The following is a 144,179-nucleotide window of genomic DNA, read 5'->3' as shown; positions in this document are numbered from 1 at the left end:
ATGAATTCAGCCAATGGCAGGCACTGACAAGAGAAAGGAAGGAGATGCCAGGGCTCTTTTCTCCCCTTTTAACTGGTTCAGAGGGGTCTCCAGTAGCAAGTCTATCCCTCCATTGTACAGCTACCTGCTGTGCAAGACCACGGTTCTTTTTTTGTTTTTTTTTTTTAATGGAGATTTTTTTTTTCTTTATTGAGAAACATAAGACTTGGGTACATCAAATAAAACCAATTCCTGGGGGAAAAAACCAAAACTCACAATAGAAAAAAAAAGTTAACACTGCGCCACAGCAGAACCCAGAGAATATATTCGTATCATTGAAAAATTCTAGGCGCTTCATAATTGACCTTTCAATACAAAATGACCTATTAAATTTGCAATTTGTAGTTCTTGGTGTTGAGGTCCATAGGACAAGCTAGGAAGTCTTCAAACCTTAAGCTGAATTCCATGAGGGGTTATTTGGCTTTTGAATCGGTTTTTCCTTGTCTAAGAGGTAGCAGCAGCAACAGCGCCCACCTCCGGGGAAGCTTCTTTCTTGGCATCATGAGCCTGTAGAACTGCTACAGCTTCATCCACCTTGGAGTGGAGAGACTCGGGAGACTGTAACATATGCGGCAGCTCAGAGTTGTCGATCTCCAGCAGCATTCCCGTGATCTTCCCAGCCAGGTTTGAATGCATTGTTTGGATGAGTGGGAACAAGCGCTCTCCCAGCATCTGCTTCTGGTCCTTGAGGTGATGCTGCAGCCAGCATGGAGGCAGTCAGTGGCTCCTGCCCCTGCACATGGACCGCAGGCTGGGGTGCCTGCAGAGTCTGTATGGGAGGATGAGGGCTGCGGACACGGAAGGTGTATTTGAAGGGGTTAACAGCCTGGAGAGCAGCAGGCAACAGCTGCGCGCTGCGCTAAATTCTGCGCAGCTGTGGGAACGCCTCCAGCTTGGCAGCTGTCAGTCAGCCCTTGCTGGGCGGCACTAGCCCCACCAAAGTCCATAGCCAAGCAAGACCACAGTTCTTTAGGATGAACTCAGCGCCAGGGATATGGGAGCACCACATCATTCCTTCTCTACTGCAACCTCAGGATGGTGGCGACATCCTGATGTTACTAACTCCTGAGTTGCCTCATCGCTCCCTGTTTGGTTTCCGAGATCCTTCACTACCACTGAAAGCTGAATCCAATTCCCCCTGCTTTGAATGCTAGGAGTTACTTTTGTTTTCTTGGTCGTGGCCTAAATGATATATATGGTCAACAATAACAAATAAAGGAAAGAGTGCTGCAGCTGGAATAATTGTTCTAATCTGCAAAATGAATGACTGCTGGAAAGATGATTTTTCGTTTTTGAAATTCAAAGATTCTATAAATGGCATTTTCTAAAGTGCTATCTGAGGGTCATCTGCTTCAGAATTCCTAGAAAAGTTGATTTAAGATGCATGTTCCTGAACTCATCTTTAACCTGCTAACTCAGAATCTCTAGGGGATGGCAGGGGAATGTGCAATATCAATCTACTGCCTATAAGATTCTTTTTGAAAAATAAAGTTTGAAATAAAATGGTCTACCCTATTTGAGCTTCTTGGGAATGTTTGGAAGAGAAGTGACACAATGTGCTTTAAGGTATCCTGATGGATTTTCCATGTACTCTATTTGAAGAGATGTCATCTGTCAAAATCGATAAATTTAGATGAGTTTGGTTAATTTTTAAATGTCACATTGTATGAATCTTCCAAAAGTAAACTACGTCCTAAGCAGTAGTAAATACGTAGCACTTACCGCTAAGAAATTTCATAATCTACAAAATAGGGAATACATAAATATAAAACTATGTACAAGCCAGATGAGTTGGCACACCCCTATATTCCTAGCTACTGAGAAGGTTGAGGCGGGAGGATCACTCGAGCTCAGGAGTTCAAAGCCAGCCCGGGGCCGGGTGTGGTGGCTCATGCTTGCAATCCCAGCACTTTGGGAGGTGGAAGTGGGCAGATCACTTGAGCTCAGGAGTTTGAGACCAGTGGGGGCAACATGGAGAAACCTCGTCTCAATAAAAAATACACAAATCACCCAGGCACAGTGGTGGACGCCTGTAGTCCCAGCTACTCAAGAGGCTGAGGCAGGAAAATCGCTTGAGCCTGGGAGGTGGAGGCTGCAGTGAGCCATGATCATGAAACTGCACTCCAGCCTGGTAGACAGTGAGATGCTGTCTCAAAACAAAACAAAACAACAGCAACAACAACAACTCAGCCTGAGTGACATAGCAACACCTCGTCTCTATAAAAAACAAAACAAAACAAAACAAGAAACCAAAAAGAAAAAGAAAAAAAAAAACTATTCACAGATCAAAATTCCATGGCATTCTTATTAAACTAGTGATTGCCAAACCTGTTTTATCATACCCTGAAAAAACTTATGTAAAAGGTAGTATTTTAAATACATTTCCAACCAAGTTTTAATACATTACTTAAAATATTCAATATCCAACACTTTGAAGAGAAACTAAATAGGTCGGGTGCTTCAGTGATAAAATATATGCTTGGCCTAGGCTTCAGCAAAAAGCAAAGCTTGAGGCAAGCACTGAGTGCAAGTAGTTTTTGGTGGGTGGGTGGGTGGGTGAGGGCTGGGGGGAAGTGAACTCAAAGAGGAGAAGCAGGAAACTGGGAAAAGAGGAAGCCAGTCCATGAGCGCTATAGAGTTTATTGTGACTACGGGCAACTGAGGCTGGATCCCACTGGGAATACTTCAATGAGGCAAATAGCATAAGTGCACTTCAAAATCTCCCTCCAGTTACACAGAAGAGAGAACTTTTATCCCTCAGTTCTTTTCCTTTATTGGTCAGTGGTTGCCCCATGTCATGTTGACTAGTAACACTTCCAGGCATGCGTATAGGTTAGTCCCTGAATGGGACTTTGCAGTGATGGCAAAGTAATTCTAGTAAAACAAAAAAAGAAAGAAAGAGAGAAAAAACAGAAAAAGACACACGGTGGAGCTGAGACGAGCTGCTGATAGGATATACCTGCAAATATCTGGTTACAGTAATAACGGCTTCTATAAGAAAGTGAGCAAAAAAATGAAATACAGCCTAAGGGGAACCTGATACACCTTTTTGAAGATCTTTAATAATTATCAGAAATGACTCCAGGCAAAGGTGTGTGGGTTTTCTCAAATGCATGAATTATAAATATTTTATTTCTAGAAATGGTTTTTGTATTTTTAGCCTAGATTCTGTTTATGCCCCATCTCTTCTCCTCCTGGCCTGATGGGAAACATTTGTCCCTTTGTAGTTAACACGCAAAACTTGGAAAGCACCCATGAAATAAAAGCAGGTTAAAATAAATTTCCTACGACATAAAATTAACCATCATAGCTATGCCTTAGAATTGTTTATTTGGTGACTGAAAAGAGTCTTGTTGGACACTGAGCAGATTACGGAGTTGCCACCAAAAGAACTTCTAAGCATAGGTTGCTTTTAAATCATTCTGGTGATAATGTAAGCTATGACATGCTGGAAGCATTTGAAAAAGTTCACGATGTGTCTCCAGCTCTCTTCTCATAAGCACAGCGAGTCATTGTTTTCTTCTCTGGTTGGTCTCAAAATCCTCCATAGCTGTCTCTCCCCCAGCTCTCCTTCTGTGATTTTCACTGCTCCTTATCACGTTGTCTTCCATTTTGCCATTAATATTTTTACAGAAACACATTTTTTTAAATTTTCTATTCTTTCTGCCAGTGTAGATCCATTTTTATTGATCTATCTCCAACCTCAAATTCTTCCAGAAACTGTTTAGGCTGCCGGTGCTGGTTGGTACCTGGTTCTTATGTATTAGTAAGAGCATAAACCCTGGAGTTTGTCAATCCTTTGTTTGAATCTGGGCTCCACCACTTATAAACTGCATGAATCTGAAATGTGTCTTAACAATTTGAGCCTCCTGTTTTCTTCCGTGAAATGGAGATATTATTTCTCACGAGATTATTGTGAAACCCAAAGGAGGTAATAGATGAAAAAGAGTAAACTCTTTGTGTCTACATTGTGTCTGCAACATAATAAACATTTGCTAAATGGTAATTAACATCATTATTCAGTGCTATCATCAATTTATGTTTTTCATCTGTATCCTTAGATGTTATCTTGAATTTAACAATAAATGTAAAGGCAGAATTACCGGTAACAATAATTGACATTAATCTTGTCTACCAGCTTTAAACTGATGCTCTTTGAACCACAGTGCTGATAACCAGGTGTGTAGAGATCTGTAAATAGAAACAAGTCTAATCAAATGTTATTTAAAAACAAACCTAGATGGCAGAAGCAATTCTTCAATGAAGCCTTCAAGCAACACCTCCAAACTTCTGACACATCTGGGAAGCAGTACTGTAGAGCTGACCTACCTTGAATGAGACCTTTATATGTGAATAGTTTTTATTGACTTTCTCAGAGTCAGAAATAGCAACAGATTTTGTTGCTGCGCTTGCAATCATGTTTTTAAAAATGCAAGTTTAATATGTGAACAGTGAGGAAATGATTCTTGGTCTTACTTTGTGCTCTTCAGTCCCACCCAAAGTGCAGTCAACACCACACAGTAAAAGAACGATGTTTCACTCAAGTGGGTGGCTCAGACAGGCAACCTGAAAACCAAAAGAATAAGAAAAGAAAGTTGATTTTTGAAATCTAACTATTAACCCCACCAGCATGTATGAATTAGCTTCTGGAGTGAAGCAGAAACTTTTCTGCAAATATGAGGACCAAGAGTTTGGGAACTCCTCAAACACTTATTAAGATATCTTGGCTGTGATATCAGGAAGGTAGGATAGGACTAGGATTGGAATGGGGTGAGTAAAAACCTACCCAATGGTCTTCGACTATTTGGAGAGACTCTATACACACGGAAAAGGCTGCTCAGCTTGAAACATGAGAAAAATAATTCAGGGAGCCAGAATTTCACAGCATTTATCTAAAGGCTGCCCAGGAGAAAAGCTCACTGGCTGTAATAAGCACAAGACTGTCATCATAAAGATGCTTTCTGCTGAGAAGCAGGGCTAACCTGATCTTCATGGGTACATGATAGCATCATGGAATTCTTCGGAGATGACTATTTGAAACGGGCCCTCAAGATTGCTTGCAGGCAGAGTTATGTTTAGATCTGAGGTCTGATTACCCCACATTAAGAAATGAGGTCTTGACGTTTTTGGTAATAGTTTGTATAGCAATCTTACCTGAACACTGGCAGTCTACTTTTTTTTTTTCCCCTGAGACAGAGTCTTACTCTGTCGCCAGGCTGGAGTGCAGTGGCACAATCTCAGCTCACTGCAACCTCTGCCTCCTGGGTTCAAGCAATTCTCCTGCCTCAGCCTCACAAGTAGCTGGAATTATAGGCATGTGCCACCATGCCCAGCTAATTTTTGTATTTTTAGTAGAGACAGCTGTTCAGTATGTTGGCCCGGCTGGTCTCAAATTCCTGGCTTCAGAAGATCCACCTGCCTCAGCCTTCCAAAGTTCTGGGATTATAGGCATGAGCCACCATGCCCTGCCAAAGGTGGCGGCCTTCTTGCCCAACCAATTTTGTCCTTTACATTACTGACCCAGGTGATTTGAAGAGGGAAGATAGCTATTGGCCTCATCTCTATCTCTCTGTCCCATCCCACCACCCCTTCTTACCCCCTCTCCCTCTCTTCCCCTGTTCACCACTAGGAGCATAATAAGCCTCCTCTTCCTGAATCAGGGTGACCTCTGTGTACTGTAAGGATGCAACTCCTTCAAGATTGGTTGGACTACCCAGGCTCTGATCACAGGCTTCCTTCGCCAGTGAGCCAGCTTGCTAGTCCATGATTCATGAGACATTTATTTAGAATTTGCTGTGTGCCAGGTAATGATAAAAAAAAAAAAAAAAAAAAAAAAAAAAAAAGGAATAAACTTGATCTTCCTCTTTGGTAATATGCAATTTATCTTTCAGAGTTTTTGAAGGCTGATTCTCTAACTGCAGGTCAACCCTCCTTCAAGACTCTTGACTCCCTAGTTTTCCTTCATGACTCACTGCTCAGGAGACTGCCCTTTTATTGATAATTCTGCTCCACTTCTGCTTTCAACCTGCATATTCTTCATGAGGAATCTACTTGATCCTTGATCCTATACCCACCACTTCTCCACTGGGTAACCCTTTTCTTAGGTTCATCCGTTTCCATTAGCAGCCACATTCCTCCAGACACTGCCATCGCTATGACACTAATTTGGCTTGCCTTCTGGCAACTGAAGTATGATGCCTCTTAATACAATCTTCCTATCTACTCCCTGAGGAGTGCCTGGGCACACCTGGTGTTCTGGGCTCCTGGCTGCAGAGTCATATTAGTGGACAACATTTCACTTTCTGATGCTGCTGCAGGTGGTGATGATGGTACCAGCATGCACACTTGTCATCATTATCACATTCAGTCCCACAACAGCAACAACAGAAAGGAGGTGAGGATATCATCCACACGTTAGCAACCAGAAGACTTAGCTCCCCAAAGTAAAGTCGTCTGCCCTGTGTCACCAGGTGGAAAGTGGCAGGGATAGCTTTATCTGTTCCTGAAACCCAGGCTGTTTCTCAGGAATATCTCCTCTATGCTATATTGCTTCCCTTGCAACTCCATTCCAGAGTCTTCTGATCCCTAAAATCCAGAAATATGTCTCCAAGCAAAGCTAAATCAGTGCAGTATCAGAGAAAACGGCAAAAGTTAGTCACTGTCTGTGAAAACTCTTTCTAAACTCAAATACCATTTATGAATTCCTCTCTCTCTTCTAAAATAGATAATTCACATTTACTTAGCATTTTTGCCTAAGTTGGCTATTTGTTGATCATCCTGGGGAAATAGCACCCTATTATTTGGGCCATCTTATCCAGCTGAACATTCTGATGCATTACTAATTCCAAAACAATTTCCTACGCCTGCAATGTCCACAGTGATAGCCACTAACCACATATGGCTCTTGGGTACTTGAAGTGTGGCTAGTCTGAATTGAGATGTGGTGTAAGTGTGAAATATATACTGGAATATAAAATCTTTGTGTAAAAAATAAATGCAGTATCTCTTGAATAATTTTTTTACTGAGTACACGTAAAAAATACTATCATGTAGAAATGATAATATTTTGTATCTACTGGGTTAATTATGTTATTAAAATGCAATCACTTTTGTGCTGGAATCACTTTTGTAATGTGGCTAGTAGCAAATTGTAAATTACATATATGGCTCACCTTATGTTTCTGATGGACAGCGCTGGCCACTATAATCATAGCACTATCAGTTCAATCCATCAGCTTTGAGGTATATTGTTCTACCTAGAGTGTATAATATTCTATTCTGTGAGATGGGCAAATGCTATCCATGTTTATTTCTGGAATTTATTTCTAGCATTGGATCTTCATGAAATTATGTCCTTTGAGAATGGTATGCAGTTCTGTGGTGGGGGACGCCCAGGCAAATCTGTAAAGGTCAGTCTTATGGTTCAGCATTGGGACTTGCTTACAACAGCACATTGTCTAAGCCAGACTTGGACTTTCTTATGTGCTTGCATTTGTAGCAGCAATTATGGTTTCCAGGGTCAGACACTTTCAGGCAGTTAATAACCAGTTTGACTAAAGGTCCATCAGCTTCCTAGCCATTCATTAAATCGTAAGAAATGCCTTACCCTAAGGTCAATACTGCTTAGCTCAGTCATACTTTATGATTGAAAGAATGCTTTCCTCTTCCATTGTCGATAGTATTGATTGGCAGTTCTTTGGGTGGCCTGGTCATTTTTATTTGTCCCCCTTTGTTTTCAACTGTTAAGGAGATGACATCATCTTTTCTCTGACAATATGGAATTATTGCAATGCTGAAAGCTGAGTACAAGGAGGTCCACTGTCAAACTTTGGACCTCACCTCTTCATTATTATTGCAGAGTGACTCACAGGGGAAAGGAAATTCAGAGGAACAAGGGGGCCCATGCCATAAACTCTACAAATCACCAGGCTGATAAACCACCATCTTTACCACCAGTCACAATGCTCCCATTAGACTCAAACAGAAGAGTAGGTATGACTAATTCTTCCCTTTGCCCGCCAAAAATAAATCACAGCACTGAGCTGGAATGAGACACAGACTTTTCCAGGATGAAGAGTTGAGTTGGAGGCTGAGACATAGGAAACATTTTGAAAAGGAGCCAGGCAGCTCGAGCAGAGGATTGCTGAACACGCTCCCCAGACCAGATCCTTCCATGAAAGCTGGGTTGTTAGAAGCAGCTGCCGGGACTTGCAGGATATGGTGGCAGGTACAGCATTTACTAGACATGAAATATGTATTGTCCTTGTCAAAAGGTTATTCCTTAATCCATTTACAGAAACCTCTGTCCGCCAAAGACTTTTACAAATCGTTCATGTTCAGGGATCATTCCATTTCTTCCCAAAAGCCATATGTTTAAAATTCACAACAGCTTATATACAAATCTTTTGTTTGCATCTGATTCGCTGATGGTCAACTGCATGACGCAAGACAAGCAGTGCCCAGGATGTAAAAGGTAACAGAAAGAACCTGAGTACTGGGATCAGGCAGATTGAACTATAATATTTTATTTTTAATTTTGGATTTCTCATCTGTAAAATGGGAGCATTTATATGATTTGGTAGAATAAAATGTATAAAAGATCTATTACAGTGCTAGTACCAGGTAACTATCATCGTAATGATTGGGGTTAGTCCACAGAATGAAATGGCTGAAGTTTTTCATTACTTTTGATAAGAATCAGTACATTTATCAAGCCGAACGATGACTTACACTGTTCTAGGAGTTACCTCCAAATGATGCTTGGTTATTTGGAAACACCAAAAAATGAATTTCTTTTGTGATTAAAATTATTATTATACTTATCTAATCCTGACATTTTGGAATAATGTGGTATAATTTAGCATCAAAGATCTAATTTAGAAAAGTCTTTAGGAGAATGATGAAGATTTAATTCATGTAAAACTTCTTGGTGTTCACTCAGCTTATGCTTCAGCTTCATAATATACAGCCTATCACTGAGGGATGGACATCTGTCCTTTATACAGGTTGGAGAAGACAGAAATGAAAACAATATGTTCCGGAGTGACAGCTCCTTGCATATAAATCCTAGTTCTATTCCTTAACTATTGCATGACCTGTGTTAAGCACCTCTCTGTACATGGGATCCCTCACATATAAAAGAGAGTAATGGTCTCAAAGAGATACTTGCACACCCATGTTCACAGCAGCATTATTCACAATAGCCTAAAGAGGGAAGCAACCCAAATATCTATGGAGAAATGATCGGATAGACAAAATATATTATGAAATATTATTCTGCCTTAAAAGAAGAAAATTCTGACATATGCTACAACATTGATGAACCTGGAGAATATTATGCTAAGTGAAATAAACCAGTTACAAAAGGACTGATACTTGATGATCCCTCCTACATGAGGTATCTAGAGTAATCAAATTCATTGAGATGACCAAGCACAGTGGCTCACACCTGTAATCCCAACACTTTGGGAGACCAAGGTGGGCGGATCATGAGGTTAGGAGTTTGAGACCAGCCTGGCCAATATGGTGAAACCCCGTCTCTACTAAAAATACAAAAATTAGCCAGGCGTAGTGGCGCACATCTGTAATCCACCCACTCAGGAGGCTGAGGCAGGAGAATCCCTTGAACCCAGAGGTGAAGGTTGCAGTGAGTCAAGATTGCGCCGCTGCACTCCAGCCTGGGCGACAGAGCGAGACGCTGTCAAAAACAATAATAAATAAAAATTCATAGAGACAGAAAGTAGAATGGTGGTTGCCATGATCTGGTGGGAGGGAAGAGTGGGAAGTTGTTTAGTGGGTACACAGTATCAATTTTGCAAGACAAAAAGAGTTCTGGAGATGGTTGGAGGTGATGTTTGTACAACCATGTGATCGTACTTAATGCCACTGAACTGCACACCTAAGAATAGCTAAGATGGTAAATTTTATGTTATGTTTACTTTACCACAACTGTAAAAATTAAAATAAAAAGCTAAATAACAATATTAATTTCTTTACTTTTTTGTTGTTGTGTTGATTTAATGGACTAGTGTCTTCCATAATTTAGCCCAGTGCTGGGCACATACATACAAGCTCAATAAATTGTAGGTATCAAAAAATACAAAAATAAAAACAAAACACCAAAAACTAGCAATGGATATTTTTTGGATTCACAACTCTTGGCTCTGAGCTAAGACTGTTAAGGCTGAAAACAAGCTTCAAGTTTTCCCCAAACCTGGAGTGAGACAGCAGTTCGGGGCAAGCCATGGTGAAGCCCTTAGCAAGACAGCACTCCATCTGAGCCAAGGTGAGTGTGTGTTTCTTACAGTTCAGACAGAATGCAAAATAGCAAGTGGTGACAAAGAGGACAAGCGAGGTGCCTTAGGACATGCCTGAGGGGAAAGGTCAGAAGGAAGTCCTCTGGATGGTGTCCCACTGTGGCGGGAGGTCGTTGGCTATGCCTGAAGTCCAGTCTTCAGAACACAGCCCTTGACACTCAACCAGGCAGTAAATTTCCCTCATTATAAATGCCCTTCACAGTCCTTCACTCACTTGGATATGTCTTTTCCCTGAAGCTAACAAGCTTGGCAAACTTGCTCTTTTTAATAAAGCATGGTGCCACTAGGAATATTTTTTAAAAAAAAGAATGCTTCCTAAGCAGCTGAGATGGTTGAGGACCCGTCAGGTTTGCAGGGGCCATCTCACACCAGGATATGCCCAAGCCCAGTTGAGGCTACCTAAGGTCGGGCAGCAGGAATCTTTCTCAAAGGGCTGGGTTAATTTGCTCTTTCAGCTCACTTGCACCATCCCTGCAAATCTGGCCACGCTTCTTCCTACTGATCTAAAATATTCCAGTTTTTAATTAGTTCCAGGCCAGTTAATGCGACTGCCCCATCTGCACAATGCATTTGTGCCAATTCAAAGTCTGAAGCCGATGAACTAATATAGCCAACTGAAGACCTGTTGAAGGAAGCAAATGGAGCCGTGCTGCTGCTGGAAAATTTGCCTGGAGTGCCTGCCAGCCCCCGGGTCCCTTTCCAAGCCAGGCCTGAACCACAGGCCTGTTATGAAAGGACTGCTGAATTCAGCCCTTACCTCTCCAGAAACCAAAGGGTAATTAAAGCATGGGATGCAAATTCCCCACAATATGGGGGATGTGTCCTATGATCTATAACGTTATTGGCCCAGCACATGTTAACAGAAGTCATGAGCAAAATCCACCAAGGCCCAGCAGAATGGAGAAAAAATTAATACAGGTACAGTTCCTTCTAAATATGTAGCCTCATTTGCCCCTGAAATACAGAGCCAAGCTACTTGAGTCTACAGCTCCGTTTCACCCTTTGCTTCTGCATTGGATAGCTTTAGGGAATTTTACATCCAAAATTGCCTCTTAATAGTATTGCTTTGCACTTCTTAATTATGAAAAGGGAAAAAATTCATATATCATATATATGTGTAATGTATGCTTGTGTATATGTGTGTATATATACATAATTTGAGTTTGAATTAACATATTTAAATTCTGTATGTTTCTTCACATTACATTTTAAAACATTAATGTGTAAATCATAACCCCCAAAATAAAATAATATGCATTTGATAAAATTTCTCAAGTCAGCCGGGATTATGTTTGTTACAATTCAATTCAGGTTTTGATAGACACATGGTGAATGTTAAACTTTCTCATTTTAAGTGCTCTCTAAAAACATACTTTTCATTCATTCATTCATTCATTCATTCATCCATCCATTTGATGCCTATTTCTTGAGTATGTGTACCCACTATGTGTCAGGCTAAACCTACTATTTAGCAGTGAACAGTAAAAAATTCGTAGCTGAAACTCCCTCGTTCATGGAACTTATATTTTCATATTATTTACCTTCCATTTATTTTCTTTTTTAAAAAATTATGTTTACAAACTCTGTGCGTGATCTTTGACTTTGACAGTTTCCTCAATGTTATTCTCATATCACAGTGGAAATGGCATTGACCCCACACCTCTGCCATCCTGCAACTCAGTGACCAATCCCACAAAGACCCTCTGGGGCTCATAATGGTTGGATCACACTTTTCATTCAGGAAGTATATACTTTCCCAGCCTGGCATGGGTACAAATTTTGGTTGAGATAGTAGGAAAAAGCATGGTCATTTTCACTGAACTGAATTAAAAAAACAGTCACAAGGTGGCTGGGTGCAAATCCCTCTCAGGGGAAAAAAATGAAACAGAGACTCCTTGTGTCCCAGTGACACTGGTGCGCCAACATCAAGGTCTCATGTCAGGTTGGCTGTACTCCTGTCCTCCTCTCACTGGCTCTTCAGCATCCGGCCGGATTGCTCGTGACACTGCTCCAGCCCAGGTTTAAGGACGAAAATGTCACATTACACTCCTGAGGATTTCTCCTGGCAACCTTCTGCTCCATACCACACCACAGTCTTACTTCCCAGTGTACAACCTAATCCCTACTCTTGCAACTTCCCCAGTAGCTTCTCCCAACCCCTGGATGTCTAGTCACTGAAGAAGAATGTCATCACAGAGCAGGAAGAGTTTATCACAGAGGATCAGGTAGAAGGACAGAAATGTTTTGCTACGTGTCTGTTAGAAATTCTTCTTTACCAAGACAGTAAAAAACAAAAAGAAAACTGGGAAGCAGAAGATCTGGCTTCACCTAGTCGCAATGAGCTAGACTTACCTATGACCTGCAGTGTTGACCAGGCCTGTCAGTTAAAACTAAACACATTTCACAGTGGCAGCCAGCCAAAAACATAAATTCCGCCAAAAACTAAACACTGCGCAAGGTCTGCCTAGTTTCAAAACATCTATGCCAACCCCACAATACACAGTGTGTTGTGAGTGTGATTTTGCAGAACCGCTGTGGGGACAGTCTGCAGGAAGGGGGTCAGCTCTGAAGGCCACCAGCTCTCTAGGTTTGGGGAAGGGTCTTGGGATTTCTCTTTACCTCCTATGACATAATAAAAGCCAGGTGTGGGGGGTATGTCTATTAAAAAGGGCCATTTGATTTGGTCATATGCCCACTAAATATCTCTAAGGAAAGAAGTTTTCAGAGAGCCTCAGGGGAAGCATGAGTAGTCTTTGTGTGTCACTTCTTTAAGATAGTTGAGGTTGCAAGTAAAAGCAAAGTATACCATTGTAAGAAGGCTTAGCTTAAGGAAATAAGGACTATTGTTTTGTTTTATTGCTTATTTTAAAATTAGATGAGTCTTAAAAAACACAATGGCATCAGACTTGTGGATTTTGCATCCCAGGCTAGGAAAGGCATGATGACATTTGGGAACCACATGGATGTATCTAATAGCTTGAGAGCATGAGAATCCATAAATAAAGGGCATACATTGTCCAAGAATATAAATACATGTGCATATTTTACTGCCTTTGTTTAACAAATATATTTGAGAGATTTCTGTGTGCTGGGTCCTGAGGATGAAACAATGAGCTGTTCTCTGCGAGCACTTAAAAATTTTGTGGGAGATTGAAACAAGCAAGGAGGTAGCCATGGAGGGTGGGGTGAATGCTAGCAAAGGGACAAGCACAGAACTCTGTTGGGGTGGAGAGGAGGGACAGCTTACTCCATCATAGCAGGGCAGGGTGTCAAAGAAATCAAAGGACTTTCTGGAAGGATATGAAGGACTATGGGAGTCAATTTAATTGAGAAAAAAGAAAGAATTAAGAGTGAGCTTATTGGCTGGGAACAGTGGCTCATGCCTGTAATCCCAGCACTTTGGGAGCTGAGGCGGGTGGATCACCTGAGGTCAGGAGTTCGAGACCAGCCTAGCAAGCAAGGTGAAACCCTGTCTCTACTAAAAATACAAAAATTAGCTGGATGGTAGTGGTGTGCACCTGTAATCCCAGCTACTTGGGAGGCTGAGGCAGGAGAATGGCTTGAACCCAGGAGGCAGAGGTTGCAGTGAGCCGAGATTGCACCACTGTACTCCAGCCCAGGAGACAAGAGAGAAATTCCATCTCAAAAAAAAAAAAATTCCTCTTCAATTCCAGATTAGAATTTCACTTTTCATGCTCATCATAGTGAAGGGCCCTGAACCAAGGTCTTCTTGATGAGACATTATCATGCAGCCCCACTTCAGCTGTTTCTTTCTCACAAAGGATACTGACTTCCTTCTCCCTGCTCTGTGTCAATGACCTGAATTACCAGCCTCAGTTTGCAATTCTATTTCAAAGAGGACTTCCCTGCAACCTTCAACTCCTGTTTAAACACAACTAGCCTGGAGGAGTCTGTTCTAGTTCTCCACCCATTTGAAAAGACCAATCAGAGTACTAGTGCTCTTCGGTAAATATTAAAGTGATTGCATCTCTAGAAAGCATAATTTGGATCTGCTGGGCAATCTGTGAGACACCATGCCCTGCTCCACAATCCTATATTTCAACTTCTTTCCAAAAAGCTCATGACAATCAGGTCCTATTAAGCTTTGTGATTGAAGCCATGTAAGTTAAAAGCCAGGTGTGGTGGTGTTTCTGTAGTCCAGATGCTCAGGGAGGCTGAGGGAGGAGGATCACTTGAGGCCAGCAGTTTGAGGCCATAGGGCACCATAATTGTGCCTGTGAGTAGCCATAGCACTCCAGCCTGGGCAACATAGCAAGGCTCCATCTCTAAAAATAAATAAATGAATTAAAAACTAAGTTAATTGTGAAACTTAATTCAGTGTTTGAGATTTGAAGGTGATCTGGGTTAGAGGAGACTATATGAAAAAGGTGTTTGGGATTTTAGGGTGGCAAAGTTTACCAACTAACACCTATGGACTTGTCCTCTCTTATTTCCCCACTAAAATGTGTATAAGTGCACAAGAGGAGGTGCAGAAATGGCAATTAAAGCTGAGACTACTGACTGTGGGCTCTGTCCCTATGGGAAGACTTGGTTAGGATGGCCTAACTTAGGGAGGCTGTTAACCAGGTTCTGACAACTGGAGTTACTTCAATTCCTTTGATCTTTTTTAAAAGTTAATATCTCGGGCCCGGACCAGGCCCAGTGACCCATGCCTGTAATCCCGGCACTTTGGGAGGCCAAGGCGGGCAGATTGCTTGAGGTCAGGAGTTCGAGACCAGCCTGGCCAACATGGTGAAACCCCATCACTGCTGAAAATAAAAAAATTACCCAGATGTGGTGGTGGGTGCCTGTAATCCCAGCTACCCCGGAAGCCGAGGCAGGAGAATCGCTTGGAGAATCACTTGAACCCGGGAGGCGGAGGTTGCAGTGAGCCGAGATTGTGCCATTGCACTCCAGCCTGGGCACCAAGAGCAAAACTCTGTCTCAAAAATAAAAAAAGTAATATCTCAAAATATACATTTATCTTCCAATATGTCAAATAATCCTGTATACAAAAAATGCAGTATTTATTTCACCCATCTAGACCCCAAATTCATGTTCCTCGGTAGCAAACACATATAATTCTTTAGATTTTTCTACTGGTATATAACCAACATGCTTGATATTTTCATATAGAGAGATTATCTATTGTCTTCCACTAAAGAAGATGAATGTTTAATTGCTCTTACACTCCCACCACCTCCAGAGTAGGAGGAAGAAGAGATACATCTTCCTCTCCTCCATCATTTCCAGGCTCTCAATAGGATAATTCTGTTTGCATTATTATGATTATACATGCTACCTAATGTTCATGCACTAAATTCTGTATTGTGCTAGGATTATATTTATTTTCTTGTACAAAACTTTGGTTTTCCGGAGATTTTTGTTTATTTATTTATTTATTTTATTTTTGAGACGGAGTTTTGCTCTTGTCACCCAGGCTGGAGTGCAACAGCACTATCTTGGCTCACGGCAACCTCCGCCTCCGGGGTTCAAGTAGTTCTCCTGCCTCAGTCCTCTGAGTAGCTGGATTACGGGCATGTGCCACCACGCCCAGCTAATTTTGTATTTTGAGTAGAGATGGGGTTTCTGCATGTTGGTCAGGCTGGTCATGAACTCCTGACCTCAGGTGATCCACCCGCCTCAGCCTCCCAAAGTGCTGGGATTACAAGCATGAGCCACTGTGCCCAGCCGAGACTTTTATTTTTTGTTTACATGGCTTGTTATGTGTTTGTTAGCAATTCTTCTTCCACAAAAACTGGGACAGGTAAGGTACAACACATCCCCAGGACGTCAGACACACCAGGTAATCTATGAGGCCCATCTTATACATGTTGCTCCCAGAACCCTCTCTCCTTCAGCTCCAACCTGGGCTCCCTAGGTATGCTGCTCGCTAGGTAACAAACAACACTAAACTCAGTGGCTTTATACCACATCCATTTTATCATCTCTCATGGTTCTATGGGTTGCTTAGCTGAGCAATTCTGACTAGGACCTCAAGACCTCAAGACTCCCTCCATCTCGTCAGGCCTCAGGTGGCTCCACGTGGTGAGCTTGGGCCTCCTCATAGAAGAGCCATGTCAGGGTTATTAAAATGTTTGGCTTTCTCCAGTATTCAAAAGCCAAAGGTACCAGAATTTCTTAATGTTTGGACCTCAAAAGTCCCAGAATGTAATTTCTACCCAATTCTATTGTTCAAAACAGTCATAAGGCTAGTCCAGATCTAAAAGAAGAAGAAATAAGCCCCACCTCTTCCCAGAGTCATAGGAAAGCCACATTGCAAAAAAGGATGTGAGATGGGAGATTACACGATCAGCTATAGCTGTGTATCTTCTAATTCATGAAACTTCCCTCTCCCATCATTTTGATAGTTTCCTTTACCATCATCTAGAGCACATTTTCCAGTGTGGTGGCCAACAGCCACATGAAGTTATTTAAATTTAAATTATTACTATTATTTTGAGACGGAATCTCGCTCTGTTGTCAGGCTGGAGTGCAGCGGCACCATCTCAGCTCACTGCAACCTCCACCTCCTGGGGTCAAGTGATTCTCCTGCCTCAGCCTCCTGAGTAGCTAGGACTACAAGCGCATGCCACCATGCCCAGCTAATTTTTGTATTTTTAGTAGACATGGAGTTTCACCATGTTGGTCAGGATGGTCTCAATCTCCTCACCTCGTGATCCACCCGCCTCAGCCTCCCAAAGTGCTGGGATTACAGGTATGAGCCACCATGTCTGGCCAGAAGATGTTTTTATCTCTTCTGTGATAGAATCATTATTCACTTGGTCCCACATCTTTCTCTTTATAGTTTTATTCTTTACTTTAGTGGAACATACTCATAAGTATATGTCTAAGAAATGGCATATAGGTGTCCATTTTTCAGATGTTATATGTCTGTGTATGTCTTCATTATTCTTATACATAATTAAAAATATTAAACTTTTATTTTAGCTTCAAGGGTACATGTGAAGGCTTGTTGCATAGATAAACTCATGTTACGGGGGTCTGTTGTACAGATTATTTTGTCACCTAGGTATTAAGCCCAGTACTCAATAGTTACCTTTTCCGCTCCTCTCCCTCCTTCCACCCTCCTCCACCTCAGTGTCTGTTGTGTCCTTCTTCGCATTTATAAGTTATCATTTAGCTCCCACTAATAAGTGAGAACATGTGGTACTTGGTTTTCTGCTCTTGTGTTAGTTTGCTAAGGATAATAGCTTCCAGCTCCATCCATGTTCCTGCAAAAGGCATGATCTCATTTTTTTAATGGCTGCATAGTATTCCATGGTGTATATGTACCACATTTCCTTTATTCAATCTGTCCAAGATGGGCATTTAGGTTGATTCCATGTCTTTGTTATTGTGAATATGTTTCAATGAACATTCACCTGTATGTGTATTAATTGTAAAATGATTTCTATTCCTCGGGGTATATACCCAGCAATGGGATTCTGGGTATAAAAGTTCTGCTTTTAGCTCTTTCAGGAATCACCATACTGGTTTCCACAATGGTTGAACTAATTCACACTCCCACTAACAGTGAGCAAGGGTTCCCTTTTCTCTGCAACCTCACTAGCATCTGTTATTTTTTGACTTTTTAGGAATAGCCACTCTGACTGGTATGAGATGGCATTTCATTGTGATTTTTGATTTGCATTTTTTAAATGATCAATGATATCCATCAGTGATTAAAATTTTGAAAAATTTTGAAAAATTACATTTTGCGGGAAACATTTTCCCCAGGATTTTGAAGGCATTGCTCTATTCTCTTTAAGCTTGCAGTGTTGCTTTGAGAAGTTGTTAGACCTTCTGATTCCCACCCTGTGTATGTGACTCTTCTCTCTATATATCCTAAAACATTTAAGACTAGGAAAATCATCTTCATTGTTCCAAAATTTTATAAAGATGTGACCTGACAGTCATTTTTCACTTATGACATTGGATGCTCAGTGGGCCTTTTCAATCTGGACAGTCATGATCTTCAGTTCTAAAACGTGTTCTATATAATTTATTTGATAATATTCTTTTCACCATTTTCATGACAGGACCCCATATGTCAGCATCAATAGGTCTTTTTTCTTTGACACAGTATGTTTCTTTAGAAAGGTGTTAAATTTATTTAACAAGTAAACATATTTAACAAGTAAATGTAACACCTTTAAAGTAAGATGCCATTGGCCTGAGGCAGTCTCCACACCTTGAGTTTCTACTTAATGAACTGCAATCAAAGCCAGCAGACAAAGGAACCAAGACCTAACTTAGGAGTATATTTTTTGTAACACATAGTAGGGTCTCAGCCAACTACAAGAAGCCAAGTTTAGGTCAATCAAGGGCTGTCAACTGATCAAACCAGGTCCAAGGAAGACAAATGCCTAGCTGTAACCAACAAAACTATTTCTGTGTAACACTTCCATTTTCAGTCTATAAATACCATTCACGTCATGAAATGAAGCATGAAGCTCTCTGAACCACTTCTGGTTCTGGTTCTGAGTACTGCCTGATTCATGAATAGTTCTTTGCTCAAATCAACTCTTAATTTTTATATTATCCTTATTTATTTATTTATTTATTTATTTATTTATTTATTTATTTTTGAGACGAAGTCTCACTCTGTCTTCCAGGCTGGAGTGCAGTGGTGCCATCTCAGCTCACTGAAACCTCCGCCTCCCGGATTCAAGCGATTCTCCTGCCTCAGAATCCTGAGTAGTTGGGATTACAGGCATGCACCACCATTCCTGGCTAGTTTTAGTATTTTCAGTAGAGACAGGGTTTCCCCATGTTGGCAAGGCTGGTCTCGAACTTCTGACCTCAGCTGGATCTGAACACCTCAACCTCCCAAAGTGCTAAGACTACAAATGTGAGCTACCGGGCCTGGCCAATTCTGTTAAATTTAACTTGTCCAACGTTTTCTTTGGTTTGTTTTGGCTTTTTGAGTTTTGCTTTAACAAAGAATAATGCCCATACTATCTTATTTGTTGCATATGCTAGTCTTGCTGGCATCCTGGGAGCACAGCCGGAGGATGGCAATTGGATTCAATAGGTAAAATTTTGTTAATTTTTCTTCTTCTTCTTCTTCTTCTTCTTTCTTCTTTTTCTTCTTCTTCTTCTTCTTCTTCTTCTTCTTCTTCTTCTTCTTCTTCTTCTTCTTCTTCTTCTTCTTCTTCTTTTTTTTTTTAATTCTGGAGCCCTCCGCACACCCATCCCCTTTTCCCCTCTAAACCCTTTGGCCACCTTCGCTTGTGCCTGATACTGCTGCGTCTAGAGCCTCCTGGGTTAAAACTCTTGATAGAGAAAGGGTTGTATCTTATACAGGGAAGAAGAGGAGTAACCATCTCATTCCATGGGCTGTGAAGGAAAATGGAAAATCTCGCGGATCCTTAAGTATACTTCCATCAGTTTTCTTGTGTCAGGTCAACCCCACGTCTTCCTTAAGTGGCACATCAAATTCAGGACCTCTCCAAGGTTCTGTACCATAAACGGGCATGTAAGGTTTTGGCATTCCTTCCTGCGTGTACTGAGGAACTTTCTCCGCTTTGTCCAGGCAGTTGCTAGCCATCCAAAGCCGATCTGTTGGCATCTAATGGGCTTTCAGAAGGGAGTAGAGATAAGCCTAAGTAAGAACTTGTTTTCTGAAGCATCTAATTTAAGATTTCTTTCCTTCCCCACCCCAACTTAGATTTTTGTCTTGACATCCATATGGAGACCAAAGTTCTGAGATATGTAAAACAAATAAAATAGGAAGAAATTAGGAATGATATCCTTGGATATAAAGTAAGAAAGAGGCTGAGACTGGAATAACAGATTTTGTAAAGTCTCATTTCAGATGTTGTTATTCTTTGTACACCTTTTCAGCAGAAGGATAACAACAGATTAAATTGGAAAAAAAAAAAAAAAGGGCAGGAAGAGGCTGGGTGCAGTATCTCACGCCTGTAATCCCAGCACTTTGGGGAGGCCAAGGCAGGTGGATCACAAGGTCAGGAGATCGAGACCATGCTGGCTAACACAGTGAAACCCCATCTCTACTAAAAATACAAAAAATTAGCTTAGCCAGGCGTGGTGGTGGGCACCTGTAGTCCCAGCTACTCGGGAGGTTGAGGCAGGAGACTGGTGTGAACCTGGGAGGTGGAGCTTGCAGTGCGCCAAGATCATGCCATTGCACTCCAGCCTGGGCAACAGAGTGAGACACCGTCTCAAAAAAACCAAAACAACAACAACAACAACAACAACAAAAATTAAAATTAAAAAAAGCATGAGGAAATTGATATAGTAAGAGGGCTAAGCAGTAGTACTTACTGATTCTTATTTGGTAGGCCAGAAGAAAAATACCGACTAAATATCTGCCAGTCTGTTGAAATTTAAAAGGGAATGTCTCCCAATATGCACTTCGGCTTAAGTAGGGACAGCACCACAATAACCAAAGGAAGAGGTTAAGGACCCATTTGAAGGATGAGGATCCACATGAGGACCCAAACCCAGATGAGTCTTCTGCATGTCATGTGTGTATGCATGTGTGTTAATTCCTAGGCATACATGTTAGTTCTCCTTCACATAAACTGGTCCATTGTACAGCAGAGATGAAAAGCTTCCCCTTTCATCTGTAAACGTTGTAAAACTCTCTACCAAAAACTTAAAAAGTCCCCTAAAATTAAATATAAAGTCTGATTTTACATATGTTTATAAACGTAAAAATATTAAATAAAATGGCAGAATATCAATAGCAAAATATTTAAAAGTAACCTCTGGGCAACTATAACTTATACCTTGAACTGAAACATTTTTAAGGACATTTCTCACTAATAACAGGTTATGATGTTAAATAAAAATAGACATTTGAACAAATTCACATCAATTTTTTTTTTTTTTTTGAGACAAAGTCTCTCTGTTGTCCCCCAGGCTGCAGTGCAATGGCATGATCTCGGCTCACTGCAACCTCCGCTTCCTGGGTTCAAGCGATTCCCCTGCCTCAGTCTCCCAAATAGCTGGGATTATAGGCACCTGCCACCACGCCTGGCTAATTTTTGTATTTTTAGTAGAGATGGGGTTTCACTTTGCTGGCCAGGCTGGTCTCGAACTCCTGACCTCAGGTGATCTGCCCGCCTCGGCTTCCCAAAGTGCTGAGAATCCAGGCGTGAGCCACTGCACCTGGCAATTCACATCAATTTTTTAAAAATATATATCTAAAAATAAAAAAGAAAATGATTGATTCTAATATGATAAAGAACACACTATTTGGAATGTAAATAAGCACCAAATAAAGTTTGATGCCTATTTGGAAAACTGAGTTTAGGCAATAGTGTTTAAAGCATATTAAATAACATGTCAAAAGTAAACAAAGCCCAGGGCGGTGGCTCATGTCTGTAATCCCAGCACTTTGGGAGGCCGAGGCGGGTGGATCACCTGAAGTCAGGAGTTTGAGACCAGCCTGGCCAACATGGTGAAACCCTGTCTCTACTGAAAATACAAAAATTAGCCGGGTGTGGTGGCGTGCACCTGTAATCCCAGCTACTCGGGAGGCTGAGGCAAGAGAATCACTTGCATCCGGGAGGCAAAGGTTGCAATAAGCTGAGATGGCGCCATTGCACTGCAGCCTGGGCGACAGACAGAGACTCCATCTCAAAAAGAAAAAACAAAAAAAATTCTTATTTGCAGAGCAGCTCAGAGGTTTTTATATGCTAATTATAGAATGAATTTGAATTTCAAATGTGAATTTCCAAGAAGCTATTTAATAGGCAATTTCACTATCAATCCTCTTCCCCTCCCCACCGGCATGCTTTGAGACTCATTTTTCTCATGACAAGGGTGTTAATTCTTACTGCCATAATATGAATTAACATTGTTCTGGAAGATCCAGCCAATGCAATGTTCCATGACGTTATGAGTATTGCAAAGCATGATAATAATTTATAAATTTTTGCAAGTGACTTACTTGCCTTCTCAGTAAAACTAAGTGAATCAACCAAATATCATGTATAGTGGGAAAACAATCTCTTTCCTAATAACAAAAATAACAAAATGATACTTAGGCACAAGTTGAGCAAGACCTGGATACAACAATAAGACACAGTGTAGAAGTCCTGGAGAAATAACCCAATAGAATGTTACTGGATAGGAGCGGTACACAGATGTTAGTTTTCCAGAAATAATTTTAGGTTTAACATAATAAAAGTCACAACGCAATCTAGGTGGGAGTAACAGTAGAAGGGGAAATGTTTGATTATATGGCTCCAAAGAATATTTGAGGGAATAAATACTAAATAATTGCCCTTGCTCAATCATGTAAGCGGCAAGGAAAATTGATCTGCCAATCAGATATTAAAACATCTTGTAAAGCTGCTCTCTGTAAGGTTATACTGATAAAGGAGCACATAGGAAGAAAAATGAAATAGAATTGATGGTATAGAAACAGGTTTTTTCTGTATATATACTTGTGAATACTACCTTGAAACAAAATAAACCTGCTATCCCAAATAATAAACTTTGCTGGGGCAAATTGTTTCTCTTGGGAAAGATTGAAGATACTGCCCTTCTTCACCCCTCAAACTAAAATCCATCAGATAGACTGAGTATTTAAATGTAAAAAGTGAAACCACACAAGAAATGAAAGAAAACATAGGTGAAGGTATATCTGATCTTGGAGGGAGAAGGTCTTTCTTTCTGTAACACCAAAGGAAAGAGAGAAATGACATAATTGATGGGCTTGACGCTCTAGAGAGGGGAAAATTCTTTACACCAATCGACTTCTTAAGACTAAAGGACAAAAACATAGTGGAAAAAACTGAAAAATACGAAGAGTGTTCATCAAAACGAATGACACATAAAATAAATATAAATATGAATAAACTCATGGCGAATTTACAAAAGTGAAAATATAAATAATAAATATAAAAGCAAAACCCCAATGCAGTGATTATCAAAGAAATGCAAATTAAGATATAATGGTGATATATCATGTGCACTAACAAATTAGCAAAGATTTTTAAATGCTCAAGTTTTGTAATGGAGCAATAGTATGCACAAGCCAAATACTGCTGGTGATAGTATAAACTGGTGTGGTTTTTCTAGAAAATAACTTAGTAACACATATATTAAGAGTCCTGAAAATGTTTGTGATTTTCAACGTGGTATTTCTCCTTTCGAGAATACAACCATAAGTCAAAAACACCAACAAAGAATTATGAGTGAAATGTTAATTACATTCCTTATTTATTAATAAAAATTTATATGTTATTAATGAAAATGGGAGAACGGTAATTACTCCAAACATGAAGTATAATCACATATTTTGTGGCAGGTCCAAATAATGAAATGTCATAACAACTTCAACATGTATATTTTAAAAGAATATTATTTAATAGCATCAGAAAAGGTCACGCTAAAATGTTACAGAAAGAGGCAGGGCACAAAAATGTATTGCTAGGATGATCCTGAATCATCTTCAGAGAAAACTGGAGAGAAACAAAAATATCAGTGTGATTATCAATGTGTGATTTCAAACAAATATTCAAAATTATTTTCAGCGCTCCCCTCCAGCATGCTTTGAGATTCATTTAATGAACTTTTATATGTTAAATGTTAGGTAAACACAGGACATTCTATTGTAAAAATTAGATTGGTTGAATGCATGAATGTATTCCTCCTGCAGTTTTATTTTACTTCTGGAGAGAGCCTGGGGAGTCTACCCTGAACTGTGTTTCTGACATGGCATTGCTGCTAGCCTAGAAGCTAAAGAATTGGATAAGAAGAGGACCTTGCCCGTCCAATTTTCAAGAGAGAAAAACAGAGGGACTCTAGAAAACTTTCTAGCACTAATGAAAGTATGTAAAATCAGCCATGCAAATTTAAAAGCCTACATTATATTAGTAACACTACTTTTCTGAGACAATGGCCTAAACATAGAAAATAAGCATATTCAGCAAGCTAAATGAACATCTGGGAATAGATCAGTGCATAATGATGCTTCTGTCATAATTTTTAAATGTTCTATCTGCTTACTCATTAGTAAGATCTTATCATCTTTAAAAAACACAGAGTTTTCATCATTTGTTACATAATTCTCTTATTTTTCCTTCCATAGTCAAATATTTTACAGTTTGTTGGTGGTAATTTCTGGTTGTTTGTGGTTTATTCCTTAAGAAGTTACGATTTAAGGAACCAATGTGGGAGAAAAATGTATGTGTTATTATCGCTTATGAAACTTTTGAAGTTTGAGGAAGAATCAAGCAATGGTGCTGATGTTGGAACTGCCCCCTTCCTGAAATAAACGGCAATTTTAATTTTATTTAACTAGAAATAAACAGCAATTTCCTGAAATAAGCAGCAACCATTCAGAATTGGGAAAAATTAGCCACGTTATTTGGGAAAATAAGTTGAGATGCAGAACTTTTCTTGGGAGAAGGGCTATTTTCAATTACTCTAATGAACCCAGTCTTGACTGTCTTATAGAAATCACCGCACAGAACATATCTAACATCATTGACATATTCCTTGAGGTCAAACTTTCTTCTTTTTTTTCATTTATCTTGATATTTTTCGAAGAGAAGTTTCATCTAAATAAACTAAAGATGTGGTTCTCTTTTCTGATTCATTTCTATATTTTTATTTGTATGTTTCTCCTTATATGGCTCTAATCCAAATAGCTCTGAGTTTGTTCATATAGCATATAACACTCTGCTTCCAGCGAGAGTTTTAGGTAGCTTACAAGACTAATATATATATACATTTTAAAAGCTATGAAAGCAGCATTGACATCTTGAAGAATTTCTGAATTCTAGGGAGCAGCTCAGAATGCCTCACTTTATTTGTCAGGTTTGTTAGTAGAGCTGCCAGCGAGGCAGAGAGAGCCCCTGGCAGACATCTGTGTTGAAGCACAAAGACCTCTGTCTCTTTCCTCAGTGTGAGAAGGAAACATTCCATCTCCAACAAATTAAAGCTTAGAACATTGCCAAGTCTCATGGCTCAGGAAGCTGGTCACCCTTTGGTTATCTACACCAATTTCCATCCTCTATGGAACAGCTAGGTCTCCATATCCCAAAGGCAGCAAACGCAGTGTCCTCTGTCATCCTTGGCAGAGCACACAGTGGTAGGCCCAGAGAGATCCTTATAGCTCTGCTGCTCAAGTCCTTGGTTTTAAGTTACCAGGTGGGAATTGTGCATCCAGAGAAATCTCTCTGACGCTGAAACTTCAAAGACATACAGATGGTGTTACATTATTAATTTCCATCTTTCTACATTGGATAACCCTTTCCACATAAAAAAAAAAAAAGAAGGCTACACATTTTATAGTACTCCAAGCCTTAAGAAAAATTTATTTCCACCAATGTGTTTTCATGACTGATAACAAAGTCTAGAATCTTGTAGTTTCCTCTCTAACATCCATGCATGATCATGTCTGTCACCTAGTGTAGCTGTTTATAAGGTATATCTAGGTGCATTTGTATTTTAGTATTTACAAAGTAATTATTGCAGTGGTTGCTAGAAAAACAAACTGTCTTTTCATTTGATTAGTGTTATGTAAATTTTCTAATTTACATAATGTTATATGCTACCCTTTAGGTGAAAATACTTAACAGTTTCATATGTGTGTACAATTTGTATGTGTGTTCATGTATATGTGTATGCACACACACACACATACACACACACACACATATAATTTTTTCCCTCAAGCAGGACTTACATTTTGATATCTGTCACATTAACTAAATGGAGTCCTTTACGAATCATCACACATGTTACAAGACCCCGGTCACTGCTGCTCTTTCCTTATCTCCTTGACTGTCTTGCAAAAGACTAGTCACTGGATGGAGAACCCAGGACCTAAAACAACATCATTCTTTAGTATTATAGTTTAAGTGCATCTGAAGGCAGTCTGGTGACATTTAAACAGCAACACCAGTTCTCTTCAAGTCTGTGGGCTGTGTCTTGATGTTATTAGCGAGGGTGACCGCACGTGCTTGTGGAGCCTGTCAGGGGCATTTCAATGTCACCTCTGAAGGGCTCACAGCTACTCTGCATGCATGGATCAGAGAAAACTATGCCAGCCCTCATTGCGGTTAAACATGCTACATTCCTGGTTAATTTGTATTTCCTGGATTTATAAGGTAGAGTACTGTAATACCTGATCTTAGCATATAAACTCCCTAAATTATCCAGCAGAAACTGCAGTGTGTCTTAGATTTGAGTTTTAAAATGGAAATTAATTCATAGTGCCAGGACACACTCTTTGAGGTCAAAGTTGACAGGACAGGAGAGGTATGCTTCGTCCAATAGACTTTCCAGCTGAGCGTAGATTCCGCCCTGGCAGGCCAAAGTCAGCAGGGTTGGGAGTCATAAACGGGAGGTCTGGAACGGTCCCCCTTACCTTAGGCAACTGAAATCTAGCAGGGAGAGGCTGACAAGTGAGTCAAATAGTTCCCCAAACACATCTGTGCGAGTGAAGAAGGATCTAGCAGAGCCAGTCAAAACCAGCAGGGGAGTTTAGATAGGAAAGGCTGAAAATCGCCCACTTGGCAGGAAGGTTGCCTGTCAACATGTATTAAATGCCCAGGATGGGAACAAGCACTGCACCAGGTAGCTTGCCGGACCAGTGAGGTGAATATGATCCTTAGATGGTGTCTTTGGAAAAGCTCAGATTCAATTGGTTTGCAGGACAAGGGGAATCCAGGGCCACATATGTCACCTGGGACTTCCCTGTTACTCGGATCCCCCTGATCAATTTACGTTCTCATCAATAGCATGAGCTTTATGGCTTAGTTTTTGGTCAGAACATATCCCATAATAATTTGCAAATCCCAGACTCTGAGGGAGGAAGCTAAGGGAAAGTTTAAAATAAAAAGGAAAAGAGAAAATATGCTTAAAATTGGAACTGTTTGAACTAAAAAGGAGATAAAGAATTAAGGAATGAGCTCAGAACTACAATAACAAAAAACTAATAGAGGCCAGGCGCGGTGGCTCATGCCTGTAATCCCAGCACTTTGGGAGGCCGAGGCAGGTGGATCGCCTGAGGTCGGGACCAGCCTGGCCAACGTGATGAAACCCTGTCTGTACTAAAAATACAAAAATTACCTGGGTGTGGTGAGCGTGCCTGTAAATCCAGTTCTAGCTACTGGTGCGGTTGAGGCAGGAGAATGGCTTCAACCAGGGAGGCAGAGATTGCAGTGAGCCGAGATCGCGCCATTGCACTCCAGCCTGGGCGACAGAGTGAGACTCCATCTCAAAACAAACAAACAAACAAACAAACACAACCCTAATAGAATGAAATGGCCCTTTGGTGAAAAAAGAAGAGGCACAGGAGTTTTCAAAAGTGTCTTAAAGGCTGAGACTTCAGAGGGCCAGAGTAAAGAGAGGAAGGTAGACTTCAGTGGTATCTTATAGCTGGAGCTATGAGATCTAACGGCTAAATTTTCAGGAATGTTGTGACCTGGTTGTTAAATACAGCCATTATTAAACAATAAAATATACAAACAACGACTAAATAATCTTATAACAAAGCCAATAAATATTCAAAACACATCACTTTCTAACTATTCCACTACATTTTGCCCTTATCTACGCTCTTGGTGTTGCGTTGTTTTACCTACATAGTGGAAATACTATGTAATGATGAGATACTCTGCCTCTCTTCCCAACTCTACTGTCAGTGACGTCAGATTGGCAGCCTAAAAATCCACCATGATGGGAATATTTACACCATGAAAATTGAAAAAAGCTAAAAAACACAACCTTGGTCTATTATTTTGCTGCTTGTCTAGACCTAAGAAAGTGACTATGGAGCAATTATTTATAATGTAAAATAAACTTAAAATATGTCAAGTCTGTAGCCATTACATGGTGAATTGCATAGGAAATTAAGGAAATTATATTTTGTAGTATCGGAAAACTATTATCTGACTCAACAAAAAAATGAGTAAGTGGAATTTTGACATACATCTTGATTATTTCACTTTCCTTTGATTAACTAAAGTGAAAGAACACATCAATATTCATGTTGAAACTTCACTTGGTTCATCAATTGCAGTTTTAGGTTGGCTACAGATACAGGAAGTCAGACAAAATCAACAATAGCATTCTGTGAGAAACAGCTGGTAATATGGAATTTATAATAAAGAGTACTGTATATTTCATTATTATTTATCAGTTGTTTGCCACATACCCTTTATATGGATAAAATTTATAATAAGCATGTGGTGTCCAGAGTTGGTTCCCCTGTGGGTTTGCGGTCTCGCTGAGTTCAAGAACAAAGCTGCGGACCTTCACAGTGAGTGTTATAGCTCTTAAAGGTGGCACTACCCAAAGAGTGAGCAGCAGGAAGATTTATTGTGAAAAGCGAAAGAACAAAGCTTCCACGGCGTGAAATGGGACACAGCAGGTTGCTGCTGGCGGGGGTGGCCAGCTTTTATTCCCTTATTTGTCCCTTCCCCATGTCCTCTTTCTGTCCTATCAGAATGCCCTTTTCTCAATCCTCCCCCTGATTGGTTACTTTTAGAATCCTACTGATTGGTCCATCTTACAAAGTACTGATTGGTCCATTTTACAGAGTGCTAATTGGTGCATTTTACAAACCTTTTGTAAGACAGAAAAGTTCTCCAAGTCTCCACTCCACCCAGGAGGTCCAGCTGGCTTCACCTCTCAATGTGTTTACACTTTTATCTGCATTTTTCCCCAGAGAGGTGGTCATTAAACATTTATCAGCACATCATTGAGTAGAATCCAGACAATAATTTAACAGCAGAAAATGGTAGGATGTAGTTGGGAAACTTAGTGGTGGGACTGTAAGAATGGAACCTAAAATCATAATTGATTTTACCTTCTGATTGGACAGCAGATAGTCCACTTAATAAACCAAATGTGTTTGATGACAACAATGTAATAAAAGTCAGTGAATGTAGCTGGGTGTGTTGGCTCACGCCTGTAATCCTAGCACTTTGGGAGGCTGAGGCGGGTGAATCACTTGAGGTCAGGAGTACGAAACCAGACTGGCCAACATGGTGAAACCCTGTCTCTACTAAAAATACAAAAAAATTAGCCAGGTGTGGTGGCAGGTGCCTGTAATCCCAGCTACTTGGGAGGCTAGGACAGGAGAATTGCTTGAACCTGGGAGGTGGAGGTTGCAGTGAGCTGAGATTGCACCACTGCACTCCAGCCTCGGCAACAAGACAGACTCTGCCTCAAAAACAAAACAAAACAAAACAAAAGTCTTATACCCTAAGAAATATGTGTATGCAGTATTTGTGATTTATCACTTTGCAAATGTGATATGTGATAGAGATAACAAGAGGGAGTGTCCCTCTTTCTATCCCATGCACTCACTCACCTTCACCTTTTTGGGAATAAACTAAAAACACAAGGCATTGTTACTCGTATGTAAACCATGTAGGGAATATCTCTGATGTTCTGGACCAGCACACACTCTTCAGGATTAGAGTCCAGAACTCTGAAGATGAAGGCATTATGCCCCAGAGAATAAGAATGTTGAATCTCAGCATTTCTTACAGGGGATTTAGCTACTATCAGCCTGAATGCCTCTCCAAGGTGACTCCAGAAATCCAAGGTTCTAGTGCACAGGCCCTGTCTTCCTCAGGAATGCTATTCAAATAAATCCCCTGCCCTCCTCTCAGGCCAAGCTCTGTCTTGTTGCGAACCAAGGAGGAGCAAACAGCCCAGCTACCTTCCACTCTGAGCAAACTGTGCCTCAGTGAAAACAGCAATTTCACAAGAGTTAAAGATGAGGAAACTTCTTGGCTGGGCGCAGTGGCTCATGCCTGTAATACCAGCACTTTGGGAGGCCAAGACGGGTGGATCACTTGAGGTCAGGCATTTGAGACCAGCCTGGCCAACATGGTGAAACCCTATCTCTACTAAAAATACAAAAATTGGCTGGGTGTGATGTTGTGCGCCTGTAATCCCAACTACTCAGGAGGCTGAGGCAGGAAAATTGCTTGAACCCAGGAGGTGGAGGTTGCAGTGAACTGAGATCATGTCACTACACTCCAGCCTGGACAACGGAGTGAGACTTGGTCTCAAACAAACAAACAAACAAACAAAAAAAGATGAGGAAACTTCTTTTAAGATTCAGGCAACGGTCTGGGTCAAATGATAACCACAGTTAGTCTCTCTCTCTCATACACATGAAAGTCTACAGAAACATAGAAACAAGATCCCCTTGTTTAAACTAACTCCAAATAAGGTGATCCAAATCTGGTACCCAACCTCATAGTACAGGTGTAATAAACAGCACTTCCAAATCAGAATGTGCCTTAATGTATCTGTCCTCTATGATGGCACGATATTCCTCCTATGTGCATTTCTGGACCCTTGCTGTTGATAGCTATCTACAACAATGTTTAGAGAAGTCTGAGGAACTTTAGAAAGGCAACTGAAAGGCTATTTGGGAATAGCTTTTGAATACAAACTCTATCCATCTATCTCTCTATGCCCCCCACCTCATAGAGCTAATGCGATTGAAGTATTTTTACTAGGGAGCCAGGCAGACATGACTTTTACGAGTTGAATCGCCTGGGGTTTAAAGGTGCCTGCAAGAAGTTTGTATGGGAACAACTGGGTCTGCATGAAGAATTGTGTGGAGGGGAGGGGGCAGCAAAAGGAGAAAGGAGAATGCTGCATGGTCTATGCTTTCTGTTCAAATATGCAGCACCTGGGACATGCAACCATCATTCAACGATAACTGTATTTATTGTGTGTGTACTCTATGTCAGGCACCATTCTAGGCACCTGAGATGTATTGAAGAAATGTTTCTGAGGAGCTTATGCTCTAGTGACATGATATTTGATATAAAAAAACATATGTATATATTTATATAAATCTAGAACATATATATGAGAATATATAACTACTATATATACTATAACGTATAACATATTCTATATACTACATATAGAATATTATATGCTGTATATACTACTATATTCTATATAGAGAACATTATATACTATATACACTACTATATTCTATATATAGAATACTATATACTATATGTACAACTATATTCTATATGCTATATAGGATATATAATTATATGTAATATATAATGAGAATATAGTAGTTATATGTTATAGATCTATATATAGTACATATGGAATATATATTCTCATATATAATTGTATACATAATATATAATATAATACATTATATTATATTATATAAATATAATATACATTATATAACATATAGAGTATATGGTAATAATATAATATATACTAATATATATAATATAATATAATATTATATGTCATATAATATAATATAATATTATATGTTATAATATATAACATATTAGTATATATTACATATAGTATTCTATATATAGCATATAGTAGTGTATATAGTATATGATGTTCTCTATGTAGAATAAAGTAGTATATATAGCATATAATATTCTATATATAGTATACAGAATATAGTGGTCATATGTTATATTATTATATTATATATAATGTAATAGTATATATAATATAATATAATATTAACATTGTATATCATATATACAATTATATATACAATTATATATAATGAGACTATATTAAATATACTATATATAGAACTATAACATATAACTACTACATTCTCATTATATATAATTATGTATGATATATTATATATTATTACATACTACTGTATAGAATATAATAGTATAGTATATAGTATTCTCTATATAGAATATAGCAGTATAAAGTATTCTAGATACATACTATATATAATATATAACGAGAATATAGTAGTTAATTATACTGTTTTAAGCCACTTAGATATGTCTCTAGCCAGGGAAAAATGAGTTCATCGGTTCACTAGAGGACACATTGGTTGGTTCTCCAACATTTTTTCCTCCTTTTCCCTATAAACAAATGGTTTGTGTGGGCTGAGTAGACATCATGAATTGTCTAATCCAGTTATGGTAATGCCATCCTCCCTGACAGAGTGACTGGTTCAGGAAATAAAGCCTAGGGCAATCACTGGTCACAAGGCAGTCCAGTCAATGAAATGCTCAGGAGCATCACTGGGAGCTGCGGAACATCCATAGTCTCTCTTTTTTCATAGATGGTGTGTTGCATGGTTGAAGTAGAAATTCAGAGGTAGGAAAAGGTAAAAGATACATAAAGAAGTAGAGCTGGAGCCCTGATTTTTAAAATATATATATATATATATTTAAAAATTTATATATATATAATTTAATTTTCAGGCATATATAGTATATACTATATATATAATATATACTATACTATATTATATAATATAGTACATAGTATATATACTATATATTTTTTGGCAACTAACAGAAACATCTGAGCAGTTCAAATCCAGCCCTTTTCTGTTGAAGAACACTTGCTGCTGATGTATATTAGTTGTATTTTATTGACATGTGTTTTTAATAGTAATGACGATGATGAGAAAACCCCAACAGTTGATAGCAAACAGAAAAATGCTAGTACTGACCAGGATTTTTTTTTTCCCCTAAAGCCAGGGAGTGCATTTTTGGGATGACCTGGGGTCAATCCCCATCATCAAAATCTCGCTGTTCTGAGCATTTCTCTGCTGAGTACATTTCCTTTAGTGAACAGAGAATTATTTACTTTTAAAAAACCCCCCTAAGCCTTTACTCTGAATTGCAACCACAAAGGTAGAAATGCTCTTGTTTTTGTCTGGGGCATTCCCCCCACTATCTGCTATACCTTATTAAATCATTCAGTGTCTATGTCCATATTTCATTATTCTTTTCACAGATAAAACATTTTGTCAGCTGTCAGAGACCTTGAAAAAGTGACCATGTTAAGACATCTGGCTTGGGTACTGGGGACACTGAAGCTGAGGCCTTCCAGAAGAGCAGACTTAGAACAAAGTCTTGTTCTTAACATTGTCTTAGAAGAGGCAGTCTTTAACACCTCATCTCCAAACATCATACTATGTTTACCTCTGGCACATGCCAGCCACCCCATTATAACCCATTGCTCCAGCTTGGCTCACTTGCTCAGCTGAGAAACTCAGGGCTTAGCCAGCCCTCCTATTTAGCCCAGCACTGGGGCCAGCCTGGCTCTCACTGGAAGCCACCTTCAGTTTGCATTCTGACCTGCAGCTCTCACCTTCATAAGCCGGACTTTCAGAATATAACAATAACTTGGATTAACTTAAATATTTACAAACTTTGGGGGGTTTTGTGTACTTCATGTAGGTTCATTGTAGAAAATGTCCATAAGGAAAAAATCCCCCATATCCTACATTCCAAAGATAACTACTACTAGTATTTATGTATGCATTTTCAGATTTCTTTGCAAATATTTTTCAACCTCATACACAAACATATATCCATCTATATCTATATATCTATATAGATATGGATAAATACATTTTTCAATACTCTAATGTGGATGTATATGCCAACATAATACATTAATAATTACACTATGCATATAGTTTTATAAGGTACTTTTTTATTTTCCACAAAGAAATTGTATTTTATTTTCAGTAAATACACATGTACTTTATCATTGTTAATGAGATGAGGTAGTCAATTATATTAATATGTCATGACTTACCTGTAATAAATGGACATTTTATATGATGACCCAGATTTTTATTATTAAATAAATTGGTGTTTCAGTTTTAACCAAGTTATGTCATTATCATCTAGGCACATTCTTAGAAGAGCATTTTCAATGTAATAGGATATAGATACTTTCTAAAGCTTTTGCTACCTATCTATATTTTGCTTCAGAAAAGGGGTAAAATTTATGCTTCTAGCAGTAGTACATGAATCAGCTTAAGTTTTGACTCTATTTAAATGTTACTTCCAGGATCAATGATTGGAGGGATCGTGAAGATGACTTTTATGTTACCAGTCAGTTACTATTCAGACAGGTCAACAGTGGTCAGTACCATTGATTATGTTACAAAGGTTGTGAAATCCTTAACGAAATGACATAATTTAGTACCAAATGACAATTGGCTTAAAGAAAATCAGACATAAGATTCATAATACATTTGCAGAGCAAAAAGCACCCTGGAAAAACCAAAAATATGTATTTCATGTAATTTTTATCACAGATACAGCATTCATATGCAATGCATTGAGATAGGGCCCCAAATAGGTAATCTTTGCCTACATTTTCTCTCTGATTCTAGGCCTGTATTTCTTTCTTAGTGCAAGATAGCTATCTATCTATCTATCTATCTATCTATCTATCTTTCTTTCTTTCTTTCTTTCTTTCTTTCTCTATACAGTTATGTAATCTCATACCTCCAGAGTCCAATTTCCAACTCTTCTCCCAACTTTCTGATTTCTGTTATAAACACTGTCAATTCTCCTGCTTTCCAGGTTCAACATATCTGAACCATCTTTAGCACATCAAAATCATTGCATTTCACTGTAATATCCCTGCTTTATATTTCCACAAAACAAAATCTGGGCTTCATATCTTTCAACATCTCTGGTCTCCTTGCTACCTGGGTTTTTCCCATTTCTCATTCGCTTATTATTTTATGACTAATTTTTAAATTTTCCTGAGTTGTGACTTGGACTCAGCTACTCACCACATCAAATACTCTAAATAACTCCGGGATGCTTTCTGAAATAAACCCAAATATCATATCTGGGTATCCCAGACCTGAATACTTTCATGCCATTTGGCTGTCCCATGATGTCGCTCTCAATTCTCCCCTTCATGCATTCTCCAGTATAGCTGAACTGGAGTATTGCTGTGCTCTGAACATGTTCCACACAGTTTCATTTTAAAATTCGCCCCAATTATTCCTTCTCCAGGATGCTTCTGTTCATCTACTAGTCCCATGTCTTTACTATCTACTCCACCTTTAATATTTCTTTAGAGTTTTAATTCAAAAGAGACAAGACGTCTTCCTCCAATGCACTTTTACTACATATTATTTAATCTTTGGACAGGATAGGCATTTGTTTCCTTATATCATCCCTGTGGGTAGTCAGTTTAGCTGCTTGTGAGCAAGGGCTATGACCTGTTTCTCCATGAATCTCCTTCAGTTACTGGGTGCCTCGAGTAGGACAGTTGCTCTAAAATAGCTGTTGGGTGCCATGAAGATAGGAAAGGCAAGAAGGGGAATTCGGTAGGCTAGCGAGTGTTAAAAATATGCTTTAATACTTGAAAAGATGTAAAAATGACTTTCATTCTCACGGAAACTCAAGTCATGTTAGATATTCCGAGTTACATAATACACTTTATACTTTTAGAAATCTCAGAATCTAGGAAGTGACGATGGGTTTCTCACAGATAAGTTAACTCTATGAGGGCTACTTTTATTCCAAGTGGCTGTTTTTTAAGGGCCAGTACCATAATAAGGTTTTGCTTGATCATCCTGTACAGCGATGAGGCTGTTCAGAAATTGCACTCCTCCCCTCCCAGTAACTGGCGTGCCTCACCTGATGTGAACTTTTGGTTTTTCTAAGAGAGAGAAAAAAAATCCTTCAAATTTCATTGATATTCCTTTTTTTTTTTTTCTCTCAAGCTCTTATTTCTTGGAAACTTGTAATGCCTTATCCTTCACAACTGGCATGCTCCAAGTTGAATGGATCTATGAGGAAAAGTAACTTCCTCTATTGATAAAGTTGTTGCCCCAATCCGCAGACCCCAAAAAGATAAGGAAGACAAGACACCTAAAAGATTGATGACATTGTTTTTGGTTTTCATATTTTTACACTAATTTTGAAGAAGCATAAAAACTTGCATTTTACTGGTACCTCAATTTCTACCAATGAGTGGAGTGGGATTTAAGGTAGTGAATTGAATAAGAATCTTGGGTAATAAATTCATCGATTTTGCACCTATAAAATTATTTTAATACTGAGTATATTTTAATACTGAGTGTCATGACTTTAATACTAAGTCATGATACTCAACTGCTCAAAAACCTTCCATGGGTCCCCACTGTCCCTAATATTTAGCCTACGTATGACCTGCTAGTCCCTTTTATAGTCAAGCTATACCTTGACTTGAAAAGTATACCTTTTCCTTCTTACTTCTAAATAAAATAATGTAGGCATGTGATGTCAGGCTATAACACTTGGTTTAATCCAGTAAGCAGTTAGAACTATTTATCATATTCAATATGAGGAGTAACTGAGTCAGAGCCATGACCTAGGAATAAAGGAGTAGAGTAGTAAACAGGAGCCCTCCATTAGAGGGAGATGGGCACATTCACAGCTTCACTCCTTGCATCCTTTAGAGGTTCCACTAGTCTGAATGCTGATTCTGGTACTCTAAACCCTATTCAATGCCCGTATTTGTGCATGAAACATTTCCAGGTTATTTCACCTTAAAGGGACAAATAATTCCCTTTTTAGGTATTCTACAGCACAAATTGTCTGAGAGATCATAGAAACATTCAATTTGCAATTGCTTTGCTATATATCATTGTCTTACATGATCATTTAATGGGTTTTTAATGCATATTATTTGTTTCTTTGATTGGATTATAAGTTCCTTGAGACCTGTGGTTATATTGTACACATCTTTAGAACCAAGGGGCAAGTTTATATAATGTATTTACTGTAGACATGCTATCAAAATTTGTATCAAATATTATTAATGCATAATAAAGTTTAGTTTGGGAAACGTGATTGCTCTGTTACCTCTGGCTCCCTCTAGTGATGCCCAAAATATAACATCTAGCTGCACATTTCTGTTTCATCCCATTTGTTGGAATTTTACAACTATCAGATGTGATGCAGAGAACAAATTCAGCTACAAGCAAAAATATATATGTAATTATGATGTATAATATCATATATTAAATGATTATGTGAGACAGTGATCATATGACAATGATATATAGCAAAGCAATAGCAAATTGAACACATCTACGATTGCACAGCAAATTTGTGCTATAGAGTATCTGAAAAGGGAATAATTTGTTCCTTTAAGGTGAAAGGGACAATAAATTATTGTTATATTATTTTATGCTTGATTAATAATATCATAATTATTACAGCCAAAGTGCATCAATCTCCTATTTCATGCCAAGGGCTGCTGAAGACAATGATACGTATTTTCTCACCTAACCTGCATGAGAATCATGTGAGATAGCTATTATTGTCTTCCAGCATTGACTGGTGAGGAGACCAAGACACAGCAATGTTTAGGGACTTGCCTAAGGACACACAATGGGATATCCCTCATTCTACTGTGGACAGATTGGAGCATGTGAATGGATACCTTGAAACTCTGTAATAATTGGGCTATTGGCTGGTGTGCTTTACCCCTAAATCTTAATCAAGAATGTATAGTTCTGACAAACACATGTGCACAGCAGGCAGTACTTAGTTTATTTTGAAAAGAATTGAACAACTGCATATGGCAATGGAAATAAAGGAGGCTTGTTCAAATGGCCAGTCTATGCTCAAATTTCTAAATGAGGTAACTATTTCAGAATAAGCCTCATTTTGTATTGTTGTGCCTATGAATTGACCTAATTAAAAATTAAGTAATTTGCATAGTAATAACACATGTACCTTCTCATCTGTTAGTATCACAAGTCAAATGGAATTAAAATAAAAAATGTCATATAAAGTGGGAAAATAGTATCTAATGTTAACATTAGTATTGATCTCTTATTGTATGAAAGAGAGAATCATATCACTAAATAAAGAACAAAGTGCATAAATTAAAAAGAAAAGTCTCTTTCACACTCTATGTTATCTTCTTGCAGGGAGGTAAATAACGTAGGTAGGTCTTACCTGAATAATGGTAGATTTTCAATACAAATCTGTATTTCAATATGAATATACATTTTGCAAGACAAATCTATATTTCAATACAAATATATATTTTTAAGTATAAATCATACATTCTCCCTTCCTAGACAGCACTAATATTTTTAAAAAAACAAAACTTAAAATCTCTCTCTCTCTCTTTTCCTGAGCATACATTATTATTAACAAGAGGCATCTGGTTCCCATTAATATTGAGAGAAGAAATCTATCTTAGGAATTATGGTTTAAGTTGAACTGTAGGGCAGGAGAATTAGCCATCCGTCCTGCTTCACGTGCATTTGTAGTCATGCTAATCACCAGCAGGAATCAAGTCAGTCTCTCTCTCTCTCAAAATGAATTAAATAATGTAAAATCTATGTCACTGTATTTAGGGCAAGTGAGCCATATGTGCATGTGAGATTGAGAGCATGAATGTGTGTGTGGGGGGTGTGTGTGTGTGTATGTGTGTGTGTATGAGGAGACAGGGAAAGGGGGAGAGCAAGAGAGGAAAGTCCATGGAAAAAAGCCATCAAGTTGCCATTCATAGCAAATACTCCACCTACTACAAGAAAAACATCAGGTCTTACAATTTCTCCATGGGTTTATGAGAACTACTTTTAGGGGTTATCCAGGTACTTGGAAAGGTAGTCAAAAAATAAATGATTTCTCATTAAAAAATAATAAAATGGAATTTGCAGAGCCGAATGAGAAGTCTCCAGGAGTGAACAATGGCTTGTGGCAGCCAAAAGACGTAATGTGAGAGAAAAGCAGGGCTGCTTAATGCCCAGAACCTTCAAGTCTAAGCAGATAGAATTAGGTTTGCAGCCTCTGCCTGCCAATCATTTGCTCTGTGACCCTGGAAAAATTGCTCAACTTTTCTGAGCCTCCTTTTCTTCACCTGTAAGTGAAATGAATGGCATTTATGTCGCAGGACTGTGGTAAGGACTAAACTAAATAAGACCTTCTCTTTGAAATTCTTTTAAGGACCACAGTGTAGTTGAAGCTCCCAATAATACTTAGATCCTCTTTTGGTTTCTTTCATCTTACCTTGGGAAGGCCGGTCGCCAGTCTGTCACCTGCTTGAAATATCTGCATGTAGCTAAGCTAGTCTCACATAATGGCAGATTCTGATTACCTTAGATGAAGTAAGATAAACAGATCAGAAGCTTCAGTTCTGCCGGGACTAATTAAATAATGGCTTGTTCATCTACATTTTGGCCCCCAGCCAGATGGGAGTCAAGTATGTCGACCTTGACATTGCCCATGAAGATGCATGCTTCCCTTCTTTGCCAAAGAAAAAAAAGTCAAGTTTGAGTGACAGTTTCTATTTCTTAAAAAGTATTTGGGTGTGCATGTATACCTTCTTCTTTTGCTTTTCTTTCCTCCCTTCCTTTTCTCTCTGTCAACCCTTTCCCCCATTAAAAAAAAAAAAGGGGTTGATTGTAGAAAATGTCAACTGAGTTTCTCATTTTAATAAAATAAGCACCTAACTTAAGTGGGGGGAAAAAGCATTTTGTGAAAATAGGTCTCTCTTGCTTATGAAGTTGAAGTCTTGAAGCGTTTGTCATGGCTAAAATTTGACACAAAGCACTGAATGTCCTTTGAATGATGATATTAAGATAGAGGTCAAAAGAAGAAGAAAATTGTTCCACAGAAAGCCATTAGATATTCCCATAGGAAAAGTACTATAATGGTCCCATAACTATACACTGTTGAAACCACTGGCTCACAAAATGCAGAGTAATGAAATGAGGCTTGTTTTATACTCTTGCTTCATTAGATTTCAGGTTCAGAAGTGAAGGGTTATAATATGTGGCCAGATGGGCTAGGAAAGCAGTTGGAAGAATAAAAGAGGCATCAAGGAGAGGTCAGATGTTCCAGAGTAAGAAACTTCTCATAAAGCAAATGGAAATGTAAATTAAGCCATGGTAATATGTCACAGGGGCATAATAAACCTTGACATTTCCGCAATGTGTGAGAACTGTTATACCCTGTGCTCTGCAGATCATATTTGTGAGATATTCTCTTGGATGAGGGCCATTGACAAGTGTTATCTTTAGAAATTGTCTTCAGTAGTCCAGAAATGAGAAGCAAACACTCAAATCGAGTTGTGGGGAAAAGAAAACTTATCATCATTGACTGAATGCCAATTGCCTGCCAAGTACTATGCTAAGTGCTTTCCATTTTGCTCAGTCCTCAACAAAAGCTTTATGCTTGTGAGATTGTTACCACCTTCTTGCAGATGAGATAACATAGTACTGGTACTACTAAATAATATGTCCCAGTCAACATGGCTAATGAGTGATAGCACTGAAATTTTACCCGAACCTTGATGAGTTTAGTAATGTTTATTTCTTCCCATTACAGCAAGTCTGCCATAAAGAAAAGAAGTAATTTATTTATCTGGAATCTGAGATGACTTTTCTAATCCAGCACTCCCAAAATGTGCTAAAGGGGACACTAGCCTTGGGATTATTTCCCAAAAAAATCATTGTTAAATGTGTGTGTGTCCTTATATATTCTTTGGTGTCTTTTCAAAGATTCAAATGCATATTATCTTACTTAAATTTCTGACAACCCCTATGCTAAAAGAAGTAAAACTGTTTAGAAAGGGGAACATCACACACTGGGGCCTGTTGTGGGGTGGGGGAGGGAGGAGGGATAGCATTAGGAGATATACCTAATGCAAATGACGAGTTAATGGGTGCAGCACACCAACATGGCACATATATATATATGTAACAAACCTGCACGTTGTGCACATGTACCCTAGAACTCAAAGTATAATAATAAGAAAAAAATCACAGAAAGCAAGATAAGAAGAAAATATAGCTGTATTTCTACCACTTTTACACACACACACACGTGCACGAGTGCATGCCAGAGTTAGTTTTGTTTTATGGAATCACATTTATACTATATGTGAAGCTTTGTATCTTGTTCTTTTGTTATTTTTATGGTTGTACAGTCAATTCTCATCAAGTGACCAAATGACCTTTCACTAATAATTTCTTCTAGATTTTTAAAGGTCTTCTTCCTTACATTTGCCTTTTTAATATACCTGAAATAAAATTTTATTATATGATGGAAAAAAAATAGAAGTAAAGCTGTTTAGCTTCATTTAACTGAACTTCAAAATTTTCTTTTGATCACAACACCTTTAAATCTCTGATTGAATCAGTGCTCAACATAATATTCTTTAAGAAATGTCATTCCAAAAACCAACACGACATTCCTAATCTTCCTCTTGTCTGGTTGTTTCCACTGGCAATGGATTAACAAACATGCAGGATTGAAAACTTATGGCCAGTAGGAGAAGGACCTCTTTCATTAAAAAAGAAGAAGTCAGGGTACACGGAGCAGACCAATGTAGAACATATTTAGTTTCGGGTTTGATAAACAGAGTTCAAATCTAACCACCGCCTCTTCTTGGATAGGCAACCTTGGACAAGATTTAATCTCTCTGAGCCCTGGTTTCCTCATCTGTATGATGAGAATCCTAAATCCTACTTAACAAGACGGTTATAAGGAGAAGATACAATAATAATAATTCCTATAAAATGTTCTGTAAACCATGAAGAGTTAAGTGACATTATTTCAACCTTGCTATTTCTTTAAGTAGTCTCATTATTTCTTCATGGGTCTTGTCTTTTGTTATTGTAAAATCAATTGCAAGACATAAACATGAATGTTCTGAGACTTCAGGATTATACCAGTTGTGTGAGTAGTTAGGAGAGGAAGTAAAGTCAGCAACAACTTTCCATGGACTTTTACTGTGAAATTATAATTATGGACTGCCTTAATGTGATATGTAGTATTTGTCTAAAACCATGACTTACCATGATATCTAAGGCCGAAACAGTGGGCTCTAGGAAATCTCACTTAAAATGCCACGATATTCTTATTACTCCTATTAATTGATTTTGTTCAGAAAATTCTAGACAACACATAATTTAAATCATATAAAATTGTTTTCATAGGTCAAGAGTGGGTGAATAAAGGACCTGAATAGACATTTCTCAAAAGAAGGTAGACAAATGGCCAATAAACATAGGGAAAAATGCTCAGCATCACTAGTCATCAGGGAAATGGAAATTAAAAGCACAATGCGATACTACCTTACTCCTACAAGAATGACTATTAATAAAAAGTCAAAACAACAGGTATTGGCAGGATATGAGGGAGGGGGAATGCTTATGCATTGCTAGTAGGAATCTTAACTAGAACAATCACCATGGAAAACAGTGTGGAGATTCCTTGAAGGGCTAAACGTAGATCTACCATTTGATCCAGCAATTCCACTACTGGGTATCTACCTCAAGGAAAAGAACTCATTGCATGAAAAATACACTTGAACTTGTATGTTTATAGCAGCACAATTAACAATTGCAGAGATGTAGAACCAACCTCAATGCCCATCAACTATTTAGCAAATAAAGAAAATGTGATATATACATACTTTTTTTTCTTTTACATTCCATAGTACATGGAATACTACTCAGCCATTAAAAGGAACGAAATAATGTCTTTTGCAGCAACGTGGATGGAGCTGGAAGTCATTATTCCAAGTGCAGTAACACAGGAGTGGAAAACCAAAAACTGTATATTCTCCCTTATAAGTGGGAGCTAAACTGTAAGTAAGCAGAGGCACACAGAGTGATACAATGGACTTTAGAGACTAAGAAGGGAGAGGAAGGTGGGGGAGTAAGGATCAAAAACCTACACATTAAGTACAAGGTACACCACTCAGGTGATGGGTGCACTAAAACCTCAGAATTCACCACTACATAATTCACCCATGTAACAAAAAACCACTTGTACCCCAAAAGCCTATATGAAATAAAAATTTTGAAAAAATGAGTGGGCCAGGCATAGTGGCTCACGCCTATAATCCCAGCACTTTGGGAGGCCAAGGTGGGTGGATCACAAGGTCAGGAGTTCAGGACTAGCCTGGACAACATGGTAAAACCCCGTCTCTACCAAAAAATATACAAAAAAATAAAATTAGCGAGGCGTGGTGGCACATGCCTGTAATCCCAGCTACATGGGAGGCTGAGGCAGGAGAATCGTTTGAACTTGGGAAGCAGGGGTTGCAGTGAGCTGAGATCACGCCATTGCACTCCAGCCTGGGTACAGAGTAAGACGCTGTTTCAAAAAAGAAAAAAAGAGTGGGTGAATATTAATGATTTCCTATGGCTCCACCTAAAATATGTCTGAATATCTACAAGAAATAATTCTAAATGCCCTCAAGCTGCACACTTGTGCAGTAAGCAAAGAATTCTTTAGGAAAAGAATACAATTGAAGTGTCATATTAAAAACTTACAGACTTTTTTTTCTTCATACTATTTTGATAAGGTATGTGAGGCCCTTTAGTGAACTGCACCTTTATGGGGAAAATTGCATGAGCTCCTCACAAAAAGGTGGAACCAGCTTGAGTCTCTGCTAAGATGTAAGGTTGACAAGGACACAGGGTTTTTCTATTCACTGCCCTGCTCTGTTGTCTAGAATTGATCCTCCTCAACCAACTTACAGGTGGTTGCTAAATATTAGGCTGGTGCAAAGGTAATTGTGGTTTTGCCATTGAAAGTAATGGCAAAATCCACAATTACCTTTGTACCAACCTTATACTTGTTAATGAAGTTAGCAAGTGAATGGATAGTCACCATATGAGTGTGTATATTATGGGCATTCACCTGCGGGAAGTTCAAACTTCCTCGTGTATTTGATATTGCCCATACCAATTCCTGTGATTCAAAACGCCATGTCCCACTTTACCTACTACTAGCCATGTAATTGAAAGAAAGTCGTTTAACCTTTCTGTGTATGACTCCCACATTTCAAGTGGAAATAAAAGCATAAAATGAAACCATTTTCTTTGATTTCATGCCTAGTACACAGTGAGAATGAAAATCAAATTCCATCATAATGTTACAATCTCATTTCCTTCTTTAACCAAAACAACCAAATTGCAACCTCATTCTATTCCCTTATCCAGTGTTCTTTAAACAAAAGACAATTATCTTGCAGTGCTTCTATTACTCACTCACAGGAAAGAATTTGGGAAATTAAAGGAATTCTAGTTTTCTGGGAGGCCCGTGCAGTGATATGGATAATATAAAAGCTGCAATTTATCAAGCATTTGCTCTTTGCCAGGTGTTATCCCTGATATCCAGACATGGCATCTACTGCCCTTCATCTTGACCCTCGGCTGACATGTTTGTAAGAAAACAAGGTAGCAGTGTGGGTTCTAAGGCTGGGTCAGATTCTACCGTGGTCTCTTGGACTCTCCTGGAACCCTGCTACTATGCTCTAAAAAGCCCAAGACACATGGAGAGACCATATGCAGGCATTCCACTTGAAAATTCCAGCTAAGCCCAGCCTTCAAGTCATCCCAGCCCAAGCCCCCAACCTGTGAGTGAGGAAGTCTCCAGATGATTCCCGCTCCCAGCTGTCCCTGTCACCCAAGCTGTTCTCCAGTCTTACTAGCTGAGGCCTCAGAGGCTGTGGAGCAGAATCAGACCACCTCTGATGTGCTCGGTTTAAATTCTTGCCTCACTTGTAAATTATTATTAATCCTTTCTGTCCTCCACAGGCCACAGTCATGAAGTCAAAAACAAATGGGAATTGGACTTAATTGGAAGGAAGTCACTGATTCCAGAATTTATTATACTGTGAGAAGGAAGAACATTTAAATGGAAACACTCATTTTGAAGTTGACAGAATGCGGCCTGGAGGATTCTAAGAGAAAAGTAGCATGAGTCGTCTACCATGCAAAGAGAAAGATAGGTCTTATTATAATCATCCTGCCTAAAGGAATCCCAGCCAGTCAGTATAAATAAATAATCAGCAACTTGGGGAGGAGCCAAAGGTCCCAGAGAGCAAATTGTATCTATTAATACATTTTTAAACAGATGGAAGATAAATGAATAGTGTTTGGCATGGAATTGCAGTATATTTTTAATACAGCCATTCATGAGATTGCCTCAGATGGTCAGTTGGTGGGCAAGGAATAACTAAGGGAACAGGGCTAGAAACAACCAAGTTTTAATCACTCCCAGTGGTTGCTAGACTCTACCCAAATAGCATTAGGTGAGTCTCAGACTCACATTCAGGAAGCATCTGTAATTGACTAAAGATATAAAAATTAGATTCTGGGGGAAAAAAAATACCATAGGTGAAAGACAGTGTTATTTTTTATGAGATGTAAGGAAAAGACAAAGAGAGAAACATTTGCTAATGATAATATCTTCAGACTTTTTTTGAAGGTGTTTTTTTGTTTGTTTGTTTGAGACAGAGTCTCGCTTTGTCACCCAAGTTGGCATGCAGTGGTGCCATCTCAGCTCACTGCAACCTCCCCCTCCCAGGTTCAAGCGATTCTCCTGTCTCAGCCTCCCAAGTAGCTGGGACTACAGGTGCGTGCCACCATGTCCGGCTAATTTTTTATTTCTTATTTTTAGTAGAGACAGAGTTTCACCATGTTGGGCAGGCTAGTCTTGAACTCATGACCTCAAATGATCCGCCTTCCTCGGCCTCCCAAAGTGCTGGATTACAGACGTGAGCCACCACTGTGCCAAGCTGTAAAATCTTTCCAGAACATTTGTTACCTTATATCTTCCTTGCCCATTCCCTACCTTTTTCCAGTGTCATGTCCCTCATGTTCCTGAGGATCCAGCTCAGGCTTTGCTCCTTTGTTCATTCTCCTGGCATTTGTTGAGCATAAGTTTAGACCAGATGTCATGCTTCTTGCTACATAAACAAAGTCAAATAGTGTAGCTTCTGCCTTCAAGGAACTCCTTATTTAATGGGAGAGACTAATGCATAAATACACCATTGCAGGATAGCGTAATAAGTCTTCGATAACACACATGCCAAGGAACCTAGAGAAGCATACAAGAGGGTGCCAAATTCACCCTGTGTACCTCAAGAAAGGGCTTCCACAAGAAGTTCTGCCAGTCCTGAGGAATTAAGAGGATGGAGTAGGAAAAATCGTGGTGAGGGAGGAGGAGAGTGAGCAAGAAGGGATCATTATCAAAGCAAGCAGGTGCCAGTGAGCAAGAAGGATCATTATCAATGCATGCAGGTGCCCAGAAAGTGGGAGAGATAAGAAACAAGAATTGTCTGGGAATTGCAAGTTCTCCTTTGAGGAGCACGTCTTGACAGCCTTTATTCTTTAATTGCACTTCGTATGATCTCCCCCATAGCCCTGCTACATTATCAAATCCTTCGCTATCCTTATTATTTGGTCGGTCTGTCTCCCTGGCTGGGTTATGAGCCCTTTCAAGAAGGGGCTATGTCATTTATCTGAACATCCCTAGTTCCTAGTTCAGTATTCAGTATATGCCTAGTGATTTAGCCTGCCTGCATTTATTGCCAGTGTAAAGCACCAACTGATCCAGCTATTCAATAAAATGGGTCTCTGAATTTGATTTCGAACCTAAGGGTTTAACTGGAATAAAATTGATTTCTACCACTGACTTATCTCAGAACCCTGGCTGCCCTTAATAGGATTGACTCACAAGATAGGGAGGGCATTTTCAAATCAGGAAGACCTTGATGGAACTCTGCTTTGCTCCCTGACAACTGAGTGCCCCCAATGCTTTCCACCCCTTTGAATCTTGTGGTCGTAGCTGTAAAATAGGGTGGACAGTACACTCAAAGGTTTGCCATGAAGACTCAGTGAATAAAGGATTGGAATCACTTCCTAGTGATTGGTACATATGAGGCACTTAAAAGAAGCGAGTCGTATCTCCTTGGATCTCACCTCCCCTCTTTCCAACTTTTATGCTTTATGAACTGGCCTGAAGGCCATAACCAAAGAGAAATATGAATCATTAATGTAGCTCCTCTTTCATTGCTGTAGGCACCAGTTACTGAATTCTAGCTGCTGGGCTCTTTGTATACATTATTTCCAATTATTTCAGAGCACAGCTGGGTAGGAACCACTTCTGGTTCCCAAGTGAAAAAATTGAGATCATCTGCCCCAGTTCGCACAGCTGGGCAGAGACTGTAATTGTAACAAGGAAGTAGGTTTGCATGAGCCTGGGAGAGCTGGCTGCTAAGTTTTCAGAAACTCCATGAGCCAATTGTTAAACAGAGCCATTATCTAAAATGAAATTATTCAGGCTTACAATTAATTTAACTACATTACATTAAAAAAAAGAAAACCCATTACTACATAATTATTTTCTATATTTTACTGTAATTTATGTCAAGAGTCAGCAGAGAGTCAAGAATCAGCCTCCTGGTTATGCTTGGCCCACCACCTCTCTTTGTAAATAAAGTTTTATTGAAAGACAGCCATGCCCCTTTGTGGAGGGGCTGTCATGTGCCAGGTGCTTTAGATAAGCAATCTGTCAATTTCACAATCTAATTATAATCGATCACAATATTGATTAATAGGATGGAGTTAGAGCACCTGGGATTTAATCCATACCCAGTCCTAATTTGGCAAGTGTGACTTTGGGGAAGTGGTTTAACTGTTCTGTGCTTGAGTTTTCTACATCTGTACAATGGTATCTTGTGTTTTGGTTCCCAGGGAATCAAACAAAAAAACTGCTTACAGAGACCTTAGAAAAATTCAAGGCACTAGCAACAGGACAATAAATGTTGGTCATTATAGTTTGATCCTCTCCAGGAGATGGTAGGTCAGAGATCATCCCAGGCTAGCCAAGAAACGGCAAGAGAGATCAAAGGACTCACCGAAGTACACTAAGTACAGCAGCCTAGATTCAAACCAAATCTTCCTGATATTTAAATCCATGCCATTTCCAATAGACCATGTAGGGTCTAAATGACAGAGCACTCATCAGGGACCCAGCCCTGTGCTCAGCTCAGTTAATTGGAGATGGGTTTTTAGTAGGAAAACAAAGAGAGATTAGGCTAAAGAGCGTTATTGAAACTATATTACACAGATTTTTTTTTTCTGTAATCCCAGAAAAAGGAACTTGTACTGAGTTTGGAATTTGCTAAGGAGCTATCAAAAATTTCTCACCAGTAGAGAGACATGGTTTGTTCTGTCATATTATGTAGTAATCTGCCCCCAAATCAAGTAACAGTTGGTTGTGTTGGGTAACTAATCAAGTCACCCATCTGTGGGAAAGTTCCAGCTGCTTCCTGCGTAACCCACTGGGTCCTCTGGCTGAAACTCACTTAACTAGTGCACGTCTCTGTTGGTGGCATCGTGGTACACACTGCTATCCAAGCAAGATCAGTCCCCTCAGAGCATTTTCTACTCTTTCCTGTCTTTCACGATCACATCCCAATTAATTAAGGAAGTCTTGCCAACTACTACACCTTAAAGCTTTCCCTCCCTTCAGGCCCCCCGGAAACTACCCTCATGTCTAGCACCCATGGTCTCTCATGATGGCTGGAAGTCTGTATAGCACAGTGGTTACGGCTCTGTGCCTGACCTCACCAGACTGCTTGGGTGGTGTTCCTGCTCTGCCAGGTGGATGGAACACTTTGGGCAAGCTACTGAAACTTTCTGGCTCATAATACTATTGAGGAATTTAAAAAGTTAATACTACTAATGTGCTCAGAACAGTTCCTTGTATACAGGAGGAGCTCAATAAATGCTGTTGTTGCTGATACTGATAACTAGTTCGACAACTAGTTGTAACCCAATATTTGTGGATCCAGAGTCTCCTAAAGCAGTGTCCACATTAGTACCTGGGTCATATTTCCAAAACACTTGCCACCTCTCCAGCCCACTCTGCTACCAAACTACAACCTCTTAATGTCTGTGCTGATCTTGCCTACACTATTTACATTAATGTTGCTTAGTATGTGCCTCAGATATTCCTCATTATACAGCTCTACACATCCCCAGGGACATCATGCTTTATTCTCTTCCTGCCACTTTATGCTTCAACAACTACCAAATACTTAAGATCCCTGGAACACGCACCACTGTGTCTGTTGAAATTCATGTATCTTCAGAAGAGTCTCTTCCTTAGAGAGATTAAAGATCACTGTATTCAGGTCTTTTCCTAATATTCAGTCTCACTCTTATTATGATTTATTTTTCTTTGTAGCACTTGTATATTATACATTTACTTTTATATTTATTATAGGTCTGTAGCCCCTACTGGAAAAAAAATACTTAGTAGACTCCTTGTCATACTCATCCTTGTATCACTAGTCCCTAAAAGGGTGTCTATTCATCTAAAAATGAGTTTGGGTGTACCAAGCTTCAGTCAATCCAATATGTCTTAAGTTATTGAACAAAAAACAAAGGACAAATGATTGTACAAATAAAGGGATATCTCATGCCTTTGTGCTTCTCTATAGCCTAGCCTCTCTGAAACAAAAGCCTTTCGCACCTTGTTTTCCCTGAGAACTCTGATTCACGCATCAACATCTATCTCAATGACCAACTCCACTGTAACACTGAGGCAGGAGAAAAATAGGAAAAATGAGGCTGGAGAAGAGCAAAGGGAATTAAAAGTTGGATAAAGAGCAGAAGAAGTAAAAGCAGAGAACAGAAGCAAGGTGAAGGGATGGGTGAACGGGAAGCGAGATAAAAAGCAGAGGTTCAGCAGCCAAAAAAAAAGTTAGATATAAAGGTGAGCAAGGACCCCATGACCAGCAAGATTAGGACCAAACCAGTAAGAGGCAGCGCTTCAGAGATGGGCATGCACATTAGAGAGAAAAAGTGTCCTTAACATAACCTTGTATGATAATCAGCCACTGAAGGTTCATGCCTATGGGCTGCATATCATGCATGTACTTAAAATTATGGGACAGAGGTGATGCACAAGAAGCACAGGGGCCAAAGGAACTAAGCAACACACCTATCAATCTAAAGGGCGGACACTGGCTAGAGATTAGGCAGCCTTGGGAAGAGAAGGAAAAAACACATAAAAAGACCCAAACTACAACAAACTGATGCCGATCTCATCTCACAGAGGTCAATTCGCTCTCCTGCTCCGAGTTGTAATATTGCACTTCATACACTTTCGTTGCTTTGCTTTGCAATGTATGTGTCTCGTCCAATTCTTTGTTTGGGACACCAAGAACCCGGAACTGAGTGGCACCATCTGGTAGCAACACCATCCTTGATTTTCACTCTAAGGTAAAACTTTCTACTTCTGCTGTTTTTTGTGACTTGGACTTAAATGATCACAACATGTGCGACTATTTCAAACGTTGTCCCATATGTAGCCCGTAAGACCCCGGGGGCAGAGCAGAGATGGGACTTTGACTGGGCCAGCATAGACTTGGACATAGGCATTTGTGACCCTTAGTAGAGGTTGCTGGATTGAACTCTGTGCTCCTAGAGGTCCTTAGAATGCCTTGCAGATGCCTGATATGACAGGGGGAGAGGCCTGTGCAGGATCTCTTCAATCACAAATTCAAAGCCTCCAGGTCTCAGGACAGAATCGGCTGCCCAAATCTTTCATCAGCCTTGACCTGGGGGATCTGCTGCTTTGATGCAAAAGAATCACAGAGGGCAGATGTTAATGGTGGCCTATGTTTGCATTTAGTGAAGAAAATTCAGGGACCTTGTATGCAAAATTAGCCCAAGCACCCAGCTCATGGCAGCCAGCCAATTCTGTCTACTAGCTTCCTGTACCCTTCCTTTCAAGGTTTTGAAAAAGTCAAAGGAAGCCTGGAGATTCCAAAATAATTTTCAGTGCAAAGCAATTTGCATGCCAGAAATGTCTTTTATCTCTTCCAGTTAGGCCCTTCTTCTCCTTATTATTTTTTTTTACACTGTGCATAAATAGAAAGTGGACTAAATAACTGGGGAAGATGAGTTTAGGTGTACAAATTCCTGCTGACCTAATGAATAAATGTTATCAATAGAGGTCAGCAAAAAGGAGAGGCAGAAGGGATATGGGGAAAAGAAATTCATGGAAGACAAACTTTTCACATTCGAGGTTAATTCTGACCAGAGATACCAAAAAAAAAAAAGAGAGAGAGAGAGAGAGAGAGATTTTTTTCACCTCCCTCCCCAACTCTAGGGACATAGCTTGCATCAAATGTTTCCAAGATTGTTTTAAATCTTTTCTGTGGCTTCTATAGGAACCCATAATCCCATGTCTCTCTCTCTCTCTTCCCCCCTCTTCCTCTCTTTCTCTCTCTTTCTCTCTCCCTCTTTCTCTCTCTCTCTGTCTCTCTCACACACACACATACACACACACCTATCCCCCATTCTTGTCCCAAGTTAATCTCTTTATCCTTGCCATTCCTAAAATCGTTGTGTATGTTCTTATGGCAGAGACTAAAGATGTGGTCACGTTGGATATTTTCTTACAAAGAATAAACCACTAGGACATAATCCCCAAAACGCCACTTTTTAGCCTGAGCTGAGATCCCTGGATGCAAGCTGCCACCATCCAGTATCTAGGTAGGAAAAGTGTATCTGACAGGATGTGTCTGAGGATATTTTGCCAAAAGCAGTGAATATTGGGCCAAAAGCAGTGATTATTGGGAGAATAGAGGGCTCCGATGAAAGACAAGTTCTCACTCAAACACAAAGAGTGAAATAAAGGCATTTCATGGAGACAGAATGGGGGAAAAGTCCCATTTTTCTCTGGCTTTCTGTTCCCTGTGAGAATCAGAGTGAGCACAAAACCATGAAAACAATAGGCCCAGCTGCAAGGGCAATAAGGCAATTTATTAGGGAGATGACATTTTTAATGAGAAACACTTGCTGGAGGAGAACAAAAGGGCTTGTTTGGTCAGAAAGATGCTCTTGAATCTCTTCTGAAGTGCATGAAAAAGTAATTTCATTTACGCGTCATACCCTGAGCGGTGGAATTTCCTCAGGCTCCAGATGTTGTCCGGCGCAGATGCTGAACAAATGGAACAAATGTCCTAAGAGGTTTTTATTTTTTTAAAGCAACTCAAGGGAATTTTATGAGCTTTGTGGCCAAGAAAATCATTAGCAAATAATGAGCTTAAGAAAGAAAGGCTGAGGTTAGCAATATGTTGCTGGACATACAAAACTATTCATAATCATCTGCAATCGAAGAGAGGGATCAGTTTTCAACTTAGAAAAACAGAAATCAGTGGGTGTAGCTGCTGTGTTTTGGGCTTCCTCGCTGGCCTTCTGAAAGTGATTTGGTAAATATTGTTTTGGCTGTATTCCAAAAATAATTAAAAGCAATGTATTTATAGTTTGAGATTTGAAAATCTAAAACACAAAGATTATTACCTTATAGTAGTAATTCAAATGCTTCCAGAGAAGGGGCAACACCACTCTTTTGTCTTGAATTCTCCTTTGAGGGTCCTGAGTTCTTCCCCAGCTAACACACAAGGTGAGCCAGAGTGTCCCGAGGCAGCTTTAATAGGAAAGTCTAATCAGGGTCCCCCTCTGGGCTGACTGCAGGGGCTATTGCGCTCCCTGGGGGAGCCACCAGGATCTATGTATGGCCTTTGTTCAGCCAGCTTCTTTCTCTGCAGTTCTGACAGGGGCCTGTATGAGTGGTTTTGGAGGATTATGGTGTCACGCAGGGTGTTTTAGGTCAGGATCTAAGAATCAAGTATGTTTGAAAATTCAGGACAAGGCCGGGCATGGTGGCTCATGCCTGTAATCCCAGCACTTTGGGAGGCCAAGGGGGGCAGATCACCTGAGGTCGGGAGTTTGAGACCACCCTGACCAACATGGAGAAACCCTATCTCTACTAAAAATACAAAATTACCTGGGCGTGGTGATACTTGCCTGTAATCCTAGCTACTCAGGAGGCTAAGGCAGGAAAATCACTTGAACACAGGAGGCGGAGGTTGCAGGGAGCTGAGATCACGCCATTGCACTCCAGCCTGGGCAAAAAGAGTGAAATTCGGTCTCTAAAAAGAAGAAGAAGAAGAAGAGGAAGAGGAAGAGGAAGAGGAAGAAAAGAAAAAGAAAAAAGAAAATTCAGGACAAAAGAAGTCTCTGATTCAAGTGTCAAGATCTGTGCATAGGACTGAAATCATGAGTGCAACTTCAGTCGGGAGGGCTCATGTTAGGAGAATAAATAAAGACACAGGTGCACAGACTGGTGCAGGTATGGGCAAGAAGGCAGAAGGAGCCAAAAGATAGTCACTTCTATCCTTGAGCTAAAAGGGCCAGATGTTCTTTAAATGTCTCACCAAGTACAGGACTCCAAGCTCCTTGACTTCACCTGCGTCACCATCAGTGTCATCAGCATCACAATAAATATGTTCTTATCAGCACTTACCATGCATTAGTCATTATCGATAGCTATGCATAACCCTTATCCTCACAGATCTGCAAAGCAAATACTAATGTCCATCTCCACATTTTAGGGATGAGACACTGAAGCCCAGAAAGGTTAAGTAAATTGTTCCAGGTCACATAGCCCGTTAGTGGTAGAGAGGGTGCCCATGGTACCATCACCAATGCTCCTGGTCCTCAGTACTTGATAATATGCTCATGCATCGATTCCTGGACCACGCTTGTAGCATTTGGGCTTAGCAAGGGGGAGATCTGTGAACTAGAAGGAGTGGTCATACACACCAGCGTTTAGAGATCTGGCCAAGGTGTTGCACCATAGAACAGCTCTGTCCAACTCTGGGAAGTAGTTTTTAAATAAACCTCTTCAAAGCAGTAAATTATCTTCCATCTCTTAAGCAGATGGATGATAAACAAAGTCAGTTAAGTAACGTCCATACATGTATTAACCTAGCAGTTGAAACATATGTGGAGATCTTTAATCTGTCAATGAGATTGAGTGGGAATGCTAAGCTAAGGCTTACATCAGGACAACTTTCGCTGCAATCAGGACAACTTTCCTGCATCAGGACAACTTTCACTGTTGTCTGTTTGCTGGCATTGTCTACTTGGCATTGACTCAATAATAACGCAGAAGATGACATCTTGATCAAGACCAATTAACACATTCCTTGCAGCTGTTTATTGCTATCTTCAGTGAAGACAGCATCTGAGGAAGCAGCTGGCAGCCATTGCCTTTTCCAAGCAAAAAGCAGCTCTTTCAGAACAGAAATCAGGTTGGCCTTAAGCCAACAAGGGTGATAGTGCTTTCAAGAACAGAGGATAATCAAGGGTTTTTTTTTTTTTCTTTAACCCTAATATGACTGAATTCTGATCAGTGTTTGAATAGAAGAAATTGGCCAAAAAATAAAATGTCATTGGTCTCCACGTACCTAGGGCTGGTGAATGGGCACATGGAGTGACTTTTGTAGAACCAAAACCCAGAGAGAGCATTTAGAATTGAAAGAATGGATTGCAACACTGATGCTACTAGCTATTGAAGATCTTCAACGGATAAAATGTTGTGCCATCCATGCTGTGCGTTTTCCCTTTCATTCTTTCTAACAGTCCTACCAAGTAGTGACTATTGGTTTTCTTTTGAACATGTTAGGAAATTGAGGCTCAGAACAGACAATTTGTTCAAGATTATACAACTGGCCAGAAATGGAGTTGGAGTCACAGTGAGTCTCCCTGAAGTGAAAGCTGGGACTAGCAACCACTTTTTTTATTTTTAATTTTATAATTTTTTTTTTTTTTTGAGACAGAGTCTCCCCATGTCGCCCAGGCTGATCTCGAATTACTGGGCTCAAGCGATCCTCCCACCTCAGCCTCCCAAAGTGCTGGGACCACAGGCATAAGCCACCACATCTGGCCTTGTGACCACTTTAAACAAAGTTAAGACCCTTTACGTTTTTCCATAATTAACCAAAATGACCAGTAACTTCCTAAGGAGAGGGGGCTAAGTAAATTAGTATTGGGATGAAGAGAAGAGAGGTTTTGAGAAGATGTTGTTAAGTTTGTGATAAAGTAACAAAAGCACTCAAAATAGCTCACATAAATAACAGGGAGAAATTGGTGCTGGTTTATAGTGTTGAGGGACAGGAAGCAACTCTGTTTTTCAAAAGGGGCTGCACTTACATGTAGAAGCCAGCAGCAGCTTTCTTCATCCTTCTTCTCTTTTTACCTGGTTTCATCCATGCTTGCCCCATCTTTACTCCCTTTCCAGACCACTTTTTCCTCCTGACTGACCAGCCTCTCCACAGTGCACCAGTTCTCAGTTCAAACAACCAGTCCAGACTAATGAAAATGACAGCTTCATGTTTAGAATCTTCCAGAAGGAACTTTTATTGGCTCCCTTTGAGTTAGAAGCCTATTAAATCCTGCTGCTCCTTCCCAGCTTCATCTGGCACCTGCGCTTACCAACCTGGTGGCCAAGGTCCTGCCTTCTGAGATGGAATGCACTAGAGAGCAGCCATTGTTTGCCTGTGTGGAGCCTTTCCTATGATTTCAAGCTAGTCTGTTGGCTTATTTGAGCTGACATTCGTAATAGTTGAGGGGTTTAGATTCAGAGGCAGACTGAATATAATTTACAGCTTTTACCAGGTCAACCATTTACCAACTCTAACCGTACAGATCACTTATCTACACTGAGTCACAGTTTGCTTCTCTAAAAAGGAGCCACTCATCATAATGACCATATAGTATTGTTGAGAAGGCTCAGTGAAATCCAACCCTTCAGGTGTGGTGGCTCATGCCTGTCATGCCAGCTCCTTGGGTGGTTGAGGGAGGGAAGACCACTTGAGGCCAGCATCCTGGGTAACATAGGGAGACTCTATCTCAAGAAAGATGAAAGAAAAGAAAAACAAGAAAAGAGGAAGCAGGGAAAGAAGGAAGGAAGGCAGGGAGGGAGGGAGGGAGGGAGGAAGGAAGGAAGGAAGGAAGGAAGGAAGGAAGGAAGGAAGGAAGGAAGGAAGGAAGGAAGGAAGGAAAGGAGGGATGGAGATGGAGGGAGGGAGGGAGAAAAGAAGGAAGGAAAAGAAAGAAAATAAAAGGAAAGAAAAATTCAGTCTTAACACAGTGTTCACCAAGTGCTGGCAATTATTACCTTAAATGTTAGCAGAGTAAACTACTGTGAAGGTAAACAAGGCAGGAGACATTATCTCTTTTTAATAGATAAAGACACTGAGGTTCAGGGAGTTTCAGTGATTGCCTATTTTTTGCATAATTTGTAAGTGAACTACAATTAGATCCCAGAGGACTTCCCATATACTGTGTCTTTTCATGCAAGAAACTACAGCCGAGAAAAATGGCCTCTATAGAGACAACGGCAAATAGTGACTGGGGATGGGAGTACGGTAGGATGGGTCTCCAGTGAACTGCCCCTGACTCTGACCATTCCAAGATTCTTCCCAAGGAGAAGACTTCTACATACCTCCTCTTCTGCCATCCTCCCACTTTAGATGTTACTATAGGCCCTAGGCCACAGGCTGTATGTGACAAATCTGAAAGAGTATGTTTTCCACATGCAAACCAATCAATTTTTGTGCTTCATCTTTTTCAAATAAAGGTCTTCTGAAGTGGCTCAATAGAGTTGACCAAACATAAGAAAATTAGGGAATGATGATTTTTAAATATTCAAACATTCTTCCAAGGGATTTTTGAAAATGTAATGAAAACAGTCAATCCAAATGAAGTATTCCTTTGGTGGGGGAGTCATCCTGTCTCCTCTCTATGACTCTCCCATCCATTCATAATTTTTTTGTGTGTGACCCACATACTGTGAAGGAGGGCAGGGGGAAGCAGTAGGTGGAAGGAAAACAGGAAAATGTGTTGAGGTTATCAGTCGATAACTGATATAGTTGAGGTTATCAGAGTAGACACTCTTTTCTCCCTACCCTCCAGAGTTTATCACCAATCCAACAGGTTAGCAAACTGTATTTTCTTTTTATGTAAAAGGCTATATAGTTTACCAGCCCTGGAAGTTAGAAGGATAAAGCTCTATGGTATCATAGCTAAATATGTGGCTATTAGGCATTTAGCGTTCTAAACACTAGACAATGGTAAAATAAAAGAAGTTGGGGCATTTGAGGGTCTGGGGTAACTTCTCTGCTGGGTTGACAAAATAATTCAAATGTGAATGTTCCAAGGGTGGTGCAAAGCCAGGCTCAATGCATTTAGTGCCAATAGGTCCCAATTTGTGGGTGAGAGAGGGCAGCAGGCAGCCCCTGGCCTGGGCAATGATCTCCTAGTCAGGCAGTGCCAATAGATAAAGACACTGCAAAGTGTCTTGTAAAGTAATTCCAATAAGAGGTGGCCAGGACTAACTAAGGGGATTCAATGGTACTGGAGCCGTAAGGGAGGGAGTCTATAGAACAATGAGAGATATTGAGAGAGGGAAGAACATTAGGGACAAAGAGTAATGTATGCATAAAGAAGAATGATAAACCACAAGGCTTAATACACTTAGAAAAGTATATACTTTTATACCCCGAAAATTCAGTGTTCTACTGTACTGAGTCTTATCCTGGTACAGTGATCTTGAGGCTGTTGGCAGATGTTCTCATTCTCCTGGGAACACGGTGGGATAAAGCTTGTTTGCTTCTTTGAAGCTAGGTACAGCCATGTGATTTGACTTGGCTAATAAAATGACTAAAGTGATGTGCATCATGATGAACTAAACTTTTAAGACCCATATTTTCTTCCTACTGCTGTGGAAATAGTGAAAGTGCATGTTATAATGAAGTGCACATGATGGAGGGACAATGGCTAGTGAGCCAAACTCCTCTGACAATCTTCATCAGATGTCATGATAGTTAATTTCACGTGTCAGCTTGACTGGGCTAAGGCATGCCCATATAGCTGGTAAAACATTATTACTGGGTGCATCTGTGAGTGTGTTTCCAGGAGAGACTAGAATTTCAATCAATAGGATGAGTAAAGAAGATTGCCTTCCCCAATGTGAGCACCATCCAATGCATTCATGGTCAGAATAGAACAAAAAGGTAAAGAAAGGGTGAATTTGCACTCTCCCCTTGGGGCATCTATCTTCTCCTGCCCTTGGACATCAGAGCTTCTTTGGACATCAGGACTTAAACCATTCTCCCTACTGTCCCTGTTCTCAGATCTTTGGCCACAGAATGAGAATTATACCATTGATTTTCCTGGTTCCTGGACCCCTGGAATAGGGCTTATTTATACTACTAACTTTTCTGGCTGTATTAGGCCACTCTTGCATTGCTATAAAGAAATACCTGAGGCTCAGTAGTTTATAAAGAAAAGAATGTTTAATTGGCTTATCGTTCTATAGGCTGCACAGGAAGCATAGCTTCGGCATCAACTTCTGGGGAGGCCTCAGGAAGCTTACAATCATGGTAGAAGGTGAAGTGGGTGCAAGCATTCCACAAGGTGAAGCAGGAGCTAGCAAGAGAGAGAGGAAGGTGCCACATACTCTTAAATAACCAAATCTCGTTAGAATTCACTCACTGTCATGAAGATAGCACCAAGAGGATGGTGCTAAATCATTCATGAGAAATCTACCTCCACGACCAAAACACCTCCCACTAAGCCCCACCGCCAACATTGGGGATTACAATTCAACATGAGATTTGAGTGGGGACAAGTAGCCAAACTATTTCACTGACTCTCTAGCTTGCAGATGGCATATTTTAAGACTTCTCAGCCTCCATAACCACATGAGCCTATTCTCATAATAAATCTCTTATATCTATCTATGTATGTATGCATCTATGAATCTATGTATCTATATATGTATGTACATATTTATCTAATCTATCATCTATCTATCCTATTTTTTTCTGTTTCTCTGGAGAACCCTGACTAAAATAAATACCTAGAAAAATTTAGAATTAAATTTTGTTGTATAATTCACTGAGATTTGGGGGTGGTATGCTTTTTCAGCATAACTTCGTCCATTCCAACTGATGCTCTTGCAACTGCTAATACGTTTGGGGTATCTAAGAAACTCTTTCACATTTTCAAAGCAATACCTGATTAGTGGCAAACTCCAAGGACTCAGCAGCAGATCGATAAAGGAGGCAAAGAGATGTTCTATCTTGACAATTACATCTTTATTCCTGGATTAAAGACCCTCTTACTCACCCTATTTACCACCTCTTGCCTTCATCTCTAGACAAATTGGACTGGGACTTTAGGCTGGCTTTCTTCCATAAAGCTCTTTCAAGATGGTCTCCTCTGGGAAGAGTCTCTACAACGAAATCTGGAAAAGGTTTCCTTAACTCCAGACAGATGAGCTCAGAGAACCACAAGAGGGCATGTGGTCCCTAAATCAGATCTGATGGCTGCCTGTTTCAGGCATTGGACTTGAAATTTAAATACTAGTTCAAGACCAACCCTTATTTGCAGTAAAGACGACATAGATGAGCGCCGGGTTTGGAATAAGCAAATAACAGTTCTAATGCAGAGATGAGTCTTTGATAAGACTGGATGGGTTCAGGGATTTGAAACAGTTTGCTGGGGATCCTTAGAGGCGCCAAGGAAATAACCGAGAAGGCAAGGGGAAGCCCAAACAGAGAGAGTGCGGAATCTGCATCTCAGCTTCCCAGTGCTTCTCGGCTTTACTGTCATCTGTTGTGCTTCTCAGGAAGATATTGGTTAAGAGAGGTTTATTTAGCTCTAATCATTTATGACTTAATTCTTTTACCCTTACCTGTGAAAAGCTTGTATCTGACCCTGAGCCACCATTTTTTCACCCATTTTTTTTTGGGAGGAGACAGAAACATGGCTTTTTGAAATCAGAACCTATCTGGGTTTAAATCTCAATTTTACTTTGGTTAAGACCCGCTAAATCTCAACATGCTAGAAAATCTAATCACCCCGTAACTAAAACTCTGCCAAAATATCTATTGCTTGTAATTGTGGAAAGGGATTTCCAAAGGGGTTCTATATATATTAAAAATTAATATACCATTACATATATTTATGTAAATGTATATATAATGGGATATGAATTTATAATGTATACAGAACTCTTTTGGAAATCCCTTATATACAAAACATATAATACATAATGGGATATAATATATTTTATGATATATAATATATAAGAATATATATGGGATAATGGGATATAATATATATTATAATGGGATATATTATATATTATAAAACATAATATATAATGGGATATTAATATATATAATGGGATATTAGAGATAGATGTTTTAGTAAGGAAAACAACTGAGACTGAAATGGGCTCAGAACAAAAAGTGAGTGACTATCCTGTCTAGCTCATCCATCTCTTGTTCATAGAAATGCAAATCAATTGTGACTGGTGGAATGCAACCAATTATTGCCTCGTAGATAGATCATCAATTTATAAATTCATTTCAGATTCCTAATTTGCTACATATGCCTCTGCTTTTTATACCAATTATAATATTTACCCATTCCCTTATTAATTAATAAGCTAATAAAGGCTTTGATACCTGTTGATTTTATATCCATATAAAATTCACAGTTATACCATGTCTTAAAAATTATCTTAATAGTTTCAAAGACATCTTACTCTTCTAGCTATGACCAGAAAAATGAGGAAATGAAGAGAGAAAGTACATTATATTTTTATAAGGTTTTTGACTCTAAAGAGGCATCCCAAATTGCCATTTTCATGTCTCCAACTCTAACGAGAATGGAACATATAAACCTTGGGAAAATCTCAAGTTATATCTTCTGATTTATAATGAAGATGCCTAAGTCTCAGGAAAGAAAGAGATTACAATAGTCAAAATCTGGGGAGAAAATCATGAATTCAAAAATGTTTTTCCTCTGTGTGTCTTTAAAACATAAATATAGAAGATTTATTTTGTAAATCAAGTGTTTGTTCCTTCTGACCGCCCAGGCTCTGGATCATTTTCCTATAGGATTCCACAGGCCATCGTTTTATGGATGTATTCGTGGACACATCTGGATGTGCAGAGCAGGATGGTCCAGTACGGCCTCCTTAAACAGGGCAGACAGCCAGCCTTGCCGTAGATCTTTCCATTATCCATGGTGTCCCTCTTGCTCAGTGATGTGCAGCTGAAGGAATTGTTTGGGAGAAATGAGACCCAGGGGAGAGCAAAGGAAACTCAACATTGTAAATTAAGAGAGACACTCATGGCCTTTCCAACCAGAGGAAAATAAACAGGGTTACAATGAGAACACAAAAAATCTGTCTGGAAAATCCAGTATACGCCCAGGAATCTAGTTTTCTTCCAAAAGATTGATAGATGAAGATTTAATCATTCCCCAATATAGTAACTGACATATTAAAATAGAATTTCGTAGAATTAAATTTGTTTCTTAAGTCTCATAGGAGAAAGAAATTTAAAAACCATCACACACTTATAAATGGAAAATGATAACTGTGTATGGAAAAAAGAGCAAATAAGTGGGGTAAAATATTTTTTAGAGAAGTAAATTGTAAGTAAAAAAACCCCAAACTTTTTACTTAAAAATTTTTTTCACTGTTAGACCAGAGAAATGACAGTTGTATTCTAAGTAATGGTATTAGTAACAGGAGTTCTATATCATTATTTCTTTTAGTTTTGTGTTTCTCCTGTTAAGCCTAGGATCTTAAACTATCTCTAAAACAATCAGGTCACTAACGGCCTATGAAAACATATGTAGTATTCCTGGGGACATTCTTTCCAGAAGGCTGAAATTTCTTACATAGAAAGAACCTTTCATAACCATTGGTTAAGGTAAAAATACAAAACTAAAATAAAACTCCCATATTTGAAGAAAAACCATGAGATTTTCTATTTATTCAATAATAAAGATTAATTTGTTGTTGAGGCTTTAAAATATGCAGGGCACACAAGCACTGAAAGGAGTACCCAGTTGATATGGATGACATTCCTATCCAATGTAGGAGAGTGACCTGGGAGTCTAGATACGTTTCTGGAGGGCAAATTAACAATACTTACAACAACCCTTAAAGATTTACATAGTTTTTTACTTGGCAATTTTCACTTAATGAAATTTATCCCAGGAGAAAAAGGCATAGATGAGCCTAAGGATTTAGCAGTTGGATTGTTTAACACAGTTTAGATAAAAATTGAAACTAATAAAGAAGAACAGCCCTACAGGATTAGTGTGCACATTATCATACATCTGTCTGATGAACTTGAAACATCCATCAGAAGTAATGTTGTGGAAAAATTTTAATGATATGAAAAGCAAAAGAAAAAGTCACAGGTTCAGATGTATTTCAAATGGAATAAAGCAGATGTAGTGTGTGTGTGTGCACAATGTATGTGGACACACACACATTTATGTTTATTTATTTACATTTACTTGTATATAAATAATACTTGTATAAACATACCAAAATATTTACTATATTGAATTCTGGGAGACATAAATGCAGATTTTTCAAATTGTTTTATTTTGATTATTTCATTTTGAAAACTTTGTAAAATAAATATTAATTGTAGCAATAAAAAAATAGCTTATTTCCATATTGTAATTTATTTTTAAGGTAGAGAGACTGTAAGGAATCTTTATAAATACCTATAGCTGTGCCAAGTATTTATATTCATAATTGAATTTAAACTTTATCCAAAGCATATAAATAAAGTGTTCTTATTTTAATATATGGTCTAATGGTGACTAAGAGGCACTCAATGGCTTGCTTAAGGACACTACAAGTAAGTGTTAGAGCTGACATTTGATCCCTGGTCTGTCTCCAAAAGCCTTTACTCTCTATTTAAACCTTAATCCTTTAAATGTCTTGGATCAATCAAACTAACAGCGAAATTATAAGCAAGCAAACCCAAATCTGTAAATATATTGATTTAAAAATTATAAATAGGTGTGATTAAAGTATGGTATGGATATTAAAATATACCTAATAGACATGTTTAAAGGATTAGGGAAAATGAAAATATTTAGAAACTCAATACCTCACCCTGAACTCCTATGAAACCCCTGTACACTCCTGGCGTATACACCCACCAAGTGACGACAACTGCATTATACCATTCTTTTTTTTTTTTTTTTTGAGACGGAGTCTCCCTCTGTCGCCCAGGCTGGAGTGCAGTGGCCAGATCTCGGCTCACTGCAAGCTCCGCCTCCCGGGTTCACGCCATTCTCCTGCCTCAGCCTCCTGAGTAGCTGGGACTACAGGGGCCCGCCACCTCGCCCGGCTAGTTTTTTGTATTTCTTTAGTAGAGACGGGGTTTCACCGTGAAAGCCGGGATATTCTCGATCTCCTGACCTCGTGATCCGCCCGCCTTGGCCTCCCAAAGTGCTGGGATTACAGGCGTGAGCATTATACCTTTCTTACCAAGAACACCTTTATATTCGTGTCTGCAGTGTGCTACCATTTGTAAAAATTGCTTTAACTATTGGTCCTTTTATACTTACTGCACTCCGCAGTTGACCCTGGTTAAAGAAAAACGCAAATGAAAAGTGCTTTACTGGTGACATTTCCAATCCTTGATTACCATTCTTGAGCGGACAGGTAGTGATGCCTGAGGCTCACTCATTCCCCTATCCATTTCTCTCCCACTAGCTCTATTTAAATATACCAGACCTTCTTCCCTTTTCTCAAACCCCAACACCTCTCCCTGCTTTTCACTCTCAACTAATGACTCTGCCTCCTATTTCCCTGAGGGTGGAGAAAACCATGAGGAAAACTTCTCTACTTCTCTCTCTACCACACTTGCCCACTTGTGCTCTCAGCCCTGACTCAGATTTTCCTCCTGTTACCGTGGATAGAAATTTTGATGCTCCTAACTGAAGCCGAATTATCACAGAAATAAGGATACCTTTTTTTTTTTTTTTTTTTTTGAGACGGAGTCTCGCTGTGTCGCCCAGGCTGGAGTGCAGTGGCCGGATCTCAGCTCACTGCAAGCTCTGCCTCCCGGGTTTTTACGCCATTCTCCTGCCTCAGCCTCCCGAGTAGCCGGGACTACAGGCGCCCGCCACCTCGCCCGGCTAGTTTTTTGTATTTTTTAGTAGAAACGGGGTTACACCGTGTTAGCCAGGATGGTCTCGAACTCCTGACCTCGTGATCCGCCCGTCTCGGCCTCCCAAAGTGCTGGGATTACAGGCTTGAGACTTATTTTACATTTCTCTTCTCGACTATTAGCTAAGACCCTTACCCTTATTTCCTCTATTAAAAAATCAGAACAAAAAACACCCGGCCCCACTTCTCCCTTCAACAACTGTGCCATTCTTCTGCTCCCCCTCTACAACAAAACTTAACAATTTGTCTCTACTTGCTGTTTCTAATTTCCTCAGCTCATTTTCTCTAGAACTCATTCCAATCAGCACTTTCCCTCAATACTCTACTGAAGATGCTCTTGTCAAGGTCACAGCTATATGGGTTGGTTCAATCCTAGTCCTCATCTTACCTAGCAATCAGCATCTTTGACAGAGCCCACCATTCTCCACATCTCGAAGGTCTTTCTTCCACTCACCACTCTCTCCTGGATTTTCTTCTGTCTCACACTGGCTTCCTCTCAGTCACCTTCTCTTTCTCTATTTGTCTTGCTAACCTTTGATCTGTAGAATGTCCTGAGATGATATTTTTGGCCTCATTTTCTTCTATCTGCAGTAATTCCCTGGGTGAGCTCATCCATGTCACGGCTTCAAATTTTGTCTATATTCTTATTACTTCCAAGTTTATAATCCTTAAAGAGGACCTCTCCCTAATTTGAACTCTCTACTGTACATATTTACTAAGTTGTCTAACAGGCATTCCAAGTTTAGCATGTCCAGGGATGGAACTCTATCACTTGATCCCCCGTCCTGCTCCTCCCGAAATCTTTCCTAGGTCATGAATGCCATCTCCAGTCTCCTAGCTGGGACACCCCCCCTTCCCACCTTCTTGCACTTCTCTCATGCAAATACTATTTGCTCAACCTACAAAACATTTCTCCACAAATCAGCCACATCACATCCCATCCCATCTATAGCGACTACCCTGATTCAGGTCATCAGCATCACTTAACTGGAATCATTTCACTAATCTGTAACAGGTCTTATGGATTCTGCCCTTTCTACAGTTCATCTTCATCTTAAATTCAAGAGTGATTGATAAAATACTTCTGCTCAAAATTATTTCCATTACTTCCCAATGCTATCCTCTCCCTATGTCCCTAATTTCATCTCTGTCCCTAGCTCACTCCACCCTGGCCACCCGGGCTTTCTTCCTATTCCTAGAAGGTGTCAGGCTTACCCTGATCTCTGGGGCTTGCCTTTGGGATCAGGAATACTCTATTTCTGGAATATCTCCTCCCAGATTCTATGGGGCTTGCTCCCTCACCTCCACCAGGTCTTTGCTCAAGTACCACTCCCTTATTTTAAAGTGAAATACTTTCCCATTCCGGCATGTTCTTTCCGCATTATTATGCTTCATTTTTTTCTTTAGTGGTTGACAATCTAACACCCTATGGTTTACTTACTTTTTATGATCTGTCTCCATTTGCTAGAATGAATGTCAGGGAGAGGAGGAACTTCTCTGTTTTGTTCATTACCTTAGCTCCCTTGGCTGGATTGAACATTATCTGGCAAAGTATACACTCAATAAATATTTGTTAAATGAATAAACAGGTACATGGAAAATAAAAATGTGTGCATCTATACATGCAATTGATTAAAATTGTATAAAGATACTCTAAAAGGCAACAGAGATTAGAATAGGACCCTAGGATTAGAGTGAAAGGTGTATAAACAAGATTTATTACTACATATGCATATATATTTTTTAAGAGACAGGGTCTTGCTTTGTCACCCAGGCTGGAGTGCAGTGGACACGCAGCCCACATCACAGCCCAGTGAAACCTGGAACTCCTGGGAGCAAGAGGTTCTCCTGCCTCAGCCTCCCAGGTAGCTGGGACTATGGGCATGCACCACCATGTGCCACTAATTGCATATTTTTTACTGTTTGGTGCTTGAGTCGTGTAAATATATTACGAATTTTAAAAAGCTATCAAAGTAAGAAAAGAGGTCTACTTCTCAGTCTTCTGATGCAGCAAGATTGCCAGAGTTTTGCTAGATTGGATACATGCCTCACCATGTTTATATTTCTTTATCCAAATCCTTATTGTTTTCTACTTCACCTTCATCATATTTTTTCTGAAACCTTTAGCCACTCCTTGTTGCATTTTCTCTGCTACTCTGATTGCACACTCTCAGTACCCAAATCACAAATTACTTCTGCAAGGACATCATTAGGGCCTTTGTCGGTTAACAGACAGTTGAGATTACTTTTCTATTTCCATTTATGAAGATTGCTACTGCAGCTGAACCAAAAGCCCATCAAAACCGTTCCAGTGGATTTAGCTGGGGCATTTATTTCCACAAAACACCAGATGGTTTAGAAAATTCAAATAATTCAGCAAAGATCCTATTTGGATGCCTAACAGGCAAAAAGGAAACTAACATTTATTCTCTCCTTACTATGTACCTGGAGATGACCCAGGAACTTTTCTATGAGTCACTTCATATCACCAAGATGTCATTGCTTTTAGCCCCAGGAATGACCCTATCTAAACAATTCCTACAGATTCTTCATAACTTAGTTTCACTGCCACCTCCTTTGAGAGGTCTTCCCTGATGCCTCCATTTGATTTAGTTTTTCTTTCTATGAGAGCAACCTATATTTAATTATTAATTGCATTCTTCATATGATTCTTCTTTTGCATTTTTTCACTCTATGTGTCTTGGAGGTAAGGATTCCCATGTGTTACTTCATGCTTTCTCTCCGGTGCCTGTCACGGTGACTTGCCCATAACAGATGGTCCGTGAAACCTTTTTGAATCAATAAGTAAATTAATTGATAAATTATTTACTATTTTCCATCTTCTGATTCTTCAGTAAAAGACAGAATTACCCAGAACTGCCTTGCAGTGGGTAATTTTGCCTTGCAAAACATCGTATTTCTTTAAAAATTGAAACAAATACTAAAGAAATACTAAAACAAATGCTAAAGTAAATAAAAAACATTTCCCTATCTGCAAGGTGCCTGGCATGGATGTCCAAATGAATTCATAGCAGAACATGGTGCTTAAAGATAAAGAATCCCAGTGTAAAATAAAACATTTTCTTGACTAAGTTTTCAGTTTCATGATTAAAATACCTTTCACATCTGAGAGAGGAAAGGAGATAAGCCAAAATGTAAATGTCAAGATAAAATTGCTTATGAAAATGTAGTAGAGTTTAGTTTACAACATCCTATGGAGAATAAAAGTGTCTCTCCGACCAGTCCCAGCAATGGAATTAAGCTATGGCCATTATCTCATGGAAAAGCGTAAAATGTGTCTGACAAGTAGGATCTCTTAATGAGATGGGGCAGAGGAATTCAAAAACATCAGAAGGAACCTCATCAAAATGAGAGTGTATTCAAAAAACAACAAAAAGGCCAGGCTCAGTGGCTCAGGCCTGTAATCCCAGCACTTTGGGAGGCTGAAGTGGGTGGATGGTTTGAAGCCGGGAGTTCAAGACCAGCCTGGGCATCATGGCAAAATCAAATCTCTACAAAAAAATACAAAAATTACCCAGGCATGGTGGCACATGCCTATAGTCCCCACTACTTCAGAGGCTGAGGTGGGAGGGTCACTTGAGCCTGTGAGGTCAAGGCTGCAGTGAGCTGTGATCATGCCACTATACTTCAGTTCAGTCAACAGAGCGAGACCACAAAACCAACAAAAAATATGTGACACACAGGAATATTTCAGCCCCTGTCTCTCTCTCTTTGTGTGTGTGTATCTTTCTCTCTCTCTCTCTCAAACACACACACACATACACACACTCATACACTCATGCCATTTTCTTGTGGCTGCCACGTAATATACAATGCTCTTGGCATTCTAGCGACCCTAGCTGATGATTAACAGGAGATGAAAGAGAAAGAAGAAGAGGAGGAAATGGAAAAGTGGAATGAGGAGGACACACACACACACACACACAACATGCATGTGCACACATACACAGTCTCATTTGTTTTTCCAACAATATTCCTAGGTTGAAAGAAAGGATGGGGATTGCTATGATCATTGCAAGGATATAAAAATTGAAGTAGGAAAAAGCTAAAACAATGCACACAAGGTCATCACCTTGGACCAGGAAACCTCTGAAGCCTGGGCTATAGATTTCATCAGGATGAGAATGTTCAATGTTACATTTTCACAGAAAAGGATTCCCACTATTTTCCACATGCAGCTGCACTTACCGTTTTAAGTGAAATAATTGTATATGTGCAAAGGTCCCGTATAGCTTTTCCAAAATTTGACAATAATACTAAAAACTTACTTGAAAATCCAATAATAGTGCTTTGGTTTTTACCCAAAGGAGTGGAAAACTTATGTCTCTACCAAAATCTGCATGTTTACAGTAGCTTGACTCATAATCACCATAACTTGGAAGCAACTAATATATTCTTCAATAGGTGAATGGATAAATGAACTGTGATACACCCAGGCAGTGGAATATTATTCAGTACTAAAAGGAAATAAGCTATTGAGCCATAAGAAGACATGGAAGACACTGAAATCCATATTAAAAGTAAAAGAAGCCCATCTGAAAAGGCTAGATACTGTATGGTTCCAACTACATGATCTTCTGATAAAGGAAAATCTGTGGTGACAGTAAAAAGATCAGTGGTTGCCAGAGGTCAGGGGGAAGTTAGAGAAGAATGGGGAGGCAAAAAGGATTTTTAAGGGCAGTGAAATTATTCTTTATGATACTAAAATGGTTAATGTATATTATTATACATTTGTCCAAACCCATAAAATGCACAATACCAAAAGTGAACCTTAATGCAAACCACAGACTTTAGGTGATAATATGGATTAATGTAGGTTCATCAGTTATAACAAATCTACCACTTTAGTGGAGATTGTTGATCATCAGGGAGGCTCTGTGTGTGTGGAGGCAGGGACTGTATGGGATATCTCTGTACTTTCCGCTCAATTTTACTGGGACCTTAAAACTGATCCAAAACAAGTGGCCTTTTTAAAAGTGAAATTTAAAAAAAATAACATAAAGCTAAGATTTTTCCAAACTATCAAAATAAAAAATAGATTTTTGAAGTATCATGCTTGAGGAACGCATGAATTTTCTTTCTGTTATTTCAAAAGGTGATTGTGACAGGACTAGGAGCAAACTGCCTCATGCTGGGACTTAGCAATAGCAACAAGGCTAAGACTGTTGCACAGCTGTAGGACTATGAAAGAACGGGCTGGGGTTGCCAGGGTCGGGGCCTATAGTTATATCTGTCACCTCACCATCAGAGCTCTGGTCTCTTCTGGGTGTCCTTTCCTGCAGGGACCCTGGAGGTCAGATGCCAGATCTATGACAACTAAAGAACCATGAGAGGAGAGAGAGTTGCTTGTAGAGGCCACATATTCTTCAGGCCACAGATGGAACTGTGGTCTTTTCAGCTGACACGCATACAATTCCTACTATAACAAATCCCCTTTCAGTGAAAAGTAATAAATCTCCTTTTGTTTCAGGAATAGTCCTTTGGGATTTCTGCTTTTGCTTTCAGAAAACTCATATGAGAAAAATTGAATCCACATGGTTTGGTGAGAAAAAGATAGGCTAAATAATTAGTTGGGATTTGATCATCTAGCAAGTAGGCTAAAGATAGGACAGCAGGCTTGTGTTTCAGACTAGAAATGCTTTTGTTCAGTGGGGATACAGAAGACCCAGACACGTCCATTCTTCCCTTTCCCAGGTTTTGCCAGCTTCATTCTCAGTTGGCAAATATCACATTCCAAATGTTTACTACTTGAGATTTAATATAAATGTGGCCTCCATAAATAGAGAGCAAAAAAACTATTGAAATAAACTTCTAATAATAAGCTGATAAGGAAAAATATATGCATACATAATTATATATATGAGCATGTATTTTTTTAACCAGAAACTACTTTTCTGTGTGTCCCATAAATGATATACTAGATACGGATTTTTTTTTTCACTTTAATTTGACCTGTCTTTAGTCTCTCATTAATATTCTATTCTATTCTCTGTCTTCCAGGGGTACAGCATAATGGTTACGTGCATGACATTTGCCCTGTGACCTCCTAGTTCACAAGAGGCTTCAGCCTCTACTGCTGGCTGACCTTTGGACAGTTAGTCTTACTACATGTAGGTTTTCTGGTCTATAAAATAGACACTAAAGTAATACTACTATGTTTCCTCTGAGGCCTACAGATAATCCCTATTCTATAATTATCAGGGTACCTGCTATGCAGTAAATGCTCAAGAAATGTTGTTATTATTTTTACCTCTCCATGAATCCATTCCCAAGCTGTAAAACAGGGATAATATTCATACTTATATCACAAGGTTCTGTATGATTACATGAGTCAATATATGTGTAGGTATCTAAAACATTTTTGGACTCAGAGCGTACAATCCATAGGAATTCACTATTTTTCTTCTCCCATTTCACCTTGTTCTTGGCCAAGCAATTTATTAGTTTTTAACACACCCTGTTTCTCTCAAATAATTTAAAAAGGAAAATATTTATCATAGTGAAAGGGCTGCCCAGGTTTCTTTTCCCAGATCTCTCCAAGGCAGTGAATATCAAACCTAAAAGCTAGCAGCTAATGACACGAATTAACAGCTCTTGCTCTGGACATAGTTGAGAGAACATTCCTCACACCTAGGTCTCACTTCTATTCTCAAATGCTTACATGGGGCACCACTTACTTCAGAAAAGTAGGTTATACTAGAATTAAAGTGACTTTTACTGGCTTAAAGACAAAATTCAGCGAATACAATGAGAAAGATGAATTTAGAAATTAAGAACATAAAAAGAATTTTATAGTGCCTCAAGAACTACAACTGACTTTTTAAAAATCTTTGCAACTTAACTGGGTTTGCCTTACTAAGTCTTAAATTCCGTGACCAGTTGGTTTTAGATTTGCAAAGCTACAACAGGCAAATTGGTTATTGTTTCTACTGGAAGGCAAATATGCAGGATTGACTAGATGTGACAGATGAATTCTATTAAATTTCTATTAAATACGGAACTATCCAATGGAAAATCTCAATAATTTGAATAATAAATGCTATTTTCATTAGCTATGGATGAAAAGGAATTTAGAATGTAAATTATTTTAAAGGATCATCATCTCAGGAGCTGTGGACTGGTGCAATTGTATTTATTAAATAGATAAAGAAAAGTTATATGTGGTAGGTATGAGTTATTAATGTCAATGAATGAGTCATTATTTTTATTGTGCAAATCATTTTTTATGAGTAGAAAGCATATACTAGAATATTTGCATAAAACACACAGCATATGCAAAATGTAATATATATAAAATATATATAGTAAAAAAGTAAAATTCTTTTAAGAACTATCTTGGATATATTGTTATGGTTACCTAATATAAGACTATTTTTCCTTCCCATTATAGTCAATCCATAAACCTATGTGTGGGAGACTGAAAAAGTAACTTCTGGCAGAAGAAAGAGTTTTGTGGTCTTTGTTGGCTTGGCCTGGAGAAGGGTTTTCTAACTCGACATGGGAAAGTTTTCATGAACATGACAACAGAAATATGAGTCCATTACTGAGTGAGATTCCCATCTATAAGAACGAGACATAATGAGGAAGTGACAAGTCACACAGGAAGCTGAGTTAATTGATTATATTCATACAGAACAGGGTAAGAACTAAATTTGTTTTGAAAAATTCGAATTTTAATGATAGTCAAGATACTGAATTTTCAGGTATCAACTTTCTGTTGTGAGTTTTAAAATTTCTCTTTGTTATGTACAAATATCTTTTTACCCTAAAGCTATTTTTTTCTCCATTTCTGAATAGAACACTGGATTCTTCATAGACCCATGAGATCACTACTCCTCTGGTAAAATGCAGGAAAGGAAAAGAGCAAGCCATATGAACACCTTCTTCTCATTTTTCAGTCCCGTTTGCAGACTAATGAACTTTATGCTAATGAACATTTGAACTAATGAACGTTTTCCTTGTCAGTATTAAATCCTATCAGTACCACCATCTCTAAATGATTACTGATCTCATTTTCGATCCAGAACTCTTTCCACCAAATACGTTAAAGTTAGTGCTTTTCCTGCTTCTCTCCATTCTCTCATCAGGCTCTGGATTCAATAATCACATTTGAAAACATCTGAAATGCTTTAACTTAGTTCTTTCTTTATTCTGCCCCACAGATTTGATTTTCCACATTTTCAATATTTACCTTATACTCTGGACATGTAGTCTCCTCTTCACCCTGAAAACATACAAGCTTACTTCTGATTTGACACATGTTTTCAGCATTATTCCACTTTGCTTTTCTCTTTTCTGCATATATATTACATATATATATATATATATTTTTTTTTTTTTTTTTTTTTTTTTTTTGAGACAGAGTTTCACACTTGCCCAGGCTGGAGTGCAACGGCGCAATCTCACCTCACTGCAACCTCTGCCTCCCAAGTTCAAGCAATTCTCCTGCCTCAGCCTCCTAAGTAGCTGGGATTACAGGAGCCCGCCACCATGCCCAGCGTTTTTTTCTTTGTTTGTTTGTTGTTTTTTTTACTAGAGGCAGGGTTTCACCATGTTGGCCAGGCTGGTCTCAAACTCCTGACCTGACCTCAGGCGATCCACCTGTGTTGGTCTCCCAAAGTGCTGGGATTACAGGCGTGAGCCACTGCACCCAGTCTATGTATATAATAAATTCTATAATAATTTGAGACAAATATCAAGCCCTCCTCCTTCCATAATATCTTTCCTCTCTACTAGAATAAACCATAATTTCCTCCTTCTCTGAATTTCTGCACTTTCATACAGATATCATCAACAGGGAGTTAATCGTCTTAACTGGAGGTGTTTGAGCATAATCTCTGACCAATTGTTGACTGAACACTGCCAGAGCACTAAGATTCAGGCTGGAAAATAATAAATAAAGGAACAAATAAGTGAATAATTTCTAAAAATAAGCAGAGCGGGGACATTCGTGGTCACACCAGGTAGGGGAGACAGAATTCACAGATTTAATTCATGCATGTTACAAAAGCAAACAACCCTCAGAGAGAAAAGGAGTCAAAATCCAGAACTGACACAACATAGTATCTAGAATGTCTCGAATTCAAACAAAAATTATAAGGTGTGCAAAGAGACAAAAAGTGTGATCATATTTAGAGGGACAAAACCTGTCACTAAAAGTTGTCTTTCAGTGTTACCGGTATTAGATTTGTCAGACAGTGACTTTAAAACAGGTTCAATGTGTTCAATGAATTAAAGGAAAATACACTTAAAGAATTAAAGGAAAGTATGTTAATAATTATTTAATGGCTCGGCTGTCTCATTAAAGAAACAGAAGTTATAAAAATGAACCATTTGGAAATACAGGTTGTATAGAGCAACAGAAGGATACAATGTAAGGTTATCTAAAGCAATAATTGTGGCACTGCATTGTTGGGTTTATACATGAATATATACGTGTAATACTGCATGTGAAATCAATAGCACAAAGAAGAATGAAGGAAAAAGATGGAGTGGATACGAGTTTCCATATTTTACCAGACTTTAGATAAAAATTATAACTGTATTAAAAAAAGCTAAGTAGAGAGGCTCTATAAGAAATTTGATACGACAGAAGAATCACCAAACTAGAAAAAAGATCAATAGAAAATACCAAGTCTAAAGAACACAGAGAAAAACAAATGAAGAAAAATAAAGGGAATCCTAAATACCTGTGGAACAGCTTTGAGCATAAAAATGTAGGCGTAATGTTATTTCTAACAGCAAAGGAGAAAAAAAGGAGAAGAAAAATGTTTCAAGAAGTGATGGCTGAAATCTGTCCAAATTTGACAAAAATCATTAATCTACAAGAAACACCGATAATCCCCCAAAAAATTAGCGCAAAAAGATTCACACCTAGATACAACACGGTTAAATTGTTAAAAGCCAAAGACAGAGAAAGTCTTAAAAGCAGTGAGAGAAAACACAGGGGAATAAGAACAGATATAATAGCTAACTTTGTCAATCAGGGATTCTAAACAAACAAACAAACAAACAAACAAAAAGTTTTTTGTTTCTTTTTTTCTTAATGAAGGTGAAATAAAAACCTCTCCAGACAAAAACTAAGATAATTCATCATTTGGACACCTGCCTTACCAATTTTTTTTTTAATTACTAAAGGAATTTTGTAATATGTAGGTAAATATATAAGACTTAATGCAATGTATTTTCTCTTTTTTCTTAACTTCTTTAAAAGACATAAGCTTGTATAAAGTATATTTATAATACTGTATTGTTAAATATGTAATATATCTATATATATCTGTCTGTCTATGTACATGTGATGATGATTACACAAGAGCAAGTACAGGAAAAAGTAGATATAGCAGAGCAAAGTTTTAATAGTTGATCAGAAATTTGTTAGTATTATTTTGAAAGATACTATGATAAGGTCAGATGCACACTATAGTCTTTATAGTATCTACTAAGAAGATCAAGACAAGTATGAAAATGGCACACTGATTATATTTATTTAACACAAAGGATGGCAAGAAATCAGAAACAGAGGAACAAGAAAGACATGGGATAAATAGAAAACAAGTAGCAAAATAGCTGATATAAATCCAATCATGTCAATAATTACATTAAATGTGAAAGTACCAGACTTTGCACTGAAATAGCATAGAATGTCAGAATGAAGTTTTAAAAATTCAACAATGTACTGTCTAAAAAAGAAATATGCTTGATTTTAAAATATAGGTTGGAAGGAAAATAATGAAAAAATATATATCAGGTAAACAGTGACCACAGAAGTGCTTGAGTGGTTACACTATTATCAAATAATAATAAAAAAAAACTAGAACTATTACTATAGGCAAAGAGAGTTATTTTATAGTGATAAAAAGCTCATTACATTAAAATGATTTAAAAATTGCAAATATATGCATACCTTCCTCAGAGCTCCAAAATACATAAAGAAAAAAATTACAGACTTGAGAAAAGAATTAGAATTAGACAACTTAGCAATAACAGTTAAATATTTAAATAAGCTAATCTCAGAGATTAATAGAAGAGCTAGATAGAAAATCAGCAAGTGTACAGAAAACTCAATTCTAGCAATCCATTTTATCTAACCAACATATACAAAATATTCTACCAAATGACTGTAGAACACTTATTAAAGTGCACATGAAATATTCTCAGGATAGAAAAAAAAGTCAGAAGATGTCTCACAAAATTTAAAAAGACTGTTATCACATGAAGTGTCTTATCCGATCACAATTAAATATCTATTATAGAACCAGAAAAGGAAAATCCCAAATATTTGGAAAGCAAGCAAACTTCTAAATAGCCCATAGGTTAAAGGAGAAATCACAAAAGAAATACAAAGATATATGAAATGGCACAAAGTAAAAGTTCAGTATATTAAAATTTATGGAATTCAGGTAAGCAGTGCTTGAAGGGAAATGTTTACCTTTAAGCACTTATATCTGAAAAAAAAGGAAGTTTTCAAATCAATAAAGTAAGCTTCCACCATAAGAAGCTAGAAAACAGCTAACTAACTTAAAAACAAATAAAAGAACTAATAAATATTATATTAGAAATCACTGAAACAGAAAACAAAAATAATAGAGAAAATCAACAAAATAAAAAGTTATTTGAAAAGATCAACAAAATTAACAAGACTTTAGCTAGACCAATTAAGAAAGAAAAAAAAAAGAGAGACACAAATTAACCAAAATCAGAAATGAAGAAGACATCACCATCAACTTTACAGTAATTAAAATTCTTATAAGAGAATTTTATGAACAACTCTATGACATCAAATTAGATAACTCAGATGAAATAAACAAGTTCCTACAAAGATACAAATTACCAAAACTGATGCAAACGCAAATTTTTAAGGTTTGAATAGCTTATACAAAAGTTTATACACAAATGTTTACAGCAACATGAGTTCCAACACTCAAAGACTAGAAACAATCCAAATATCCATCAACTGGTGAATGGATAAACATAAGATGCATACATCCAATGAATATTATTTTTCAGTAAAATAGAATAATATATTAATGCATACTACAATATGTACAAACCTCAATTATTATACCTATCGAAGTTTAGGCTTAAAAACATATATTGTATGTTCTATTTGTATGAAATATTCAGAAAATGCAAATTTATGGAGATACAAAGCATAGTAGTGGTTGCCTATGGCTGCTTGTAGGAGTAGGGATTGACCATAAACAGGCTGTAGAGAATATTTGGGGAATAAAGGAAGGTTCTAAAAAACTAGATTGTGATGATGATTGTTTAACTCCATATAAATTTACTAAAACTCATGGAATTATACACTTAAATTGAGTAGATTTTATGGTACACAAGTTATATTTTCATGAAGCAGTAAAAATAAGTAACATAGATGATGTTGCATTCTTTCCCATTGCAACTAGTCAGGAGCTTATGATGTCAGGTTGTTTCATTATTTTGGTTGGTCACTTGGTTCAGGTGGTGTCTGCTAGATATCTCCATGGTAAACACGCCTTCTATGGTCTGAATGTTTCTGACTCCCCCCACATTAATCTGTTGAAATTCTAAACTGGAATGTGGGACCTTGAGGGGTAATTAGATCATGAAGACAGGGCCCTCATGAATGCCACGAGTGCCCTTATAAAAGAAGCCTGAAGGAGCTTGTTTGCACCTTCCACCATGTGAAAACACAGTGGGAACATGTGCATAAACCAGAAAGCAGCCCTTACCAGACACTTAATCTGCTGGCACCTTGATCTTGAACTTCCCCCACCTCTAGAACTGTGAGAAATAAGTGGCTATTATTCATAAGCTATGCAATCTACAGTATTTTATTATAGCAGTCCAAATAAACTAAGATAATATCTTTTCCATGGATAATTAATAAGTAATCTAAGGGGCAATATTTTGATACTATATGAATGCTCCATTTCTAACAAATGCTTGCTATCTTATTTTATCATTTCTTCTTCAGCTTCATTGGCTATCATCCTTCATGAAAATAAGCTCATTCCCAGCTCCATTTTCTTTGCGTGTCACTATGGACACCTATATTCTTTTTCATTTAATATGTTATAATCGACCTCTCTCTATTCTATTTTATAGACATATTGCCCTAACGTTGACCAGCTGGAGTCCCTTCAAGTTAGTTCCTTTTCCTTTTGACATGTCTGCATTAGCCTCTGAGCACTTCATTGCTTTCCAGCACAGCAAAATGTTCCACATTCATTCAGTCCTTTTCCTGACCCAGCCATTTCTCCATGTATTCCTGGTAGTTTTGGGTGGTTAATGGTGTTTAAAATCAGAAATGATATCTTCTTTATTCTCCCTCCTCTCTGCCCAGTTGGAACTCTAAAGAGTTGCTGAGTCCATAGTAAATATTTCCAATAAATGCTGGTGAGATTTAATCTCATCATAATGATCTGGGAACGCTTGAGAGTCCTGTGATGGATGTGTTGATGAGCAAGAGGAGACAAGGGGGTGGACTCGAGCTCTAGCTGGCATTGCTTCATCGGGTAGCCTCTGCAGGTCAATACATAGTCAGATTTATTCTCTCCAACTGTAAAAATAATTACCTGCTTCTGAAGAGTTCTGGGAAAATTAATTTGCTAATGCCTTTAAAGAGGTTTGAAGATCAAAAGTTCTATGTATATGCTAATATTATTATCTTAAATGGGTCTCTTGCTCCTGACTGAAACTGAGATGGCTAAATCACAGTGTCATTGTAAAACCACGTACAATTCCCTATCACTTTAATGCCCAAGCAGTACAAATCTGAATAGTGGCATTGCAGCAGCAACAAGCAAAATGCAGAACAGTAGGAGTAATTCTTGAATCTCAATATCTGGGTGTGCATTTAGTTGAACCAATATTCATTACCTCTCCACTATACCTATCTATGTGTAAACTATTGGGACAGTCCTACTTTCTCATTTTATTTATCTTCATTCCTCTCTGAACTTATTAATTCTGAACTTCCAAAAATCTCCTGCAGAGGCCAGATAAATGTGTGCAAAACAGATAATTATGTTACATTGAAGAGAAGCTGTCATGAGCAATGAGGACACCTGGTCTTAACCTCTGCTAATAATAAAATCTGACACTAGGTGAGGCAAGTCATTTCTCTGTGACCCTGGTGCCATGAAGCTGTGATGCTGTGGTTCTGGCTGTTGAGGCTATTGACTTTACATGAAGAACTGCAGAGACCCACAGCAAGGACCAAGATATAATGAACAAACGAGAGAAAGGCAGGCTGGACTGTGTGAACTATACAGGGTGATACTGCAGCCTCTATTGGTTGATCTTTAGTTGTTCACTGCCTACAGAGTCATGGGCATAGATAGATAATCGTGACTTGGGGCTAGCAGATGTTTTAGTAGTTTGTCTGTAAAGGTGGTTGTGATAATTCTACCTTTCCATGTATGCACACCTCTTTTGCAATGTGATCTTGCCACTTCTCCCATAAAAAAAAGGTAAGGAATGTTTTCCCCTCCCAGGAATCTGAACTGACTTTGGAATTTACTTTAATCCAGAAAATGAAAATTAATGAATATTGTGTGACTTCCAAACCTTAAATTTAACAGGTATGCAGCTTCTGTTCTAATCTTTTGGACACTGAGACAACATGTCATAAAGAAATCTAGAAGAAAAGAGCACAGGGAGAGAGACCCAACCATGGCAACCTGTCCCTTCATCCTACAGAGCTGAGCCCATCATAGGATGAGTGAGCTCTAAGAAGACCAGCGGAGAACCCACCAGGTAAATAAGCAGCATAATCTTTCACTCACTAAAGTCTGTCCAGCAGCCCAATGTTAAATCCTCCTTTCAATAGGTCATTGTGTTAAAAGGAACCACTCATCCTCCTTTCAATAGGTCATTGGACTGTGGATATGTTTTTAGACTTTTGAAAGACCATTATCAATCCTGAGTGTTTACTCTTGATAATACTCTTCAGCTATGAGAGGGTGCAGAGTTATAGGGTCCAGACACATAGCTCTGGGATAGAAATGAGGGCAGAACTTGTATCACCAAATGTGTTTGTCTGGGATTTCAGAACAGGTCACCTTAAAGCAGCAGGCTGGTTAGGCAGGGAACAGCCACACAGTTTACCAATATACAGACCAACAAGGGAGTCAAGGCTGTAACATGATCATATCTGACAACAGTACAAATGAAGTGCCAAAAGCAATTGCCTTTTATACACAGGCAGATAAACAATCATCCGCCTTTGCCTTCAGAAACAGGTCCAGGCATTCAAGAAGGAGAAACGCTAAAAAGAAACGTGGCACTAATGTGTCAAATCTGAACAATGACTTTCTTGCTTAAAATGATGGCAAAACAGCTCCTGATAAAGAATGAAATAAACATCGCATGGGAATAATTGTAATGAGGAATATCTCACTCTTCATTGAAATATCCATGAACATCATCTTATACACTGTGAAAAATATAATTACAGAACTGACCCGGACTGGAAATGTGAAGAATCTACAACTAAAGACTGGCTTATTTGGATAAGGTTCCACTCTTTGCTAGTCAAAGAAAATTACCATGAAGTATTTTTGTGTCTTCTGTAATATATCCTATTTTAAAATATTGGAATATTCATTGAAGACTATCTAAACTTCTTAAGGAATTGCCCTGGTTGTGTTTTTTAAACTTCTTACTGTTGAGGATTAAAGACTGAAAACATTTCCTCAGATAGAAATTGAAGATATGAGAAAAAAAATAGATGCATCAGCAATGGTATTTCCAGCCTGCTACATATGTTGTGATTCTGTTCAGTAATAACAAAGCAACTTTCTAGATTCTCTATGTGAATATGATGGTGTGAAGATATACATCTAGCTCAGCAAGGATTCTATGTGTCAGTGACACATATTCCTTTAGAATTCCGTATTCCATAAGAATTTTTGAAAATATAGATGTCGGGGTGAGCACTGTGAGATGTGAATCAAAGTAATAGCAGCCAGGAGCTATTAAGCATGCAGAGCTATTCAGTGCTTATTAATATATGGTAAGCAATATGAATATCTTACAGCTCACAGAGCAACCTAATGAGGTAGGTATATTTTACATTTTTTGGGGGGGAAAAAAAAGGCTCAGAGAATAAGGAATTTCTAGACATTCCGACCCAGGTACCACTTTGCCTCCAAAGCTCTTCCCTTCCTTGGATACATGTAGGAAACCCAGCTCTTTGGCCCCACTCCAAACCAACACACCAGGTGTAGCTCCAAATATCTCGATCATTACCAGGCTCTCATTTTTCCATGCCTCTCCTCCAAGTCATCAAAACCATCCAGCCCTGTTTTGTTTTTGAGTCACTGTTTAAAAGAGTAGGAAAATCAATAACAAACTTATTCCGTCTTGAGAGATGTAGAACTATTCCTGTTTCTATATATTGAGGAACTGGCATATTACTTTGTCTTCTAGTTTTTCACTTTTAATCATTCACTTAACTTTCTTTTTTTGAGACGAACTCTTGCTCTTGTCCCCCAGGCCAGAGTCCGATGGCGCAATCTTGGCTCACTGCAACCTCTGCCTCTCGGGTTTAAGGCATTCTCCTGCCTCAACCCCCTGAGTAGCTGGGATTACAGGTGCCTGCCATGACGCCCAGCTAATTTTTGTATTTTCAGTAGAGATTGGGTTTCACCATGTTGGTTGTCTTTTGGTAGAGATGGGATTTCACCATGTTGACCTCAGGTGATCCGCCAATAGAACAACTATTATGTGCAAGGTGCTATACTATGCATTAGATAATCAACAACAGGAAAAATGTAAATGATGCTTGCCTTAAACAAAGAATTACAGAGATAAATGCAGAACTATAAATGTGTATTAAATCTTACATAGAGAAATTTATGATGCTATAGAGCTACACTGTTCAATACAGTAACCACTAGCCAACTGTGGCTATTGAATTTAAATTTACCAAAATTAAATATCATAAGAAATTATTCTGTCACACTAAGTAACATTTTAAGTGCTCAACAGCCTCCTGCAGATATTAGCTACTAGATTGGAAAGCACAGATATAGAACATTTCCATTATTGCAGAAAGTTCTATGGAACTACTCTTATCCTTGTCTTTTCTTCATAACATTTAGAACTACTCTTTAGTTTACTTATATTTATTTATGTTTGCTTCATGTCTATCTATTTCACTAGAATGTAAACTTTTCCATGCCAGAAATTTTAATTTCTTCTTATTACTAGAGGTTTACTCTAAACTGTGCTTGGTTTGTCTAGAGCTCAACATCCATCTATCTCTTGCTAGATTCTCCCTTTACGCATAGGCCTTGCATGTGGTTTGACAGAGTAATGCTACCCATTGGCCAAGGTCTTCACCAACCATGTCCCAAACTGTATCTGGGCTCAATGCATGCTTTATTGAATAGCTTAGCTCCCTAGAAGAGTCATCCCTTGGAGTTGGTATTTTCCCCATCTCTCATTCTATTGATACCATCCCCTCTTCCTTTTGTTTCCTACTAGTCAATCGTGCTGCATGACTTGCTCCTGAGCATATCTGAGCTATGAAAGTCCTACATGCCCATTCCTGTACTTCCCAATGGCACAGTGGGTTGCATGAATGAACCTCACATACATCTTATTATAAAAGCACATGAGCTGAACTTTCCATCTTAAACTCTCTTCATCCCTTCAAGGACAAGTGAGATGATTCTGCTCTGAGAAGCCCAAAGAAGAGATCAGAGAATAGAATTCAGTATGATGCTTAGAGAGATTCTCTAAGAACTTGCACCCTATGCCTGATGACCACTAAATAATGCCCTTTGTAGCTAGCATGGATTGTGCTGTACTGACTTGCTCAGTGTTTTTAGTAATTTGGACACTTGGTATAAGACTTTAGGAAAACAATTTAGAATATATAAAAACAGCAATAAAGCTGTCATAGCAATCTGACATAGATTAGATAGATAGAGGTATAGATATATGGATATAGATATATGTAGATAGGGATGGATGAATAGATAGATGACAGATAAAGGTATAGGTATAGATATATGAATATAGATATATGTAGGTAGGGATGGATAAATAGGATGAATAGATAGACAGACAGATTGATTGATTGATATAGGTATAGATATATGGATATAGATATGTATAGGTAGAGATAGATAGATAGATAGAAGATAGATAAAGGTATAGGCATAGATATACAGATATAGATATATGTAGGTAGGGATGGATAGATAGATAAAGATAGATATAGGTATAGATATATGGATATAGACATATGTAGATAGGGATGGATTAACAGATATAGATAGACAGATATAAGTATAGGTATAGATATATGGATATAGATATATATAGGTAGAGATAGATAGAAGATAGAGGTATAGGCATAGATATATGGATATAGATATATGTAGGTAGGGATGGATGGAGAGATAGATATAGGTATACATATAGATATATGGATATACATGTATATAGGTAGGGATAGATAGACGATCGATCGATCGATAGATAGATAGATGACAGGTTTATTAATCCTCCTGTTCTCTTTTACGCTGCATCAAGAAGAATACCCCTTTGCTTCTCAGCCTTCTCAGGCCACCCCTTCTGTGACCCCCTCCAGTGAGCCTTTGGTAGACAATCTCCTACGCTCATATTAGATGCAAACAAGGTAATTGCTAAACTTAGAAAGACCAGAAAGTTATTGGTAAGAAGGAAGGAGGTGATAACGTAAGCTTCAGTGGACTGAATTATATGGGCAATGAGAAGAAGGGCTTTAGTGGGAAAGGAGATTTTGAGGTTATGGTGGGGGTGGGGGTGTGCATGAGGAGGGAGAAATAGAAGTTTTCACAAAGAAGATGTTATGTTTTTTGCTGCTTATCAGAAATATTTAAAAAATAAAGCAGTAAACATTTAAATTTATTTCCATTGTTTTTCTATGCTGAGCTGATTGTTTTTAAAAACTGGGCACTGTCCTGGGATGGGGACATTAAAAGAGATTTACATGGATGTATTTCTGATGTTCAACAGATAATTTGCCCAGAGAAGTTCAAAGAAAGAGAAAACTATGTGCACAAAAACATGTACCCAAGCCTTACTGACAATATCAGAATTTGGAGATATTAATGTTGCCATCAAATAGGAAATGAATCAAGTAAACTATGGTTCTCAACTGGCTACACACATCCACCACCGCAACCCTACTTAACCTTTACTGAATTTCTCCTTTGCATCATTTTTCTAAGCATTTTGCATGTAATAACATATTTCATTTTCACAGTAATCTTATGAGGTAGATGCTCATTATTGCCATTTAACAGATGGGACTATTGAGGCACAAACAAGTGCATTAATCAAGGCACCAAGCCAGGGAGTCTTTTTTTTCCCCCTTTGAGACGGAGTTTTGCCCTTGTCGCCCAGGCTGAAGTGCAATGGGGCAATCTCGGCTCATTGCAAGCTCCACCTCCCAGGTTCAAGCAATTCTCCTGCCTCAGCCTCCCAAGTAACTGGGATTACAGGTACCCACCACCATGCCCAGCTAATTTTTGTATTTTTAGTAGAGACAGGGTTTCGCCATGTTAGCCAGGTTGGTCTCAAACTCCTGACCTCAGGTGATCTGCCCACCTCAGCCTCCCAAAGTGCTGGAATTACAGGCATGAGCCACTGTGTCCAGCTCACCAAGGTGTCTTATTTTGGTATCAGTGCTTTCTCAATCAATACACCACACTGCTGCAAATAGCATGCATGATGGACACGAGGCAACACATAAGAGAATCATTTATGAAAAGTTATGTGAAAATGCAGAACTAACATTTTGTGAGTTGTTATAACCGCAGGCACTCATACGTATATGTGGATATGAGCTGGATCCGGAAAGGAATTGTGTTCTGGTGATGAGCTTATGGCCGATCTACCTGAATCTTTTGAACTTTCATAATATTATAATATGATTTTTACAAACAAAAGCATGAAGCCAGGGTAATCACACAAATGATAATTTAAAAGGCTATTTCAATTATTTACATTTCCTCCATATGATTTATTTTATATATTTACTTGAACAGGTTTTTCCTTGCTACTTTTCCTCTTTTAAAAATGTGTCACATACATCTTCTTCAATAGGATTTTTAAAGAAGGTAATTAAATCCACATATAAACATATGGTTATGTCTAGTTACACAATTAATGTTAATATATGGCATGTAATCATCATCTAATTGGAAGTATATAGCATGTGGTGACATAATTATAACATGTAATGATGGCAAGATCCTTATTTAAGACAAGTGTAATGGCTGCAGTTTGAACTAGATTATTCTTAAATTATAATTTCCTAGTTGCTTTAAGAGTCCCTCAGGGACAGGAACAGGCTGAGCCATGACTATTGTTAGGAAGAAAAAAGAAAACAATTTAAGTACCTAAGAAAATAAGGTGATCAGAAACATGATGTTTTCTGTCCTAATCAGGCAGAAAAGAAAGGGCTTTAACTAAAGCATATTTTTGTATTATTTGTTAAATAAAACTTGCTTTCAAGTTGTGACCAAAAAAAATGTCACTTTAGGCTGACCTTTGGTATTCACCTCATCGGTCCACAGAGTATATCCATTAATCACAGAATGGGGTACAGAAGGAAAGCACTGCCATCCTGGTGATGTTCACCCCCATCCACAAGTCACTTTACTCTGGTCCCCCATGAGTTTTTTTCTGCACCAGACATCCTGTTACAAATGTCTTGTCCTTTGCAGAAAGTTCTGCTTCTGAAAAGGGCAAAAGATGACATCCTCAAACTCGCAGCAATAATTGGAAGGAGAGACACGAACTCCCCGTTGCTCTGGAGAAAGTGATGAAAGCTCCTGGGGCTCTGGCTAATGACAGGAAACACATAAGTGGACAGAGTATCAGGTATCAAAAAATGAGTCTGGGAGTAATAAAACAAATTAGGGAAGGGAAAATGTAAGCTAAACGTGGAAGTGTCTCTTTGCGCTGAGCTGTATGAAGTGCAACAGCCTGCCACGGAGAAGAACTCTCTGAGCCGCCCACGTTTAATTAGTGCAAATCCCACAGATTTAGATATTGGAAATGAGAAGGAGCAGGACCTGCTGAACAAGTAGCTCTCAAACATGAGGTTGTGGAATATTTTTGTTTTGCTTTGATGCCTTAAAAGCTGTAAGCACGCCTCAGCATTGGGGCTGGGAGGCTTTGGAGTGGGCATTCTTTGTTTTTAAGTTGTTTCTGCTGAGTTTTTCTTCCTTGTTTTAAATGAACTGTTGGAAACTCCATCGGGAAACCCGCGGTTCTTGAAGAGTCAGTCCCATTTAGGAACAGTAGCTGAGGCCTTTGCTTTTTGTACCGGCTACTATTCCTGGAGGGTGGTAAGGTGGGCTCAGTGTTTCCAAGAGTGTTGGACTTGTGGCTTTGTCCCTAACCTTCTCCGTTAGAGTGGATGAGCCAATTTATCCCTCTAAATTGTATCCTCATATGTTAGATGAAGGTATGAATAAGAAAAGCTCTAAGCAACCTTGGACAAAAAATAGATCCTCTTGTTAGAAGCCTCCATGATTTGAATTCTAAGCTATCAGAAAGGGTGGCCTTATTGGGAGGGACTGATGGTAGCTTCAGCCTCCGTCAGCCTTGGGATTCCAATCTCTGACTCTGTTTAACTCCTAACAACAACATTCACTTAACCTGCAGGTTTGGGCCAAATCAGAACACATCAAACCTGCAGAATAAAGTGGAATGTGGCTCACGGCCATGTTGAAGTAGGAATTGTCATGATTTTTGGGAATGGCATATGGATCTACCTCTTATTTATCCAGGCATCCTGGTCCTGCCAGACCTAGCATAATGGTGTCCCAATTACTATCCTAGAACAGCCCCTACTTGTAGAACAGAGTGAACCCTGGATGCCCTTGAATTCCTCCCAGATTGTTCAGGGAGTTCCAATAGGTTTCTCCCAAGTTCTATGGATGCTAACCTTTCTTGTAATCAATTTCCCTTCTTCTGATTTTATCACCAGCCTCTTGGGGGGCCCCAGGATATAGTTCAAACATCAGCTTGTCTGCTCAGGAATTAAGGGGTTCCAGCTGCTGCTCCACTCTTCAGGTATTTGAGGAATTTTGACCCTTCATGGTCCTCCACCCCAATATCCTCTGCTCATTTGTTGTAGTGTAACAAACAGATGCATAGAGACACAGGGGTGTGCATACTTACGTTCTTTATGCACAGAGTAATGCCATTCCTCTTTTGTGCAGTTGTCATTTTCTTTTATTACAAGCCTTCCTATCCATCCGGTCATCTACTTAAACTTGGGGGCCTAGTCTGGAAATCAATCTAAGACACACATTTTCCTTTAAGCCTAAAGTATCTCTACCCTTGTAGGCAAACACTTGGTCTTTGGAAAAAGCTCTATTCATGAACTCAGGCATGGAGGCCCCTGCTAGGCGTCCCTGTGGCTCCCTCACCCATGATGAGGAAAACCTGAAAGTTCCAATGAGAACAGGACTTAGGGAAGATTCTGGGTCTCCAAATACAAGGGTCAAAGCAAATGACAAAACTGCAAGTGGGTTGTATGTGTTGACACAATGTTAAAGTTGATTTCTTCACTGGCTATCAAGGTACAGTAGACATTGCACACTCACTGGAGGTTGCAGATTTCCAAAACAAATGAACTAGAACCAGTTTCACAACTCTTGGACTCCCCAAACAGAGTCCCCTGGTCCAGTTTGAGGCTATATAACCATTGAAGAAGGTAAAGACAGAGAATTTTGAAAGAGGATTTTTAGAGAAAGCTGTGGGATCTGTCAGGGCCTCTCCCCGCACCCCATCCCAGAGCCAATTGGTTGGGGAGGAAGGCCTTCTTACCTAAATTTTAGTGACGGGAGTTTGGAACAGGCATCTAGGAACAGGATATCAATTCTGGCTGTAAGCAGAGGAGGCAGTGAAGGAGAAGGAGAAAGAGTAGAAGAAAGAAGGACTTGTAGGAGGAGAAAGGATTTCACATTAAAACAACTTTTGGCAATCCAATTTCTGAACAGAAACCATGTTTGCTATTTAAAGTCACTTGCAGGTCTGTCTCTGGCCTAAGAATGAACTGAATATTCTGGGATACCCGATAAGGCAACTGGAGACAGCAATCAAGTTAACTTTCTAGACAAACTAAACATGTCCTGTCCCTGCTTGCAAGAACCTTATGTTGTGAAACAGGGAAAATTCATGATAAATCATTAGCTTCTCATATACATGGATAACAAGCTGAGGGAGGAGAGACCAGGGTTTGAGTTCTGCCCCTGTTGTAGTACTTAGAAAAATATCTTATCTTCCCAAACCTCAGTTCATCCATATGTCAAAGAGAGATTTCAGCCCTTACTTTGTTTGGTTATCATGAGGACTTCATGAATCATATTAGCAAAGTGCAATCAGTTAACCGAACATCTGGCATATAGCTAGGTGGTCAAAGAAATGCTATTTCTCTTTCCCTTTTTATAGTAAAGAGAAGCAGTACATTCTTGCTATGGTTCAGCCTGAAAGCTGAACCATGGAAACATTTTTGTACCAAAGATCTTACTGGAGAGTAGATGAGCATCATTGAGTTCTTAGAATAACCTAAGGCTGAAGAATTATTTAATCATGTTGAATAATTAGATGAAACCTATGAATTAGAACATGAATAAGCACTAATATGAATGGAAAGCCCAACCTTGTGGGAGAAGACATTTGTCCTCATAAGCTTTCTCAGTTAGGAAAGAAGGCTGTCTCAGAAATTCTGTTTAAAAACTAACAATGAATATATAAGGAGCTCAAGCTATTTAATTCTGTTTTGTTTTGTTTTGAGCCAGAGTCTCTCTCTGTCACCCAGGCTGGAGTGCAGTGGCCCGATCTCGGCTCACTGCAAGCTCCGCCTCCCAGGTTCACGCTATTCTCCTGCCTCAGCCTCCCAAGTAGCTGGGACTATAGAATCCTGCCACCACGCCCGGCTAATTTTTTTTTTTTTTTTTTTTTTTTTTTTTTGTATTTTTTAGTAGAGACGGGGTTTCACCGTGTTAGCCAGGATGGTCTTGATCTCCTGACCTCGTGATCCGCCCGTCTCGGCCTCCCAAAGTGCTGGGATTACAAGCTTGAGCCACCGCGCCCGGCCAACGGCTAATTTTTTGTATTTTTAGTAGAGATGGGATTTCACCATGTTAGCCAGGATGGTCTCGATCTCCTGACCTCGTGATCTGCCTGCCTTGGCCTCCCAAAGTGCTGGGATTACAGGCGTGAGCCACCACACCCGACCTATTTAATTCTGTTTTAAAAGCTAACTGGAATATGTAAGAAGCTCAAACAACTTTACAGAAAAAAGATCTAATAACCTGATCAAAATATGGGCAAAATATTTGAATAGATATTTCTCAAAAGAAGACATACAAATGGCAGACATTTGAAAATGTGCTCAGTATCACTGATCATCAGAGAATTGCAAATGAAAACTACAATGAGATATCATCTCACCCTGTTAAAATGGTTTACATCTGGCTGGGGGCAGTGGCTCATGCCTGTAATCCCAATGTTTACAGGCTCAATGCCTGTAAACTTTGGGAGGCCGAGGTGGGAGGATCACGAGGTCAGGAGATCGAGACCATCCTGGCTAACATAGTGAAATGCCATCTCTACTAAAAATACAAAAAATTAGCCGGGCGTGGTGGCACACTCCTGTAGTCCCAGCTACTGGGGAGGCTGAGGCAGTAGAATTGCTTTGAACCCGGGAGGCGGAGGTTGCAGTGAGCTGAGATCGTGAACTGCACTCCAGCATGGGTGGCAGAATGAGACTCCATCTCAAAAAAAAAAAAAAAAAAAAATGGTTTATATCCAAAAGGTAGGCAATAACAAATGCTGACAAGGGTGTGGAGAAAAGGGAGCCCTCATACACTGTTGACAGGAATGTAAATTAGTACAACCACTATGGAGAAGAGTTTGGAGGTTCTTCAAAAAACTAAAAATTGAGATACCATATCATCCAGGGATCCCACTGCTTGGTATATATCCCAAAGAAAGGAAATCAGTATATTGAACAGATATCTGCACTCCTATGTTTGTTGTGGCACTGTTTACAATAGCTAAGATTTGGAAGCAACCTAAGAGTCCATCAACAGAAGAATGGATAGAGAAAATGCGGTATATATACACAATGGAGTATTATTCAGCCACAAACAATGAATGAGATGCAGTGATTCACAACAGCATGGGTGGAACTGGAGGTCAGGATGTTAAGTGAAATAAGCCAGGCAGGGAAAGACAAACATCACATGTTCTCACTTATTTGAGGTACCTAAAAGTCAAATCAATTGAACTCATGGACCTAGAGAGTAGAAAGACAGTAACCAGAGCTTGAGAAGGGTAGTGGGGGGATGGGGGAAGGTCAGGATGGTTAATGGATACAAAAAAAAAAAAAAAAAAATAGAACTAATGAATAAGACCTACTATTTGATAGCAGAATAATGTGACTAAAGTCAATAATAGCTTCATTGTACATTTTAAAATAACAAACAGCATAATAGGATTATTTGTCACACAAAGGATAAATGCTTGAGGGGATGAATACCCCATTCTCCATGATGTGCTTCTTTCACATTGCATGCCTCTATCAAAACATCTCATATACCACATAAATATATACAACTACTATGTACCCCAAAAATTTTTTAAAAAATAAGTAAAATTTATGTCTGATCTAAAAAAAAAAGCTAATAATGATAGCTCCTTTATTGAGTGCTTACTGTGGGCCTGAGATGCTTCCAACCATTTTCTTTACAGGTGGCCTTATTTCCTCCACCTGCACAGATGAAGAAACTGTGGCACAGCCAGGTCCAGGCACTTGCCCCAAGCAGTTACTCAGTGGCAGAAGCAGTTTTTGAATTGAGATAAGCCTGTGCACTAATCTGCTATGGTACAGACCTGTCTTTTGAGACATATCGAGCCAAGACTGGCTTTGTCTAGTGCGCCAAATGAACAAGGCCCTGGGAAATTGCTTAGCAGTGACAGTCACGTCTCAGGAATGGCTGCTGAATATGAACAGGGACTGCCAGACAGCTGCTTCCTGATCTAATGGCCTCTCTTTCTAAGGGCTGTCTTCCACATCTACTACGTGGATCACATTCAAAAGCAGGGCTATGCTTCTTCTGGAAGCAAGCAACTACCTTGAATACAGAAAAATATTCAGGTCTTTATTGCCATCGTAAATTACTTGTGGCCTTGTGAAAGGCTGAGGATGTCGCCAAGCAGGAAACTGTCAATACACCATCAAAGGCTCCCCACCCCATCCCAGCCCCCAATCTGTGCATTGATTACTGTTCTATAAAACCGACAAAAAATAAATGCTTAAACTAAGTTGTAAAATGAAGCAAAATAATACCCTCTAAATGTATGCTTGTCTCTGTGTATTTAATGTATCAATTTATAGTCAAAAGCTAGAAATTATCTACCAAGGAGGCAATTTATACAGTACTTTTTGTCCCTAGAGGAAAAAATGCATCCCTTCTCACAGAATAGCAAAATTTGCAATATGATTGCTTTATATGTATATTTTAGGCCATTTGTGCAACAAATACAATATTTTTAAATCAACCGAGACAAGTCATATTTTCTAACAGTATTGAAAAATAGAATCTATTAGTTACATGCCTCATTTAAAAAGGCTGAATTGTTGGCGGGCAATTTGAAGATATTAGTTGCACGGAAACACTTGCTTTGGATGGTTGATCATGACTTTATGTTTTAATTCTACACAAGATTAGTTGTTATTTTGATTTGTCCAACTCTAAAATCATTGAATATTAAATCATTCACCAATACATTTTCTATTTCTCATTTTTTATTTTGATAATGATGAATATTTAAAAAATAAAAATGCGATTCAAAAACAGGGCTTTCTTTCCTATATTGTTGATGCAATTTTCTACTGTGTAATTTTGACTATATTCCACATATATAACTAATGATGTTTGTGAATCACTCATTGATTCATTCACTAAAAATATAGTTATTGAGCCAGGAACACATGTCAGGAACTGGATTAACTGCAGGGGGACAAAGTGATGAGCAAAATGGTCATATTTCCTGTTTTTAAGAAGCTTATGGTCTTGAGCAAGTGTTGGCAAAGATTTCTCTAAAGAGCCAGGTATTTTAGTTTTGTGGGTCATACTGTCTCTGTTGCAGCTACTGAACACTGCTGTTACAGTGTGAAAGCAGCTATGAACAATATTCAAATGAGTTAACGTGGCTATGTTCCAGTAACACTTAATTTTGCAAAAGCAGATGGTGAGCTGGATTTGACCCGAGGGCTATAGTTTTCCAATCCCTGGTCTAGAAAGGAAAGTAAATATTTATCAAATAATCAGACAGATTATTTGCCATGGTAAGTTTGCTAGTTGTAATTCACAATTGACTTAAGGGCCATGAATGAGAGCTACCTTTCACTGTAAGCATGAGCAATAGACTGGTTCCATGTGGACAAAAAGGTCAGAGAAGTATCTCCTGGGAGAGGAACAATTGAACTGAAGTTTGAGTTAAGAGGAAGATGTTAACTTGGTAAAGAGTGAACGAAAGAGTGTTGCATGCACCTGGAACAACATATGCAAAGGCCTTGTGATGCAAAGGTATTCTAGTTTTAGGGAGTGAAGGAAGACCACAGTGATTGAAACAAAGTAAGGAAGACCATAGTGATTGAAACAAAGTAAATAAGAGGGAGTACCATAAAAAATGGAGACGTGGACAGAGCTTTTCAGATGACTAGATACTGAACAATGCTAAAGTGAAGAGTGTTTTGTTAGGTCTCCCCAAAGGGCCAACTCTCAGCTTCCATTTATAAATCTGGACTGGGAGCCCAAAGCTAAGATCATTTCCTCCAAACCAAAGCAAGGCTGTGAGGTTCAGTCATGTGTCTCCTGAGAGTGAAAACTTGGCCTTAACTGACTTTACTGCTGTGGGTGGACACATGGCTGGAGGCAGTGAGGAATAAAGGAGCCAATTTGAGGGCAATCGGAAGACTCAACTGGAGTCTTCCTATGTTATCTTCATGAAATCGTGAATACTCATGATGTAACAAAAATTAGGGACCATCCAGCTCTGCAGTTTTCACCTTGTATTTCCAGGATCCCCAGATTTCTACAAGAATACTCTGGAAGGCCTGGGTAGGTGGGGAAGACAGTGGGTGGGTAACCAGGGTTTCAAATAATTCTGCTTTATTATGATCTATGAAAAGATAATTGAATCCTGAATAAGATTCCACATTCAAAAAAGTGGCAGAGGGAAGGAGAAAAAAGTTTGAAATCTATTACCCAATAGACAACTTATATTACATTATAGTATATATTACATACCTCCCATAAAAACAAACCAGCTCCCCTCACTTTCCATTGTGCTTGCTGCCGCTCAGCTTGAACTACACCTCTGGTCTGATTTCTTATGCAAGGTTCTGGACATCCAGGAGAAAAAGCTCCTCCTGGGAGATTTTCTCAGATGGCCTCTGGCTGCCGTGGTGCCTCCTGGGAAAACCTGAGGCTTCTGCTGACTGGCCGTACATTGTGCATCATGAGCCTGTCCTCTGAAACAGATATCAGTTCACCCCCACTTCTTCTGCACAGGTCTGTGGTCCCATTCAAGGACATCAGATGGGTAAATCAAGCAACTCCACAGACACTGAACGAGAAAATGTAAATGGGACATGGAAACTGAAATGTCCTGCTATAATTCAGAACATTTCAATTATTTATTTCAGGACTAACTGAATTATTTCTTTCAACTTTTATTTTCGATATGGGGATACATGTGCAGGTTTGTTGTCTGAATATATTGTGTGATGCTGAGGTTTAGTGGTCTGAATGCTCCTGTCACCCAGTTACTTAGCAGAGTACCTAACAGTTTTAAAACCCTTTCCTTCTCTCCCTCTCACCTCCAGTGGTTCCCAGTTTCTATTGTTTCCATCTTTATGTCCATGAGTACCCAATATTTAGTTGTCAATTACAAGTGAGAACACGCAGTACATGGTTTTCTCTTTGTCCACTAATTCTCTTAGGATAATGGCCTCCTGATGCATCCATGTTGCTGCAAGGGACATGGCTTTATGGCTGTGTAGTGTTTCATGGTGTATATGCGCTACATGTGCTTTATCCATTCACCTAGGTTGATTTCATGACTTTACTGTTGTGAATGGTGTTGCAACGAACATACAAGTGCATATGTCTTTTTGGTAGAATAATTTGTTTTCTTCTGAATATACACCCAGTAATGGGATTGCTGGCTTCAATGGTAGTTCTGTTTTAAGTTCCTTGAGAAATCTCCAAACTGCTTTCCACAGAAGCTGAACTAATTTACATTCCCACCAGCAGTGTATGTGTTATCTTTTCTCTGCAGCCTCACAAGCCTGTTGTTGGTTGACTTTTCAATAGTAACCATTCTGACTGGTATAAGGTGATATTTCATGGTGGTTATGATTTGTGTTTCTCTGATAATTAGTGATATGAAACTGTTTTTATGTTTGTTGGCCACTTGTATGACTTTTTTTTTTTTTTTTTTTGAGACGGAGTCTCGCTCTGTCACCCAGACTGGAGTGCAGTGGCGCAATCTCAGCTCACTGCAAGCTCCCACTCCCAGGTTCACACCGTTCTCCTGTCTTAGCCTCCCAAGTAGCTGGGACTAAAGGCACCCGCTACCACACCTGGCTAATTTTTTTTTTTTTTTTTTGTATTTTTAGTAGAGACGTGGTTTCACCGTGTTAGCCAGGATGGTCTCGATCTCCTGACCTTGTGACTTCCCGCCTCAGTCTCCAAAAGTGCTGAGATTACAGGTGTGAGCCACTGCGCCCAGCCTTCTTTTGACTTCTTTTGAGAAGTGTCTGTTCATGTCTTTTGCCCATTTATTGATGGGGTTATTTATTTTTTGTTTGTTCATTGTTTAAGTTCCTTATAGATTCTGGATATTAGATCTTTGTCAGATGCAACATTTGCAAAAATTTTCTCCTCTTCTGTAGGTTTTGTTTCCTCTGTTAATATTTTCTTTTGTGTGCAAAAGCTATTTACTTTAATTGAGTCCCACTTGTCAATTTTTGTTTTTGTCGTAATTGCTTTTGAGGACTTAGTCATAAATTACTTCCCAAGGCTGATGTCCAGGACAGTGTTTCCTAGGTTTTTTTCTGGGATTCTTATAGCTTAAATTTTTAATTAATCTAGAGTTAATTTTGCATATGTTGAAAGGTTGGGGTCCAGTTTTACTCTTCTGCATATGGCTGACCAGCTATCCCAACACTATTAATTGAATAGAGACATTGTTGACTTTTTTGAACATCAGATGGCTGTAGGTATGTGGCTTTATTTCTGGGTTTTCTATTCTCCTTCATTGCTCTGTGTGTCTGTTTTTGTACCACTACCATGCTATTTTGGTTAATTTGCAGATGATATAAATCTATACCCAGAAAACCCTAAAGCCTTCACCAATCAGCCATCAGCCATGAGTTCCAGGCTCCAGAAACTGTTCAACAACTTTGGTAAAATTTCAGCATACAAAATCAATGTACAAAAATCAGTAGCATGTCTATATGCCAATTACATTCAATCTGAGAGCCAAAGGAAAAAAATGCAACCCCATTTAAAATAGCCACAAACAGAATAAAATACCTAGGAATGCATTTAACCAAGGTAAAAAATCTCTACAAGAAGAGCACTGCTAAAGATATAGTAGATGACACAAACAAATGGAAAAACATTCTGCACTCATGGATTGGAAGAATCAATAACATTAAAATGGCCATACTGCCCAAAGCAATCTACAGTTTCAACATGATTTTTCAACATCATTTTTCAGAGGACTAGAAAAAACTTGATTTTTGATTCCTGTCTTCATTGTGGCTCTAGGGGTCGATTTTCAAATTCAATAATTACTGTCATTTTAAAGTGGGATAACTTCTACTGGAATTAAGAGGCCTGCATTCTTATCTGCCTCTTCACTCCATTGCTGTGTGTGTGTGTGTGTGTGTGTGTGTGTGTGTGTGTGTGTGTGTGTGTCGAGACAGAGTTTCACTCTGTCACCCAGGCTAGACTGCAGTGGTGGGATCCTGACTCACTGAAACCTCCACCTCCCGGGTTCAAGCGATTCTCCATCCTCAGCCTCCCAAGTAGCTGGGACTACAGGCGGGCACCACCATGCCTGGCTAATTTTTGCATTTTTAGTAGAGGCAGGGTTTCGCCACATTGGCCAGGCTGGTCTTGAACTCCTGACCTCAGGTGATCTGCCTACCTTAGCCTCCCAAAGCTGGGATTACAGGTGTGAGCCACCATGCCTGGCCTCCATTGCTTTTTAATGTTATCCCGTGTTACAGTTGGCATTCCTATCACAATTTTTCTTATGTGTCCCTTCAATTTGTTGCTTCCTGAGCCATGTCTTTTGCTGCACAGGTCTGCCAATTCTTACCTCTACTTATTTAATGCCAACATCAAACAGAATCTGGTAAGTAAAGGAGCAAATTCATTCCTCATTTCTGAGGTTGGGTTTAGCTGTGATAAACCTGTTGTGTTCCAATTTGGAAATGTACTAAATCTAACTACACTTCTCCCTACATAGCCTTTGGATCTCTATTGGCAAATGTTTCATTGGACAAGCTGCAAACAGTTCTGACTGCTGAAAATCTCCAAAGTGGATGTTCCAAGGGCTTTTTAGCCAGAAACTACCTTAGATAAGTGATGGCCAAAGTGTACAGGTGACTCAACGATTTTAGCTACTTGGTACATTCTAAATTTATACGACTTCATTCTCCAGCTCTTCAACTAAGCATATGGGAGAGAGAAAGAGGATGTCCAAATAGCTGTTCCCATTAAAATCCCCATGTGTATGAACTCATAAAGCCCCATGTCCCTGTTTCAGACTGGGATTCTGCATTTCAGCTTTGCTGTTGGCAGCAAGACGCGGTCTGGTCCCCACAACGGTTCTCAAATGTGCTGTGCTCTTCTCCCTTGGTCACGGAATTGGACTAGATTGTTATGATAAAAAGTGTGTGCTATTTGGATTCCCAGAAGGCAATATCATAAAATATCCGCTTGTCGAATTTTATGTGAGTTGATTATACATTTATCCATTAGTCTTCCACTGCCCTCAAAAAAGAATAAGAAAAAAAAAAATCTTTTTGATTGAGTTTTAAAATAATCTTCCATATGGGTGTTCTTTTTTAATTTATGAGACCAATTTCAAATATTAAAGCTTCAGAGTAAAGAGAATAAAGACCTACTCTGCAGCAAAGCAAAAAGGCACAATGAGAGCTGCAGTCTGGAAGAATTTTTAAATTGCTGCTAATGGGAAAAATGAAATGCGGCAAGTGGGGATAAAAAGCATGCTCTTGAGATTGTTCTTTAAAGACAGAGCCTTCTAATGCCTGCAGAAATGTGTATTACAGAGATCGGAAAAGTGGATTTACTTATTGTGTAATAATCTACATTTTCTGTAACTATAAATCTCTTACGTGATGTCTGAGCATTCATATTCGGAAAGACTTCAGTATGCCACTTTTGAATCCAACGAGGTATTACATAGCAGAGAAATTCACAAGAGGTTTGCTAATGCTAAAAAATCAAGATACAAAAAGGTACACTGAATTAATGAAAAAAGGCCATTTAAAAATTGGAGAGAGTAAACCAAGCATTTTGCGTACATTTTCAAAATCTGGGCATCCTCTTCACAAAACAAGGAACACTAAAGGCCAGTAGTGTGTTGGAGTCAACTTTCACTAAATCAAGTCAACTTTCACTAAATCATGATGGCTGATTTTTAATTTCTAGAAATCTTGTGAAGTAGTTGCTGAACTTAACAATTACTTTAAAAACATAGAATATAAACTCACTATTAAATAGCTTATAATAAAACAAAGGCAATATTCAAAATTTAACAATTTCCATTTTTCTAATATTTTTGTCCTTCAGTTTACTTATAGTTATTATTACTGTATGGTGCGAAGATTATAGATGGATGTAATACTGTACATCTCTCCTTACCTTCACATTCAGGGGGACAAACTGTCACTTGAAATAGACCACAGAGGGAATTTTTATACCACCCAAATCAGCAAATGATGTAAACTACAGCTTAATTCATTGTTTTGTTGTTTGTCTAGACCTAAGATAATTATGGAGAAAATGCTTACGAGGCAGATTACATTTAAGAGAAGGAGGCCAGGTGCAGTGGCTTATACTTGTTATCCTAGCACTTTGTAAGGCCAAGGCGGGAGGATTGCTTGAAGCAATCAGGAGTTCAACACTAGCCCGAAGAACATAGAGAGACTCTGTCTCAGTAAAAAAAAAAAAAAAAAAAAAAAAAAAAAAGAAGAAGAAATTTAAATTAGCTTGGCATGATGGCACACACCTACAGTCCCAACTACTTGGGAGACTGAGGCGGGAGGCTGGTTTGAGCCCAGGAATTCGAGGCTGCAGTGAACTGTGATCATAACACTACACTCCAGCTTGGACGACAGAGTAAGACCCATCTTTGCCTCAAAAAAAAAAAAAAAAAAAGGAATGTGTTCACAGCTATTAGATTGTGCATAGCACAAAAATTTTTTCAGAAACTATTCTTTCAGTACTCAAAAATTATTATTTGATTTGGCAAAAACATCACTTAGGTCACTAAGTGATTAGTGATATTATTTCACTAATAAATAAGTGAAATTCTCACATGTGCCTTTATTGTTTCACCGTTATCTTACTGTAAATGTAAATTAAACAGCAACAAACATTCATTTCAGAACTACAATCACTCGGTCAATCCCAACCACAGTTTAGCTGTGGTTGTAAAAGTAGGCAAAAATCAATGAAACAATTCTGCAATTAACAATCGGCCATAGGAAATTTATATTACAGAGTATTGCATATTGTATTTATAAAATGTATGCTACCCATCTTCTATATCAGTAAAATCTATGATAAACTCATGTGTGTATATACGTGCACATATTTTCAAAACACTTACCAGCACACAACTGAGTAAGACTCAGAGACTGTCTTCCCTGAGGTCACACAGTGAGTGAGTATTAAGAAACTGAAGCTGGTGATAGTGAGTAACAACTATCAGAGGAGGTGAAAAATGTCAATGCCCTAGGAGTTTCTGCAACCCTTTCTTTACAGAAGTCACCTCTGCTTTCTATGCCATCTCCTGTTTTTTTTTAACAGTTGCTGAGAAGGGTTGGTCTGATAAAACCCATGCCCACCTCAATACTGTCCCTCCTTCTTTTTTTTTTTTTTTTGTGGGATGGAGTTTTTGCTCTTGTTGCCCAGGCTGGAGTGCAATGGCGCGATCTCGGCTCACCACAACCTCCGCCTCCCGTGTTCAAGCGATTCCCCTGCCTCAGCCTCCCGAGTAGCTGGGATTACAGGCATATGCCACTACACCCAGCTGATTTTGTATTTTTAATAGAGAAGGGGTTTCTCCATGTTGGTCAGGCTGGTCTCGAACTCCCAACCTCAGATGATCTGCCTGCCTCGGCCTCCCAAAGTGCTGGGATTACGGGCATGAGCCAACGCGCCCGGCCTCCTCCTTCTTTTGATTACATAATTTAAACATGCACAAGCCTAACCAAACCACGTGTATGTGGGTCTTTCATCAATTACGTTTCCAAGCCTCACCATTGTCAGCCCTCTGCCTCCCTTTCCTGTAAAACATAAGCACAAATTTTAAGGAAGTCGTTCTCTTGCCCCTTTTAAAGGAATGTCACTTTCAGACAAAACATGCTCTTCAGTAGTTCCCTATTGTAGGAGCTAGCACTTAGAATAGGCGCATGACCACTTTTATCTGCAATTTTTTCTTGCTGTGTAACAGCAAGAAAATAAAAATCTTACATTTTTTACAGAACTTTAAGTTTTATAATGTATTTTACCACCACTGTATCTTTTGATCCTCATTACAGTGGTGAGATATGTAGGATAGATCTCATTTAACGTAAGAGGAAATTGAGGCTCAGGAAGATTAAAGCAAGTCTCTATGGTTATTGCCCTATCATATTGTAACTCAGGCTTTATTTTCCATCATCGCGGCACCAAACACCCTGAAGTGGAAATGTAAAAAGAAAAAACTTCATAAGGTTTATTGGGCAAAGCATGGCAATAAAGAAAATTACAGAGTCCAAATAAATTGAGTAGCAAAATGCCCATCAGTTCCTCATTACAGAAACAGAGGAGCAAGGAAAGGAGAGAAAAGGCACTGGAGACAAAAGTTAGTTTTTTGCAAGTGATTTTTCTCAAAGAAATAATGATTTCATCTAACTGAAAAATCACATCAGTTCTTGATGTAAATTCACAGCACCAATGAGCAGATTCTTTCATTGTAGAATAAGAAAAAAGAAAAGTCATTGAAAAGGTAATATGGATTAGTATTAGCTCACCTCCATGAGCGGTTACCATGTGCCAGATATTTCACCAAGTGTTTTAAGTCAATTACTCATTAACTTCTCAAAATAATCCTGTGAGGCAACATTCTAGTCATTCTAGCCTATATATAGGTGGTCATTCTAGTCTATAGGTGAGAAAACTGAACCTTAGAGTTAAATACATTTTCTCAGGTAAAAAGTCCAGAAACTTTTATTTGAACCCAGGTTTGTCAAACTCCGGAACCTGTACTCTTAACTCTATGCAATCTAAAGTGGATTGCCTGTTGCCATCCATCTTGAGGCATTTTACAGCTGCTGCTTCTGCTTGAAAAGCCTATGTTTACTTGATACAGAATTGGGTAACCCCAGGAACAACGTAAGCTTAGACTCCAGCCCTGGACATCAGTGCAGCGCCTGTCCATTGGGGTCAGTGCGGACTAACAGAGCAACCCCAGCTTGGCATGGACTGACTGTGTTTCTTTGGGCACATGGTATCATCTCTGAACCAGCTACTTATGATAAGGATAGGTGAACTTTTGCAAGGGCGCATTGGGATAAAATATATTAAATTGCCTCGTACTGGAATGTCTGAGGTACTCAGTAAATGCTACTGCATCCTTGCACATTTTGGGTTTGCATCATAGGAATGCCCCTGCAGGCAGATTCAAATAAAGTTCCCTAGGTGTGAGCTGGACCCCAAGCAGAATACACCTGCCTGGTAGAACTACACAAAACAGGAGAGGGCAGATGTCTATTGCTTTCCATATCCCACACCTCACAAGCATGGAAATGGCACTGTATGGGGTGTATGTGTGATCACTCAGAGGTAATCCTATGCGTTTATTCTCATTTCTCCACCCAAGGCCTCTCAGTGATCTGAGGACCCACACAGCCCTCCGTGGCTATGAGTTTTAAAGGTTATTAAAACTAAACATCTTTCACTTTCACCATCCTTTCTTCTTTCCAAAAGGAATTTTCCTCTACTTTATTTTCTCCAGAACGCTCTTGATTCTTTGCATTTTTGCTAGGGAATTTAGTTAATGCATCCTAATAAAAAGGAGAAACCAATGTGAATATGAGTTAGCAGGCTCAAATTCAGGCCACTGCTAAGTCTCATGTACATTATTGCTTCCTTTATTATACGTGGTTTATCGACTTCCAGCCTCATCCCAATTCTGGTTCATTCCACATGGTGATCTTCCTAAAACTCAGATATCATCTTGCCCCTCTACAGCAAACATTTCTTCATTGACTCTTCATGTCTTCAAGGGAATGGCCGGGCGCGGTGGCTCAAGCCTGTAATCCCAGCACTTTGGGAGGCCGAGGCGGGCGGATCACAAGGTCAGGAGATCGAGACCACGGTGAAACCCCGTCTCTACTGAAAAATACAAAAAATTAGCCGGGCGCGGTGGCGGGCGCCTGTAGTCCCAGCTACTCAGGAGGCTGAGGCAGGAGAATGGCGGGAACCCGGGAGGCGGAGCTTGCAGTGAGCCGAGATCGCGCCACTGCACTCCAGCCTGGGCGACAGAGCGAGACTCCGTCTCAAAAAAAAAAAAAAAGAAAACCTTCCATTGTCCTTCAAGCTCCAGTACCTGATCAATTCTTCAGCCTTATCTCTCACCCGTTTAATACCATCTGATACTATAGTTACACTGGATTTTTGTAGTTTTGCAGATTCAAGATTTTACTCAGATTATTTCTGCCTTTCTGTCATAACTCTTCGAACCCAAATTGGGTATCACCAGTGTCTGGAGAACCTGGGCTGAAAGGCAGTGGCTATTTTGTGCGTTTTTACATACTCTATCACATCTATCTATATCTATCACAGCTTTTACCTGGCAAGGTGATAATTGTTGCTTACTTATCTCTTTCTTTCACTAGTTCAGGAGTTCTTAAACAACAGGAACTGTATCTTTTTTTCTCTATATTACCAAAATTCCTTCTAGGACTTTGTATATAGAAGGCAATTTGGAAATGTTTGTTAAATGAATGCATCTTACTTATTGACATAAAATACATTCAGACTTATAAACATGTATAGTCATAACTATATCTCCATCCACCTCTGCAATTTTAAAACGATAATGTATAAATAGAAACTGAAAATCAGAAGAGATAAGTTTCAGTTTCAGCTCTGCTACTTATAAACCGTGAGCATTTGGGCAAGTCAATGAACTTTTGAAATCTCTTTATCAATAAAATGGAAGAACACATCCACTCTAGCTATCTCAGAAAGTATATCATGACTAGATGTGACTACAGGATAGATCTGGTCATACCCCAGCCAAGTCTCCCTTTTGAAGTGAAGGACCTATTAATTTCACCAAGTGATGGGCCAGATAACAGCAACAGGTTGTTAGTTGTCACCCCTATGGGGAGTGCCTTGCTTGAGATTAATTCCTTTTCCTAGCAAGGCTCTTATTTAGTGACTTGGTACAGGTAAGGGTACAAAGGTCTGGCCCCTTGACCAGACTTAGCACAACTCTGATGAGCAATCCCATCTTCAGAGCTTCCTATGGGGCTTGAGGTCTCTTCTGACACATCACACAGCTCCACATCTCCCTGTTCCCATCCTGCTATGCTTCCGTCCATACTACAGATGCTGCCTCCAGGGACTCTCTCGATTGTACCTCCTGCATGCTAATTTATTAATCTCCAAAATTCCTTTTATCAAAAAAAAGTTATCTCGAAAAGGGGTCATGGGCACATATTTTAGTGTTACAGATATTGTAAAAATATGGTTTTATATGGAAAACTGTAAAGATAGAGAAACAATAAAGGACATATAATCCAAGTTCTCCCACCCCATAGAAGGGTATGTTTAGGTTACATAAAGCTAAAATAGATCCATCATGGCAAATGATCCAGTAGAATGGTTATGTTTATACATTCTCCCACAACTAAAGTTTTCTATATATTTGTAGGGGGAGTGTGCAGAGAATATCTATGTGACTATATAACTATGGAAAAATTACCTTGCTAGAAGGAGGGACTATGTGAGACCCAGTAGCTAGAATCAGCTTTCTCTCCTTGAGCTATTTTGTGCCTGCTGAGCCAGCTTCTGCTAAAATACTAAAAGGGGGAGAAAATAAGGACCATACAGATTTGCCTCTCTTTGCTTCAAGTCAAAAAACATTATCAAAGATGCTCTTTAAATCTCCACCAGAGTCTTTCTGAACTACACAATCATCATGAAGTCTTTCAATGATAACCTCTAATATCTACAGTCTAAAACTTATAGGTGTATTATCTCATACAATCCCAATCCTATAGGGTAGAAACTATTACGGAGACTAGATGGAAAATTAGATGGGAAACTAGAACTTAATGAAAGGTTAACATTCTCTCAAAGTCTCATAGCTGGTAGGCAGGTCAGCTGGCATTGGCACCAGGCCAGAAACTAGGGTTTTAACTGCTCTGATCCATGACTTCCAATGAGTTTCATCAAAAATAAATTACAGTTATGATACAATGTGATTAATATCAGTAGAGTACATTATGATACTCTGTCAGATAAAACTAGATTATCTTTCAGATAATGCTATACTAAATAATTGGCTTAAAATGTCTTTTAAAAATCTTCATCAAATTTGTGGTTTTTAAACTATAATGTATATAGAAATCACAGGAAAATGCAAATTTTAGGGCTTCACACTCAAGAGGGTTTTAGATAGGCCTAGAAATCTGCCTTTTAGAACGAATCTTCAGTGATCCTTATTGAGATGGGTCGCAATCCACACTTTGAGAGATGTTAATCTAGCTGTTAGGTATAGCATTTAAAACCATTAGGTACATCATCACTTAAATATACGCTAGATATCATTCTACTAAAAACAAAATTGAGCACTAGACACTTAACTATGACTATTATTAACTTATCTCTACTACATTGTAGATTTTACTTCCACTGTTTTTATTTACAGCAATTTTAATGTCTATACGAGAGGATTATGTGTGTTCAATAGAGGCAAATAGTATAGTATCTATTATGCGAAAGGCACTTCAGTCCATTATAACTGACCCTCACGTCAGCACAATGATTCCTATAAATTAGAAAATTGAGGTTCCGAGAAGTTAAGAAATATCTCCACATCACACAGTTCATAAATGCCAAAGTTGAGATTTAGATACTGGTTCAGCAAATTGAGTAGCCAATATTGTTTTCACCAAGCCACAGTGTTTCCCAGTCACAGTCTTCAAATCTGTTGAGTTGCTTCATGACCTCTCACAGGTAAGTCTAAGTCCTTAAAAAGACAGCCAGGGGTAAAAATATTGGGTTGATCTTATGGTGAGTCCTCTTCAGGTCATATACACATTTAGCTCCTCTTCATTTAGAAATAGGGAATTGCCTATGTTTTTAATACAGAAGAGAGATTATAAGTATTTGTGTGACCATCTCAAACACTTCCAATTTCTACCACCCCAACAATAAAGGGAAAAGAAAAAAGAATGAGAAGAAAAGAAAACAATTCGCATTGAAGGTACTTATTTAGATTAAGGAAGCAAAATGTGCCTTCAGAATCTAGCACTAAAGTTTTGCTTCTTTTTTTTTTTTTTAAATGGTGGGTGGATGGAAATGTGCCATATTTATCTAAACACATCTTATAAAATCATCTGGTGTAGGCGCAAATTCAGTCTCCTTGCTTCTGGTCTCTTTTTCTTCCCATTCCCTCAGGAGTAGCTTTCTGGGAACTGCTAATTCATCGAGGATGCTGAAGAGGACAGGGCCCATGCTGATGACTCACATTCTTTCAAATACAGTCAAGGGTGGGCCGGAGGACTGCTTTGGTTGAGTCCCGTTACACACATCCTCTGGCTCTCGGCAAGCTATTTGTAGAAGCAGACAGAAAGCTCCAGGAGAGACGGTCCTTGTCAGAGGGCTGGGAACAGCACCAGAAAAACTGTTTCACCCCATCTCTGACTCAGATACTTCCTGCCCTGGCTGGAATCAGATATTGCCAAGACAGCTGTGCGAGAAAAAAAAAAAAAAAAAAAAAAGGAAGAAAACCTAACTTTTCAAAAGTAAGCTTCTATTTAAATGGAAGTTAATCAAGTAGTTGAATTTGGACAAAGATTCAGGTTGTGACTGCCCAATGCCACCAGAAAGTCTGAGCTCAGTGCCAACGTCCCTCGTGGCTAAATCCACCAGCTCTGGCTGGGTGGGTCTGAGGAATGCGCTAGGTGTTAGTCACATCCGGACTCCGCAGATTCTGCTAGGGGTTTACCTGGATGACAACAACTGAGCATCCAGGTTGGGGGTGAGTGAAATCTAAAATGCATCTCATTTTCTTTCATACTTTTTAAAGTAGTGAAGAGCCGGTTTCTACAGTATTTATTATTCGTGCTGACTATAGAGGCGCTGCTTGATTAAAATAGAATGTGGACAATTCACTAAAGCATTCATGGAAAAAGCCACCCAAAGTCTTACCACCCAAAGATAACTACTATAAAAAATTATGCACTTGAATCCATATGAGAACATTTATACTCTTGTTTCCTAGTCTGTATATATGTATATGTATTATGTAAGTGACCTCATATATTTTTGTACCAATTTTCCACTTTATATGAGGTTATTAAAGTTTTTATCAACTTTTTATACTTCTGATTTCTTTCATTTTCTCTCAAATTGTTTTCTCATATAAAAATAATATCTCATGCTTACTAAGTGCTCACAATGTGTTGTCACATAGTGTTCTAAGTGCTTTATAGATATGTGCTAATTTAATAGTCACAGCAAAGCTTAATTTATATCTGAGGGAGCAGAGACTCAGAGAGGTGAACTGACTGGCTGAATGTCACACAGATGAAAAGAGGAGAAGCCAGAACTTATCCAAGTGATCAGATAAAGAACTCACACTAACTGCATATACCTCTTATCTCTATATAACCAATTCTTCCGTAAAAAAATAGGTACATTTTATCATCAGATAACTTTTCTCCTACCATAATACTCCCACTTCAGGGAGCTATTTGTTTAACAAATAATCTCTGGGATCATACACTAGTCCTGACCCTGTGCTAGTTATTGGGAAAATACAAAGTTAAAGGGGACACAACTGATTCACTCATTAATTTATTAAAGTACCATTTGCTTTTGCTGAACACCAAATGTATCCATTGTTCCAGAAGCTAGAGGTATAAAAGCAAAATGGTAGAAGGACTTGTTTCATGGAGTTTATATTCTCACTGGGTGGAGAGAAGACAAAAACTAAGCAAACAAAAATATTTTGTGATGACAGTGTTGTGGAAAAACAGCAGGGCAGGAGGTAGGGAGGTTCTGGTGCTCTTCTCCGTGGGTGCTTGGGGAAGGAAGGCCCCACAGGTGAATGGCATTGAAACAGAGACATGGGAGAAGTGAGGAAGTGAAGCACATGGCTGTCTGGAAAAAAGCATTCTGCAGCATGCCACAGTTCTGAAGAGGGGCATGAATATAAATATAAGTGTTCCACAGCAGGGAAAGCAAGATCGAATCCATGGAAGCAAAGCCAGGGAAGAACAAGCCATCAAACATAGCAGGAGGGAAGGCTGTGCATGAAGGGATGGTGAGGCATAAATGGCCAGAAAATAGGTGGTAACCATATTATAATGAACTTGAATGTCAGATTGTCTTACTGCAGTAAGAAGCTGGTCTATAGTGAAATATCACCTCACATCTGTTAGGATGGCCATTGTAACAAAACGAAACAAGAAATAAAATGAGTAGGTCAGATGTGAAGAAACTGGAACCCTTGTAAACTGTTGGTGGGAACGTAAAATTGTGCAGTGATGATGGAAAACAGTAGGAAAGTTATTCAGAAAGTTGAAAATAGAGCTACCATGGAATCTAGCAATCCAAGTTCTGGGTATATGTCCAAAAGAAGAGAAATCAAGATCTCAAAGAGTTACCTGCAATGCCATATTCAACGAAGCATTACTCACAATAACAAAGATACAGAAACAACCCAAATGCCCATTGACAGATGAATGGATAGAGAAAATGTGGTAAATATATATAATAAAATGTTATTCAACCATAAAGAGAAGAAAATTCTGCCATTTGTGATGACACGGATGAACCTTGAGGTTATTGTGCTAAGTGAAATAAGCCAGTAACAGAAGGACAAATATTGTATAATTCCATTTATATGAGGTATTGATAAAAGTGAAACTCAGAGAATCAGAGAATAAAATGGTTCCCCAGGCTAGAAGAAGGAAGGAAATGGGGAGTTGTTGCTGAATGAGTATGAGGTCTCAATTATGTCAGATGAGTAAGTTTTAGAGATATGCTGTACAACATAGTGCCTATAGTTGACAACATGGTATCGTGCACTTCAAAATTTGTTAAGAGGCTAGATCTTACCGCATACACACACAAAACAAAACAAAATAATAAACCAAGCAACATAAGAAAACTTTGGGACATGTTGGATGTGCCATTACCCTGAACGTAGTGATAGTATCCAATGGGAGTTTAATCCAAACTCATCAAATTGTACACATTAAATATGTGCAGATCTTTGTATGTTCATTATACCTTAATAAAGCTGTTTTTTATTTAAAAAAAAAAAAAAAAAAAGCTGGTCCGCAGTCTTCTATCTCTAGAATTCTCTCATCAACTTGTTCTCTGTTTTGATAAATCCCAATTAGAAATTTCATACATTTTAAGTCTCGATCATCAGAAACCCAATTTTTAAAAAAGGTTTTGGTATTCAACATTCTTTAGGAAACACTAACAACTGTGTTTGCTCCTGGACTCTTAAAGGAGAAATGAACTAGACTTTATTATACCCAAGACACAGCAATACTTCTTTTTTTTTTTTTTTTTTTTGAGACAGGGTCTTACTCTGTCACCCATGCTGGAGTGCAGTGGCACAATCTCGGCTCACCGCAACCTCTGCCTCCCAGGCACAAGCGATTCTCCTGCCTCAGCCTCATGAGTATCTGGGATTACAGGTGCATACCACTACCACCTGGCTAATTTTTGTATTTTTAGTAGAGACAGGATTTCACCATTTTGGCCAGGCTGGTCTTGAACTCCTGACCTCAAATGATCCACCTGCCTCGGCTTCCCAAAGTGCTGGAATTACAGGCGTGAGCCACCATGCCAGGCCCAGCAACACTTCTTAAACACCTTCTTTAGAACTCTCTCCCTCCCACAGCCTCATGCCACCTATTAGTAGCTTTGGTCTTTCTTCCCTTCTGGTTGCATGGGATCCCCAAGGTCACACAGGTGTCTTATTTACATCTACCTCTTGTCAGCATCCCTTTCTTGACCAATATAATTTTAAATGACTGTGCTCTTAACTTGAAGCATGCCTCCCCCGGAGGGGGAGGAGAATCGCTTGAGCCTGGGAGGCAGAGGTTGTGGTGAGCCGAGATTGTGCCACTGCACTCCAGCATGGGTGACAGAGTAAGACCCTGTCTCAAAAAAAGAAAAAAAAAAAAAAGAAGTATTGCTGTGTCTTGGGTATAATAAAGTCTAGTTCATTTCTCCTTTAAGAGTTCAGGAGCAAACACAGTTGTTAGTGTTTCCTAAAGAATGTTGAACACCAAAACCTTTTTTAAAAATTGGGTTTCTGATGATCTGAAAATCCTCCATCACTCTTTTTTTTTGAGACGGAGTCTCGCTCTGTCGCCCAGGCTGGAGTGCAGTGGCAGGGTCTCAGATCACTGCAAGCTCCGCCTCCCGGGTTCACGCCATTCTCCTGCCTCAGCCTCCGGAGTAGCTGGGACTACAGGCGCCCGCCACCTCGCCCGGCTAGTTTTTTGTATTTTTTTTTTTAGTAGAGACGGGGTTTCACCATGTTAGCCAGGATGGTCTCGATCTTCTGACCTTGTGATCCGCCCGTCTCGGCCTCCCAAAGTGCTGGGATTACAGGCTTGAGCCACCGCGCCCGGCCTCCATCACTCTTTTTTTTCAAGAAGAGACACACTTGTCAAAAAACAAAAACTTTCTTCCCTTGAAGAACAAAATCATTTATTCTGTTTACAAATTATATACATTTACAAAACCTTTAGCTCATAGTTCCAACTGAAATATCCAGCCCCTAAGATCCCTTGTTCCTAAAACTGTAAATTTAATTTATCAGTAGCTGGCACCATTTCCCTCTCACCTTGAGTTGAAACCATGAAGACCAGAGGACTCATTTTTTATTGGTTCATGCTTCCAGCAGCCTGGCTGTCAAGGTGAAGGTGTACTCTCTGTTTCCTTCTAGAAGAGATGCTGGAGCCTGTACATTAGGCCCCCAGTCCCTTATGGAAGGCTCTGAAACATTACCTCATTGGCCCTGCCTTAATGCATGGCCAGCATTTTATGTCTTTGGTTGCATTTGCAAGACATAAAATCAATTTAAAAATTATTTTTGATAATACAATATAGGTCTCGTAAATAAGCAGAGACACACAATTACATTACACAACACACAGCAAAAAGTCTTGTTAAACCTCTCTCCCCCTCACGACATTCAACAGCTCCTTCTTTTCCAATTCATGACAACCTCACTCATTCTTTTCCACCTACTAAGCATGACTATGAATAGAGTCTACACTTTCCAAAATCATGTGCCCTTAACAAGCCTTCTTGAAGCTCAAAATTCACTACAGAGTATAGTCTGTGACCTACACTGAAGGTATCTTGCAAGAATAGCATCTTGTTGAATTTCACTGAAAAAATTTCTTCTACATAATAACCGGCATAACATTAGTGTTCACGTTTTAAAACAACAACAATGAAAATGTAATCCTGGTAAATAACTGTATCAAGTCACAGTCATTTGTAAAGATGTTAAATAAATATAATGAATTAGAAGTTAAAATGACAGTTTAATCTGAAAAGTTTCAAAGACTAAACACAGCAAAATGAGTCGGAGATAAATGGTAAGGACTGCTATGGTCATTCTCCTGCCCTGAATTGACATTCCCCTGAGTGTCTGAGGACTGGGTTTCATTTCAACTCCTTCAATTGCCTTAACATTCAACCACACTTCCTGAACCTTCTGCCTCATTCTTCTCTCTCCTCAATAAAACATTTTTGTTTCCAAACCCAAAATAACTTCATTGACTTTTTTATAATTATAAAAAATAAAAACTCCTTATGAAAAGTCCAAATTATATAAAACTCTAAAAAGCAATAAAAATAATGGCACCACTAAGAGATGACAATTATTAACATTTTGTTATACTCCATTCAAGACAGTTGTAATATGTATGTTTATAAATTTAGATATGCTTTTTTAACCTTAAAAATTCCCATTTTTTAAATATGTCATATCATATTTATCTTTATTTTCTTTTTAAATTTTTTATACCAGAATTTATTTGAAATTATAAAAGTAATACATATTTATTATAATAAGTGAGACAATTCAAAGATGTGAATACAAAAGTTAATCACCTTCTTTGCTCTTTTCCTTTTTGTCCCCTGAGCTAACTAAACCTTCTCCAAGGGTTTAGTTTCCAAGGGTGTAGTTTCCACATAATAACCAAAACATTATTAATTTGTAAGATTTTTGAAGAACAGTATAAACAAATAGAAGCATCACATGTTTGGGAGTTATTTTTCACCAGCAACAGCCTTCCTGGGAAAAGAAGAAAGATTAATTTGACGTGCTCACCTATATTCTACTGATTTTGATATATATATTTTAATGTTTATCCTTAAAATAAGCAACTTTTGATTTTGTAGATTTACTTTTTTGTTTCATTATTTCATTATTAGTTCCTTAATTTTTATTCTAGTCTATTGTTGTCTTTCCTCTATTTGCTTTGTAAATAGAAGTTTAATCTTTTTAAACTAGTTGCTTAGGGTAGGAAATTACACGATCAATTTGAGATTTTTCTTAAAAAATAGTTCTTCATAGTTATAAATCTCCCTTTAGTACTACTTTAGCTGTACCCAATAAGTTGTGGTATGCTATGTTTTTGAATTTTGTTCATTTCAAATGTTGATTTTCAAAGTATTTTCTAATTTTACATGTTTTTTTTTTTCTGTGACCCATTGATTATTTAAGAGTATGATTTTTAAAAATTATCACATATTTGTAAATTTCCTTCTGTTGCTGCTTTCTAGTTTTATTTTATTTGTATCACAGAACATACATTTAGTTATTTCAATTCTTTAAAATTTATTAAGTTTTTAAAAAAATATTGCCGATTGTCCATTCTAGAGAATGTCCCATGTGCATTTAAGAATGTTTATTCTAAGCCGGCCACGGTAGCTCATGCCTGTAATCCCAGCACTTTGGGAGGCTGAGGCAGGCGGATCCCGAGGTCAGGAGATAGAGATCAGCCCGACCAACAAAGCGAAAGCCTGTCTCTACTAAAAATACAAAAATTAGCTGTGCATTGTGACGTGTGCCTGTAGTCCCAGCTACTCAGGAGGCTGAGGCAGAAGAATTGCTTGAACCCAGTTGGCGGAGGTTGTGGTGAGCCGAGATCACACCACCACACTCCAGCCTGGGCAACAGAGCAAGACTTTGTCTCAAAAATAAAAAAGAATGTTTACTCTACCATTTTTGGGTGAAGACTTCTCTAAAATTCTGTTGGGTCCAATTGCTCTATAGTCTTATTTAAGTCTTGTACTTCTTTGTTGATATTCTGTCTCATTGTTTTTCCTAGTATTGAAAACCCATACTGAAGTCTCCAATTGTTTTTGACTTGTCTATTTCTCTCTTCAATTCTATCAATTTTTGCTTCATGTATTTTGGGACTTTGTTGTTAGGCATAGTACATATTTATATACACACATACACATATATGTATGCATATGAATATATACACATATATGTGAATATGTGTAATTTATAAGATGTCTATAATTACATATATAGTTGATAAAATAATATTTATGTCTTCCATTTTGCTCTTTGATTTCTGAAGATCTTACTTTTTTTCCCTTTAATTCTCCATACTGTCTTCTTTATACTGTATAGATATTTTTAGTATACCACTTTAATTTCCTTTTTTTAAGCTACATATTTTTAGTAATTCTCTTAGTGGATGCTCTGGGAGTTACAATTAACATCTTAAAACAATCTAGGTAAGATTAATACCAAGTTAATTTCAATAGTATGTAAAAACTCATTTCTGTATAACTTCACTCCCCCTCCCATTTGTATTATTATTATCACACAAATAACATCCTGATTCATTATAAGCTCATCAACTCAGCTTTACAGTTACTGCTTTATGTAGTTTTCTTTAAGTCAGACAAGACAATAAAAGTTTCAAACAAATGTACATTTATACTGTTTTAAAAGTTTACCTATGTATTTATCTTTTTTGGTTTTCCTTATTTGTTTATGTATTCAAATTACTCTAATGCCTCTTCAATTCATCTTGTAAGACTTATTTTAGCTTTTTTTTTTTTTTTTAAGCAGGTCTGCTAGTAACAAGTTTACTCATTTTTTTTAATCTGAGAATGTCTTAATTTCTTCTTTGCTTTTGAACAACAGTTTTGCTGGATATTTAATTCCTGGTTAAAAGTCTTTTCCTTTCAGTACTTTAAATATGACATGCCACTGTCTTCTTTGCTCCATGATTTCTGTTGGTAAATCAGCTATTAATCTTAGTGAGGATCCTTTGTATATGATAGGCCACTTTTCTCTTATTGCTTTGAAGATTCTCAGTTTGACTTTGTTAAAAGACCATTTAACAATGGCATATTTAGAATAAATCTCTTTGAGTTTATTAGACTTGAATTGATTGCTAAATTCTTGGCCATCATTTCTTCATATATTCTTCCCTCTCCTTTTTTTCTCTTCTTTTGGAAATTCTATCATAGATATGTTGGTATGCTTAAAGTGTACCAATTTCTCTATTCATTTCTCTTTATTCTTTATCCTTTTTATTCCTCAGAATGCATAATCTCAAGTGACATTTGTTCAAGTTTCTTCTGCCAGCTCAATATGTTGTTGATTCCTTCTAGTAAATTCTTCATTTTAGTTCTTATACTTTCCAACTCAAGAGTTTCTATCTGGCTCTTTTTTAGGGTCCCTTCTCTACTGATAATCTCTCTTTGGAAAGACATCATACTCATAGTTTACTTAAAGTTTTTAGACATATTTTTCTTTAATTCCTTGTACTTTTAAATTTTTAACTATTTATTCAGTATAACATCTGTGCTTCTTGAAGTACTATTTCTCTTGAGTACTTTTTTCTCTTTGTGTGCCAGACACTTTTATCTTTGTATGTCTCATTAATTCTTTGTTGTCGTTAAAAACTAAACATTTGGAATAATATGATACAGCAACTCTTGAGTTCAGATTATGCTCCCCTACTTTTACAGTGTTTTTTACTTGTTGCTGTTTGTTAGAATTATTTAGTGACTTTCTCATACTAATTTTGTAAAATTTGTATTGTTTTGGTCTTGTGCAGCCTGTGAAATACCTACTTAGTTAGCTTAGTGATCAGCTAATGGATTGATGAACATTTCCTTACATTACTTGTGTTAATAATTCTCCAAATCTTTGCTAAGTGGCTCTATGTGTAGGTATAGGGAATGCCTACAACACTCAAGCAGACAGTTCCCAGCTCTATCCTAGCCATCACTTTTGGTTTTCACAGAGTCTTAAAGGCAGACAGAAATAAGGGATTAGGGTGCTTGCAGGTCTTTACGGGGATGCATACAGCCCTGGACATGTGCAAGCACATGAATATGATGGTTAATTCTATGTGTCAACTTAAATGGGCCACAGTGTACTTAGATACCTGGTTAGACATTACTTCTGGGCATGTCTGTGAGCATGTTTTCAGAAGAGATTACCATTTGAATTTATGAGCTGAGTAAAGCAGCTGGCCCTCCCCAACTTGAGTGGCCATCATTTCATCCATCAAAAGACTGAATAGAACAAAAAGACAGAAGAAGTTTAAATTTTTATTCAACGTGATTGCCTGTGTTGAGACATTGATCTCTTGTACTTGGCACTTCTGATTCTCAGGACTTGAGACTTGGGCTAGGATCTACACTGTTAGCTCTCCAACTCTCATGCCTTCAAACTACACCACTAGCTTTCTTGGATCATCAGCTTACATATGGCAGATCATGGGACTTCCCAGCTTCCATTATCACATGAGCCAATACCTTATAATACATCCATCTATCTATCTATCTATCTATCTATCTATCTATCTATCTATCTGTCATCTCTCCTGTTTCTCTAGAGACCCCTGACTAATATAGCAACCTTCTAAATATCCAGGAGTATGCCAAAGCTTTCAAAGTCCCCTATAATTCCCTCATATTTCCTTTTAAGTTTTTGATTAGCCTTTTGTTAGCTCCAGCTATAATTCTGCCTCAGGCAGCTGCAAAGTTAAACAATTGCCACTGGTTGTTTTCAACCAATGAACTGCAAATAAGGCCTTTCACACAGAGTAGCTGAGTCAGGTCAGTTAAAGACAAGCCCCAAGAATGACGCTTTTCAAAGTACTGCCAGACAGGTCAAATAGTGACAATAAACGGAATGGTGTATTTGGGTAGCTCCAAGTCCATTCAGCCCTTTCCAGTGGCTACTAGGTTACTGTTTTTCAAATGTACCATGGATCTTGGGAGGAGAGATGAGATTAGGTCAAACTGTAACGTCATATAATTTATTGTTCCACTAATATTTAGCCATTACTCTTAAATAAATCTTTTCAGATTGTTGCAAGTCTTTAATTAACTTCCAGAGCTCTGAAAAAGTTGATTTTGACAGTTTTAAACAGTATTCTTATTGCTTTTATAGAGAAAGGGATTTTTAAAGATTTTTCGGAAGTCTTCAGTCATTTTTTTAATAAAAATTGTTAAGACTATACATAGTTTCTGAATACAGTTTAGCTGTGTTCCAAATATTCTAGCATAGAGTGCTCTTCTACTTGTTACTTTTAATTATTTAAATTAAAAAATTCATTATTGAACCAAATCTTGATTTAAGAAAGTGTTTCACATTTTCCATGTGTATACTCTCTTGGTTTCTGACATGTGTGTCCGTGTGAAGAGACCACCAAACAGGCTTTGTGTGAGCAATAAAGCTTTTTAATCTACCTGGGTGCAGGTGGGCTGAGTCCGAAAAGAGAGTCAGTGAAGGGAGATAAGTGTGGGGCCGTTTTATAGGATTTGGGTAGGTAAAGGAAAATTCCAGTCAAAGGGGGGTTGTTCTCTGGCGGGCAGCAGTGGGAGTCACAAGGTGCTCAGTGGGTCAGCTTTTTGAGCCAGGATGAGCCAGGCACAAGATAATGTCATCGCTTAAGGCAAGGACCAGCCATTTTCACTTCTTTTGTGGTGGAATGTCATCAGTTAAGGCAAGGCAGGGCATTTTCATTTCTTTTGTGATTCTTCAGTTACTTCAGGCCATCTGGGCATATACCTGCAAGTCACAGGGGATGCGATGGCTTGGCTTGGACTCAGAGGCCTGACAGTTACTTATGTTTATTTTAGTTTTAATGTATTAAAGAAAAAGTGTGACCTTGTCAGTCTTGACTTTCACATGTTTATTAAAGTTTTCTTTGTGGATACTTCCATGAATGATTTTTGTAAATGTTTCTGGAAATATATATTTTTTGTGTATGGGTAAAAAGTTATATTAGTCAAAGACTATATGTTGCTGACCTACAGAATCTGTAAGCTTTCCATTTAATTCATATTTTCAACATTTATTTACCCTTTTAGGAGCTTTTTCCTTATGGTTAGCACATAATGTTTTATTTGCATGGGACATTTTCTTTCACAAAGTATTTCCCATTTTCATATTTACTGTTTTGGCCCTTGGTAATTCCCCTGCATCTAATGTTCTTCTAATATTACTATTATTATTCTTGCTTTTCTTACTTGTATTTCTTTAGTATGTATTTTACTAAATATTATATATTTTAGTATATATTTTCCATTTTTATTTTGTTTATTATTTTCTCGTGCCAATTCAAATCTTTAACTTATTTTCCTGGTAGATTTTATGAAACCACAAAATCTGAGACAGGTCTTAGTTAATTTAGAAAGTATGTTTTACCAAGGTTGAGGATGCCCCGTGGCACAGCCTCAGGAAGTCCTGATGACATGTGCCCAAGGCAGTTGGGGTGCAGCATTTTAGGGAGACAAGAGACATCAATCAAGTACATTTAAGAAATACAGTGGTTTGGTCCAGAAAGGTGGGACAACTCCAAGTGGAGGTGGGGGTTCCAGGCTATAGGTAAATTTAAACATCTTCTGGTTGACGATTGGTTGAGTATGTCTAAAGACCTGGGATCAATAGAAAGGAATGCTTGGGTTGAGATAAGAGGCTCCGGAGACCAAAGTTTTATCATGCAGATGAGGCTTTTAGCTAGCAGGCTTCAGAGAGAGCAGAGAGAAATGTTTCTTATCAGACTGAAAAGTCTGTGTTGATGTTAGTGCCTGAGAGGTATAATGAGGGATGTTCCCACCCCCACTTCCCTTCTTGGCCTGAATCAGTCTTTCAGGTTAAATTTTAAGAGCCCTGGCTGAGGAGAAAGTCCATTTAGATGGTTGGGGGGCCTTAGAATTTTATTTTTGGTTTACAATTTAGAGTTCTTTCATATCATTTGTTTTCAATAATGTCATCAGAGAGATATATGTTATGGAACAACAATAACAAATATTTAGCTCTCTCTTAGATATAATGTATACAAATGAGTCTTATTCTAGATTAGCAGCAGGCCTTGGAAGAAATCTATGAAAATATAGATTTTTAAATGTAGTTTACTTTACTTTTATCCCCATAAGACACCAAAGAATATCAAGTCTCTGTACTTGATATGTCAAGATTTTTAAATAAAATAAAACCTAATGCTAAGTTGAAAATAACCAGCTGAGTGTGATGGTTCATGCATGTAATCCCAGCACTTTGGGAGTCTGAGACAGAAGGATTGCTTGAGGTCAGGAGTTCAAGACCAGCGTGGTCAACACAGCAAACCCGGTCTCTACAAAAATATTAAAAAATTAGCCAGGAGTTGTGGTGCATGCCTGTAGTCCCAGCTACTTGGGAGGCTGAGATAGGAGGATCACTTGAGACCAGGAGTTCGAGGTTACACTGAGCTACAATTGTGTCATTCACTCCAGCCTGTGTGACCAAGTGATACCCTGTCTCTAAAATTAAAAATTAATAAATAAAATAAAATCGTGCTAATTGGAATTGAATTGCAAATCCAAGAAGTTAGTGGCCTTCTGCAAAAGAATGAACTGCAAAGCTTTATATTAAGTGCATAGAAGATATTATAAACCACAATTTCTATCCCAACTTGGATAGTTTATTTAAGGTCTGAAAAGTAATTTATTAAAAATGTTATCTATGACCTCATGCTAATTATTTTATTAATATTATTTCTTTTAATTCTCAAAGAAAGTGATAATACATGGGAAGTATATGGACTGGAATTTGGTATATATTAAATATGCAATAAGTGTGAGCCAGTTTTATTGTGAATATGAATAACTTATGATTCAGAGCTACTTATGGATTTGTTATTATCACCTGTAAAGAGGTTAAGTGACATGATTGACCAGATCTACTTGGTTAGTTAGTAACAGAGACAGAATTCAAGTTTATGTAAATTTTATTCCAAACCCAATTCTTTTCCTTCTTTGTCTTACTGCTTTAAAAGGAAAAAAGAATAAACAAATATAAAATGTTGAAAAGTCACTGAGGCCCACTTTACAACATAACTACTGCAACTTCCAAAGAATCCTCAAATATAAAGAAAAATACTTCTGATTGTTTATTTTCATTTTCTAAATACACCTTACTCATTTTTCTAATGCCAAATGTTAATTTACTAGTTCCCAGTAGTCATGACAGGACTTCTGTGTAGTAGGTAGTATTTAGACAAGTCTCAGGACCCTATTTGACAATGAACTCTGCCCAGAGAGAAGAAAGTTCTGTCACCATGAAAGGAAGTACTCACCCCTGGAAAGGGCAGCTACCAGTTCCACCACTTCCAGCACTGCCCCTGCTGTTATGGAGCCATCAGAGAAGATGCTGCTTCAAAAAACAAACTCATTTGCAAACCTTTCATAATCCTTCCTGGGGATCTCAAGGTCACACTAACTTCTATCCTTCAAAAGCCTTTCTCATCTGCATTGCAGAGACTTAAACTAATCTCCAAATATTCTGCTATATCTTCTTCAACAGTGTCCTTTCTCTTCTTCCTCTCCCTGCTTGCTAACCTGTCCTAATTCTCTTACATATTCCACAAGGCCACATTCAATTAGCCTTGTTCTATGACGATTTCTCTAAACCTTTCAGTCTACATAAACCTTTGAAGTGCTAACAAATCATATAATATTTTGTATTCTTTAACCTCAAATAAAGTGTGATGTCCTGCAAGAACAGGAATTGTCAGATGCATATTATCAGCCAACGAGAACTACTATAGTTCCAGACACATAATAGTTACCAAAATAAAATTCCTTAAGTTAAAAAAAACTTTGGGCCAGGCACAGTGGCTCATGCCTCTAATCCCAGCCCTTTGGGAGGTTGAAGTTGGTGGATCACCTGAGGTCAGGAGTTCAAGACCAGCCTGACCAACATAGTGAAACCCTGTTTCTACTAAATAGAAAAAATTAACTGGGTGTGATGGCACATTCCTGTCATCCCAGCTACTTGGGAGGCTGAGGCAGGAGAATTGCTTGAATCCAGGAGGCAGGTTGCAGTGAGCCAAGATTGTGCCATTACACTCCAGCCTGGGTAACAAGAGCAAAACCCTGTCTAGAAAATAAAAAACAACAAAAAACAAACAAACAAAAAACAAACAAACAAAAACTTTAGAATAGTATGATGGCTACATTTAAATATGTCTTTTAAATATGTTCTGTGGATTTAGGGTGGCTATATTCCATGAACAATTTTTGGTGTTTTTGTACTGTAGTCATGTAATTATAAAATGGCATAAAAAACAATGCAAAAAACCTCCCTAAATCCATGTAAACATTGTTAACCTTACACGGATTTGATTTAAGACTTTAAACATTATTAAATGTCAAACCAGAACTTTGCCTCCTCATTAATCAAAGTGAAAAAGAGAATTAAGATCATTGTTCCTAATTGTACCAAAATTTCAACCTGCTTTCTTACTAATTTTATATTGCTTAAAAAATATGACATGGTAAAAGTAAAATAAGCATGTAATAAATTGTATTAGTAATTATTTTAGCCAAACACATCAAAACATAAAGATAGATACTCTAACAGAAAATACATCACTTATATATCTTCAAAATCACTGTGTAACTTAATCCAAATTTCATTCATAAATTTTAATATGTCTCTGGCTTCAGAATAACTTTAATTAATTGGTTTGTAGTCTCAAATCTCTCCTCCTAGAGACAAGTCTTGAACTCTAGAACTTCAGCTCTTTAGGAAAACTTAATATAAAAACCCCATGTTCACTGGCTCATTGTGAACTTTTCTATTTCTGATCTTAAAATGTTTTTATCTCTTTGCTGATAGTTGACATAAAAATGGCCTCATTTCTGATATCATATCAAATTCTTTTTCTTGTGTCCTTGCAGGAAGAAGAATGTCTACTATTGGTGTGCTACCAACATCACTTCTTCTAGTCCACATTCTACCGTGTGTTTTTTTAAATACATAGAACCATATATAACCCATTTGACAAGGTCTTTCTTATTTTAAGGAGACTTGATTTCTTTTCAAATTTCTTTACTTTCTAAATGTAACAAAACCTTTCAACAAAACTATAAAATGGTTTTGTGTTCATGAATTCTACCCTTCCAATATGCAAGTATTTCAGAAAATGCTTGAACCTGCTGTGCCTCCAGTTCTCTCATTTAATCTGATGCACAAAGTTTCTGAACACCTGCTATGTGCCAATTACCGGTAAGAGACCATTTGTTTTAAGTGCACATGCTTTCACACAGAAGAGGTTGGTATGTTCTATTCTAGATGTTTCCAATGCCTTTGTCATTGTGGAAATACTATTTGTTCTCAGTCCAAAAAAGTACTGTGAAAATGTCGCAGCCAAAGTATAAAAATTAGAGGTGTTTTGTTTCCCTAAATACTCTCTAGTCTGTGGAGATGTGAACACCTTATCTTTCATGTGCTGCTGCTGCTACCACGTAGTTTTAGGTGAGTTGACCATCCTTGCTTGTCCAAACTTGCTTTCTAGCTTCTGAAAATGCAGTGTTATTATACGCTTGGCCTGACCAATGAGTTAATGACTAAGGATCACTTTGAGTGACAGCATTCTGGTTCTACAGCAATAATACATCTGACCCAAAGGAGAAACCACTGATCATTAGGATCAGCAATTAGAAATCTACATGTAATTGCCCATGAAAGATTGGCCCTTGAACTCCCTTTTTGGGTGCATTCTGCAGGTCATATATGGAACCTAGAAGTGAACAAATAGTAAATGGCATGAAAAGATGTGCTTTAAGCAGCACTCTGATGCTGTGACAATCTGGGAGCCAGCTGTACTGAGAGATACAGTGTTCCTGTGTTTAAAAAGACTTCTTTTGTTAATAATCCCTCACACCACCATACTCATAAAAGTAAAGCAATCCCAATTGCACATGGTCTGGTGAGGAGGGAGCTGGTAAAATACTAGCATGAGCACCTAAGGCCTTAGTGGACTAGAGATATTACTAAAATATTGAGTAAAGAGTCTTCAGATTATGAAGGGATTAAATATCTATTATGAATTTTAAAGTAAATTTAAAATTAATCAACAAATCCTAGATTAACTGTAAAAAATATGAGCCATCACATAGAACAAATAATCTTTTAGTCTATATATTAAATTCTCCTGAGGTTATGAATGAAGTTATTGTTCGGGTGAGGGAGAAAGGACAAGATGGAAGAAGGTAAAGAAGGTAAACAAGATGGCGCAGTTCCGGGTTCTTCATCAGTGACTTTCCCACGCCCGGGAAAAACACCCACTGTCCGCCCCTGCGCATTGTGACGTCAAAACAAAGAAATCGAAACTTACCCAGCCACACCTATGAAGACGCCCTTACCCCCGCCCCTGTCCTGCCCACCTCAAGCCCCATCCATAAAAGGCCGCTCCCGGAAGACATCGGCGCGAACTTCCTGGGCTCCTCCTCATATGCGGACCTAGGAACCTCGCCCGAGAACGCTGGAGCCTGAGAACGCCGGAGCGACCTCCTCGGCCTCCACCGCCGGAGACCGGTGAACCTCGCCCTTTCCTCCTTCGCATTGGCTAGCGAATAAAGTTTTTTTACCTTGCCTACTTGCCTCATCTCTGGCGCCTGCTCCGGTGGTCGCATAAAACAAATCAGTTATGTTTAGGACTCAGGAGTCAAAAGCTGAATTTTTAATAATAAATATTATCAATCAAAAAGTGAAAGGAATATTGACATAAGGTAAAGAAGAATCAAGGGAGTTCTGAGAGACTATGTTTCAATAAAGCAATCACAAAACATTCTTGATCATCTTATCCGTGGTCATTCCTTTAGAACATATATAATACGTATTTTTATCACATACATTTCCAGTGGGCAACATGAGAAATGCAGAGATGTTAAGCATCACCTTAAATCTACACAAACACTTGAAGAAGTGTTGAGATAGTGTCATTGAGAGTGTGCCAAAAGGAAAACAGCTTCTAAGCAACCAGATATTCTTAGTGGAAATGCATATCCACCTCAGACAGATGACCTTTGCTATACCTATGTATTTGTCTCTCATGGTTTAATTTTTGAATGGACTTTATCACCCTTCAGCCACATCAGTTCTCATCTGTTGCTAATCATCATGCAGATGCAAGTGTACTTTGACTTCAGTGAGTGTTTTTCATCTGTGTAAAAAACAACCGAAAGGAACAAAGAGAGTGAAGGACAAAGACTGTGGCAAATATTTAGAAGGAAGAAATATATGGATTTTTATAAAGTGAAAACAAAATCCACGTTATTTTGAGTTACCTTGTACTTGTGTTAGGAAAAAAGATAATTAAAAATTGGCATATAGTTTTCTGTGGCATTATTTGTGACATTAGTTGTGACACATCTGAGATATAATGTGCTATTACTGAAGTGTTCTTCCTATCTTCCATTCTGTAGAAAAACCTGAGACATAAGCAAAATGGGACAATATCTGGTGTCTTGGTCCATTTGTGTTGCTATAAAGGAATACCTGAGGCTGGGTAATTTATAAAGAAAAGAGGTTTATTTTGTTCCTGGCTCTGCAGGCTACACAAGAGGAATGGCACCAGCACCTGCTTTTGTTGAGGGGCTCTGGAAGCTTCCACTCATGGTGGAAGGCAAAGGGGGGCAGGTGTCATGTGGCAAGAGAGGAAGGAAGTGAGAAAGGAGGAGGTGTCCACCTCTTTTCCACAAGCAGTTCTCACAGGAACTAAGACTGAGAACTCACTCGCTCCTGCAAGAATAGGAGAATGGCACCAAGCCATGAGGAATCTGCCCCCAAGACCCAAACACCTCCCACTAGGCCTCACCTCCAACACGGGATCAATTTCAACATGAGACCTGGTGTGGCCAGACAAATTATATCCAAAATATAGCACCTAGTTTGTTTGGTTAATTTTAAAATTGAATCAAAGTAATAAATTATTAAAAATGGTTTGCACATGTCTCAGAGAATACATTGTAAGTTAATATCTATTAATGTAAGCTCATTTGGAAACCATTTGATGTAGGGCTAGAGCTGATTTGTGTATGTGTGTGTTTACTATAGATAGAGCCAGCTACGTGAATATCGGTGTCATCAATTTTGTATGTTATGCCCATGTTTCATTATATAAGAACTCCAGTTTTGGTTTCTTTAAAGGATGTCTGGAATTTAAAGACAGATGCAAAGCTATCTGAATGCAAAATTGTTCTAGATGTGTAATTTTTTTCTTCAATCATTCTTATTTGCTAACATTTTTAAACCAATTATCTTGATCAAGTTATTTAAGTCATTGCTCAATGTCATTGAACTTGGTCTTTTGAAAATGAATTTCTTTCCACACTCATATTGCTTTGAATAATTCTTATTTAAATTATGCAATTAAAAGAACAAATGTACTTGAAACAAACAACCTTGGAAGTAAAAAGCAAAAGCTATCTTTTGGTTTGAAAAGAAGGGTGTAGCCTATTAGAACTTAAGCATTTAATGTTCTGTGGGCATCTGTGAAGGAACAGAGTGTCAGTCTGGAGGTTGGATAAATTGAAGGTCACTTAAGAGCTCTTTCTATCATGTTTAAAATAACATCTGAAGAGCAAGACATTGTAAAATGTGGTAGTGGGGCCAACTTTGTAAAACACAATGTTTTATCCCCTCTCGCATGAGAAAAGAAAAATTATTTTCTTTGAAAGCTTTATCATTGCCTTGAAAACAGGATAATCTTTTACTAATTAGCGGCTAATAATATCAAGTGATAAAAATCAAACATTATTGAAAGAAGATAGGATGAAGTGACCTAGCATGCAAATTTAGGAGATAATTCATTAAAGGTAATCTTGAATGGATGACACACAACTTATTACTAAATGTCAATTATACTGTCTTTATAGTATAAAATATAGATTTATCCAACAGCAGTGCTCACTCTTCATCAAGCTATAAATTTTTATTATTGGGAAAGTGAAGGGGTGGCCTGCCCCTCCACACCTGTGGGCATTTCTCGTTAGGTGGAATGAGAGACTTGAGAAAAGAAATGAGATACAGAGACAAAGTATAGAGAAAGAAAAAGTGGGCCCAGGGGACCGGCGCTCAGCATACCGAGGACCCATGCCGGCACCGGTCTCTGAGTTCCCTTAGTATTTATTGATAATTATCTTTACCATCTTAAAGAAAAGGAAGTGGCAGGATAATAGGATCATCGTAGGGAGAAAGTCAGCAGTAAGACATAGGAATAAAGATCTCTGTGACATGAATAAGTTTAAGGAAAAGTGCTGTGCCTTGATATGCATATGTAAACATCTCCATAAACCTTTTTAGTGCACAAAGAGCAGCATTGCGCTAGCAAGTCCACCTTTCACCCTAAGGCGGTTTTCTCCTTTCTCAGTAAACAGAACATACAATCGGGTTTTATACCGAGATGTTCATTGCCCAGGGATGGGCAGGAGACAGATGCTTTTCTCTATCTCAACTGCCAACAACCACCAAGAGGCCTTCTTTCCTCTGGTACTGGTCCTCCTCAGCACAGACCCTTCACGGGTGTCAGGCTGGGGGACGATCAGGTCTTTCCCTTCCCACGAGGCCATATTTCAAACCATCACATGGGGAGAAACCTTGGACAATACCTAGCTTTCCTAGGCAGAGGTCCCTGTGACCTTTGGCAGTGTGCGTATCCCTGGGTACTTGAGATTAAGACAATGGTGATGACTTTTAACCAGCAAGCTGCCTTCAGGCACTTGTTTAACAAAGCACACCCTGCACAGCCCAAAATCCTTTAAACCTTGAGTCACCATAGCACATGTCTCTTGCAAGGACAAGGTTGGGGGCAGGGTCACAGATTAACAGCATCTCAAATACAGAACAAAATGGAGTCTCTGATGTCTGCTTCTTTCTATATAGACACAGTAACAGTCTGGTCTTTCTTTCTTTTCCCCACAGGAAAGCCTGTCTCAAATAAAAAGAGAGGTTGATACAATGATGCACAAAAAAAATTGCTAACATGTTTCCACTAGTCTGGGCAAAAATGAAGAAAACTGAAGAGTCATAGAGTGGTGATGAAGCATAAATTGGTAATTCTTCCTCAAAGAAAATCTGGGAACATTCATTAAAAACTTTAAAAATATATACACATAATTACTCAGCACTTCTGATTCTAAAAAATCCTCTTGAAAAAACTATTACAAATATGCAAAATGATATGTGCGTTACAAAATTCTCAACAGGATTGCATAGGAAGGAAGGAAGGGAGGGAGGGAGGGAAAAAGGAAGCAAGCTAGCAGCCCCTACTGACTTCTAAAAGGGTCAACTTTATTTATGGTTATAAAAGATGAGTTGAATTATGCTGGTTGTATTTCTGGAACTGAATGACGATGAAAATGGTTGCAGTTCATTCAGTTCCACTAGCAGCACCATAACTAGACTATTTCAGCTATGTGCCCACCCACCTCTGTAGTTTCTACACACAAAAAAAGCCTACCATTCCATCTTGATTTCTCCATAATTTTTGAATTGCCAACATCCTTCCAGTCAACTCCATTCTGTTTATTATCAGAGTCAGAATTGGTTTCCTTTGCTTGCAGCAAAAACTTTAAATGGTACACATTATTATTCTTCTACAATAAGATTAGCATAGTATGCTGTCACCCAATAATATATCGGTGTGCTTTTTAACCATTCCTTTATTATTCAGCATCTTAACTACCTCCCTTCATTCCTTTCCTCCTCCTTCCTTTCACTGTTGCTAGCAACAATGTATTTCTTGATTTGGATGCTGGTTATACACTTTGTTCAATTTATAAAACTTCATCAAGTATACTCATGCATCCTTTCCATTTTTTCGCTATAGAGATTACACTTGAAAACGGATTCTACTTATAACTAGAGACAATCTAATATCTCACATTTTTTAAACTGGCAGAAAGTCTGAACTGTCTAGATCGATATTCCCTCTTCCTTTTGCTCTCTTGATTTTCCATTCAAATATTGTGAAACTTTGAAATAATGTTAACTTTAACCACCATAAATACTACCAGTATAAGTAGAAACAATGGAAAGAGAAGATAAAATATTTGTCACAATATTAAAAAAATCAAAAAATAAAATTTGCATACACTACATTACTTATTTCTACAACTGGTCCTGCCTATTACTCATACTATGTCCCCCTGATATTCAGCCAGCTCTCAATTGGTCAGAGTTCTTTGTCAAGTAGACCAATACAAACCATAATTATTAATAACCGAGCTTAGTTCTTGGTGATTCTCCCAACATAGAATAGAGGTTTCAATAACTTTATCACTGCCTTTAGTAGTTTCAAGGACACTCTCCAAATGGTTGGATCAGAAAATGTCACATTCATCAGGAACAGTTTGGATTATGCCCAAGAATTTAGAATCTAACAGAGCCCAGAAGTAAAACAAGAGGCACTGCACACAGAATAGGTACTTAACCAATGATAATAGGGCTTTGCTTCCAAATTCTAGATATTTCTTTTGTGATTCGTCTAACAGAGCTTACTATAGATTCCATAAAGCACTCTGAACCACCACTGAAATTCTAGTTATCATTGCTCTTACTGAGCCCAAAGGGCCAATGTACGTAATCATTTGTACAGGTAGAGAGATATGTCTGTCTTAGGTTCCATCTCAAATTTGCAGGTTTTCAAGCCACTTGGCAAATTAATTTAGCTGCTTTCAAACTCTCCAATACTGCCAACAAATTCCAAAGACAGCAACTGAGAGATGTGTCTTCTGTCCTCTTAAGGTAGGGAATGCAAAGCGAGCCTACTGGTTCTTCACTTGAAAAGGGAAATTTATTCCAATATGCTGCAATTCTCAGGATTCTCAGACATTTCACAGAGGTGGTAGATTTTAGTGTATTCATTTTTTTTCTATCTTGCTTCCAATGGAAAACAAGTGTCTCAGCAGGGTGCCTAATGTTCCTAATGTTCCTGCTATTTCCAGTTTCCTACAAATTATCAGCATGATTTTGCCCATTTAATGTAAAAGTGTGATGTCGTGTGATACAATGAATATATTTTAACATAGATCTCTAGAGACAATTTATCCATGAAACAAGAAAGTAAGGAATACTTCTGCTCCTGTCAGATGAAAGTAAACTTCTGATGTTTTCTGACTGTAAGAATGAATAGGAGAAAAGCATTTGCCAGATCGAAAAGTGCACACCAGGTGCAAGGGCCTTGTGGATTGTGTTATCATCAGTGTTTTACAAATATTTGTTGTTTGAAGCCTCGTTGTGGAAGGGTAATTCTTTATTCACACCCTGTTGAACTCAGGCACAGCCTGAGCTCAATTCTGTGAGATAACACAGCACATCACAAAGTGTTTTCACAGATAGCTTGTTTCACAGATAGCTTGGCACCGTCAAAGTTTCCGAACCTATTGAGGACTTATAAGGAAATATGAATATCCAGGCCTAAAAACTAGAAACAAGCTATCTGTGAAAATGCTTTGTGATGTGCTGTTTTATATCACAGAATTGAACCTGCACTTTGATGAAACAGGTTCCAAACACTCTTTTTGTAGAATCTAAGAAGTGACATTCTGCCAGCATAGGCACACATAAGTACTTGCCAGGAGTGACATACTGCCCAGCACTTTGCTAAATACTTCATGTGATATAGGTACTATAATTATTCCCATTTTACAGATGAAATACTTGAGGTCCAGAGATGTTAAGTTCTTACTTAACGCAGCTCATCTGAGCAAATAAATGAAATGAAATTCAAATGTACATTTCTTTCAGCTTTTTAGGAATTTTGAGGAAGTTTAGGAAATGTTTGTGCATACTGTTTTTTCATGAACCTTCATTAACACATTTGGAGTGATTTTAAGAGATACAGGAATGAGTTCTGAGCAATAAGAATTTTTTACATTTATGCTTCATATATTTAGTGAGCATTCACTTTGTGCCAAGATGTCTAAGGTTTGTGCTGTTGAAGACATAAATACTGTCTCTCTAGGTCAGTCTATACAGACAATTTTATCCTTTGTCACACTATGAGTTATTTAAATATGATAATGTTTTTATTTCAGAAGCAGAAAAGCAAACATCACAAAGCTGTGATTTTATAAATTCTACGTGAGGTTTTGATTCAATTCACTTTTTTTTTTTTTGAGACGGAGTCTGGCTCTGTGACCCAGGCTGGAGTACAGTGGCACGATCTCTGCTCACTGCAAGCTCCGCCTCCCGGGTTCATGCCATTCTCCTGCCTCAGCCTCCCAAGTAGCAGCTGGCCAATTCTCTTTTTAAAAATTTGTCTCGCTCAAGCCTGTAATCCCAGCACTTTGGGAGGCCGAGACGGGCGGATCACAAGGTCAGGGGATCGAGACCATCCTGGCTAACACGGCGAAACCCCGTCTCTACTAAAAACACAAAAAATTAGCCGGGCGAGGTGGCGGCGCCTGTGGTCCCAGCTACTCGGGAGGCTGAGGCAGGAGAATGGCGGGAACCCGGGAGGCGGAGCTTGCAGTGAGCTGAGATCCGGCCACTGCACTCCAGCCTGGGCGACAGAGCGAGACTCCGTCTCAAAAAAAAAAAAAAAAAAAAAAAAAAAAAAATTGTCTCATCTGATAACTCAAGACTTTCCATAAACTAGCAGTAAATAAAACAAATAAATTATTGAGTGTAGGGAATACATTTGGAATATAGAGAAAAGTATCTCTGGAAGGCCATACAAGATATTTTAGTGCTCATAACTTTGCAGGGTTCAATAACAAAGTCGAGAATAAATGCTTGAATTGATGGATACCTCATTTACTCTGATTTGATTAATTCACATTGTACGCCTGTATCAAAATACCTCATAAATCCCTTAAATATATACACCTACTATGTATCCATAAAAACAAAAAAAAAATTAAATAAAAAGTCAATGTCCATCTATAGTCGTAATACTCCAGCCTCAGCCACAATTTTGCTGAGATTTTTCCACATCAGTAGCAACTTACAAGGATGAACTTTAAATCGATTTCTCTTGGTCAGATTGCCATTTCCCAAACACTTCCTCACTTCTCTATATTTCATAAGATTTATCCAATTTCCACTAGAATAAAAATTTCAATGAATTTGCAAGGTGACATTTCCATTCATATCTTGAGATTTCACTTACCTCTGACATTTAGAAGTTCCTTTGGTAAGAATACATAACAATGTAATGGCTTACATTCTTAATCCAGGAAGGAAGGAAGGGGAAACACTTCACTGGAGTAAATGTCATTACCTTTAGGCGAAAATATGTTATATGGAACATAATTCTGTGGAATCCTGTCATTTTCAAAATGCTTTCCTGTATTTCAGAAACAACAACAAATAAGCGAACTGAGAACTTACCAAGTGGCAGGCACTGTAGGAGGTGCCAACTGCTCATAATAGACCTTCATGTTGCAGCTTCAGCCCATCTTCCCCATCTCGTCTCCCAGGACTCAAATTAGCAAATCTCCTTAGGCTACTGTGAGGAGGATGGATAAAAATGGGGAAAAGGCTGAAGCAGGGGGAATTAATTAGGAACCTGTTACAGTATAATTGGGGACAAATTATGACGGTCTGCCTCATTATAGCAGTAGTAAAAATAAATTAAAATAGATAGATTCAAGAAATATTTAGGCAATAGATTGACAGCATCGGGTGGTTAATTGACCTTATTGTGAGAGTTTGTGTGAAAGATGGGAATAAGTGAATGATAAACCTCAGGATTTTGTTTGTTTTTAATGTCAACAAATGGGGAGAAAGGTGTGGGACTCCTTGTTCATCTTTAGGCATCTTTAGGTATAAGATTCAGTTACCTGAAGGATCGTTAAGAGGACATGCTTAGTTAGTATTTAGGTTATAATACAGAAGAGAAATTTTGCTGGATATACAAGTTTGTGAGCAATTAACATGTAATAAAAGTAATGAGATCACCCCAGGGAAGCTTTTATATTGATAGTGAGGGAAGCCTAGAAAAGACCCCAGTGCCTATAAAAGTGCCTGGCAGATACATAGTTGTCAATTGATAAGTGCATGAAATAATTAACTAATGAAAGAATGAATAGACATAGAGATCTCTCTTTCTGATGAACAGATAGGTGTATAAACCAGTAAGTTCGTTCTATGTGCTATAAATGAAGTACTGTGGAAAGAAGTAATATTAAATGTTTCCTACAATAATTCATTAAATTTTATAATAAATACAATAAATTAGTCATGGCAGATTATTTTCTTATTTTAATCATGATATGATTGAGGCCAAGAAGGGTACTTTTGTAAAGCAGCAAAGGTGCAATTTGTAATGATCGAATCAGGACTATAACCAATTTTCTTTTTTAATAGTAAATGAGAATTTATTGAAATAAAGATTATATTTAGTTTTTTGGAATGCAGAATTCAGAAAAGATGACAGAGGTAGAAGAGGGAAAATTTGCTCTTTGGACTATAATGCGAAATAACGAGAGTCAGAAGGCAGCCCTGCAAATCGAAACCATTTGAAATAAGTGGAAGAAGATTACAGAACCATGGTCCTTTCTGCCTTTCTGAAAGCCAGCAGCAGTATCCCTTTTCAAAGTCACCCTAGAGAGGGCCCAGAATGGACTCTTATCCTGCTAGATTTTCAGAGTCCTGGGTCTGTCCCTAGAGAGGGCCCAGAAGGGACTCTTCCCTGCTAAATTTTCGGAGTCCTGGGTCTGTCTCTCGTCGGTGCTAAAACAGCAAGATTTGTATTAATCATCCTGTTCCGCAAATGCATAACCTGAGGTTCCTTTCAGACATTCAGGTTGTTGATGGAAATTTTGCTTGGAATTTAAACTGCATAACAAATTGAGGCCCCTTTGCCCTCATAAATCAGAAAACTTCTCTAGAGGGGTTTTAAGTCTCTAAGTTGCATTAATGGGTGTTTTAACATGTCCAAAAGGCAAATATTCTTAATGCAAGTAGTTTCTCTTTTTTCATCTATCAACTAGAAACTCATTCCCATACATTGCTTGTGCATGTGTGTGCTTCTCTCCATCTACTTGAGAAATGTGGGATTAGGTAGAGGGGACGAGCAATACATTTTTAGTCTAATCAATCTTTCCAGGGATCTCTATGGGGTTCAGTTACATAGGACTTCAGGGCATATTTTCTTCTGATCCACATGGACACTGCCTTTTATAAAGAAGAAGAGGGACTGACGTTTTCATCACAATAACTGTCATTCTGAAGTCACTGTGTTTTCAGGATAGAGCACAGGATTGCCTTTCAGGAATCCTAAGAGAGGGAATCTCAAGTGAAAGTAATGGTAAATTCACAATAAACTACTGCCAAGGGAATAGAATCTTCTAAATGGAATTCTGTCATCAACACTATTCTGTTCTGGTGTTAATGACAGAATAAAATTCTATTTCCTTGGAACAGAATAACCAACACTTTCAGATTATCTAGGGGAATATCCGTTGTCTACTACACCCAGATTTTAGGACTTTGAGTTATCTCAGTCTCTTTCCTTTCTAATGAAAATCTCTACACTTGATGCTGCTGTTGCTATTCATGGTAGCCCTTCTATTCCCAAGGCCACTGCTTTATTTCAGGCATTTCCAGTGGCCCTGGCTGGAGAAAAGGGGCTCAGATGTAGGGAATCACTCTCAATTATACAGAACTAAATATCATGAGATATTTATTAAGAAATCTTAGTGATGGAGATATTTCTTAAGAACATCAATTTCTTCTACTATCTAGTTATTGGTGCAACCAGCAGGTCTCTGGTTTGTTATTTCATATTCTAGTTTGACCTGCTTTCCAGAAGAAGGGTTTCCTTAAGTAAGTGATAAAGGCCAGTTGTCTTAATAGATATATCCTGAGGGTACCTTAATGTAGACTCTTCCAATTTATTCAAGACTATTGTCATTTGATTCCTACTGACAACTTCAAAGCCTAATAGATACAGGGTAAACTGGTAAAATTGAGTTCCTTAGACTGCAAATCAGTGAGCCAAAAACTGAACCTTGGGCTTTCATCTAGGAGTATCCAAATCCCTTGCTGCGAAGACAATGAACTTCAGACCCAGGCAGTCATAGTTTGAGCTCTCTATTCTCTCTCTCTCTCTCTTTTATTTATTTATTTTTTATTTTTTATTTCTTTGAGATGGAGTCTCGCTCTGTTGCCCAGGCTGGAGTGCAGTGGTGTGGTCTCGGCTCACTGCAGCCTTCACCTCCAGGGTTCAAGCAATTCTCCTGCCTCAGCCTCCCGAGTAGCTAGGATTACAGGTGCCTGCTACCATGTCCAGCTAATTGTTTGTGTTTTTAGTAGAGATGGGATTTCACCATGTTGGCTAGGCTGGCCTTGAACTCCTGACCTCATGATCTGCCTGCCTCAGCCTCCCAAAGCACTGGGATTACAGGTGTGAGCCACCGCGCCCAGTCTGAGCTCTCTGTTCTCTAATTGGTAGAAAGTTATTTAATCTATCTGATTCTGAATGTTCTCATTGAACAAATGGGTATAATAATACTCACATTTAAAGTTTTATATAATAATTTGTGATAATGTATATGAACTATCTGGTGCATAGTAAATGTTATTGATATCTTAATTGTAATATTATTATTAATCTATCAAGGATTTGTAGTTATTATTACTACAACTAGTATTGTGACTGTTACTACAACTACTATCACTTCTATCACTACAATTACTCTTATGACTACTAATATGACAAGCACCAATCTATTTTTTAGGGTTGTTATGAAAGTGGCTGTATGTAAAGCTCATACATAAGAGCTTGGCACATTGTATGTACTCAATAACTGTTCCTCTTCCTCCAAGTGACTAGATATATTCAGATTGATGGGGTTGAAGAAGGACAATGGTGTCTATTGCGCTCAGATTTGAGGACTTGGAGTTACCTTAGTTTTCTCCTTTTCTGACAAAAGTCTCTAAACTTGATGCTGCTGCTGATATTCATGCAAGCCCTTCAATCCCATGGTCCCTGTGTTATTTCAGGCTTTTATCAGCTTATGCCTGAACTAGTACAATAGCATTGTAATAAAATTTTCTATTTCACTTTTTTTCTGTCTTTAGGCTGTACTTTACTGCCAGATTTAGTCTTCCTCAACTAGCAGTCTGTAAGTTTTCACTCCCTAGTTACAAATTTTGAGGGATTCCTTTAAAATTTAAATCCAAACTCCCTGGCATTCAAGACCATAAGACAATTTCCTCCCAATATATCTTTACAACCTTGTACATAAATGCTACCATAAAAATAAGGCTCAAACAATCCACCTCTAAACATGCTCTACAGGCCAGGTGTGATGTCTCACACCTGCAATTCCAGCACTTTGGGAGGCTGAGGCAGGATAATTGCTTTAGCCCAAGAGTCAAGACCAGCCTGGACAACATAGTGAGACCCCATCTCTATAAATAACAACAAAAAAAAAATTAGCCAGGCATGGTGTATCGCACCTGTAGTGCCAGCTACTTGGGAGGCTGAGGTGGGAGGACTGCTTGAGTCCAGGAGGTTGAGGCTGAAGTGAGCCATAATCACACCACTGCACTCCAGCCTGGACACCCAAGCAACAAAGTGAGACCCTGTATCTCTCAAACAAACAAAAACAAAAAACAGAAAGGAAGAAAAAGAAGAAGAAATAAAATAAAAATAAATAAAAATAGACATATAGACATGCTATAGAGTTATTGAGGGCACACAGTATGCCAAGCACATATGTATAAGCTTTACATATAGTGTCTTTCATAACAACCCTATAAAATAGATTGACCATAGTTACAGAAGTAGTCATGATAGTAATTGTAGTAGTAGCAGTGATGGCACCGGCCACCTGTCTGGAGCTGCCGCTGCAAAGACAACGGCTGCAGAAGGGGAGGTGCCGCCAGAGCTGCGCACTCAGCAAAGCCAGGGTGGGTGGGAGGCGGGGCGGGGGTAGCTGGGAACAGGCAGGAGACTCGCCCCCTAACGAGTTAAAGTGTGGGGAGCCCCGTGCTTGGGGCACAGCTGCAGAGCTGCCGCCGCAGACCTAGGCATCCCTGTGCTTTCGTGGCCTTCTTGCTCCCATTCCTGGCCTCTGCCTGCTCTCTGTGCCCACTTCAATTTTGGAGCAAAGTTATGGCCAAGCCTGGGTGCTGTTGCAACCTGGCCAGGTGTGCGCATGCTCAGGGAGGCGCTGTTACACCAGCTCCCTGCCTCCCCAGCCCGCTTTGGACTTTGGGCACTGATGAGCTCGGGAGAGTGGCGAGGAAGTGCTGTGGGCTGCTGGGTTGAGGCCTAGAGGCACCCTTCAACACGAACAGCCTGGGTGCTGCGAAGGGCATGTTGATGGCAGCAAGAGGAAGACAGGCTACTGGACAGAAAGGGACGGGTCCTAGTGAAGCCCCACCTTCAAGCCAGGGATGGCTTCAATCCTGGAGGCCCCGCCATCAGTTCCGGTCGGAGTCTGTGGCCTGGACTGAGCACTTATGGTTCTTTTTCCAGGCCCACCCATGGCCACCCATGGACCAATCAGCATGCACTGCCTCCCTTCTGAACCCATAAAAACCCCCAGACCCAGCCAGACTCACACAGAAGTCAGGAGTACCGGCTGCGAGAGGGAGAAGCCCACTGTGGGTCTCCTCAACTTGTTGGGCCAGCCTTCCTGAGGAAAGGAGGGACAACCTGCCTGCAAAAAGGAGCTACCCACTTCGGGTCTCCTGAGAACTGTTCTGCCACTCAATAAAGCTCTTCTCCACCTTGCTCAGCCTCCATTTGTCCGCATACCTCGTCTCCCTGGACACAGGACAAGAACTCAGGACCCGCCCGGCGGGACTCAAAGAGCTGTAACACAAACAGGCCTGAAACACGCTCCCTTGCTTGCCACGTTGCAGGTGACGAGAAGGAGAGAAGAGCCGTGTTCCTTTTGGGAGCCCAGACCTAGGGTCTCGCTGAGCCAGGGCTGTGACACTCTCATTGGGGCTCTGTGGTTCCTGGCATCTCCAAGCTTCCAGGAGCCACCGTGTTCCCCTCATCCAAACGGGTACCTGCAGCAGAATCCACATGCAGTACATCTGGTCCAGCTGCAGCCTCATGCAGAGCCACACCTGTGCTGGAGCCTGGAGCTGCCTGCCCCACTGCAGCAGCCGGTATGTCTGGCTGTTGCCAGACACTGCGCTCACTCACCCACACACCCCTTGCCACTCTGCGCCTAGCTCTCCCTGGGCAGGCGTGGGATCTGGGCTGGTGGCGGGAGCCAAGCACAGCCTGCCAGGCCAAGTGGGCAGAACAAGCCCAGTGGGCACGAGCAATACTCAGGCAGAAGGTGCCGCCAGCCACAGAGGTTTCTGGCTGATGAAACGACACCTCAAGGATCCCATGACAGCAGTAATAGTAGCTATAGTAGCAGTCATAATAGTAGTTATTGTACTAGCAGACACAGTAGTTGTAACAATAGTTATAGTAGTTGTCATAATAGCAGTGATAGTAGTTACAATAACAGTTAAAATCGTTGTAAGAACAGTAACTGAAAATCCTTGATTGACTAACAGTATTACAACTAAGATATTTATAGTACTTACCATGCACCAGTTCACACACATTAATTCTTTGCCTTTTTACCATTTTCCTCCTTTGAGATAATTGTCTCATCTGTCTCTCCTCTTTCTCCTTTAGGCATTTCATCAGTGAAACTATTTCTATCCCTCAAGGGACGTCCCTCCATATCTTTATATCTACCTCTCCTTCATCCTAACTCCACTATTGTGTCTTATCATCATTGTGTTTTGTAAAAGGAAAAAAGAAGACATTCCCTACTTTAAACTTGTCTCCTTGCTATCGAGGACTGACATTCAGACATGGAGCAAGTTGGACTGCACAGGGACCCACCAGTGAGATTGATGCTGTCTGTAAAGAATAGGGATGGCGGCCGGGCGCGGTGGCTCACGCCTGTAATCCCAGCACTGTGGAAGGGCGAGGTGGGCAGATCATGAGGTCAGGAGATCGAGACTATCCTGGCTACCACGGTGAAACCCTATCTCTCCTAAAACAAAAACAAAAACAAGCAAACAAACAAAAAATCACCCGGGAGTGGTGGTGCGCCTGTATTCTCAGCTACTTGGGAGGCTGAAGCAGGAGAATCGCTTGAACTCGGAAGGGGGAGGTTGCAGGAAGCCAAGATAGTGGCATTGCACTCCAGCCTGGGCGACACAGTGAGATTCCGTCTCAAAAAAAAAAAAAAAAAAAAAAAGGAGTAGGGATGGCTGTGCTGGCCACACTGTGCCTCCATCCACCTTTCCTGACACTCTACTCCATGCTGGCCACTTGGCATGTTTGACTTTCCATCACTGACTGCTCTGAGCTCACCTACTTTTTTAGTCTGTCATTTTTAAAAAATTTATTTATTTTTTATTATTATTATACTTTAAGTTCTAGGGTACCTGTGCATAACGTGCAGGTTTGTTACATATGTATACTTGTGCCATGTTGGTGTGCTGCACCCATCAACTCGTCAGGACCCATCAACTCGTCATTTACATCAGGTATAACTCCCAGTGCAATCCCTCCCCCCTCCCCCCTCCCCATGATAGGCCCCGGTGTGTGATGTTCCCCTTCCCAAGTCCACGTGATCTCATTGTTCAGTTCCCACCTATGAGTGAGAACATGCGGTGTTTGGTTTTCTGTTCTTGTGATAGTTTGCTAAGAATGATGGTTTCCAGTTGCATCCATGTCCCTACAAAGGACACAAACTCATCCTTTTTGATGGCTGCATAGTATTCCATGGTGTATATGTGCCACATTTTCTTAATCCAGTCTGTCACTGATGGACATTTGGGTTGATTCCAAGTCTTTGCTATTGTGAATAGTACCGCAATAAACATACATGTGCATGTGTCTTTATAGCAGCATGATTTATAATCCTTTGGGTATATACCCAGTAATGGGATGGCTGGGTCATATGGTACATCTAGTTCTAGATCCTTGAGGAATCACCATACTGTTTTCCATAATGGTTGAACTAGTTTACAATCCCACCAACAGTGTAAAAGTGTTCCTATTTCTCCACATCCTCTCCAGCACCTGTTGTTTCCTGACTTTTGAATGATCGCCATTCTAACTGGTGTCAGATGGTATCTCATTGTGGTTTTGATTTGCATTTCTCTGATGGCCAGTGATGATGAGCATTTTTTCATGTGTCTGTTGGCTGTATGAATGTCTTCTTTTGAGAAATGTCTGTTCATATCCTTTGCCCACTTTTTGATGGGGTTGTTTGTTTTTTTCTTGTAAATTTGTTTGAGTTCTCGTAGGTTCTGGATATTAGTCCTTTGTCAGATGAGTAGATTGCAAAAATTTTCTCCCATTCTGTAGGTTGCCTGTTCACTCTGATGGTAGTTTCTTTTGCTGTGCAGAAGCTCTTTACTTTAATTAGATCCCATTTGTCAATTTTGGCTTTTGCTGCTGTTGCTTTTGGTGTTTTAGACATGAAGTCGTTGCCCATGCCTATGTCCTGAATGGTACTACCTAGGTTTTCCTCTAGGGTTTTTATGGTATTAGGTCTAACATTTAAGTCTCTAATCCATCTTGAATTAATTTTCGTGTAAGGAGTAAGGAAAGGATCCAGTTTCAGCTTTCTACTTACGGCTAGCCAATTTTCCCAGCACCATTTATTAAATAGGGAATCCTTTCCCCATTTCTTGTTTCTCTCAGGTTTGTCAAAGATCAGATGGCTGTAGATGTGTGGTATTATTTCTGAGGACTCTGTTCTGTTCCATTGGTCTATATCTCTGTTTTGGTACCAGTACCATGCTGTTTTGGTTACTGTAGCCTTGTAGTATAGTTTGAAGTCAGGTAGCGTGATGCCTCCAGCTTTGTTCTTTTGACTTAGGATTGTCTTGGAGATGCGGGCTCTTTTTTGGTTCCATATGAACTTTAAGGCAGTTTTTTCCAATTCTGTGAAGAAACTTATTGGTAGCTTGATGGGGATGGCATTGAATCTATAAATTACCTTGGGCAGTAAGGCCATTTTCACGATATTGATTCTTCCTATCCATGAGCATGGTATGTTCTTCCATTTGTTTGTGTCCTCTTTTTTTTCACTGAGCAGTGGTTCATAGTTCTCCTTGAAGAGGTCCTTTACATCCCTTGTAAGTTGGATTCCTAGGTATTTGATTCTCTTTGAAGCAATTGTGAATGGAAGTTCATTCCTGATTTGGCTCTCTGTTTGTCTGTTACTGGTGTATAAGAATGCTTGTGATTTTTGCACATTAATTTTGTATCCTGAGACTTTGCTGAAGTTGCTTATCAGCTTAAGGAGATTTTGGGCTGAGACAATGGGGTTTTCTAAATATACAATCATGTCATCTGCAAAGAGGGACAATTTGACTTCTTCTTTTCCTAACAGAATACCCTTGATTTCTTTCTCTTGCCTGATTGCCCTAGCCAGAACTTCCAACACTATGTTGAATAGGAGTGGTGAGAGAGGGCATCCCTGTCTTGTGCCAGTTTTCAAAGGGAATTTTTCCAGTTTTTGCCCATTCAGTATGATATTGGCTGTGGGTTTGTCATAAATAGCTCTTATTATTTTGAGGTACGTTCCATCATTACCGAATTTATCGAGCGTTTTTAGCATGAAGGGCTGTTGAATTTTGTCAAAAGCCTTTTCTGCATCTATTGAGATAATCATGTGGTTTTTGTCTTTGGTTCTGTTTATATGCTGGATTGCGTTTATTGATTTGTGAATGTTGAACCAGCCTTGCATCCCAGGGATGAAGCCCACTTGATCATGTTGGATAAGCTTTTTGATGTGCTGCTGAATCTGGTTTGCCAGTATTTTATTGAGGATTTTTGCATCGATGTTCATCAGGGATATTGGTCTAAAATTCTCTTTCTTTGTTGTGTCTCTGCCAGGCTTTGGTACCAGGATGATGTTGGCCTCATAAAATGAGTTAGGGAGGATTCCCTCTTTTTCTATTGATTGGAATAGTTTCAGAAGGAATGGTACCAGCTCCTCCTTATACCTCTGGTAGAATTCAGCTGTGAATCCATCTGGTCCTGGACTTTTTTTGGTTGGTAGGCTATTAATTGTTGCCTCAATTTTAGAGCCTGCTATTGGTCTATTCAGGGATTCAACTTCTTCCTGGTTTAGTCTTGGAAGAGTGTAAGTGTCCGGGAAATTATCCATTTCTTCTAGATTTTCTAGTTTATTTGCATAGAGGTGTTTATAGTATTCTCTGATGGTAGTTTGTATTTCTGTGGGGTCGGTGGTGATATCCCCTTTATCATTTTTTATTGCGTCTATTTGATTCTTCTCTCTTTTCTTCTTTATTAGTCTTGCTAGTGGTCTGTCAATTGGTCTATCATTTTTCATATGAGCAAATCCCTAACAAAATCTTAAATTTTTATGAAGGGATATAGGAGGGGTATTATCTATGGATTTTGATGGTATTTTTCATATTTGCCATCTTTTCTAATTTAAAAATTAAGACATAATATTCAGAGTAGGAAATCTGTAATACACAAAGTTATACAAAATGATCCTTTATGTAATCACACACAATCCATCTACCTCTAGGACATCATGGTACATACATTTTGATATCTGTCCTTTTAGTTTTATACAATAATTTTTTGTCAATTGTTTATTTTTATTTAGCAAAATAGTGTGAACATCTCAAAAAATACTCATTCTTCAAAAGTGTACATTTCCAATAGTGTCCAGTGAAACTTTTTATATGTATATTTACAAAGTTCATACAGAATACTGTAATTATTTCCTTGTTTTCAGGCAAAACTCCTTTTACTATTTTTATTACTTATTGATACATAATATTGGCATATATTTATGGGGCACATGTAAAATGTTGGTACACACATAGACTGTGTAATGACCAAGTCAGGGTATTTAAGATATACATCACCTGGAACATTTACCATTTCTTTGTGTTGAGAACATTTCATATCTTTTCTTCTAGCCATTTTGAAATATACAACATATTGTTAACTACAGTTAACTTTCTGTGCTGTCAAACACTAGAATTTATTCCTTCTGTCTAACAATGTACTTTTAAATGGATTCATAGATCATAATTTACCCTTATTTTTGGTCATTGAGAGTATATGTGGAGTGTATACTTATTTAGGACAGAGTGAGGATTAGGGTTAGTAAAGCCCTCTGCCTTCCCTAGTTCTTCATTATCTTGTTTGTACACAAGCATTAGTACATAATGCTTTCTGTGTCTCATCATTAGCTTTCAAAACTTTGTATGGCAAAGAAAAACCCATCCTTGTGTTTATTCCCAGAACTTGCTTCCTAACAGGTATCTGGGGATGTTCCAGTGTCCCCTTATCCCATCTCCAGGACCTTCCTATTCCCAACTGCCTTTCTCTGATCTTCTCTAGTAGTGATATTTATATGCTGGAAACTGTGCTAAAGGTTTTCTATAAGATGCACTATATATATATATATATATATATATATTTTTTTTTTTTTTTTTTTTTTTTTTTTTTGAGACGGAGTCTCGCTCTGTCACCCAGGCTGCAGTGCAGTGGCCGGATCTCAGCTCACTGCAAGCTCCGCCTCCCGGGTTCACGCCATTCTCCTGCCTCAGCCTCCCGAGTAGCTGGGACTACAGGCGCCCGCCACCTCGCCCGGCTAGTTTTTTTGTATTTTTTAGTAGAGACGGGGTTTCACCGTGTTAGCCAGGATGGTCTCGATCTCCTGAATTCTCACAGCTCTGAGAGACAATTATTATACTTACATTCTCTCATGCCGTCCCCTCTCACCCCTAATCTTAGAGGATGTACCAATTTGCATGCTCGTTTAGAAAGAAGCAGACGGCTATGTGTTTGAGTCTAAGCCTGGAAACTGTTTGCCTTGGAAGACTTTCACTGAATGTACTAAGGAGAGGAACCCCTCTGCAGACACACACAGGCGTTCTGCAGTTTCCCAATTTCTGGTGCAGCTCTGGCCTTTTAGGGCTTTAAGGGCTTTGGCTAAGGTGAGAAGAATCTGTCATTTCTTCCCGAGGCTCAGAATGGGCAATTATAAATTGTTCTTGACAAGTTTAAACAGGTCAAAGGAGCTTTTCTCAGATTTGGGGAATCCCTAAATGATTTTTTTAATACAAATCTTTTTTTTTTTTAATGATACGACATTATACTCACAGTTCTTGCTTTTTAGGGCTCTGTTTGCATTGGATATTTTTTCCTGTTTTGAATATCCAAAGCTGGAAAGTTTGAGGTTTGTATTCTGCCAGGGCACTCTGAGTAGAGTTTGGCTTGAGAGAGCTAACAGCCTTGATAGTTTTCACCCAGTTATTCTACAAACGATTATTTCGAAAAGAGGATTTCAAGATCCCTCAAATGTAGAGTCACCGGATAAGATACAGATGCCCAGTACAATTCCAATTACAGATAGACAACAAATCATTTTTAGTATTTATGTAAGTATGACTCATGTCAGTTGGGATACACTTATGCTAGAAAATTGTTATTTATCTATATTTTTATTTGCTAAATTCTGCAAACTTATCCAAGTGTTTATAATTAACTGCACTGGTGAAAACACCAAATAATGAGGGTGGCCTACTATTTCCTGAGGACTGTGTTAATATAATTTCATGTAATCTTTCTAACAATACAATGACATACACATAATTAATTCTATGCAACAGAAAAGAGAATTGAGCTTCAGGGAGTTTTAAAATTTTGGCCCAAATCACACTATTGGTGAGTGGCAGATCTGTGAGTTAAAGACAGGTCATCTGACTCCAAAACCCACCTTCATTCCAACTCACCTAAGGTGTTTAAAATGTGTTAGGAACACTGAGCAGCCCTAGCTTCCCCATGAAGCAAGCAAATACCTAGAAAGCTGACCTGAAGTGCCTGGGGCCCACATTTCAGGTTCACAATGTAATTATAGTGCTTGGCATTCAATGCAGACACACACATCATCATTCTAATTAAGCAACTGTCTTAATTATCAGGTTCTCCAGGGAGGCTGCTCTGCCAAGTCTGGTATTTCATGAATAGATCTGAAAACAGACATTATCTCTTCTCCCAGTGAAGAGAGAGTGATGAAGGCTCAGGACAAAAGGAGGCAGTGGGATGATGCCACCAAGGGACCATTCTGAAGAGCCATCAGCAAAAAGCAGCCACACCTGCTTACACAGCTCTGAGAAAAATGATCTGAGCCCTGACATGGAACTTAGATGCAAAAAAGTCCATTGTATTGAGCTTTCTCTGGCACTCCTCCCAAAACAGAGAGGCAACAGTTCTGTTATGTTTTGTTTGGTTTGGTCTCCCTCATCTCATCAATGAGTTTTTTAAAAAGAAGAATTCGGTACTTTCTTTAAAGGTGGTACCATTGGCTTTTACTCTAGTCTGTTTTTTCCTTCCTAAGGGAGGAGCATCCTTCTTGTTAACACAGGACCCCAAACTATCTGATCAGAAAGAAAATAATTCAATCTGCTGTTTGAATTGACTTACAGCAGCATCTTAAATTTTAATTGGCCCCCTGCCTAAAACAACCCCAAATTGTATGTCTTCCACACACCTCTCACCACCACCATCACCACTGCCCCTACAACCACTCTAAGCATAGCACACATGGCGAACATACCATGATATTGAATGCTATTCTCACTCTTCCTTCTCTTAATCTGATCTTACTCAGGTTCTGAAAGTGGACGCTGAAAGCAATTTTTTTTTTTTTTTTTTTGAGATGGAGTTTCACTCTTGTTGCTCAGGCTGGAGTATAGTGGTGCAATCTCGGCTCACTGCAACCTCTGCTTCCTGGGTTCAAGCAATCCTCCTGCCTCAGCTTCCCAAGTAGCTGGGATTACAGGTGTGCACGACTGTTCCCAACTAATTTTGTATTTTTAGTAGGAACAGAGTTTCTCCATGTTGGTCAGGCTGGACTCGAACTCCTGACTTCAGGTGATCCACCTGCCGTGGTCTCCCAAAGTGCTGGGATTACAGGCATGAGCCACCACACCTGGCCACCACACTGAAAACATTTTAAAGGAGAAATAGATTGCCAATTATCCATAAAGATGAGAATTATCTGGCAACCTTTTGGTTAGATGCAGACTATAGAGCTAACAAAAACAAACACGATGAGCACTAGATATCTGCCAGGCATTGTTCAGAGCCCCTTTTTGTCTCAGTTGATCCTTGCTGTAGATCAGGAATCAACAAACTAAGCTTTCACCACTTGTCAGGTGTAAAGCCATGTCAGTCTGACTCCCAATGCCACACTGTTAGCCACTCTCCCACACTGCCTGCTCCAACTATTTCAAGAAGGAGAATGTTTTCCAGTTAATAGATTAAGTTAATAGTTAAAAACTGAGGGAATCCCTTTGTTTTTTAGCTTTTATTATTAACCAAAACTTGAAAATATATATCTTCCCCCAATGATATCTCTATTTAGAATATTAGAATGGATATTTGGTACTTAGCCTTCCATTTTCCTGGAAAAGTAATATTTTGAGGCCTGTGCAGTTGTTTAAGCTACCGATCATTCTGTCTCATACCAAGAGGGAGTTTCTATGCTCTTCCATGTTGGGCTGGCCTTGAAAGTTTATTTTAATATGGTATTAGCATCCATCGTCACCACTAATTGCTATTTACTAAGAAAGCACACAGTGCCGGCCCTGTACATCAGAGGCACACTTGATAGAGCTTACTCTTCACTAGGAAGCAGGAGGCAAAAATAGGAATTAGCTTCTTTTTATGCATGTGAAGATGCTTGTCTGTCTTTAGTACTTCCCAGGAACACTGCCAATGAGGAATGCTCTGGAATTCTAATCTATTAGCACTAAATAACATAATAAAGCTGACATGAACACGAATGACAGGATGTAGTTTACACATCCTGGTATTAATGTCAAGAGCCTGAGCATGAAAACAAAGGATTAACCACTTCTTCTTTGGGAATCTTGTTCCATCACTCTCTGTGCAAACGTTCACCTGTAGAAAAATGAGATTTGGAATTAGGCTTTAGGAGTCAGTGAAGGGTGATCAGTATAGGACAAAATGCCTTCCCTTGAGAAAGTCCTGGAAACTCCGAGCTCAATCTCTGCTCTTGATCACCTTGCTCTCTTGGTTGGTTGCTTGCTTGCTTTCCCCCTTAATAATTCTGAGGTTCTGACTTTTTCACATTGCACATGTTTATCTTGCAAAAAAAAAAAATGCATGCATACTTGTACTTATAAAACACATTTATTGGGGAGTTGCCATCTATTTAGTAGAATAATTAATTTTTCTAAACACCCTGACTGAATTCTTTTGAGCCATGAAAAAGAGTATCAGACTCAATATGGGGAAATAAAGATCTTTGGCTCAAAGATCTTTGGCTACTTCTCGGGGATTCTGAGGCTTCTTTTCATGAACTTGTGATACCATGCATGATGCATAGAAGCGTACACATCCACAACAGGCAGACACCATCCTGCTCCATCCTTCCATGACAATCGTGATATAGTCAAAACTTACAGAGGACTTACTATGGCTATGCATGTGTTAAGCAATTTGCTCGAATCATCGCCAGTGAGACCACAGATGGTCTCTGAGGTGCCTCAGAAACATAACCAGCTTCTCTTATGCACTGACCCGATAACTCATTTCTGTTTGATTGTGCTGTATGTAACATAAGCATTAGGAAGTTGGAAAAAATATCTTTAATTTATTTGTCCCACAGAAGTGAAGAAATTCATAAGATTATGGTCTCCAGAGCCGGAAGACTTGGGATCAAGTTGCAACGCCAGCAATTACTAGCTGGGTGACTTTGGGCAAGTAATTTGACTTCTTTGTGCCTTACATTCTACATGAATAAAATGGGAAAATGGGCCGGGCGCGGTGGCTCACGCCTGTAATCCCAGCACTTTGGGAGGCCGAGGCGGGCGGATCACAAGGTCAGGAGATCGAGACCACGGTGAAACCCCGTCTCTACTAAAAATACAAAAAAAAAAAAAAAAAAAAAATTAGCCGGGCGCGGTTGTGGGCGCCTGTAGTCCCAGCTACTCGGGAGGCTGAGGCAGGAGAATGGCGTGAACCCGGGAGGTGGAGCTTGCAGTGAGCCGAGATCGCGCCACTGCACTCCAGCCTGGGCGACAGAGCGAGACTCCGTGTCAAAAAAAAAAAAATAAATAAAATAAAAATAAAATGGGAAAATGAATGTTTTTGAGAATAAAATGAATTAACAGATGTGACATGCTAAGAACAGTGTCATTAGTGAATTAAGGTTAGCCAATAACAACCACAAGTTAAAGTTTAGTAAAGAACTTTAAATCAGATGGGAATTCTTGATTTTACTATCATACTCTCATTACATTTCTGGAATAATCTCTACTTGATCATTAAGTATTATTTTTAAATGCTCTACAGGAATCTGTTTATTAATATTAATGTTAATAAACAAATATGTAAATATTACATATTTTATGATATTCTGTGAAATGATACTGATATTATTCCTAAAAAAAGATAGGGCCTGCTTATTAGTCTATTCTC

At 38.8% G+C, this 144,179-nt stretch overlaps 1 long non-coding RNA gene and 1 pseudogene across 1 annotated transcript; both read right to left on the bottom strand.

Moving 5' to 3' along the window:
* Nucleotides 1-210: 210 nt before the first annotated feature.
* Nucleotides 211-6,189, bottom strand: LOC102132335 (polyadenylate-binding protein 4 pseudogene; annotated as a pseudogene).
* A 54,191-nt stretch (nucleotides 6,190-60,380) lies between these two features.
* On the bottom strand, nucleotides 60,381-133,158 carry LOC107130297 (uncharacterized). Its single transcript, XR_001492245.3, has 4 exons — nucleotides 133,081-133,158; nucleotides 128,075-128,192; nucleotides 65,235-65,336; nucleotides 60,381-60,858 (listed from the first exon to the last, which is right to left on the bottom strand). It is a non-coding gene; the product is annotated as an uncharacterized lncRNA (long non-coding RNA).
* Nucleotides 133,159-144,179: the final 11,021 nt, after the last annotated feature.

Source organism: Macaca fascicularis, chromosome 7 (genome assembly GCF_037993035.2).
Source record: "Macaca fascicularis isolate 582-1 chromosome 7, T2T-MFA8v1.1".
NCBI classification, from domain to species: Eukaryota; Metazoa; Chordata; class Mammalia; order Primates; family Cercopithecidae; genus Macaca; species Macaca fascicularis.
Note: the sequence above shows the minus strand (reverse complement) of the source record. Positions and strands in the feature narration are given on the sequence as shown.